Source organism: Lepidochelys kempii, chromosome 1, assembly GCF_965140265.1.
Source record: "Lepidochelys kempii isolate rLepKem1 chromosome 1, rLepKem1.hap2, whole genome shotgun sequence".
Taxonomy (NCBI): domain Eukaryota; kingdom Metazoa; phylum Chordata; order Testudines; family Cheloniidae; genus Lepidochelys; species Lepidochelys kempii.
In genome coordinates, this window is record NC_133256.1 from 184,350,229 (window position 1) to 184,494,407 (window position 144,179).

At 44.4% G+C, this 144,179-nt stretch overlaps 3 protein-coding genes and 1 long non-coding RNA gene across 5 annotated transcripts; 2 read left to right on the forward strand and 2 right to left on the reverse strand.

Annotated features, from left to right (window-relative positions):
- The first annotated feature begins 24,120 nt into the window (after positions 1-24,120).
- Positions 24,121-34,884, forward strand: ACP6 (acid phosphatase 6, lysophosphatidic). Its single transcript, XM_073304385.1, has 10 exons — positions 24,121-24,846; positions 28,302-28,430; positions 28,516-28,646; positions 29,215-29,294; positions 30,304-30,391; positions 32,014-32,146; positions 33,128-33,228; positions 33,912-34,007; positions 34,234-34,399; positions 34,708-34,884. Exons 1-10 carry the CDS (start codon positions 24,649-24,651, stop codon positions 34,831-34,833), a joined length of 1,248 nt encoding a protein of 415 aa, XP_073160486.1. The 5' UTR covers positions 24,121-24,648; the 3' UTR covers positions 34,834-34,884.
- A 6,982-nt stretch (positions 34,885-41,866) lies between these two features.
- Positions 41,867-56,030, reverse strand: BCL9 (BCL9 transcription coactivator). The gene is made up of 7 exons (XM_073304399.1): positions 55,946-56,030; positions 51,956-52,272; positions 50,646-50,835; positions 50,075-50,174; positions 47,390-49,628; positions 45,093-45,353; positions 41,867-44,151 (listed from the first exon to the last, which is right to left on the reverse strand). Exons 1-7 carry the CDS (start codon positions 55,996-55,998, stop codon positions 43,037-43,039), a joined length of 4,275 nt encoding a protein of 1,424 aa, XP_073160500.1. The 5' UTR covers positions 55,999-56,030; the 3' UTR covers positions 41,867-43,036.
- A 10-nt stretch (positions 56,031-56,040) lies between these two features.
- On the reverse strand, positions 56,041-116,944 carry LOC140895114 (uncharacterized). Its single transcript, XM_073304411.1, has 3 exons — positions 116,678-116,944; positions 59,131-59,213; positions 56,041-56,244 (listed from the first exon to the last, which is right to left on the reverse strand). The coding sequence occupies exon 3, from the start codon at positions 56,230-56,232 to the stop codon at positions 56,041-56,043; it is 192 nt and encodes a 63-aa protein (XP_073160512.1). The 5' UTR covers positions 56,233-56,244; positions 59,131-59,213; positions 116,678-116,944.
- LOC140895119 (uncharacterized) lies at positions 80,252-102,944 on the forward strand. Of its 2 annotated transcripts, none has more exons than XR_012154109.1 (3): positions 80,252-81,356; positions 81,590-81,953; positions 102,589-102,944. It is a non-coding gene; the product is annotated as an uncharacterized lncRNA (long non-coding RNA). The 2 variants fall into 2 exon arrangements; XR_012154110.1 differs by lacking the exon at positions 80,252-81,356 and adding an exon at positions 88,437-88,505 and having other exon boundaries at positions 81,363-81,953.
- Positions 116,945-144,179: the final 27,235 nt, after the last annotated feature.

Sequence of the window (144,179 nt, forward strand, 5' to 3'; positions counted from 1 at the left end):
GCTAGTTTGATGAGAGCTCCCTACAGCCCGCGCTGCTTCCCGCAGCTCCCAATGGCCGGGAACGGCGAACTGCGGCCACTGGGACCTGCGGGGGGCCATTCCTGCAGGTGGTCAACATAAACCAAATGTCTCACGGCCCGCCAGCAGATTACTCTGATGGGCCACGTGCTGAAGGTTGCCAACCCCTGATGTAGAAGCACTTCCCATAAAAATAATAAAAACAATGATATTGAGCTTGCAGTTTAAAAAAAAAACCTCACTGAGGGAACGTAGAGATCGGAAAGGCTGCAATTATTTTTCTTTTTTGCTTCCTGTCTGAAGTTGTGTAGTGCTGCTACATCCCATCTGCCCTGTTCCACCTCAGAGCTGACTGCATTTCAGTGGTAGATGAGGTGATCCCTTTCTATACTGTATGTTATACAGGCGTCAATCATGGAAACACTTGAGCACATGGGTAACTTTACTCATGTAAGTAGTACTAGTGACTCCAGGTGGATAAACTACACACAAGCTTAAGTGTTTGCAGGATTAGAAGCGACAGAGGGTGGAAAAAGACTTGGATGTATTCTTTGATCACAGAATGACTATGAGCCACCAGTGTGATGCGTCCATGAAAAAGGCTAATGCAATCCTAGGATATATCAGGCGAGGTATTTCCAGTAGAGATAGGGAAGTGTTATTGCCATTATACAAGGCACTAGTGAGACCTCATCTGGAATACTGGGTGCAGTTCTGGTCTCCCATGTTTAAGAAAGATGAATTCAAACTGAAACAGGTGCAGAGAAGGGCTACTAGGACGATCAGAGGAATGAAAAACCTATTTTACGAGAGGAGACTCGAGGAGCTTGGTTTGTTTAGCTTAACCAAACAAAGGCCAAGGGGAGATATGATTGCTCTCTCTAAATACACCAGAGGATTAAATGCCAGGGAGGGAGAGGAGTTATTTAAGTTAAGGGTTAATGTGGACACATGAACAAATGGATATAAACTAGCCATCAACAAGTTTAGGCTTGAAATATACAAAGGTTTCTAACCATCAAAGAAGTGAATTTCTGGAACAATCTTCCAAGGGGAGCAGTGGGGAGCAACAAACCTAACTGGCTTCAAGACTGAGCTTGATAAGTTTATGGAGGGATTGATACAATGAGACTGACCACAATGGCATGTGATCTATCTGCGACTGCTAATAGGAAAAAAAATCCCCAATGCCTAGAGATTGGACACTAAATGGGGAGGACTCTGAGTTACTACAGAGAATTCTTTCCCATGTGTCCAGCTGGTGGGTCTTGCCCACATACTGATAGTTCAACTGATCACCATATTTGGGGTCGGGAAGGAATTTTCCCCCAGGCCAAAGTGGCAGAGACCCGAGGGGGGGGGGTTCACCTTCCTCTGAACCATGGATCACTGGTCTCTTGCTGGATTAAACTACAGTAAATGATGGATTCTCTGTAACTTGAAGTCATTTAAATAATTATTTTAGCATATTTAGTTATATTCAGTAACTCAGCCAGAGGTTAGGGGTCTGTTACAGGAGGATCATAAAGTACTTTACAAACTGATTTACAACCTCTGGCCCCAATCATAGACTTTAAAGACTTTAAGGCCAGAAGGAACCATTGTGATCATCTAGTCTGATCTCCTGCACATCGCAGGCCACAGACCCTCAACCACCCACTCCTGTAACAGTCCCAGGCACCACCCCCCGAGACTTCTCATTCCAGTCCCACACTCCCTGTCCAGCTAGTCACATTGTATCCACAACCTGGGATCCTCATCCAATTATTGTCTTGCCCCTCTCTCATCCCAGTTCCAGTTCTCCTCATAGGCTCCTTGTTCTACTCCCCTTGCCCATCTAGTCCTACCTCTTCCCTGCCACTCCAGCTCCTTGTCCAATCTTAGTTTCCCATTCCCCTCGTCTCCCCACACCTCCCCATTTCTCATTGGCTCCTTATTTCAGTATCAGGGCGCAGTCAGTCCCCGCCAGTTGGGTCCTGGTCCCAATCTCCCCTCCCTTCCTTCCTCATCAGTTCCTTGTCCCACCCACCCTCTGAGGCCCGACACCTCATCCCTCTGCATTTGAGTCAGGTGGCTTCATCCACCAATCTGGCTGGGGCCCTCCAGTGGGAGCACTGACAGCACAAGAGCGAGAGTCTGTCTGCTCTTAGTTCCAGTGCCACAACAGCTTGCCATTTCTAAGAGCAGCGATTGCAAGGAAAATTCTGCTCAGATCCTGGTTTGGCGCATGCTCAGTGAGAGGGAATCTTCAGGGAATTTAGCTGGCAAACCCTCACAAGTCTCTACTGAGCAGGTGCAAACTTAGATTTTCTAGAGGCTTATAACTTGGCCAAATTTGGGCAGCTTTTCATGAGAATAGTGTAAGGCACATCTGGGACACCGAAGTAACCCACTTGCCAAATTTCTAGTCCTTGCTCCAAAGCATGGGGCCTCTAAAGCTTCTCAACAAAATATATGTAAGAATTTTTAACATGTATTAATGTATTTTTCCCTAATCTCATTCTCAGAAATAGCTAACGCTTTTTTTGCCACCGCTTCTACCCCTATCACATAATACTTGTGTGATGGGACATGGCATGGGAAGAGAATCAGGACAAGGGAATGAATGTATCTGAGAGGAGTCCAGGTGATCGAACAGACCCACAGTCGGCCAGTATGTCCCTCGGCCCGCGCCGCTTCCAGCAGCTCCCATTGGCCTGGAGCAGCAAACCGCGGCCACTGGGAGCCGCGATTGGCCAAACCTGCGGACATGGCAGGTAAACAAACCGGCCCGGCCTACCAGGGGCTTTCCCTGCACAAGCGGTGGAACAAGTTTGGGAACCACTGACATACAAGAAACAAAAACACATACATTGACTTTTTAGGCATATCTTCACTGGAAGTTAAAACAAACGTCTCCCAGTCCTCACAGTGCCACTCACCAGAGCCAACACACTCATTCTCTGCTACGTGCAAGGACGATACTGAAAATTGCTTAGTTGCCACCAGCTCCTACCCTTAAAAGGAATCAGATTAGCAGGGAGGCAGCTCTGGGTCAGAGGCATGCCTGCTATTTTTGTTTTTTGAAGTAGATGCTGTGCCAGCTGTTCACTTCTGGAAACAAACTTGGAGTTAAACATGAAAAATACCCTTAACCCAATCAGTTTGATGCATGCCAGGCTACAGCCAAGATTTTCAAAAATGGATGGCTAAAGTTAGGCTTCTAAATCCATATTCAGGCACCAAAGCTAGTGACCTAGCAGGACTCAGTGCTCAGGACTTTTGAAAACTAGGCCGTCAACTTCGGGCCTACATATGGATGTACCAAGATAACTTTAAGCAGCTGTTTTTGAAAATCTTGACCTAACTCTCTAATGTCTGGTAATTCATATATATAAAGATGGTACATACACACACAGGCAATCACAATATTTTCTTTCTGATCATAGATCCAGGATCTGTGAGGAAAGTTTACAGTTCCTGAGAGAATTTGTAAAAAGAAAAGGAGTACTTGTGGCACCTTAGAGACTAACAAATTTATTTGAGCATAAGCTTTCGTGAGCTACAGCTCACTTCATCGGATGCATTCAGTGGAAAATACAGTGGGGAGATTTATATATACAGAGAACATGAAACAATGGATGTTACCATACACACACTGTAACGAGAGTGCTCACTTAAGATGAGTTAATACCAGCGGGGGGGCGGGGGGAGGAGGAGAAAACCTTTTGTAGTGATAATCAACATGGGCCATTTCCAGCAGCTGACAAGAACGTCTGAGGAACAGTGGGGGGTGGGGGAATAAACATGGGGAAATAGTTTTATTTTGTGTAATGACCCATCCACTCCCAGTCTCTATTCAAGCCTAAGTTAATTGTATCCAGTTTGCAAATTAATTCCAATTCAGCACTCTCTTGTTGGAGTCTGTTTTTGAAGTTTTTTTGTTGAAGAACTGTCACTTTTAGGTCTCTAATCGAGTGACCAGAGATGTATTGATCAGCCAGAGCATTTCAAGGCCTGGCAGGTCACAAGATACCAGGTCTTAACGACAGCATGATCTAAAAGAAATGAGATCTACTCAGAGTTCTGCCATGGGGCTTACTGGGTGCTTTTGGCCAAGATTTTCAAAAACAGGAGCTTCTTAACTTCATTTTTACATGACTATATAAGTGGCCTGGATTTTCAGAACTGCTGGGCACCCAGAATGCAGGGCCAAGATAAATCCCAGAGCCACAGCGTGCTCGGCATTGTTTTTTAAAATCACTTATTTAGGAGTCCAAATATGGATTTAGAAGCCTAGTTCTAGGATCCTATTTTTGAAAATCTTGATCTTAACTTTTTATATCTCTCAGTTTTCTCATCTCTGAAATGGGAATGATACATATTCACTTCCCAACGGTGCTGTAAGTCTTCACTAATTCTTGAAAAGTGGTTGAAAATGTAAAGTGCAAGTATTATTTCAATAAAATTGTGTCTGATTTCCACCTTGCTTTTTTCCTGCTTCAGGCTCCAGTGCAGCAAAGCACTTATGCATGGGCATATAGGATGGTATTATCATCTCCCCACTTTATAACATTATGTAGCAGACCAAAAATGCATTAGATTTTCAGCTCCATCTCACAGCAAAAACACAATTTAATTTGCTGTTTGCTCTCATCCTAGGTTTCTCTAAGTATTACTGTTTCTCTGCTTTTCCTTCCCATTAAATGTGTGTTTTGGATTATTTTTCCCTAAAAGTATGAGTTTCTCTTTTCCCAGGATCTTACTCATTTTTTTTATTTCCTCCCCATATTTCTAGTTTCTCTAGGTTCCTTTTTTATTATTTTCTGATGTTTCCAATGTTTCCCATTTGAGTACTATATGTGAAATTAACAGTGTGCTGTTTTACTCCCCTCTAGATCATCAATATATTTATTAGCTACGCAAAGACCTAACAATAACTCTAGCAGTATCCTGCTGGACATTGACAACTTAAGTACCAGTGCATATTGTAGCTAAGAAGGTGAATGTGATTCTTGGATGTATAAGTGGGGGACTATAAAAAAAAATGGGTCAGAAGGTGGCATTACCTCTGGGTATGGCATTAATAAGACCTTTACTGGAATGCTGCGTCCAAGTTCAGGAATCTGCACTTCAGAAAGAATATTGACAAATTGGAGCAGGTTCACAGAAGGGCTATGAGATTTATTCAAGGCCTGGAAAATATGTTTTATAGTGAGAGCATAAAGCTCAATCTATTTAGTTTATCCCAGAGACGGTTAAGATGTGACTTGATCATAGTCTACAAGAACCTATACTGGAAAGAGTAGACAGCTCTTTAACCTAGCAGAAAATGCGTAACAAGAGCCAAATTCGTCACAGAGCGGGTAATTAACCATTGGAACACCTTCCCAAAGGGATACAGTGAATTTTTTTTCACTTGTAGTCTGTAAATCATGACTTATATTTTTTAAAAAATTATAGCTACAGCTCAGTCAGAAGTTATGGGCTTGACACAGAAATTATTGGATGAGTTTCTTCTTTGGCCTGTGGGGTCAGACTAGGCTGTCCTTCTGGCCTCAAAATCTGCCAACCTGTGAAAACCTTGCCTCAGATTGATAGACTGGTTTATTATTATTGTGCTTTGCTTACAGTGTTCCAATCAGTTTTAAATCCATTTGACAAATGTGCATTAGCAACCCAATTGGAATTAATGCTATTGAGAGTAAGATATCGTGTGATAACATCTTTACTAAAAGATCTACCAAGTTCCCTTCATCCATTCATTTTGTAATACTATCAGATAACAGTCAAGTTTGGCTGGAAAAATTTTTTTTTGCCAAAATAAAATGTTGTGTGTCTTCCTTTGAGACACTTGAAAGAGGCTTGATTTTCAGAGGGCAGGTGCTCAGAACGTGATGAAAATCAGGCTGCTTTAAGTTGTGGCAAGCTAAGCACCCAAAAATGGAGGGAACCAAAATCATTAATCCTTTTGGAAAATCTTGGCTGTGCATACCTCATAGGTCAGCAAACTGATTTTCATCATACTTTGGGAGAATAAAAAATAAAAGTGTATTCCCAGTTTGAGAGAACCCATCAGCTCAGAATAGGATGATGAGTTATAAAGCTTTCAAAAAGGAGATTTACAATGGAAACTCTGACAAACCCTGAACTCTAGCAATGCCTCTAGGCACCACTCTAAGCCACAACATCTTTCAGACTTGTTGGGGACTTTTAAATTGGGCTAAATATAAATGCAGAAATATATATATATTATATATATATACATACACATTGTTAAGGAAAGAACAGGTGCTCTTTGCAGGCAGTGTATAAAAAGAAGAGCCATGCATGCAAACACCAAACTGAGCAGACTTGACCAACAGCAAAATCATCACACATTCCCTCCTTCCTTTCAGGATTCTCCTAGTTTGCAAGCCATAATCATCTCTCCCCAGAGGACTGAAGCTCCCCTGTGTCAGGGCCTGAGGACTCTCAAGACTTTTCACCTCAGTCACCCAATATATTCACACTATTCCACCCTCTGACCTCTCAGGGATTACTGGATATCTGAAAATAACATGCACGGAACAGCTGGTGTGGACAGAAATGTCTTGAATGTAAATACCATAGCCCCCAAGACAAGGCTTGTGTCCTCTTTTCTGCCCCCACCCCCTGCTGATCCCCACCCACATCAAGCGTAGGGGTCTACATTAAAATAGAAAACAATTCAGAGTACTAGGGGCAAGACAAAGGATTCATGCGCCATTGGATATCATGTCTGAGTTTATGCTGAAACCCACTATGTTCTGCCAACAACAATGGTCTGATCAATAAGGGGCCTTTAACGTTTCAAGATTTACCTAGGCCTGCATCAAAATGAAGAGATGATGTTTCCCCCCCTAGGTTCCATTTTATCACTTCTCACCCACTCTTGATGCAGTGTATGGGTAGGGAGGTATAGGCACAGTTTGCAGGTTACACCACACACACCAGTTCCATTTTTCAGAAGCTTATATCCGTATATGAAAGCATATTATAATCAATTGTTAGACCAGGACCATTTTGTAATGCTCAGAATTGGTGCTTCCCACCCCTCCAAGGGCAGAGGAATAGTTATAATAACTGACATGTATATCATCACCTCTCACTTTCCAAATCATCCCCAAACACTTTTCAAACTAGCACAAAATAGCAATTGAAGTGGCAGAGGTTAAGAATGTGAAACAGTTAAATATAGCTATTGAAACATAAATTTGCCATAGCAACTCAGAGCACTGGACCATCAACTGCGGTATCCTGTGTTGGCAGTAGCCTGTATCTGATGCTTCAGGGAAAGGTGAAAAGTACCCATAGTGAACCTGCACAATTTTGCTATCCAATCACCAGGGATCAAAGTAGGATGGCTTATACCACCTTGTCAAGCTAGTTTTTAGATGGTGCTACCTTGCTTAGTTCTTAGAGAGTGTTACTTCTGAATCTAAACCTTCCTCGACAAAAAAATCTCTAATTTCTATAACTTCCTTGCTGTTTACTTAGTGCTGTTAACTGCTGTGCTGTTTGCCTGAGTCTGCAGACAGCCAGAAGCAATAGAGATGAGTGGTGTGAACTACCCCTATTCATCTGAATGTCATGTTAGCTATGAAGCATAGTGGGTTTTTTTTAGTGTTGACATTTACATTATTTCTTTGCTAATCAAATTAAAAAAAGAGGATGAGTAATAAGCTGATGTTGGTGCATGCAGAACATGCAAAAACCAGAGAGGGATACCACAAAGATCTGCTACCAGTGGTGTCTCATTTTGGTGTCTGAAGTGGGAGGGACTTGCTTTGCAGTGGTATTTAGGAGAGTACCATAATTATTTTTTCCAATTCAACCGCTGTGGATCATACAAGTTAGAAATGGCAACATTCCTTCCATTTCAGACCTGACTTGCTCACAAAGGAGTTGGTTATAGAAGCTGCAATAGCCAGACTGAGTAGATTAAGTCGCTTACTAACTACAGCGAGCTAAGATGCAATACAGTGTATTATACTCATTTATAAATGCACTTCTGCCCTCTATGGATAGAATACAGTTAATGTGCCTATGTGGTTATAATAGTAATCTTCACTACAGTGATTGGAGACTCTAAACAACAAGGATATAGTCATTATCTCTGCTGATGGGTAACAGGGGAAGTTTCTTTTGGCTGCAGTATTAGAGGCCTGCGTTTTTGAAGCTGAAGACTGCAAGTTCTGTTCTGTATATGTGGTGAGCTGACAACCACAGTCACTGTGTGCTTATTATGTAGCCATGAATAATTACGAGTGGCCAATGGAAGACAGGCAGCACTTAGCTATGTTACCTAATTAGCAGAACATAGAGAGCTAGTGACTTCCAGTGAATTTGGGAAAATGGCATTAGAAAGTCAAGAAATCCTTTTCACCATTTTGGTACTTTATTTACATATTGCAATTCATTCAAAGTGGACAATGAAATCAGTCTGATCAGCTTTCACTTTCTGCTCATAGTTAGTTTCACTTGCAGGCTTTCCTGCATTAGCAGGATGCTGTTATTGTTTTTGGTTTCCGAGTACTGTAGGAGACTATTTTAATCTGCCTTCTCTCTCCTTCCCACTCAGGGCAAACCACCACCCTACCTAAAAGATAATGAAAGAAGCCCTTAGGTCTTACAATCCCTCCATTTTCCACTTACTTTTTTTAAAAAAAAAAAAACCTGCATTGGGGGCCTAAACTACATGCCACTACATTTGGTGCAGATGCTTTCAGACAGGTTCATCACTGGTGCAGCTCCATTGATTTAGTGGCTTTACACATAGGGTGACTATAAACCTTTGTCTGGGAGGATGGCACTTCCTCTCCAGCAACCTACATGTAACCCTATGAGGAATAAAAGCCAGACTTGAACTTTTAATGCTAAACTGTTTTTAAGCATATTTACATTTAAAATCACATTATAATACAATAATAATAATCAGGAAGGTTGATCTTGTGCTCAAAGCAATGGACAGAAAGGCCTGATTCTATTCACAGAACAGACACGCACTCACTGTTGAGCAAACCACAAATTCTCTATGCTTCAGTTTTCCCCTTGTGTAAAGTGAGGATCTTAATACTGACCTACCCTACAAGGGAGTTGTGAGACTTAATTCACTGTTTGGAAACTCTATAGAAAGACAAAATATGTATTTAGTAATTAATAAATAATAAATAATAATAATAATTGAAGAGGTGCAGGTCTGTGCAGTGCTGCTAAATTTCAGCCAGAGGGAAATTTGGAATCCACTTTTGGGAGGCAAGTTTGCCTGAAATCTGTTTAGCTACTGGAGTAGAACTAACTCTTACCACTAACACAAACTACATGAAGGTTGGCATTTTAAATAGCAGTTCCCCTTTTCCTGGTCATATTAGAATAGATGGAGGGAGATAGATAGGTTAGTTAGAATATGTTTTAGAAAATACGATGCATCTTAGAATAAATTTCTGCACAGTTGGATAAAGGAAAAAAGGGCAACACCATATGCTAAAAAATGGACAGCCGTCTGCTATTTTGGGGAGCCCTCCTCTAATTGCACACACCTGCTGTGGCATGTTATATTTTAAAATATACGCTTACCAGGAATGGTACAAAGCAGCAAGAGTCAAATCCCCAGAGAGGCAACATTATGTTATCTCTCTCCCTGCAGATTTACAGAGCTGTGGGCTATCTGCCAGGGAAATACTAGCACAGAAAGCAAAACAAATTAAGGTGATTCACTAATCTAAAAGCTGTGGGCCTTACTTATATTTCATTATTCCACTCTCTGTTTGATCTGCTGTTATTTTCTCTCTTTTTACTAATTCCTTCACACATTTATTTTCTGACTGAAAACATAATACTCTGCCCTGACCACATCCACACCCACCCCACAGTTTGGAGCAGCTTCTTCTTTCTCCTTGTTTTGTTGCCTTGGTCTCACTTTCTTCCCTGGGTCTCTTTCCTCTCTCCTCCCCCTGTTCATTCCTTTTTGTTTCTCTCTGTTTTTTCCTCTCCCCTATGTTTCATATACTGCCTGCTGGGTTAATAAAATGCAAGGACTCCATGATTATAAAACTAAGCTGGCTCTTTATTAACAGAACTATTCACAGAGGTGCTACAATTGTAGCTAGCATACTGGCCATCCACACACACATTGACTTCCCGGTACCCCCTCCAACCTGTCCTCCTTTCTCCAAGTTCTATGCAGGTTGCTAGACCCTATCTTCAATCCTGCCCATTCCCACATCTTTGTCCTGCTCCATGCACCCAAATCCTGCCAGCTTCATGAGACCACAGTAATGTATACCACCAGTCTGCTAAGCTTCATCAACCCTTCCACTCAGCAGCATTGCATTGTGTGCTCTGCCTGAATCACATCGGCAGGGTAGAAAGCCACAGGGGACCACGTCGACATGAGAAAGAGAGAAGAGTGCTCCTCCAAGAGGCCCTTAAGTCCCTCACTTGGTCTAGGCAGTATAGGGAGCTGATGAAGGATGGTCTTGTGATCATGGCACAGGATTGGCACTCAGAAGATCTTGGGTCCAATTCCTGACTTTTCCACCTGACTTTGGGCAAATCGCAGTCTCTCTGTGCTTCAGTTCCTGATTTGGGTATATGGGACTAACAGTAATTGTACTCAGAGGGCTGTTATGAGAATATATTCATTAATGTTTGTCAAGTGCTGAGATATTATGGTGATGGGGGCCATATATGGAGATAAAAGTAAGGGGGAGAGAAGGCATCATCAGGCAGCTTTGGAACCCCACCTGGGAAAGGGACACTGGGAAAGGCACTGATACCCTCCCTCTAGGGCTGGGCTGGCACCCCAAATCTTGCTTTGTCAGCAGAACTGTGGTGGAAAGTTGCTAATGCAAGAAGCTCACAGTTCAGGCAGATGGCTTAGCAGACCTGTGAGTTTCAAACCAATGTAAACAGGAAGCTTAAGAGTGTAAGTCAGAAAAGCCCAGTGTTTGGCTCTCTTTTTGGGAGTCAGATTCTTATTAAAGAAAAGAATGTTTTTGATTAGAAAGATGATAAGGTGTAAGAGGAATTTCTTAATCCAGATAAGAAAAACATGGCCATATTATGAGGCCCTGAAGATATTAATATAATGCTGAGGTGAACCTCATTCCTCCATTTCTTTGAAGTCCTCCTTAGGCTCAGGTTTGTGGGGCTTGGGCTGTGTTTAGGCTCGTGCTGGAGCCAAGGCTGTGAGACCCCAAATGTCTAAATGGCTATTTTTAAACCCCTCCCCCCCCCGCCCAGCCTAAACCCTGCAAGCCTGAGTCAGCTGACCCAGGACCTGAGACTCAGTTCTGAGGTTTTTTTAATCCCAGAGCCCCCGCCATCCGGACAGCAGAGCTAGCACCTTGAACCACCTCTGTAATTGTCTATAAATCAAAGAGCCTGCCGATAACAGCCATGAACGCTTCCAGCGTAAAACAACCCCATCCACCCAATGAAGTTTAAAATTTGACATCCTGAAAGAGAAAGAACCAAAGGAGGGGAGAAAGAAGGCGAATGGCGCAGGGAAACAGGGAAAAGCCTGGGTGGAATGGAGGAGAGAATGGTCACCGTGTTGGATCATATTAAAGAAGTTCTGTATTAAAATCACAAATGAGTTTGATTCCCCAGAGTTTAAATTCCAGGGTATTACTAATTAAGAGGTCTCTTGGTTTTTGGTACTGTTTCTCTCCCTCTATGTGTGAAACTTGCAAGCTGCTAATTGTGTTAGTACATTCTAAGACAGAGTCTGTTCTCAAAGCAATTCAGAGAGAGAGAGAGACTCAAAGCAATACTCTAACAACAGAAACAGCACCCAGAGACTCCCCGCCCTTTTGTTGTATTAACAATTATGATTAAAATAGAGATAGAGGATGTATGTGGATGGATGCTTGGTGTGGATAATAACTGAATGATCAGGGAGGTGCCAGCCTAAGAATCCAGTGTCCATCGGCTGAAGAAGGCGTCAAGTGGAAATAATCAGAGGACCACCCCCGGTGGGCAGACTGGAGTCCACCCAACAGCCTCAAGAATGGGAGAACCAAAGAACAAGATAACATCTTGGAGCCGTCAGGAATGTGCTATCTGCTGATTGATTCAGCAACAGCATGATGAAGCAATTCCCATAGACTGGCATAGGAAGAAATTCCTATAAAAATAGACTCTAAAAAGTGAGAACTTTGGGGTCTGATTCTGCAAACCAACTTCCAGGAGCATCAGATGAGCATCTGACAAGGCCCTGCTCCCTCCTCATGTCCAGGCCACCTGGCCAGTGGCTTGGCATGAGCAACTCTAAGGCTGGTAACTATGATAACAACCTTGCAGAACCTGTGTGTGTGTGTGTGTATGTGTGTGTGTGGGTGTGTTTGTATGAATGAATGAATGTGAGAATAAATATGAGATTGAATGGAATGTTATAGCTATAACTAACTGCTTACTATGATTCTTTCTGTATTCACAATAAATGTGGTATTTTGCCTTTTTTCCCTTTAATAAGATCCTGCTGGTTTTTATTTTATTGGTACAATATTTTGGTGGAGAATTGCGAAAGGGGGAATATTGGTAAAAAACCTCAGTTATTGTAAATATTGGTGTGCACACCGCCAGCTCTAGTGAGCTAGGCATTTCTATTAGGTTAACCAGACCTGCTGGCCTCCGAGAAGGTAGCAGGGGACCTGCTGGCCTCCGAGAAGGTAGCAGGAAAAACAGATTAAACCAGACCTGCTGGCCTCCGAGAAGGTAGCAGGGGACCTGCTGACCTCCGAGAAGGTAGCAGGGAAGAACAGGTTAACCGGACCTGCTGGCCTCCGAGAAGGTAGCAGGGAGAAACAGGTTAACCAGACCTGCTGGCCTCCGAGAAGGTAGCAGGGAGAAATAGGTTAACTGGACCTGCTGGCCTCCGGGAAGGTAGCAGGGGACCTGCTGGCCTCCGGGAAGGTAGCAGGGGACCTGCTGGCCTCCGGGAAGGTAGCAGGGGACCTGCTGGCCTCCGGGAAGGTAGCAGGGGACCTGCTGGCCTCCGGGAAGGTAGCAGGGGAAAAACGCATAGATTAAGCTATGATTTCAGAATCTAGGCTGTGTCACTTGCTAAGTAATACCAGCAGTGACAAAGAGATTGAAATATCCATGTTAAGATGTTTAAAAGAAAACAGGGTAAGCCAGTACTAGAGGGAGGAATGGAGTCAGAAGGAACTCCAACCTCACCTTTTGTTAAAGAAATTACACCTTTTAAACAAATCCTTCAAAAATTTGGGCACAGTCCTTGGACTAAACAAGGCCTAGCTGATGTCTGCACTATTTCGGATCTAGAGGATAGATTGGCTCAGTATATCCTCATATACAAACCTTCTAGTGCTGCCAAAAGAGATGCAGCAGCAATTTGGTTGTTGTGGGAGGCATGTAAAGATTCTTCCCTCCGCTTGTCTTCATGTAAAGAGGAAAAGGCACAAATGGAAAAGGGAGCAGACAATTGGAAGGTGCTGGCTACAAATATCCAAAGCCAGCTGAAAATAGTGAAAGAGGCACTCCAGGAATACAAAAAGAGTGAAAAAGTTAACTCTGCAGAGGCTGGAGGGAGGCAGGTAAAGGGGGAGAAGGTCCTATGTACGGCACCCCCAGGCATAATTACAAAGAGAAAAGAGAGTAAAAAAAAAAAAAAAAAGTTAACTCTGCAGAGGCTGGAGGGAATTAAGCAGTTAAACTTTGTATTTCACCCAAACAACTTTTAACTGAAAATGTTAAAAAGGAAAAGTGTTAGAGCATTCTTGGTTTCTTTGCAGCCAGTCTGAAAGAAAAATGGGCCCTTTTCCAAAGGAATGTCTGTAAATTAACCAGGCAAAAATAAACTATCTGATTAAAATAATTTGACTGGACAATTTAGTCAAATTTGCTAAAAGAACATAAGAGGGTTCTATTGGAACTTAACTGCCTCAAATGTATAAAGGGAATGTAAGATGTAAAAAACAGAGCAGTGTGGAAGGGATGTTAAGGAAAAGAAAATGTGTATGTATCTGTCTGTGTGTGTGTAAATATGTAAAGTTCTAAGGACCAGTTAGTTTTGTTTTTGTTTTAAATAATGCCACTAAAAATCCATTTGACTCTTTAATTCAAAGTTGCAAAACTGACAGACCTTTTTGCTAGACACAGGTAATTAGTGTTGTTTGGCTTTGGGATTTGGCATTTAACCCTTAAAAGGTAACTCAATGCTTTACAAAATTTAAAATGTTTTTAAGATGTGGCTGCAGCAGGGCAGTCAAAATCAGGAGACTATAAAAAAAAAATTTGGATTCTTTTTGTTTGTTTTTTGTTTGTTTGTTTTTGTAACAAAATAGCAGATGAGAGTTGTAGTAAAAAAAAAAAATTAAAAAAAGACAGTGCCTCTCTGAAGCAACAGCAGGGGTGAGGTGCACAAAACAAAAAGAAGCAATGTTAGAAACACTGAGTCTTAAAATGGCTCTGAGTAATCAGACTGTCACTTTGATAAAGGTACATGAAAACTCTGTAAGCAAAAAAAGAAATAGTGACACCTTATGTAAAAATGGATCTGGATAATGTTATAGAAGTTAAACTATGGAAGGAAAGTGCATTTGCCCCAGAACATGTGCAGGGTATATTGTAGAAGGGGCAAAAGAAATGCAAACATACCATGCTACTTAATTAAAATGCTATTAGGGCTCCAAAGGGAGCCACAATAGGTTGGGTTTTCTTTTTCAGATTGCTGTGTGTTTTGGAAGCAGAAGTTAAAAGTAATCAAAACTCTGGTGAAAGTTGATTGTGTCCCTTTTAAGATAGACTCTCTGAGCTGCTGATGGCTTTAAATCCAAAAGCAGGAAGTTTCTGTGAAAATGCAAATTACCTAAATGATAAAGGAAGGAAAGAACTAGCAGCACAAAGGAGCTGCAGATAAAGGACATACCTGGTCAGCAAACAAATTGTCTAAATAAAAGGCATGGGATAACAAGATAATTTTAATAAATTTAATGATAATAAGTATCCCTGTAACAACGTATAGTGTGTATGATTTTTGGAAAAATCCTTTAAGGTCGTATGGTAATGATGCTTCTCAGTTATTACCTGTAAATAAAACTTAAAGCTTAACACAGCAGGAAAAACATTATAAACTTGGTCTGCTGTATAAGAAGGAAAACTCAGGGATTTAATGACTAAACAGTGGGATAATTTCCCCATAACCCTTAAAAGATAAAAGCCATTGAAACCTGGCCTGCCTATAGAACAAAAACAGGAAAATATGGGGGCAATTTCTCTGTTTTGTCTGCAATCAGCAATGGTATTTGTAAAAGAAATATTTTAAGCAATAATCTGCCACCCCAAAAGGGGTAGAAACATGTTCTTTTTGTCTTTCAGAAAATCAGGAAAAGCTGCCAGCTGAAAAGCAACCCAACACCATGAATCTACTGTCACAATAGAAATTGTGTTCTGTGTTCTATGTTTTGTCTTGTGTTTTGTGTTGTTGCTAGCACTGTTGTGTGTTTAAAAAAAAAAATACTGAAGACCTGCAGGAACTTAAAAATAAATTAAGCTTTCTGTCCCAGCTACAGGACAGCCTGATACAAAAACAAGTACATGCCAATGTAGACTTGGTCCAAATTGGTCTGGGTAACCTAAAAGGCCAATGGAATCTTTAGTAATGGCTTAATACTACCACATGGCTTATCCATAAGAAAAAAAAAATATTAGAAATAGGAAACTACACAGCCATAGCTATGGGATGCACTGAAATGCAGATACTTGCACTAGCTACTTTGGAACACAAAATGTTCTGGGTCATATTGGGAAATATTAAGGGTTTGATGCATTTGTTAAAAAAGAAAGAGATCATTGTTTGACACTTATCAATATGAATGGATGCAATATGTTTCCACTATTGTAAACCAGACTTGTTAATGGGAGAAATTGTTGTCAAAATTGCACACCAACAGTCCCTGGAGGCAAAGGTATTGAAGGTTAACCCACTCCCCATTTTACACATGGGATCCTTTTGGCTACCCTGGACCTTGAGACAGTGAGCTGGGGAGGGAGGGAAGCTATTGGACACTAGAGGCTGTACCGAATGGACTCCTCAAAAGTGGGTGTGCCTCACCTTGCCTGTTGCCCCAGAACCTTGTAGTAAAGATACATCACTAGGATCATGTATGTGGCATGAATTGGAATCACAAACTCAAATTGCCTCACAGTACTTTCTCTTGAATAGGCTACATAGAAAGTGACACTGACGATTATAAATCTTAGTGTCAAAAGGGGGATTATGTTGGATCATATTAAAGAAGTTCTGTATTAAAATCACAAATGAGTTTGATTCCCCAGAGTTTAAATTCCAGGGTATTACTAATTAAGAGGTCTCTTGGTTTTTGGTACTGTTTCTCTCCCTCTATGTGTGAAACTTGCAAGCTGCTAATTGTGTTAGTACATTCTAAGACAGAGTCTGATCTCAAAGCAATTCACACAGAGAGAGACTCAAAGCAATACTCTAACAACAGAAACAGCACCCAGAGACTCCCCGCCCTTTTGTTGTATTAACAATTGTGATTAAAATAGAGATAGAGGATGTATGTGGATGGATGCTTGGTGTGGATAATAACTGAATGATCAGGGAGGTGCCAGCCTAAGAATCCAGTGTCCATCGGCTGAAGAAGGCGTCAAGTGGAAATAATCAGAGGACCACCCCCGGTGGGCAGACTGGAGTCCACCCAACAGCCTCAAGAATGGGAGAACCAAAGAACAAGATAACATCTTGGAGCCGTCAGGAATGTGCTATCTGCTGATTGATTCAGCAACAGCATGATGAAGCAATTCCCATAGACTGGCATAGGAAGAAATTCCTATAAAAACAGACTCTAAAAAGTGAGAACTTTGGGGTCTGATTCTGCAAACCAACTTCCAGGAGCATCAGATGAGCATCTGACAAGGCCCTGCTCCCTCCTCATGTCCAGGCCACCTGGCCAGTGGCTTGGCATGAGCAACTCTAAGGCTGGTAACTATGATAACAACCTTGCAGAACCTGTGTGTGTGGGTGTGTATGTGTGTGTGTGTGTGTGTTTGTATGAATGAATGAATGTGAGAATAAATATGAGATTGAATGGAATGTTATAGCTATAACTAACTGCTTACTATGATTCTTTCTGTATTCACAATAAATGTGGTATTTTGCCTTTTTTCCCTTTAATAAGATCCTGCTGGTTTTTATTTTATTGGTACAACAACCGGGCATTCTTAAACAAAAGGCTCATAGGAATTAACAAGAAAGGAATCTGTGTGATTCAAACCTTAAACTCCTTTACAAAAGAAAAGGAGAGAAAAGATTTATTAATAAATATGCTACATAGCTTCATTATATATTTAAGTTAGTATATATTTATACTGAAATGATATTCGAGAACCTATCTGTAGACTCCATGCCGTGCTGCAAAACGCCACTAAACAAGGGGAACTAAATGTTTGAAAGGAGTAAAAATGGAATATGGAACATTTCATCTCTAGACTGACAATTCAGATCCACCTTTGGTCTGCTTCTACCTGCCTCTCCCCTCTCAGATATACTTGTGATGCTGGCAGACCAGGTGCCAGCTCATGCCAAGGTCCCCACGTCTCATTTGAACACTGACAAATACAGAGCTGGAATCAGTCTGTCTCACCTGTGTGTTAGTATTGTTAAAATAGGCATTAGAAATATAAGAATGTGTTTAGACTTCATTGAATGCTTATGAGTTGCTGCATGCATTAATCTCACTTATAACATCTGTATCCCATATTGTAAGGTGGTATTTGAGTGGTTACATTGTGAGCCTCTGTGACTGTGTAAGTCACCAGACAGAAGAGAAAGGCTAACTCTTGTGTAGGACTGATCTTCAAAAGAAGGTGTTACACCCTTCCCAATAGGAAAGGTCCACTGATACCAGACAGATTTTGTAACTGGAATTTCCCTACATACTGTCAACAAGAGGACAAAAGACTTTTGTTGTCCTGTTCTCTTCCTTGTGAAGATGGATCATACAAGTGGATTCCTACCATCAGCTGAGTTTGCAGCACAGATCACATGGCAGGAGGATAAAAACCCCAAACAAAAGGAATTTCATATTTCTGTGCTGCTTGAAGTAAGAGTGGGGGTGGAGGATGTTTCTAGGCATACGTGAGAGATCCCTAGCTGCTTAGCTTGGGTTAGGCCTAGAGGACATATAGAGCTTGCTGATTACAGAAATTTTTTATTACCTTTTAAAACTTAAAATTGTAACTCATTTGTGTGTGTATGTTTACCTGCTTTAACTTTGTAAATAACTCTTTGGTTTCCTTGTTCTATTTAATATATCTTTATATAATTTATAACAGGATTGACTACAAGCACTGTTTTTGGTGCAATTGACCTGGGATAAGTGACTAGTCCTTTGGAACTGGAAGCAACCGAATATTGCTGTGATTCTTGGTGTAAGAATCATCTATCACAAAGCTCACCTGGGTAGCAAGATAGATAGAGTACCCAGAGACGCTGTCTGTGACTCCACATTAAGTTTGTTATAGTGCCTGAGGAGCTTGCATTTGATAACGGATTGGTGAAATCTAAATACAGAACTCACAACCAGTTTGGGGTTTGTGCCCTGGTTCTTAACAATCTGCCCTGAGGTTGGTACTCTTGAGTCACAGGAGGCAGCATTACAATGCCCTCCCCATTTTTTTACCTGTTTATTTAATTAGGGTTTTCTATTGTAATTATAATAGTTCTGCAGCCAGCATAAATATTCAGTTAGTTTTCTTTTGTGTTCCTACCTGATGATCCTCCATGAGCTAACTGAAGCAGGATAGTGCAGCAGACAGGAGAGCAGGTAACTGAAGCAGGGAAGTAAGGATGGTTACCTGAGTTCCAGGATGGCGGTTCTGCTGTAAAGGTGTCTCCACAGCATGCCTGAACTGGTCTATAAGGCTATAGAGAAATTTCCCAGGAGGCTCCAGGACTTGGAGATCCCCAAGGCCCCACCAAGGAGTGGCATTGATTACGCTAGAAGGGGACCCAGCATCCAACAGAACTTAGATACACAGATCAATTTGGGGGGCCAGGGCATTCCAGTGGACAAGACTGGATTCAGGAAGCACAAAAGGTGAGGACACTGGCTGGAGGAGGGAGCTGGATCTCACTGTCCTCTGTTGCCCACTGTGTTTGAAGGCAGCAGGCTATTGTGTTATGCTTTATAGGTTCTCATCAGAAACACCCCAATGCCAGGAGGCCAGTGCATATGGCAGGCCCAGCATGGAGGCAGCTGGGGAGATCAGAGAATTACAACATGAAGTGCTGACAGTAGAGCTCCCAACCCCTTTATCTAAAGAAAGGAAAGATCATTTCCCTGGGTCCTAGCAGCGGTGGTTGGGGTGGCCTCATTTTGAGCCACTACTGCGCAGACCACCCTTTTAGGCCCTTCTTCCTTCCTTTCTTCTCCCTAGAGGCTTCTGCCTCCCAGTCAGATGGTAGTGCACAGCACCACTACAGAGTCTCTCTTAAATGTCTCTGACATTGTATCTGTCTCTCCTCAACAAACCATCTCTTACCAACACCCACGCACTTCTCTGCCTTTCCAATATTTTAAAAGCAGACAGAATACACTAATACTCTCAACTACCTGCTGTCAAGACATTGTTCTTATCGGTGCCACCTTTCAAAATACCTGCAACAATCTCTCACAAATCCCCTTCACCTTCTCTAGGGAGATCAAACAGGCGTTCTAGCTGACCACCCCATAATCCCTAACTTGGGGGATGTTAAATGTTTGCCTTCCAGATAAAAAAGGTGAATGGACTGTTTTCTCTGCCATGGTCACTTTCTTCATTACACTCTCAGCAAGCAGTACAAATCCTTTCCAGCGCTCACTGTAGCCCTCCAGTGGACTGTGAGGTTATTTGATTTTATTTATTTATTTTTCAGACAATAAAACTCACTAGACTTCAGCATCTCTCTCTGGATTCCTAACAGATCCTCCATCATATTTCAAGCCTGAGGGCCAGGGGGAAAAAGGTATATTTGAACCATTTTTACAAGAACATAAGGAACAGGGCCTACAAAAAGAGTGATATTTGCACAGGAAAGGCTCTGCTGGTTAATACAGAGGCACCTAAAAAACTGCCCACCTGAGGGAGGTACACTGGCAATTTGCCAAGCTGCCCGAAACCAGCATAAAATGGAACAGCTTGCAACCAACTTCATTCATAATACGGACACGTATATCATGGAGATGACAAGTTCCAGCACACAATACAATCACCCTAGATTATGCCGAGAGATTGAGCATGGCATCTTGAGTTCTACTGTGCCCGTTAGCTGGTATCTCAGCTCAGATCAAGGTGTGCTCGTATCTTAACAGACCAAGAGTGAAATCCTGGCTCTGTGAAAATAAACAGGACTTTTGCGATTGACAAATCAATAGGACCACTATATTCCAGCACAAATGTGTAGTACAGGCCCTCCAAACATTTTTTATAGCAGTCACTAAAACGCATGGAATGGGAAGTACAGTTCTAGAGCTGGATGCAGATAGTTTAAGGCAGGGGTGGGCAAACTTTTTGGCCCATGGGCCACATCTGGGTATGGAAATTTTATGGAGAGCCATGAATGCTCACAAAACTGGGGGTTGGGGTACAGGAGGGGGGAGGGCTCTGGCTGGGGGAGGTGCAGGCTCTGTAGTGGATCCAGAAATGAAGAGGTCAGTGTCCAAGAGGGCTCTGGGCTGGAGCAGGTGGTTGGAGTGCAGGGGGGGTGAGGGCTCTGGCTGGTAGTGCAGGCTCTGGGGTAGGGAGGAGGATGGGGGTTTGGGATGAAGGAGGGTGCTTTGGGCTGGGATCAAGGGGTTCAGAGGGCAGGAGGGGGATACAGGGTGGGACAGAGGTTGGGAGGGGGTCGGGGTGCAGGCTGCGGGTGGTGCTTACCTCAAGCAGCTCCCAGAAGCAGCAGCATGTCCCCCCTCCAGCTCCTATTCGGAGGCGCATGCTGCCCTGTCTACAAGTGCCACCCCCACAGCTCCCACTGACCATGGTTCCCAGCCAATAGAAGTTGCGGGAGCAGCACTTGGGGCAGGGGCAGTGGGCTGAGCCCCTTGGCTGCCACTACGTGTAGGAGCTGGAGGGGGGTCATGCCGCTGCTTCTGGGAGCTGCGCGGAGCCACGGTATGCAAGGAGTGGGGCAAGACCCTGACCCTTGAGTGCTGGTGGGAGCTTGAGGTCTGGATTAAAATGTCTGAAGGGCCGGATGTGGCCCCCAGGCTGTAGTTTGCCCACTCCTGGTTTAAAGGGTGGAGAAGTGCCTTGCTACACATTTGGTATCTAGGGATATGTCCAGATGAGGAAAAGAGGTCAACATTACCCACCACCAACCTAATTTCTCTCTCTTTTCCTAATTAAGGGCTCATCTGCTTGGGAGAAATTAACCAACCCACGTGAACACTCTTATTTGGGAATAAGAATGTCCACACAGGGGACTATTCTGGAAGAGCTGTTGTGTTTTAAATTCACACCCTACCTTAATCCAAATGAATTTTCAAGTGTAGACAAGCCTTTAGACATAGCGTAGGAAGCTGAGTCCAGGTATGACAGTAGGGGATTGGATTTCATAGAATCATAGAATATCAGAGTTGGAAGGGACCTCTTGAGGCCATCTAGTCCAACCCCCTGCCCAGAGCAGGACCAATCCCAACTAATCATCCCAGCCAGGGCTTTGTCAACCCTGACCTTAAAAACTTCTAAGGAAGGGGATTCCGCCACCTCCCTAGGTAATGCATTCCAGTGTTTCACCACCCTCCTAGTGAAAAAGTTTTTCCTAATATCCAACCTAAATCTCCCCCACTGCAACTTGAGACCATTACTCCTTGTCCTGTCATCTGCTATCACTGAGAATAGTCTAGATCCATCCTCTTTGGATCCACCTTTCAGGTAATTAAAAGCAGCTATCAAATCCCCCCTCATTCTTCTCTTCTGCAGACTAAACAATCCCAGTTCCCTCAGCCTCTCCTCATAAGTCATGTTATCTAGACCCCTAATCATTTTTGTTGCCCTTCGCTGGACTCTCTCCAATTTATCCACATCCTTCTTGTCGTGTGGGGCCCAAAACTGGACACAGTACTCCAGATGAGGCCTCACCAATGTCGAATAGAGGGGAACGATCACGTCCCTCGATCTGCTGGCAATGCCCCTACCTATACATCCCAAAATGCCATTGGCCTTCTTGGCAAAAAGGGCACACTGCTGACTCATATCCAGCTTCTCGTCCACTGTTACCCCTAGGTCCTTCTCTGAAGAACTGCTGCCTAGCCATTCAGTCCCTAATGTGTAGCGGTGCATTGGATTCTTCCGTCCTAAGTGCAGGACTCTGCACTTGTCCTTGTTGAACCTCATCAGATTTCTTTTGGCCCAATCCTCCAATTTGTCTAGGTCCCTGTGTATCCTATTCCTACCCTCCAGCGTATCTACCACTCCTCCCAGTTTAGTGTCATCCGCAAACTTGCTGAGGGTGCAATCCACACCATCCTCCAGATCATTTATGAAGATATTGAACAAAACTGGCCGCAGGACTGACCCTTGGGGCACTCCGCTAGATACCGGCTGCCAACTAGACATGGAGCCATTGATCACTGCCCATTGAGCTCGACAATCTAGCCAACTTTCTACCACCTTGTAGTGTATCCATCCAGCCCATTCTTCTTTAACTTGCTGACAAGAATACTGTGGGAGACCATGTCAAAAGCTTTGCTGAAGTCGAGGAATAACACGTCCACTGCTTTCCCTTCATCCACAGAACCAGTTACCTCATCATAGAAGGCAATTAAATTAGTCAGGCATGACTGTCCCTTGGTGAATCCATGCTGACTGTTCCTGATCACTTTCCTCTCCTCTAAGTGCTTCAGGATTGATTCCTTGAGGACCTGCTCCATGATTTTTCCAGGGACTGAGGTGAGGCTGACTGGCCTGTAGTTCCCAGGATCCTCCTTCTTCCCTTTTTTAAAGATTGGCACTACATTAGCCTTTTTCCAGTCTTCTGGGACTTCCCCCGATCGCCATGAGTTTTCAAAGATAATGGCCAATGGCTCTGCAATCACATCCGCCAATTCCTTTAGCACTCTCGGATGCAAAACATCCGGCCCCATGGACTTGTGCACGTCTAGTTTTTCTAAATAGTCCCGAACCACTTCTTCCTTCACAGAGGGCTGGCCATCTCCCCCCCATGCTGTGCTGCCCAGTGCAGTAGTCTGGGAGCTGACCTTGTTCGTGAAGACAGAGGCAAAAAAAGCATTGAGTACATTAGCTTTTTCCACATCCTCTGTCATTGGGTTGCCTCCCTCATTCAGTAAGGGGCCCACACTTTCCTTGGCTTTCTTCTCATTGCCAACATACCTGAAGAAACCCTTCTTGTTACTCTTAACATCCCTCGCTAGCTGCAACTCCAGGTGTGATTTAGCCTTCCTGATTCCATTCCTACATGCCTGACCAATATTTATATACTCATCCCTGGTCGTTTGTCCAATCTTCCACTTCTTGTAAGCCTATTTTTTGTGGGGAGTGTTTGGCTTCTTGAACATCTTGGGGTGTCCGGGCGGGGGGACTTCCTGAACATCTTGTGGTGCATGGGAGACTATGGAGGGGACCAGCTTGGGGGTGTTGGAGAAGACGGTTGCAGAGGGTGGGTGGCCCTGCCCTCTGCAGTCTCTGAGGAGCAAGGAAGAATGATCTCTGCAGCGGGCAAGGGGAGCCGCTCACTGTGGACTGCACACAAGAAAAGGGAGGGAGAGATGCTAGCAGCTGCGGGGGCGTGGCCCAGCCCCAAGGCCAGGGCACCCGCCAATGCACACGCCTCGCCTCAGCTCGCGCCCAGCCCTGCGGGAACTTGCGCTCGCGGCCCAGCCACAGCGCGAGACCCCCCACAATCGAGAGTCCCTCTTCTGCGCATGCGCTATCTCCACAGCGCTTGTCCCGTCGCCCTCCGAGTTCACAGGTGAGCGCGCAGCGAACGCCACCAGGAAAGAGGAGGGGGCCCCTCGCCGCGCTGCCTCCTGGGCGTTGTAGTCTCTCCGCGGGCTCCCAGCAAGGGAACACGCTGGTGGGAAAACTACATTTCCCATAATCCTCTGCGTAGCTCCGCTCTTCTCACCGTCCGGGGTGATCGAACTGGCCTCGGGTCCGGCTGGGAGGCTCCGGAGTTTGTAGCGGGGACGGGTCCGCTCCGTCCCCTCCCGCCCCCCCAGCGCGCCAGGAGCGGGGCTGCGGCAAGGAGAGGAGGCGGTGGCTGCGACGTGACGCTTTGCCTCGCTCCCCTGCTCGCCCCGGGCGGAGCTGGGCTTAGCCCGGGCACCTCGCTCAGGGGCTGCGCTAAAGGAAAGGGGCGGGGGGGGGCAACATCCTCCCCCTTGCCCCCCAGCTGGGGTGACCACCAGATGTTCCCATATTAGGGACTTTGCCTTTATAAACGCCGCTGTCACCACCGCCACCCCCGAAACGTGCCCTGATTTTTCACACTTGCTGCCTGGCCACCCCCGAGCCGCCTGCGGGCGGCGGCTGAATTCGTGGGCTGAGGTGCGGCCTCCTTGCGCCGCCAGCCTTTCCCAGGGCTGCCATTACATAAACTAATGCACACGCAGCATCCCTTAGGGAGGACAGCCCCTCGGCATGGGTATCTGGGCTCGAGCGGGTGTCGTGGGCACCCTGGCTTTCTGTGTGCACCAGAAGAGGGTAGCCCTGGCTGAGCTGAGAAGGGACAAAACTCAATACAGCAGCGATCGCCCTCAGCTGGAGCTGAAGTTGGTCCAGGTCATATTTCGGCATGGAGCTCGCACTCCTTTAAGACCTATCCCGAAACCAGAGCAGGTGAGCGGGGGCTACTCGAAACTCCGGAGGTGAGGGCGGTGTGGCTGATCTGAGGAGCAGAGGAAGCTGCTGTCCCTGTATCTTGGGGAGAGAGGAGAGTATCTGCAGTGACAGGGTGTGCACTAGAGCAGTGCTTCTCAAGCTATCTGATGTGGCGGTGACTGGCAAATTTTTTTTCCAATGTGCGCGCAGACGGGCAACCAATGGCTCACGGACCGGCACCGGTCCACGGACCACCACTTTGAGTAGCACTGCACTAGAGAGCAGTAGAGCACAACCATGAAGTGTTTTGTTGTTTTTTAAAATTTGACTTCAAGTAAAATCTATGTAATTTTTGTTCCTAAACTGTAGTGTCTACTGGTAAGTAGACAAGTACTACTGTGCTAAAGTGTGAATTCTGACTCTTCCTGGTACACCTGATTCACAGTCCAGACTGAGCTCTGAGTGAACTCCCAGTTTCTGTACCATAATTATAAACAAGTATAGCTGACGACACTACAATAGTAAAATTTGGACCCTGACAGATCAACTAGAGTAGCAAAATTTCAGATCTAGCATTTGGATTCTTCTGGACTCAACTGTATTTTGGTTCCCACATTTTACCATTCAATAATAACACTTCTCTTTTATTACTAGATTTTAAAGCGTTTTACAAAGGAAGTCTCATTATCCTCATTTAACAGATGGAGGAAACTGAGGCACAAGGGGACATGACTTACCTAAGGTCTCCTCCCTGCAGCAGAGTTAGGACTAGAAATCAGGTCTCCTAAGCCCCAGTCTATTAGGCCATTTTGGCTCCTTACAAACAACACTTCTATTCAGTGCCCTTGCACTAGAAGAGTCTGGTTCCCAGTGCATTCTGGTGCAATAAAGCTTGGGAGGAGAGGACGGAAATCCACTACTGGATCCACTTAATTTTTAGTTTTCTTCTCTCAACTCAAAATCAATTACTCTGTATAATGACAATTAGTGTTAAAAACAAAATGCTTATCTGTACACCATTCTCCCCTACCTCCCTACCTGCTGTGTGTTTTACACTTATTTATGAGGAGAAGAGCAGTTATCCTTCAGGGAAGTGGCAGTGTGGTTTAGCAGGAGGAGAGGAGATCCTCGGTGAACAGGATGGGTTTGACAAAGTGAAGACATGGCAGCCCTTTGTCTTGGGGAGCCTGGTGGTTCTGGCATCCAACACTGGGAAATGGTGCTGCCTGGTGGTGGGGCTTCTGGCCTGGACTCTGGGGTTTTTTTGTTTTGTTTTGGGCATCTCATAAATTGTTTCTAAAGCCTAAACACCCCAAAAGACCAAAGTGCCTTTGAAGGGTAACACGTGTCTTTTTGCAAGGTTAGCTTGCCCTTTGGTCATCGTGCTGAGAACACCTGCAATTCCTAGGCAAGGGCTTTGGACCTAAGAGTCTAATGGACCTAATCTAATCTAATCCCAAACATAGTCAGTGCCCTGCTTCAGAGACATTTGTATGTGCAGGGATTCAGACTTGGTGAATCTTCCAAACTCCTGGATGTGGTATCTGAATCCTATCAGAACATGTTCATTTTCGCCCCTAAATCTTAGGTTTTTACTATCTGTGTAGATAATAAATGGAGCTGGTGTGGTGAAAGAAGAGGGAGCATCTTGTCTAGTGTTGGTCAGATCATATTTGATGTTAGTGTGTTCAGTGCAACTATGCTTATGAGTGTTTGGTTCCAAATGTGTTTCCAACTGTGACCTAGATTGCTATCAAATTTGTGGCTTTGGTAGATATGTTAGCCGGGGTGGTGTAATGGCTGTCTTTAAAACAGGGATGAGAAAGATCTCTGATTCAAATTGACTTGTACAGAAATCCAAACAGGATAAAGGGAGTCAGAATTGTTAGGATACCATTTTGGAAAAAATAGCAATATTGGATAAAATAGTAATTAATTAAAGTTAGATGCAATTAACAATACTATAAAGCCTTGCTCATTTGGCGTGACAACAGGGAGTCCCATTACCAAGTGCTGATTTTTTTTAATTAGTAAGTGAACAGAATAACAAAGCTATTTCATTACAGTGTTCTCTATTCATTTATTGTGATAGCTGTCGTTTAATTTTAATTATTTATACAATATGGCGTAGTAGTAAACGTACTCTCTAATAATGTGAAAAAGTAATGAAGTCTTGGCAATATGAAACCTCACTACAGGAGTCTGCTGTTAAATCTTTGCTGAGAAGAGGGTTCACACCATTTATTTAAACATGGGAATTAGGAAGTTGCAGTTTAGCATGGTTCTGATGTATTAATTTAAAACGTAGTTAATATTGAGTGCCCGAACATATTCTATTGAAGTTGGTGTGGGTGCATAGCTGAGGCAGAACTGGATCCTCTGTTACTGTAGAAGTACACATAATTACGATCACTAGTTTAACTACATGGAAATACTATAAATTCACTTTTGTGTACTGAGAAGCTGTTGATGTCCTATCCTTAGCCACACTCAGTATCTGATATAAAATAGTGTTTGGCATCTGACACGCTCAGAAAGATGTCTGTCGCACTTCTAACTTAAATAGCGTCATGTGCAGAGATCCAACTACAGTGTCACATTTTCTCCAAATGTATGTAACTACACATTGTTACTGAAGAAGATACGTATCTGTTTAAGTGCACAAAGCCACTTTTAATTACAGTGTTTGCCAAATACCAGCTAGATCCAATTTTTTGCTGCCCTTTTGAACCAAGATCCATCCGGGTCCACGCCTTCTTTGTACAGGTACAATGGGTACTGGCTTCAGTTTTCTGTTGTAGGTGGCACAAATTTAGGGCTTGGAGTAAAAAATGGCTAGATCTTGCCAGTACAGCAGCAGCAGTAGAGATCATCCCTCTCACGCTCCCTGCCACTGAAGTGGCAAAACCATTTCTACTTGCCACTTTAACCAAGTGCTCGACTCCCAATGCTCAGACCCAGAGAGCTGTGCCAAGGCAATGAGCACTTGCTATGCAGGCTGCTCCAGTAAACAGGCACTACACTACCCCACTTACCTGGGCATCATTGTGATTGACCCAACTTTTCGTGGACTCCGATTGGGAGCTCTTGAATCTGAGAGTACTAGCTCTACCATTTAACTCAAGGAGAAATTCAGTTTGCTGTTAGTAGCAGGTGTGTCGCCTGTTATTTCGTCAGCTGCTAGAGGGGTATGGCTGTCTCAGCGCTGGAGGTTCTCAGGAGCAATAGAGAGGTCATGTTGCATGTCTCAATAATGGAGGGTCTCAGATGTCCTAGCACCATACATTCCAAGATGCTGTGCTATATAACAGGAGATGATAGCGTCATGTACTATGTATTACCTGATCCTGTCTCATTATTGCAGAGGCAGCGCCGTGTGTTCCCCCATGCTTTGGTGTAGCCCAGAGTAGTTCTGATGCGATTGGAAGATTATTATTTTCTACTGAAGCATTTCTCTCATGTTTTTGCATCAGGTGGAGTGGCATCCAACTCTGTTAGAAGTCCCTGCTCAAACCCAGTTTGATTACACAGTAACTGACCTCTCTGGTGGGCCAAAACCCCACTCCCCTTATGAAGATCAATACAAAAAGACCACACTGAAGGTGAGAGACTTTCCCCTTGATCAGGTTCCTCTTTGAGACTTTAATCTTTCCAGGCACTGAATGTGACTGCTGTTTCTCTCCCCAGGGTGGTGTTATTGCTGGGCAGCTGACAACAGTGGGGATGCAGCAGATGTTTGAACTGGGGGAAAGGCTGAGGAGAAGCTATGTGGAGAAGATCAACTTTCTATCTCCAGTGTTCAAACCTTCTGAGGTCTTGTGAGTTTCTGAAAATTCCTGCATGAGTCCCCCCACAGCCCTCACTTTTACTTCTTGGATGAAAGCTCCCTGACTGACATCCTCCTCCCGCAGTGTTTCTCACTGCAGGCCTCTGACCCCTCCCACATGGCCAGTACAACTTTGTACCAGGAGTCACTAGTGCAGGGGTGCTCAAACCGGGGCGGGGGGGGGAGGAGGCAGGGGTCATGAAGTTATTACATGTGGGGGTCACGAGCTGTCAGCTTCTACCCCCAAACCTTGCTTCACCTCCAGCATTCATAATAGTGTTAAATATATTTTTTAAAAAGTGTTTTTAATTTCTAGGGGCGGGGGGGGGGAGGGAGTTTGCACTGTGAGGCTTGCTGTGTGATAGGGGTCACCAGTACAAAAGTTTGAGAACTACTGCACTAGTGCCTTCCAGTGTCCGAGTTGCCATTTCAGGTGATGCTAATATTGACAGTGGGGATCTGGAGCTGCTGATTCATGAGGAGATCAAGGTCCCATGTCCAACAGGTTGTTCTTGGATGTGGCCTTGTTTACAGTTCACAAGCTGCCTTCTCTCTTTCAGCATCCGTTCCACTAATATTGTTCGCAATTTGGAGTCTACTCGGTGTCTGCTAGCTGGGCTATTCCAACAGCATAAAGAAGGTATGGTGTGTGTGTGTGGAGGGGTCATTTCTGACTTTTCTTCCCACCCTCTATCTAGCCTAGATACACTCTCCTCTCACACATCCCAACTGCTCTGGTCCCCAAGTTGCTGTCTCCCCACCACCCTTCTGTTGCTCTTCCTCCCATCTAGGATCTCCTGCCTAGTGCATGAGTTGTCAGTTTGCCTTCTGGTCTGTCTCTTCCTTGGCTTCATGTTGATGCCCATCCTTGATCCCTTCCCACTGGTGCTGCAAGCTCAGCTTGACTGAGTAGGGCAGCATTTACCAGTGTCAGAAACAGGCAATGAGAAATGAAGAGTAGGCCACATTACATTGTCAAGTCCGAAATGTTTCTCTAGAGAACCTGGAGCATTCTGCTTGTAAGAGTCCTGAGCTCTGCTAAAAGTTTGATCATCCAGAAACACCTTCACCTGCATCCTGAAGCTCACCAATGTGAGACTAATGTCACAGGGAGCAGCCCCTAGAGATATGACTGTCTTGAGAGCATCTCATTTGCTGTTGGTCCCTAGGCTTGAATGTCCTGGCAGCAGTAAAATTACCTACCAGCTCATAACTCTCTTAATGGGTAACAGGGAGGGATATATTTTGTGGTACACAGTAATACTAAACTCAGCAGTAGGAAATACCACACACAGACACTCGCGCGCACACCCTGGCTCAGTTAAGATTCCTACAGCAATAAACTCTTTAAGGCAGAGATTGCCATTTATGATCTGTATGCCCACAGCTGTGCACAGTGAGGCTCCAAACTGAACGGCCTCTAGGTGGTACCACAATGTAAATATTGATTAACAAAAATAGAATCTGGCAGAGCCTTGGAAGGACATGAGGACAAAGGTGAGACCTTGCACAAGGAAATTGACTTTTATAGGAGATGGTCTTGCACAAAGGCCCAATTCTGTATTCCTGTACTGGTGAAAGCAGATCTAGTATAAGGCAAACCCAGTTATGCTAGAGATAACAGAAGCCTCCTCTTGACCATTCCACAGGACCCATCACTATTGTCACTGATGAAGCAAGCACTGAAATCCTCTACCCCAATTACCAGAACTGTCGGCGCCTGAAGCATTTGAGCAGGTAATCCCCAGTCACATCTCTCCTTATGAGGTCCCCATCATGGCACATCACTGCTAATAACTGAAAGCACCATGTTTTCCTCATTCACTGAATTCTTCCTATTGCAATGGCTGTACTCCTTGTCTCTGTGCAGTTGCATAAAGTATTAGTGACAGTGTGGGAAAAATATTTAATGGCTCTTGAAAGATCAGTTTAATCTAATCACTATGGACACTTGTGCACAAATCATAATTGTATGGTTATAACATGGCATCACTACACGGCAGAGTTAAGGTTGCTTGGAAGCCTTAACTCTACAGTTCCATTCTTTAAGGTGTTTGGATTTATTTTAAATTTAACCTTAACTCTGAATGTCCAGGGCGTGTGTAGTGTTTTGTTTTGGGATCATTACAACATCCGTGTAATATTTATACCCTTAACTGATTGTTAAACTGGTGCTCAGCCTTAAATCCAAAGTTTTTATCTGAGAATTTAAAATATTTCTTATAAAAATCTACATGAAAAGAACATTAAGGTTGCAAAGTCAGGCACTCAAGTTAATAAATGCCAGATTTACGGTTGCCAGTGCTATCTAACTCTGTCCCCTTTGCACATATGTACTGGGCTTGTCTTGGATTATTTGATACGCTCATGTCTACAGCCTAGTAGAGTATCAGAATTCTCACACACCAAGAGGCAACCTTAATTCTGGCGTATGAAAACGGAGTGCTTAGCTTTGCAAGGTAGGGTGTATTTTGATGGGGTTAGGAGTGGACAGGCAAGCAGGCTGACTACTGCAGGCAGCTCAGTGAGGCCTGAGAACATGCACACCGCAGCTGGAACATTCACACCACTAAGGAGCAAGCACTGAACAATTGCAGATGTGTAAAAATTTTTGGGAGGATTGCCAAATAGGGATGGATTTGTGAGGTGCTAGAGCTGTTGAAAGAAATGGTCAGACTTTTTTCTTTAACATTGATAAAGCTGTTTTCCCCCAATTTAGTTCTGGGAAAAGGCTGAAGAGTTTTTGCTGACACATGCCGCGCCCCCCCATTCAGACTGAAGCAAAGATCCAGCATGGACATTCACTGCCCAAATGGGTGAAGTCTGGCAGTTTAAAAAGAATTGAAAAGAGGGGCTAGAGGCCAAGTTAACTAAAGACATCACTCTGCATTGCCCCTATAATAAATACAACAAATGTAGAAGTCAGTCCAGAGGTTTTTCACTGCTCGTTCCTTGTGAGGCAAGCTTGGCAAAGTAGTGCTCCCTGGAGGTACAGGTGGGCTGAGTTCCAGTGACACCGCCTACCAATTGATATGTAATCATTGCTGAGTGTGTCCTTTTCTTTTGAAATGCTTGTCTCATTTAGATTTCCTCCTTGGAATGAACATCTCCTCCCCAGGTTAGAGTCCTACTGACAAATCTAAAATCTCAGCATCAGCTCAGACACTGAGAATCTGTCTCTTCTAGTGTCAGCATTCCAAATGCTGGGACACCATCCAGCACTAAGCGGTTTCCATTCTCTTCCCCCATGCACTCCTGGAAGACAGCCTTACTCAACGAGCAGGGAGGTTCTCTTGTGGCTATCTTGTTGCTCTTGCCAGCATGCCTGAGGATCTAAAAAGCCTCATTTTTCTTGACAGGGGTAAAATGGAAAGTGTCTTGTTGCAGCCGGGCATCTCTGATGATTTGAAGATGATTCGAGAGGAGATGGGGATCGACAGTGAGAAGCCTGTGGATTTTTTTCTTCTCCTTGACAACATCTTCGCTGAGCAGGTGAGGTTGGACATAATTGAAGCAATGTCAGGCCCCTATCCTGCAAGCTGATCCACACAGGTAGACCCTTGTGGATATGCAGAGCCCCGTAAAGTCAATGGCGTTCCACAGGCATCTACCTGTGCAGCCCAGTTGGCTGGATGCAGCTCTTGGAAAGTAGCAGCCTGAGGAAGATTGTCTTAATATGAAGCAAGGTTCAGAGCAACCTCTCCTCTAACCAACAAGAGTTGGCAGGCATGTGGTTGTAAAATAGACAAATTTATTTAAATGGCAAGTTCTCCCCCACCCCTGAAATAAGGTAAAGAAATATTTTTCTTCCTTTACTCAGCTTACAAAGCTTAGTAAATAATTCAAATATTGGCCTATATATTTGCAAAAAATTTTCCTACTATTATTTACCTAGCTCTAATCAGCATGCAAAGAACTGAGCCTACAGGCAGGCAGCATTTCCACCTGGCTCCTACCACGGTACATATGATCCAAATTTACTGCCTTCCTGAAGTTTGCCTTTATTGTTAACTTACATAGACCTTGACTTATCCTTCCTCTTGAGTTTGGCTGGTTCCAGGGCTTTTTCTTGCAGGATTCTGTCTTTGCTCAAAGTTCCCTGTCTCAGAGAGGCTCAAACTCCTTTTTATAGCCCTATTCACATTGGAACTAAGAGGATTCACCTGGTCTGGCTGTCAGCCGAATAGCTCTGTGCGTCCATCATAAGTGCCAAGAGCACCTTTAGTGCTTTTTATGTGAGTGAAAGCTTAAGGAGAAATATATATAAACCTTGCAGATGGTATAAGGGCCAGCTCCTTATGTTAAATTCCCCCAAAACTGCAACACCCATCACAATTTAGTTTCCGACAGCAAGTGCAGACCTGTGAAGTGTGCATAGTGTGAAACTTAGCCCATGAACACCTGTTTAGGTGTGAGTGTGTATGTGTCCTCAGTACCTGCACACTGGTTGTTACACCCCACGTGTTCTTTCAGGTACATGACTTGCCCAGCTGCCTCGTGCTGAAGAACTTCCTGAAAACGATTGAGCGTCGATCTATCGACTCAATGATTTACATTCTGGAACACAATTCAAGGTGATGTCTCATATCTCCAGACCCCAGCCTGAAGGAAAAGTTCTACACTTCACTAGGTTGAGTGGGGAAGCGGGGAAGGTTCCAGTATGGGAGGCTGGGGCTGGATGAGCAAAGAATCCCTTTTGCAGGATGTCATTCCAGACGTGTGGAATCTGATTTCCACCAGGCAGAGGATTATCCTGGTGGTGCATCACCTGTAACGCACAGCTGGGCTGCAAAGAGAGGGGTTGATACAGGTGGGAAGAGTAGGCCTGCAGCACACAACTTGCAGAACATTTTCAGCTGATATACATAGCTGAGTAACCGTTTCACAATTGTTCGTAAAAGGAGATAGGAGGCTAACTTTGCCCAAGGACATGATATTTTTTCCTTAAAAAAGTCCCCCACCTGCAATGCCCAGCAGCTCTTCTCGGGTGATGGGAATGCTTTCCCCTTTTATTAGGGCTGTGGTTCTCAACCTCTCCATATTTTGACCCTGCATTAAAACAATGTTTCAGGATTCCCCCTTCCTTCAAGCCATTATGGAAGTGGAGGGTATAGTCATGACCCCAGGTTGAGTATCCGAATATCAGAGCAAACAAAACAGGAAAGGGAAATAAAAGGACAGATCAAGAGTTCACCAACTTTTTTTGTTCGGACCACAGTTTTTTGTTCAGACTAATTTCCAATTCCATCTGTTCTAGAGAGGTTCTCCAGATGTGTGTTGGTCCTCTTCTCTATGCAGTACATGAGAATATAATGAAAGCAATGGATCCATCATCTCCTGCTACAAAGGCCAGGTACAGGACGATATAATTGTCTCTCTAGCTATCAGTGACTGGCTGCACCTGTAAAGAGCCAATTTACTTAGACATTGAGTGTGCATGAGTAAAGGAACAGCTGTGTATGCAACCATTATCTGAGTTTTAAAAGCTAATCCACCATTAACAAAGGCATGCAGGTGGTAGCTAGATATCCAGAGAAATAAATGCAAAATGTTTTAGTATCTCTCCTCTCACCCCTCAGAAAGCTCATTCTCTATGCTGCTCATGACGTTACCCTCATCCCTCTGTTGATGGCACTGGGGACCTTTGATCACAAGTGGCCACCCTATGCCGCAGACGTGACAGTGGAACTCTATCAGCATCGCCAGTCCAAAGAATGGTTTGTACATCTGTCTTACAATGGAGAGGTAAGGACTCAGTGGTGGCTCTGCAATGCAAGTGGCTAGATACTAGGTCTTGCAGCAGATTTCCAGCACACTAAGCTGTGGAATAAGAGATTTCGGCTGTCAGAGGGAACATAATTAAAATACTCACCCACAAGATGAGTAGGGAGGAGCCTAATTATCTTTCTGGCCTGGCCACTGATTCAGTGGGACCTTCTGGCAAAGTTCTTTATCCTCTGCCTCATCATGTTTGAGATCATACAAAAGGGGTTTTGGCAACATAAGCACATGTCATTTACTAAATGGGTGTAAACTTGATTGTCTCTCTGCAGGAACAATTGGTGAGAGGATGCAGAGCAGCTCTCTGCCCACTGGAGGAATTTCTAAATGCTCTATCCCACTATGCTGTAAGTCCAGAGAAGTACAGTGTCCTTTGCTCCCACATGGAGGAGAACTAGCAAATTAATTCATAAGTAGTATTAAAATAAAACTCAGTTTCCTGCCTACAACCTTTGGTGTTTGAACTCTTTCCTCCCTCTCGCCATCCAACAAATTGCTATGAAGGTGACTAGACCTGTTCATGCCAGATGCAGGATTCCGCCGGTCTGGTATGCACTGCTGCTAACTCATGCATTTGCAGCAAGAGGAGGTAGTGTGTGTAATATAGAGTAACTCAACCTCACATCTGGGTAGTGCATCTGCCAGTATGAACTACTGTCAAAATACAAAGGCAGTTAGAGATTGTCTCTCACGCTGAAGATAGCGAAGGAAGACAGAAGCTTTGGCCTGACCTGCTGCTGTGCACATAGAAGGGAAAACATCACCCCCCGCACCCGCTCCCTAATAGCAAAAGGCTGGAGTATGTCAGATTATCTTCTAGAGATGACACTCTGCAGGGTACCTCCATTGGTGTTTATGTTGAAAGCAATGTAGACTGTTGCCTCTTTTTCCCCACCATAGCAGCCATGCTCGGCTCAGAAGCTATCTTCCCTTCTTTATCTCACCTTAAGTCCCAAGCAGCATGTTTGCTCAAAGTAGTCTAGTCCATTGATAATGTATATGGTCCATGCAGACCTCTCCCATTTCCAAGGCAGTAAAGAGGTTGCTGAATCCCCTATCATCATGATACATATGGAAATTTGCCTGCTTTGAGCATATAACTACACCAAGCCAAGGTTAAGTATGGGAACATACACAATGAATGCCTAGGTGAATTTGATGTCTCAATTTAACAGGGAAGTTTAGTGAACTACTCTAGCCTATACTTGCAGATTTCACAAACTGGGAAGGATCATGGCAGCTTGTACTCAGTAAGAGCACTCTAGGAATACACCAGTTAGAGTGCCCCCCCCTGCCCCATCCTTAAGACTGGCCATGTCTCCCTCCCGACCAAGCCCTATCTCAGAGGTATGCAATTAGCATACATCCAAAAAAAACCCAAACTTTAATTTACTTTGAATTAATCATATGTGTTAACTGCAATTAACTTCTCACACCTCCTGAACATATTAGTCAATGGCACACCCTCATTTGGATCACTGTGTTCAGCTCTGGGCCCACTAGCTCAAGAATGACAGCAGAAAGCATTCTAAGAAGAGCAATGGAAGTGATTACAGCCATAAAGATTAATTATTTATGTGGAGACTGAAGCCATGAGGACTATCAGGAAAGGGGACATTATAGGAAGTCTATACAATAACTAAAGCTGTACAGAAGGTAAAATATAAGATCGTTTACCCTCATCATAGAGCAACAAGATACTCAAGAACACAGGCAGATTTTGAAGGACTATACAGCTAATGAAAAGAACCACTTACCCTAGGTAGGATAAAATACATCTTAGAAAAAGTATAAAACCCTCATGCTTCAGCTCTCAACAGGTTATTCCATAATGTTATATATGGGGTTTCTGGCACTGGCCGCTGTCGGACAAGATACTGGACTAAATGGACTAATTCAGTATGACAACTCCAATATAAGCCCAAGATTAAAACGGAAGGGTGATGGTGTGATGAAAGAATTAAGCCAAGATCTGCTGAGGAAGTTGCCCTTGTCTTTGCTCATTGTCTATGACTAGCAGTAATATTCTTCTGCTCAACACTCAGCCAGAAGTGATGCAACAGGAGCACTACAAAGGCACTGTGTGCTGGGGGCTTTGTCCAAGACCTATAGAGCTATCTAATGTCTAGCAGACCTGTAGCCACTATAAATAATAGTTTTGAAAGGAATTCTGATGGGAGATGAGTGTAGTTTTAAACAAAGACAAATACCAAAGGAGGAAGTTAAGAGCTATAAGTCTACAGGACTGGAGGATACTGCCAACTGCTAAAAAGCAAATACAGGTATGAAGTAGCAGAGGTATTTATGCTAACATGGATATTATTTTTCAAAGTCATCAACTCCAGAACAGGGCTTCTCTCTACAAGAGAGAAGAAAGAGGAATCCTGCTACTTACAGTTTATGCAATGTATGTCTAAGGATACACTAGTAAAGCCAATTACTGAATCTAATATGATCAACTGAGAAATTTCTATAAAGGAAAACTAAGCCTTAATGTAATACAAGTTCATTTAGGGCATCCAGTCCATCTCCCCCTCAATGCAGCATCAGACGGGTTTGTTTGCTTTGTTTTTTTAAACTAGAAGTCCTTCAAACTTAAGAATAATAACTATAGGGAAAACATATCCAATGTTGATTTAAAGATGGTGCGCAACAAGCAGTTAAAGTAAAGAACTGGTTTTCTCTGGGAAAACCAGAACTGCTCTGCTGGGAGAGCAATACAGCGGTGCATAGACAATCCAGGAAGTTTTTGGAAAGCGTAGGGGACAATTTCCTGGCGCAAGTGCTAGAGGAGCCAACTGGGGGGGCGCTTTTCTTGACCTGCTGCTCACAAACTGGGTAGAATTAGTAGGGGAAGCAAAAGTGGATGGGAATCTGGGAGGCAGTGACCATGAGTTGGTTGAGTTCAGGATCCTGACGCAGGGAAGAAAGGTAAGCAGCAGGATACGGACCCTGGACTTCAGGAAAGCAGACTTCGACTCCCTCAGGGAACGGATGGCCAGGATCCCCTGGGGGACTAACTTGAAGGGGAAAGGAGTCCAGGAGAGCTGGCTGTATTTCAAGGAATCCCTGTTGAGGTTACAGGGACAAACCATCCCGATGAGTCGAAAGAATAGTAAATATGGCAGGCGACCAGCTTGGCTTAATGGTGAAATCCTAGCGGATCTTAAACATAAAAAAGAAGCTTACAAGAAGTGGAAGGTTGGACATATGACCAGGGAAGAGTATAAAAATATTGCTCGGGCATGTAGGAATGTTATCAGGAGGGCCAAATCGCACCTGGAGCTGCAGCTAGCCAGAGATGTCAAGAGTAACAAGAAGGGTTTCTTCAGGTATGTTGGCAACAAGAAGAAAGCCAAGGAATGTGTGGGCCCCTTACTGAATGAGGGAGGCAACCTAGTGACAGAGGATGTGGAAAAAGCTAATGTACTCAATGCTTTTTTTGCCTCTGTTTTCACTAACAAGGTCAGCTCCCAGACTGCTGCGCTGGGCATCACAAAATGCGGAAGAGATGGCCAGCCCTCTGTGGAGATAGAGGCGGTTAGGGACTATTTAGAAAAGCTGGACATGCACAAGTCCATGGGGCCGGACGAGTTGCATCCGAGAGTGCTGAAGGAATTGGCGGCTGTGATTGCAGAGCCACTGGCCATTATCTTTGAAAACTCGTGGCGAACCGGGGAAGTCCCGGATGACTGGAAAAAGGCTAATGTAGTGCCAATCTTTAAAAAAGGGAAGAAGGAAGATCCTGGGAACTACAGGCCAGTCAGCCTCACCTCAGTCCCTGGAAAAATCATGGAGCAGGTCCTCAAAGAATCAATCCTGAAGCACTTGCATGAGAGGAAAGTGATCAGGAACAGCCAGCATGGATTCACCAAGGGAAGGTCATGCATGACTAATCTAATCGCCTTTTATGATGAGATTACTGGTTCTGTGGATGAAGGGAAAGCAGTGGATGTATTGTTTCTTGACTTTAGCAAAGCTTTTGACACAGTCTCCCATAGTATTCTTGTCAGCAAGTTAAGGAAGTATGGGCTGGATGAATGCACTATAAGGTGGGTAGAAAGCTGGCTAGATTGTCGGGCTCAACGGGTAGTGATCAATGGCTCCATGTCTAGTTGGCAGCCGGTATCAAGTGGAGTGCCCCAAGGGTCAGTCCTGGGGCCGGTTTTATTCAATATCTTCATAAATGATCTGGAGGATGGTGTGGATTGCACTCTCAGCAAATTTGCGGATGATACTAAACTGGGAGGAGTGGTAGATACGCTGGAGGGGAGGGATAGGATACAGAAGGACCTAGGCCAATTGGAAGATTGGGCCAAAAGGAATCTGATGAGGTTCAATAAGGATAAGTGCAGGGTCCTGCACTTAGGACGGAAGAACCCAATGCACAGCTACAGACTAGGGACCGAATGGCTAGGCAGCAGTTCTGCGGAAAAGGACCTAGGGGTGACAGTGGACGAGAAGCTGGATATGAGTCAGCAGTGTGTCCTTGTTGCCAAGAAGGCCAATGGCATTTTGGGATGTATAAGTAGGGGCATAGCGAGCAGATCGAGGGACGTGATCGTTCCCCTCTATTCGACATTGGTGAGGCCTCATCTGGAGTACTGTGTCCAGTTTTGGGCCCCACACTACAAGAAGGATGTGGATAAATTGGAGAGAGTCCAGCGAAGGGCAACAAAAATGATTAGGGGACTGGAACACATGAGTTATGAGGAGAGGCTGAGGGAGCTGGGATTGTTTAGCCTGCAGAAGAGAAGAATGAGGGGGGATTTGATAGCTGCTTTCAACTACCTGAAAGGGGGTTCCAAAGAGGATGGCTCTAGACTGTTCTCAATGGTAGCAGATGACAGAACGAGGAGTAATGGTCTCAAATTGCAGTGGGGGAGGTTTAGATTGGATATTAGGAAAAACCTTTTTCACTAAGAGGGTGGTGAAACACTGGAATGCGTTACCTAGGGAGGTGGTAGAATCTCCTTCCTTAGAGGTTTTTAAGGTCAGGCTTGACAAAGCCCTGGCTGGGATGATTTAACTGGGAATTGGTCCTGCTTTGAGCAGGGGGTTGGACTAGATGACCTTCTGGGGTCCCTTCCAACCCTGATATTCTATGATTCTATGCTGAGGCGTTAGTAGGGAGAATGTCTTAAAACTTGGTGTGGAAGTTTCATTAGAGGAGGAGAAGCTGATACTGAGTTGAAGTGGAGCCTGTGGCTCCAACACAGTAAATGTTAGTGGAGTTTTCTTTAAAGGATTAAAGAGAGACACTCCAGCTGTTTAAAACACAATATATGGCACAAGGTATTGAAGTGTCATGTCTACAATAGGCAGCTATAAAAATACTGTAAATTATCTACATTGGACTGCTTTGAACTTGGAGGATCCACTGCTGAAAGTGGGAAGAGAATAAAGGGAACAGGCCAACGGCAGACATGAGATGAGATCTTTTAAGAGTCGCTGCTACCAAGTTGATGTAGCAGACCATGGTACTTCTCTAACTTGGAGTCTTGCCTTCAACTTTGTTCATCTCTCTTCAAGAAAAATCAAATAGTGAATAAATTTCGCAGAGGACAACTGCATATATTTAATTATGTGTGAAGACATGAGTGTGTAAAGATTACATGTGGAAAAGAACATTTACATTAGACATGATGGATGTATTCAAAATTATGAAGTGTGGTGAAAATTAATCAGCTGCACCTCTTTCTGCTGTTAGAGAACAAGCAGATTCTTCATTAAATTATTGGTGCTGCGCTTATTGACTAAATTAAATTTTATGCAACATATTTGCAATCTGTGGCTTACAGTGCCTTAGCAGTTCATCAGAACAGACGCTATATTTAAGAGGTCTAGATAATTTGTCTAGGAGTCACATCTATAATTAAGAAAAGAAAGATATGAGGATGCCTAAATTCATATCAAAGAATGCGGCTTAGGCACTGATGCCACTCAGGCAGTAACCTGTCCCAGTACCTTCTGATTCAACATAGGTTAGATCCCAAGAGCATAAAGAATGTTGTAAATCTTCTGAAGCATCACTTAGTGGGTACCACCAGAAGACAGATACTAAGCTAGCTGGTAGGAGAATTTGTATGCAAGATACAGCTCCTCACTTGCATGGTTCTTGAGTAGATTAGCTAGCCTGTTATATGGTCTGCAACCCAGAGAATATACCGTCTTTTAGACCCTGATACTGAGAATTGCATGTGTACTTTACAAATGAACTGTCTGCAATACCACAGTCTACGACTTTAAACAGATTTCAAATATTTACCATGTATGTGTGATATAGCAGGGATGTTACCATTAAGTTTCAGAAGTTCACCATAGAATCATAGAATATCAGGGTTGGAAGGGACCTCAGGAGGTCATCTAGTCCAACCCCCTGCTCAAAGCAGGACCAATCCCCAATTTTTGCCCCAGATCCCAAATGGCCTCCTCAAGGATTGAACTCACAACCCTTGGTTTAGCAGGCCAATACTCAAACCACTGAGCTATCCCTCCCCCCTCAAAGGTGTGGCCCGTACAGGGATCGAACCCGCGACCTTGGTGTTATTAGCACCACACTCTAACTGAGCTAACCGGCCATCTGGGGGTTACCTTTTGGGCTTTTTCACCATCAGGCTGTGCAGAGATTTGAAATGAGAATCTGAATAGCAGAATGTTTCCTCCCACGTTACTACGGAGAAAGAGCAGCCAAGCTTGTATGAATAAAGTCTACCTCATTCCTTCAAACAAAGCAGGAGGAGGATTTGAGAATAAATTGCAGTTTTACTCAGGAGAAAGGACTATGTTTTAGTATCCAGTCTCTCCTCCCCATGCACACGACATAAAACTTGATTGCTGAAATTCTCTCAAAAAGGTTTGAAAAAAGCAGAGATGGAATTAGACATGGATCAATGAAAGAGCAGCAAGGCAACAATTTACCCAGTCGGGCTGTTTCGTTAAAAAATCTGCTCACTGAGAATTTATCACCTTTGTCATTTATTTTAGTTCTTTCCCCTTTACCTTAGCCTCTAATCCACAAGTCAGAAACCCCACCTCACTCATCAGCAACCCAGTGTGACAAAGAACCATTGAGTGTTGCCCTTTGGGCAGAGACACTTTGGCAGTGAACAGACTTTGCAAACAGCGTCAGATCTTCTCCCAGTTGCAACAGAAAGGTCCACTGCAAGGCAAGTGTCTCCAAGAACCACTAACCCAGAAGGATGTCCAGAAGCAGGAGAGTTTTTAACCAATTCTCCAGCCCTCAAAGTGTTGAAAGAGGCTGTGGATACCATCTCCAGCGTTCAGGTCTGCCCCTCTGAGATAATGCCAAACTCAAAGAAACAATCAAGTTCAGCTCAGGACAGGTAAAACGAATACAGGAGAAGTGAACTGAAAGAGGCACACAGCAACCAATACAGTACCTTTTATAAGATATAAAAGCTAGTCCCATCTAGCAGCTAATATGGTTGTGACCCTAATAAGGGAACAAACAAGGAAAAGTTTGCCAGTCATGTGAAGTACACAGGACACCACTAGACTGGATTAAAAAAAAAAGTCCGTTTTTGTAAGAAACAATATATTTTATTTTTCTGACACCACAGCCCTGGCGAGTGGTTTTGTACCAAATTTAATGGAGGTTACACAGAACGTCTTACGCTGGGGAGGAAAAAAAATAACCACAAAAAAAATCCTGGATAACTTTTAGTGTCTGTTCCACTCCCACATTAATAAAATCACTTGGGGTTTCTAAGAAAAGGAGAATAGGAAACAGTGAGAGAGACTACTGTAGAATGTAACAGTGTCCAAGTCCAGCCCCTTCCTGAAAGTGGGAAAACTCCCCACGAGGAGAGGCTCTTCTAGATTTACTCCCCAAAATAATACATTGTATTGCAGCTGCCAAAGGAGGAGACAGAAGGGGACGGAGAGAGAAGCCTATTTAATAAGGAGTGGGAGGGAGAGACAGAAGGTGCTGGACAGCACTCCATAATTTGAAAAATATGTCCTTAACTTATTATTTCTTTTAAAAGATTCCCCTCACTGAACTTAAGTTCCTTTTTTGTGCTTTTCATTAATACTCTGCTCTGAGGTCGTAGTTTGGTTTTCTATACATTGGAGTTGAAGGAAAATAGTCCGAAGTTCTGAAGATGGATTCTCCACCTAAAGTAAACAGCCTAGAATCCCATTCTCCTCTCACCCCAAAGACTAAAGTCTCTGCTAAAATCCCTTTTACAATATAGTACAGTACACAAAAAAAGCCCCAAAAAATAACCGAGAGTCCTGGGAGAAGCCAGTCCAAAGGACGTAAACATACAGAGAATGGTGCAACTTGTGACAAATGGCAATTCTCAAAATACAGCTACAGATTCTCAAAGCAGGTGCCATCATGGGATACTGAAGTCCACAAAAATAATTTTTAAAAAATAAATCTTAAAAAAAACCTGTTAAAATGAATAATCTGTTTTCAGGTAAATTCCATACATTCGAGATTTCCCAAAGCATCCTCTGGTCTCTTTTCACCTATTGCATGGCCAAACTGTACTCCTGAAGCTCCCCAAAAGCCGTCAGGACTTGGAATCTCATCTTGACAAGGATCAGAACATCCAGTCTTATGGTAGCAGCTTAAAACATCATGTTCCCTGGATTTCCAGGGCCTTGGCTAAATCCTCCCATTCCAACATCAGCAGCCATACCTCGGGGTCTCATCTGGGGGGGAATCATGATGTTCTGTTGGGGTCCCATCATGCCCTGCATTGACATCATCATACCAGGTGAGCCAACAGGACCTGGGTGGCTATATAGCCCAGCAGGGGCTCGGTCCTTGCCTGGAATCATGCCCACTGCAGCTACTGGGTTACTCATTAGCGTGGGCTGACCAGGCATTGCCGTTTGTGCTGGTGACATCATCCGATGATGAGGTCCCATCATGCCTTGCTGCAGAAAGGCAGGTGGTCTCATTGGATTATGGCCTGGCATAGATGGAGCAGTTCCGAGGGGGATATCAGCAGTTCCCACTGGCCCTGGGCCCCCCATGCCAGGTAATGCAAGTCCCATTCTTGGAGTCTGCTCTCCTATCATTCCCTGCATATGAGAGAATCCAGGCCCAGGACCCTGCGGCTGCTTGCGGCCTGGAACTTCCCCACGAGGGAAATACTGCAGTGTCTGGCTAGGCTTCTCTGATGGAATTATCCTGGACAGGTCAAACTCTGGTATTCCAGTGGCTCCAGGGCGGATCACCTCCTGCAGGTCTGGATCAGTGAAAACCGAAGGCATGTTTCCTAGAACAGTGAAGGAGTCTGGACCCCCAGGGCCTCCAGTCTTGCAAAGTGCTGGATCTGTTGAACTTTGGGGCAGGTTGGTGGGACGCCCCAGAGGTCCTTCTCCATGGAAGCCCATTCCAGCAGGGAAGTTGCCTTGTCCTCCACTGGGGCCATTGTGCGGAAATGGCACCTGCTGGGGCGGGGACTGTACTGGAGGAAACCCCTGTGGGAAGCCCAGGCGTCCTTGAGGTACCATTGGAGGATCTTGGGAACCATGCCCCATCATTGGATTGTGTGACATCAGGCCAGGTCCTACAGGGACCCCATGAGGAGGTATACTGGGTCCCATAGCATTTGGAGAGGGCATCTGATTGGTATGGGAAAGAGGCTGGGTCATTCCCATTGGGCTAAGGGTTGGCATTGGACCCACTGGGTTTGGACCTGAAATTCGAGGATTCTGGGAATTAATGCCCATGCCTAAGGAAGAAACAAAGAATCATATTTAGAACAGACAATCAAAGAAGATAGAAGAACTCTGTGTAATGTTCCTGGCTCCAATTTAAAAAACAAAATTAGTGCCAGTGAAAGATGCCAAAACTTCACTTGCTAGGGCTACTGTTCTATTTAACCATAAAATGTACACAGCATGGGCTGCAGGAGCCCTACCTTGTCCTCACACTGTTCCAATGGGACTGAACGGGGCTCTTAAAGTAGGAGGAGAGGTCACCCTAGATCCAATCCATATTGTGACCATTTTGTCAAGACAGTCAACAAGCGGGAAAATTAGTGGCAAGTGTGTGTAGGGGGTGGGGGTTGTTTTATAAACATACACAGACATTTGTCCACTGCAAGTGGACTGAATACCTCCCTTCCAAACATATGGTACCTGCAAGTCAGACAGCTCTCACTGCTGTTAGAGCTGGTCAAATTAATTAGTCCATGAAAGCTGCAATTTGCCATCAAGTCATTTTTTCAAGTATGTGATCAGCTCCAATCACTACTGTCCTGGGCAGACTGTAAACCAGTAAACTACAGGCAAAGTCTTCAAATGCCTGTTACCATACTCCATGCTGAGAGTTATCTTTTTCAACTGGCTTTTTTTTTTTTTTTTTTTTTTAAAAACAACAGATTTCTATTGTGTTCCTATGAACAACAAACAATTTGGGGTAGGGGCTTATAGTGTAAACACATTTCACTCATTATAGAGCAGGTCACTAAGCCTAAAGGGACAGGAGCTTTTTTTTTTTTCTCTTCTCCCCTAATGCCTGGATAAGGAACTGAGCAGCTTCCCCCCTTACTCTGGCACAAGCCAGACAGTCACCATGCTCCATCCTCTGTATAAAAAGAGGGTGTATGTTTCTGGGAAGCATTCCAACTGAAGCAGAGCGTGCAGAAGGCTGGCTGGGAAGCTGCCTTACCTGGTAGATTGTTCATTGGTGGCAAATTTGGGGAGCGTGCTGGAGGGGAGTCATCATCCGAGCTAGCCACAGTCTTGATGGCATCATGGTAGAGTGGCGTAGAGCTGGGCATGGCAAACTTGGACATCCTGGACATCATGATGGAGAGGGGATTCTGGGAGAGCGTGGGCTCTGGAGGCATTGTGTAGGGACTGCTAGAGGGAAGATTTCCAGGGAGAGTCACAGGAGCAGACTGGCTGACAGTGGAAGGTGGTGGGCCACCTAAAAGAGGAAAGGGTTTAGCTGTTTTTTCTCCCCTTTAAAATAAACCCCTTTTCTCCCAGAAAACCCCCTCAATGGTTCCAAGAGTCCATCCAAATAGTAGTAGTGAGGCAACCAGATAAGTATGGTTGAAATACACACTGTACTCCTAGACAGTGGATTTCTATCCATGTGGTTTCTTTTGGGAAGGAGACAATACTAACTCCAGAAGCATGGTCAACTAGTTGGAAAAAAAAACTTTCCCATTTATGCTTCAAAATGTGAGCACAGAGACAGAAACCAGAGGACATACATCCATAGTAGGTCATACACTACAGGCATCCATGCCAATTTCTGGAGAGCTCTATTAAAAGTTTATACAAAGTTTCCTGTTTTGACTTAAGCTTAAGTCTTGCATATAAAAGCTCATTAAATTAATAGGGAAAGATACTCCTTGAGACTGTAACTGTAAAATATCCCCCCCTCTTCCAAAGGTGTAAACACAATTTTCTGCTGCTCCCAGTCCCCATGTCTCCTCACCAATAAGCTTCAAGATGCCTGGCCCAGTTTTGGATAAGAGGTCATTGCTTTCAGGAAGAAGTTTAAGACAAGCAAAAGCCACCACCAAAAAACCTCTGATATTAAATACTCCTCTAGGCACAAAAGTAGTAACAGATTAGAGAGTCTGGGTCTAATTGCAGCAATTCAAGCCCAGATTCAATGCCAATTTAACACTCCACCTCAGAGGCCACACAAGCATCCAGATTCTTCCTCCTTCCCAGTGTGGCACATGCTAGGCATACGACTCAGAATAAGATGGCTAAATGACAGCTATTGGCATATAATGGACATTAAGTGTCTCTAGTGAGAACCATTGCTGCCACAGGAGCTCAAAACTCACTAGAACATGCATTTCTGAGCCACAGGAGCAGTCCAGTCACTTTGAACAGGGACAAAGGCTGCTGGTCCCTTTCAATACAGTTATCATTCTGCAACACTAGAGGGCAATGTAGTCATGCATCTTTCACAGTCTCCTCACTAACTCCTGCAATAAGGAGGAGGTTTCACAGGCTGAAAACCTCTTGAGAGCTGGTTCCATCACACTGCTGCTTCTGCATGGAAACGCTGCACACCAGGGATTTACATATTTGGAAGCTTATAGCAGAAACAGACTCAGTCACATATAAGCTCTGAATCTATGAAAGAGGAGACTGGTGCTGCTGAAATGCCAAACAGATAGGTTTCTGGATTCACACGATCTGTTCTTAGATTGTACGGTCTTTTGTGCTAGGCACTGGTAGTCCCTCCCCCAGGCATTCCAGGCCATGACTGGGGCTCCCAGGTGCTATGATAATACAAAACAATACCACCACCACCCCACAGACCTGCAGCACATCTCTGAGGAGCAGCTGTAGATAATCCACCTGCTACCTCTAACTATACATGAAATAGACAAAATCCAAATTGGTATCAACAAAGCTCCTCCTAGTAGAATTTGTAAAGTAAAACTATACCTGTGTCTGAACAGATTGTGAACAATAGCTCCTATGGCCAGCACACATCTATCTACAGGTATCTTTTGTTTCTCCTTTATCCTAACAAACCCGTTTATTTTGAGGCACCTTTATGATCTAAGCAGCAACATTTCTCCCCAATGCTACAATATTACAATAAGAACAGACTGGCAAACAAACTGTTCTAAGCTCTTCTGCAAAGAGTGACTTCCTCCTCCCCTTCTCTTTCCTCCCAACCAATCCAAATATACTTGACCCTCATCTCTGGGACAAGGGCAGTATTCAGCATGTGCACATGGGCAAGAGGAGATGAGAGGAGGCAATTTGTTATGGAGCTCACCCACATGTTCCACTCACTTAGTTCTGAGCCTAGACACAACCTGCTTCAAGCTGGCAGGAAAAACTCCATGTTCTCTCTCCTCTTTGCACTCCCTACCCCAAATGCACACTGCGTAACCTCTAAGCTCTCATCTCATGTCACACTTCAAGATGACCATATGTGAACCAAAGAATTTACGTTTGGATAGAAAAGGAAGCACTGACCTGATTCCACATTCCCCAGCATGGCTGGGGAAGACATGGTGAGAGATGCTTTGTGGTTCGGGGGAATCCCAGGACTCTGCAGCGGGGGCTTTGGAGAGGAAGTCCAGCCAGGAGAAGGTGCAGGGAGGGAAGGAGACTTGAGGTGGACTGGTGAGGCAGCAGCAGATCCCAAAACAGGGGGAGACTTAATGGAAGCAGCAGCTGCTGCAGCAGTTGGCCCTGCAAGCATTCCTGCCAGCTGGGATGGAGTCTGAGGAGACTTAAGGTTCCCCGAGGGAGAACCCAGCATGGGAGACTGGACCTGCCGCATCGTGGGAGACTTCAAAGGGTTGATGCCCGGTGAATGCACCTGACTAGCTGCAACAGAGATATCCAAGGGCTTGCGTCCTAGGCTGCGCTGAACAGGGGGAGCTGTGTTGAGGCTATTCGGGTTACTGGTTGTGTTGAGAGGTAGTGGCGGCATGTGGCTGAGCCGGTTGTTAGTCCTTTGGTCAGGCCCAATCTGCTCTCTGAGATTACGGAGACCACCTCCTGGGCCCTGAGACATAGGAAGGAAAGGCCTGGGACCCATGCCATACTCCTGTTGGGGATGCTCTCCAAATGGCAATGACACCATTTTCTGCTGAGAAGAGAGCATCTCTGACACACCTGGACGCAGTTTCATCATCTCCTCTGGCCCCACTCCAGCTTCCCTCATCTTCTGAGGTATCATAGATGGGTTGGAGCCCATGCTAACGTTCAGACTTATGTCCCCCTTCATGCTCCCAGGGCCCATCCCAAACTCCAGCTCCCTACCAGGGCCAATCTGAGGTGGCATTCCTTTTGGGAAGTCCCCCCTGGAGGGGCTCAGGGGCCCTTCAACAGGCATGCGAGAGAAGATGGGGTTATTCCCAGGCTCCATGTGTCTCTGGGAGGGAATCATCCGGTTCATCTCTATGCCAGGCCTGATGCCTTCTATGCTCAAGCCAGGGGGCAGGCCCAACTGTTTCTCTGCCAACTGCTGTTGAAAGATCTCCTCTGGCAGGCCCTGGGGATTTGGGAACCGCTCCCCTCGGCCAGGACCACTGAAGACACCCTGGCTTGGAGGGAAGTTTCGGCCATCTGGGATTTTTGGCACATCTTCTGGCCAACTGACTCCTGAAAGCCCAGGTCTGGATGTGGGGTTTGGGACACTGGGGCTGTCCATGTCAGGATTCATCATTCCTGCAAATCCAGGCAGGCGCATCTGGCTCCCAGGCATATTGGGATGAGGGGCCATGCCTCTGGGGGGTAGAGAATGAGACACATTCATGCCATCAGCAAAGGACTCTGGACCGCCAGGACCCCAGCCCTCACCAGGGGTCATCTGATAGGGAGGTGGGGGGCCTCGAACCACACCTCGAGGCCCATGTTGGTGGACCATCATGTCCTGCAGGGAACACTGCTGCACCACAACCTGTTCTTGCTTCCTTCTCTTCTCCTCATAAAACTCCTGCTGTAGCTTCAGCCAGGCCACTTGCTCAGGAGTCATATGATCCAGGTGGTCTGGTCCTATGGGTCCAGATTGAGAGTTCAAAGACGGTGGCACCATTTCATCTGGTGAGAAGGGCATGTCTCTATGTCCTTGAGGGCCAAATGGAGCCCCTCCATCTGTCCGAGGTCCTGGCCCTTTGCCTAAACTTTGGGACTGAGCCATCATGGCCTGTATTGGCCCTTCAGGTTTCTTTTGAGGACCATCCAGAACTCCAGAGTTCTGCTGAGGCCCCCCACTTTGCCCTCCAGTGAATTCTTTCTCATCAGGGAAAAGCATGCGCTGTATATCTCGTAGAGTTTGCAATGAGCGCTCTCGATGTTCCAGCTGCTCCTGAGACAGTCCATCTGGGTTCTCGCCTAAACTGGATGGGTCACCACCGGATACCTGCTGGGTGGGACCTTTGGGGTCTGCATTGGAACTGTTGCTCCCCTGGGAGACTGGGCTGACTGCTCGATTATTTGGGGTTGAACTCTGCCCAAATCCCTCAGTCTGCAATGGGGTGGAGTTGGAAGGGCTGCCAACAGACATCACTTTACTCTCTACTCCAGGACTGTCCTGATCCATGGGACACGGGGGGCCAGCAGATTTCGATGCTGGCGCCGAAACAGGTGGAGTTGGCTGTATTTTGGCATTCTGGGGAGGATTGTGTTCCTGTGAAGCATGGGGCTGCGGCTGAGGTTGTGGCAGAGGCTTGGTTTCATTTCGAAGTGCAGAAACCTGGGTGTTCTGAAAGACAAAGCAGAACATTTTAATCAGCTCTTTTTACATCTCTGTGAATAGAGTGAGAGGGATAAAGATCAAGATGCACTGTCTCGTCCCCACCTTAGTCACACAAACCTGCTATGAACACTTTCTGTAGGAACTCATGCCTTTCACATATAATTTGCAAACTAGAGTCTTGGACAAAGATGAAATGTTCATTTCACTCATGTGTCACCCACAGACCCAAACGATGATGTTTGCACCTCTCTCCTATATCACCAGAACGACTCCACCCAATTATAATAAAGTTGGAAAACTACTCTGGAAGCACTAAATCCTTTAATTCTGCACAGTGCTCCCTCCAGCCAAGAACATGCTTTTCAGAGCGTAAGGAGTCACCCTCCCTCGCCCTCCCCCACGCATGTGCACACCACTCCATCTCCCCCTTCTACCAAGTAAAGGCTCCCTACCAGGGGTAGAGTGTTTCGCTCTGCCTTGCTGTTTGAGATGTTCTGGATATGAAAGGACACAATGGTTTCTGCCTGTCCCTTCAGCACAGCTTCTGCAGCCCTGTAAAGACAGACAGACATTGGTGAGGCTGCAGTTGGATGATTATCTTTCTTAAATCCCCCTCTCTCCCAACTACTAGGGGCAGGGAGAAAAGGAAAGCAAAAGTCTGAGCCACCTGTCTTTTGACCCCAGAGGTCTGGGAGAAGAGAAATCAAAGGAGAAGAAAAATCCTCCCATCTACAGAATCTTGCTAATCAGTATTTAGGGTTCGTGTCACCATTTAACCCATCCCTAAACCATCCACTGTGTAGCTCATGAAACAGGCTGTCTGCCAACATTTGCCAAAAACAAGGCTAGGTGGAAGAAACTGAAAATCCTCATCCACGGCTACGTGTCAGTAATGCTCCCCCATGATCTGTAAATGGCTACCCACCCCACAAAGGATTTGAAGGAGGAAAACATGCTTTTGAATTTAATGTAATGAGGCAAAACACAAATGGAGGGAAAGACATGAAGGACACATTTACGTACTTATTGGCCATCTCAGTAGAAAAGACATAAACCACTTTGGATGGAGTCTTTTGTCCACTAGCTGGCTCCGAAGTGGCAGTCAGGCCATGGGAGGGTGTGGAAGACCTTGGGGCTGAAGCAGTTGAAGGAGTCACGGAGTGTTGCGTATGCTGGGAATCCTGGGTCTTCATATGGTCGGCAGAGTTGCAGTCTGGAAAGGAAGAAGGGGTCGGGGGGAGGAGGGGGGAGGGAAGGTCTCACCAGTGTTGAAGCTGTGAGGAAGTTTGATACTTCTCTCACCCTTGACTCTCAGTTGGCATCACGATACCCAACGTTCCCATAAAGAAGGCTCAGACTCCTCTCCCAGTTAGTACTAAGGAAGCTGTCCTGTTACACCATGATTCCCCCTCACACTCCAAAAAACTCTGCAGGCACCGCTGAGAGGAAATTCATACTGTCTCAGCTCTAGCTAGTTTCCTAGCATTCACAAATGACTAGGTCAAACAGCATATATGAGACACACACACAAGCAGATAAGCATTTGAAGTTCTTGTAAAGTGGGGGAAGTTTTATATGAGACCTTTTTTCTCTCCTTACTCATGCCACCTGAACCCTAGTCTGCTATACTGTCAGACTGACCACACAGCTTCTAATCACACCAGTTGGAAACGAACTCAAACTGGACCTAGGTCTTTTACAGCCAAAGCTCTCTTGTTGCCACTCTGTCAAGGCGTCTATCAAATGCAAACTCTGGAAGACCTAATATCACAAGGCAGTAATAATTCTTTGCACTTCTGCGCCACCTTTCATGTGGCGATCTCAGAGCAATTAATCAAATATCACAACTGAGAAACACAAGTAGCAGCTATTTATACTGCACCTAATTTCACAGGTTAGGAAATTAAAGAGTGGGGTAAAGGACACGTCCAAGGTCTCACAATGAATCAGTGGCAGAGCCAGAACAGACTCCTGAAGTCTTGACTCCCAGTCCTGTGTTCCTACCAGTCACAGAGGTGTAAGTGATTATCATCACCCAATACACCTTACTTGTCTGTATTCACAAAACTGGCTTGCATGCTGGCTTTGATACTCCGATTCAAACACAGAAGCTCCTGGGAGGCCAAAGGACAGAGTGGGGTGGAAGGAGACTAACAGCTTTTATTTATTTTCCCAAAACTTCTTGGGGAGTTTAGCATGTGTTAGCATGAAACAACTTTCCAATCCTAATCAGGGCTGTACTTCAACTGAACACAGTCACCACCTCAGGCAGACATGCTTTTGCTAACACCCCCAAGCCAAATGATCATCTCACACCAATACTTAGCACTTACCTTTGATTTCCGAATCGTCACTGGGAGTCCCAGCATCTCTCTGTTCGAAGGAATCCACTGAAATGCTCCTCTCTCTCTTTCCCTTCCCCTTGGCACCATTTCCAGCCCCATTCTTCAACCCCATGCTCCCACCTGGGCCAGGGAGCACTTTGGGGGGGTGACCTCCACTCTTGGGGTCACAGGGAGAGGGCTGGGATTGGCTGGTTGAGCCCCCCTGTTTACCCGGGTTGGAAAATTTGGAATCCAGCTGGGGGTTGCCAGACGGGGACATCACTGTGGGGGGACGGACCATCACCTCCTGCTTTGATTTGGGGCTACTGAAAAAAAGAGAATTAAAAATAGAGATTAGACTGTCGATTCACTCTGGTGGGAATGGACTAGAGAGAAGCAGCAGCAGCAACCACTGCTGATGCCACCTTTACCGAGCAAGGCAGTTACTGCCGAGTAAGAAATGCCTACATGCTTGGTTTCATCCAGCTGCTTTTTCAAACATGCCTAGAAAGGGTTATTATCCAATATGGGATCACAGTGCTCAAGGAGGCACAAGAACAAGCAGCAGGCCTGCCAGATCCCAGGAACTGCTCAGTCACATGAGGAGCTACCTCTGGGGCTTCTGTCAATAAAGACAACGGTTTCTATGTACACAGAAAAGCATCTCACACCAAGACCAGCTCAAAGTAAACAAACAGGGCACCACAAAGTTCACCACACTACCCATCCAGACCCAAATGACACAGTACAGCTGTGATCACAGAGCAGAGAAACCCACCACAAGCCAGCCCAAGAGAGCATAAGGAAAACCCAGCATTATTGCAGCACTCATCACAGATCAGGGAAACTCGCCAGGAAAATACAAACCTCTGACCATGAAAACAATTAAACCAGCTATAAGCTGCCTTTGAATGGGGAAAGAGGAGGATACTATCTCCACACACTCTCCTGCAAAATGGGGTAAAGGAGACTGCATTAGAGTTTACCAAAAGAAACTCAAAAACAGTCTTTTCCCACCCACTGACCCATTACACAAACTACATCCTAAAACTATTTTGTCTCCTTAGATTCCACTCAATTACAGTCTTCCTTCCTCCCTTTAGTCTAGTCACTGTCATCCCTCCTCCTTTCTTCTGCATGGATCTGCTGGGAGCTCATTTTATCCCTCACCCCCAGCCCAAAAGGCAGTGCACTGTAGCAAGCCTCACTATGGAGCCTGTCCATGTTGCTCCTTCAGTTGGTCAGACAGCTGACTCAGAAGCACTCCCTCCAAGTTACTATCAGCTCTTGCTGACCCCAAGGGTGCAGGATCAAACCTAGGTGTGCTGTCAAGCACATGATACATCCAGTGCATTGCTTTTCCTCCAAACTTCTCCTCTTCCAAGTCAATGGAGAATGATTGTTCTAATGGGGGACTTTAATCACCCTGATATCTGCTGGGAGAGCAATACAGTAATGACAATCCAGGAAGTTTTTGGAGCGTGTTGGTGGACAACTTCCTGGTACAAGTGCTAGAGGAACCAACTAGGGGCTGTGCTCCTCTTGACCTGCTGCTTATAAACAGGGAAGAATTGGTAGGAGAAGTAGAAATGGGAGGCAACCCAGGTAGCAGTGACCATGAGATGGCTGAGTTCAGGATCCTGACAAAAGGAAGAAAGGAGATTAGCAAAATACGGACCCTGAACTTCAGAAAAGCAGACTTAGACTCCCTTAGGGAACTGATGGGCAGGATCCCCTGGGAGGCTAATATGAGGGGGCAAGGAGTCCAGGAGAGCTGGCTGTATTTTAAAGAAGCTTTATTGAGAGAGCAGGAACAAACCATACCGATGTGCAGAAAGAATAGCAAATATGGCAGGCAACCAGCCTGGCTTAACAGTGAAATTGTCAGTGAGCTTAAACTAAAAAAGGAAGCTTACAAGAAGTGGAAATTTGGACAGATGACTAGGGAAGAGTATAAAAATATTGCTAGAGTATGCAGGGGTGTAATCAGGAAGGCCACGGCACAATTGGAGTTGCAGCTAGCAAGGGATGTGAAGGGTAACAAGAAGGGTTTCTCCACGTATGTTAGCAACAAGGTGGTGGTCAGGGAAAGTGTGGGACCCTTACTGAATGGGGGAGGCAACCTAGTGACAGATGATGTGGAAAAAGCTGAAGTACTTGGTGTTTTTTTTGCCTCCGTCTTCACAGACAAGGTCAGCTCCGAGACTGCTGCACTAGGCAACACAGTATGGGGAGGAGGTGAACAACCCTCATTGGTGAAAGAACAGGTTAAGGACTATTTAGAAAAACTGGACATGCACAAGTCCATGGGTCCAGATCTAATGCATCCAAGGGTGCTGAGGGAGTTGGCTGATGTGATTGCAGAGCCATTGGCCATTATCTCTGAAAATTCGTGGCGATTGGGGGAGGTCCTGGACGATTGGAAAAAGGCAAATATAGTATCCATATTTTAAAAAAGGGAAGAAAGAGAACACAGGGAACTACAGACCAGTCAGCCTCACTTCAGTCCCTGGCAAAATAATGGAGCAGGTCCTTAAGGAATCCATTTTGAAACACTTGAAGGAGAGGAAGGTGATCAGGAACAGTCAACATGGATTCACCAAGGGCAAGTCATGCCTGACCAATCCGATTCCCTTCTATGAAGGGATAACTGGCTCTGTGGATATGGGGAAAGCGGTGGACAGGATATATCTTGACTTTAGCAAAGCTTTTGATACCGTCTCCCACAGTATTCTTGCCAGCAAGTTAAAGTAGTATGGATTGGATGAATGGACTATAAGGTAGATAGAAAGCTGGTTAGATTGTCCGGCTCTATGTCTAGTTGGCAGCCGGTATTAAGTGGAGTGACATAGGGTTTGGTCCTGGGCCGGTTTTGTTCAACATCTTTATTAATGATCTGGATGATGGGATGAACTGCACCCTCAGCAAGTTCACAGATTACACTAAACTGGGGGGAGAGGTAGACATGCTGGAGGGTAGGGACAGAGACAAATTGGAGGATTGAGCCAAAAGAAATCTGATGAGGTTCAAAAAGGACAAGTGCAGAGTCCCGCACTTAGAACGGAGGAATCCCATGCACTGGTAGAGGCTGGGGACCGACTGGCTAAGCAGCAATTCTACAGAAAAGGACCTGGGGATTACAGTGGACGAGAAGCTGGATATAAGTCAGCAGTATGCTCTTGTTGCCAAGAAGGCCAATGGCATTATTGGGCTGTATTAGCAGGAGCATTGCCAGCAGATCAAGGGAAGTGATTATTCCCCTCTATTTGGCACTGGTGAGGCCACACCTGGAGTACTGAATCCAGTTTTGGTCCCCCTGCTAGAGAAGGGGTGTGGACAAACTGGAGAGAGTCTAGGCAACAAAAATGATTAGGGGGCTGGGGCACATGACTTATGAGGAGAGGCTGAGTGAATTGGGGTTATTTAGTCTGCAGAAGAGAAGAGTGACGGGGGATTTGATAGCAGCCTTCAACTACCTGAAAGGGAGTTCCAAAGAGGATGGAGCTCGGCTGTTCTCAGTGGTGGCAGATGACAAAACAAGAACCAATGGTCTCAAGTTGCAGTGGGGGCGGTCTAGGTTGGATATTAGGAAACACTATGTCACTAGGAGGGTGGTGAAGCACTGGAATGGGTTACTTAGGGAGGTGGTGGAATCTCCACCCTTAGAGGTTTTTAAGGCCCGGCTTGATAAAGTCCTGGCTGGGATGATTTAGTTGGTGTTGGTCTTGCTTTGAGCAGGGGATTGGACTAGATGACCTCCTGAGGTCTCTTCCAACCCTAATATTCTATGAAGTCTGGCACAGGCAGATGAATGACATGGACAAGGCTTGTGCAATGGTAATCAGTTCCATGCTGCTCCTGCCAGCCACACAGGGAGAACTTTGTGTGGGAGTGCAAGCACAAAGAGCACCAGTGCTTGACCCAGGCCTTGGATAACACTGCAGTAGAGCAGGGACACCTCCCCCTCCCTGCCCAGAACAGTTCACTGAAGTTTCTCACCTCTGTGTGTTTCCTGATGGGGAGTTCCTCACTTTGGGGTTACTGGAATGCATTGACAGAAATCCTGAGCTCACACACACACAGTTGGGCTCTTGTCAAGTTCCTCTAGGGGGCCTGCTGCTGCTGGCAGCTTTGAAGCACTTTCTGCCGCACGCTTCTCTCACCGCTGTCCGTCTGCTTGTCTTTTTCCTCTTTGTCTCTCTCTGTCGTTGCACTGGGCCCTTCCCTCCTGCAGCTCCAGCATTCTCTGAATGTGTGCCTCCTGCTGCTGAGGGGAAGTCTCGCATCTCCAGGGCACACTGTGCCAAACCGCCCCAAAGAAAGAACAGGAAACAGGTAAAATACATTCCAAACCCTGGAATTACCTGAAACAGACCCATGGATGGCAATCCTTTCCCCTTCACTAAGAGGGTGAGGGACTGGCATTTTCAGCTGGCTGGAAGATAGTTGGAATGTACAGCTAAGAGGAAGCTCTGGGCAGGTATTAAGAACTCACAAGTGGTAAAGCCAGTCCTTCCTTCACCCAAAACGAGTTATGCTGGATTCAAAAGAGCAGGGAAGAAAGAGGTAGGGAAGCTCTTCTTACCCAGACACTTTGATCCAAGTCATGGAAGAATTCATACGACTTATTTAAGCATACACCACACCAAAATCACTAGGAACATAGAACTAGACAGATCAGACTGCTAGTCCTGATTATCAAGAATTCCCACTATGAATGGCCATTACCAGATTTCTCAGAGGAAGGTAAATCCCCCCGCCCGCCCCCCACCCCTAACAATTAGCCATTTGCGCAATGCTGTGTGGTGGAAGGCGCACAGGAGGGAGAGAGAGAGGGAGAGAGAGAGAGAACAGAAAATGCCTTCCTGACCACCTGTAAGCAACCAGCTTATGCCATGAAGCATAGCACACAAAGGAGAACTTGTGGTCAATTACTGTTTCTAACTGAAAGGTTGATAGATCATTAGAGAACTGCCCATCCAAATTTTCTCAGCAACATCATACAAGCTATTTAAAAACATTTTTTTAATTTAACTGAGCACTTTTCAGCTCGTTTCTGAAGAGAGGCAACATGCACAATGCTGGCCGTACAGAACAGCATAACACTGTTTCTTCTACGTTGTTGGAGGAGGAAAATATTGGACTTTTACGTTTCTTGTGTCCTTTGTTCCAAAATTCTTTAGCCCAATTTTCTGTCTTGTTTATATTTTAACAGATCTTCTGTTCATCTCACCTACTCAGATGTAAATCCACGTAATTCAGAATATAAACAAGATTTATTGTTAATGTATTAAATATTGCTAGTTAAAAGTTATTCAAATATGAATATTCCCAGTATTCCTTCTCAGCACTGAAGAAGCAGTTTCTTGTATGAATCAATAGAAACAAAGTAAGATTTAATCAGGCTGGCAGGGTCTTGCCTATTATGAAGGAACTAGTGTTTTAAGGGTATTAAGAGGACACAAATTGGTTCACTGATGCGTTGCTACTGGATGATTAAGAAATACCTGCCACCATATGATCACATTGCTGCCAGGAAAGACTGGCTAGTAAGACATTGGTATGGAGCTTTGTGGCCCTCCAGCTCCTCAAAGTAATCTTGGCACATCGTCACACTTGTCTCATGATATTACACCAGTACACTTTGATGCAACATCAATCCACAGTGTCAGGACATCACAATGTAATGATTTTGTGGATCTCGAGAACTCCAGATATTCTCCCTTCCATAGCTTCTCCTGCAGCCTGGAGACACAAAGAGGGATCCTGGTGACCCCAGTAAGTTTGCTCAATATTCCTGTCTTTGCTGCCCTGCTAAAGTCCACAAATGCAGGAAACATTCCTGCATTAAGAGCTTCATTTGTTCTGCCTGATAATATTGGGCAGAGCAAGAGGAGTTCTGATCAGGTCCATAGACTCCACAGGGACCATATGCATCTCTAGAGCCAAAAGCAGAGCATCTCATTGGTTTTGAGAGCAATGTAGTGTTACTGTTATTTCTATCATGCCATTGGTGTGCATGGTGCTTTACAGGCATACATGAAGAGTTAATTTTCAGAAGTGTCTAAAGCCCACTGACTCTCACTGTGTCTTGGGCTCCTAAGTCCCTCTTGAAAAAAGGACTTCAAATTTTCAGAAGTGTCTCAGTTCCATTTTCAAAAAAGACTTAGGAGCCTGTCATATTGAAAGTCAGTGGGATTGGGGCACATTTGAAAATTTTACTCATGATCCCTCTCTTAAAACTGAAGTTAGACCAAAAGCCCACACATCATGGCAGGGGAGGGAAGAGTAATGGCATAACAGTGAGCACAATTTGCTGCAAAAAGCAGGATATTGAAGTCTGTGTTGTGGATTTCTTGTTATTTATGTAGTTGTTTCCATTATAATGTTTTTCACTCATGAATAATGCCTTAATTCTACCCGTGTGTGTTTGCACTACGATACATTATATGAGCACACACTATTTTTTCCAGAGGACCCCTGTATCATTCAGTGCACATGACAGACACAAAAGGCAGCAGAATTAAGATTGAACGGGCAACCATAAATGCAACATTTCCTAACTTCGACTGCTTTATTTGGCAACCTGGATATTGTTCCTCTAACGTGGTCTTTATATATAATACACAAGACGCACACTATCTTTCAATGGATTAGCACTGACAAGCTTTGCAGGAGTGAATTATAAGAAGAGATTTGAATGGAGGGGGTAAATATTAACAGAATTTTCGATTTTTCTAAGTATTGCATTTTACTTGTTGATGACAAAATGACTGTCAACTCGTATTTTTCCCCCTTTGCTTTCCCCTTCTGTGCAGTGGAACTGTACAATACTGTGAGACTCAAAATAGAAAGCATCACAATTTTTATTTGTGGGAGTTCGGTGTCCAATAAGCTAAAAGTCCCCTTCACTTGTGCTAAACTTGGATATGCTCTTCCCTTGCTCTCATTTAAGTTTCAGGGAAAATGGACTCCAGTCCACATAGCTGGAGTCGCTCTTCCTTGCAGAACCATTCATCTACCTGCAGAACAATTCTTGTTCTCGTGTCAGAGACTGGCACCATTGTGGGTAATTAAACCACGTTTTAAAAATGTTTCAGCAAAGTGTTCGAGAGACCCATGCAGAGGGGTCAACGTTTCTGTAAATCTTATAGGACCCAGCATCTTCCCTGTAGGCAACTCACCAAGACCTCTGGTGTCACGACACTGCAGTGCTCATCGTAGAGGTGATGAGTTCAGGACTCCTTCTCACACAAGGAAAGATTATCTGAAAAAGAAGAAAAAGGAAGAGCTCCATCACAGTATACCCAAGCCTTTGGACCCCTCCCAGGCCACAGAAAGGAGACCAAAGCTTTCTCTGAACAGCTGACAAGAAAGCTTCAGCTCACCTCAGCAAGATTTGTTAGTGCTAAGAAAGCCTTTACAGGGAGAGAGCCACAGTAAGGTTTAACTGGTTCAAGTATGTTTGTTATAAACAAATGCAGCAAGGGACAGCTTAGACCTGCTTTGGCACACCCCCAGTTCAGCTAGATTGATTCCCATGAGCCCGTCTGTACTCCCAAGAACTGGCACAGTGCCCACACAAGCATCCTCCCAACTTCCTTATCCACCTAAGTGCTCAAGGGTTTGCCTTCCCCTCACTCCACGAGCCCAGCTACCTGTGCCAACCCCTGCTCTTCACAATTATACCTGCCACCAAGGCCAGACAGCCTGCCTGCCGGCCCACATGTGACTGAAAATGCAATAGCCTGGTAAAACTGGGTGCTCTCTTTGATCAGTCAGGAGAAGTATCAGGCCAGCGTCAGAATAGGAGACAGTAAGGCAGCTTCATCTAATGTTCCACTGGCCACCATTCCACTGTAAGACACCAGTCTACATGTGGAGGCTTATCCATTTGAAAGCATGGCATGCTGCATTTTTGGTGGTATCTTTGAGCATCAGATGCTGCCAGTTATTCCTCATATAGCCAAAGAGGTCATTGCTGAACTGATCAGTTCCACTCTCCCTACTGAGAAATATATCACATCAGTTAATGTTCAGTTCACATAAGGAACCATCTTCAACCACATCATCTAGCAAGTTTTACTTTATAAAATGAAAACTTAAGATTCCAGAGCACAATTCTACAGCAAGTCATTGGATTCTATGGTAAATTCTGTGTCACGGCAGAAAAAACAGAGAACTCCTGTTACAGACTTATTTCTTCTACCCACTCTATCCATTCTGACCAAGATACACGACTCTACTAAGTTCAGTTTGAAGACACAATGTGCCTTTTACTATTTACACAGGAAGGATGGCATTGTGGTTAAAGCACAATTGGGAATCAAGAGACTTGGTTTTTATTCCCAGCTCTACCACGGACTTCCCGTCCGACCTGAAGTAACTCAGTTAGCCCATCTGTGAAACAGGGAACATGGGTTGTGACTTGAGGTTAAATTCATTAAGAGTGGTAAAAATTTGTACTTCTATAGTCCCTTCCCTCTGTCTCCAAGTATCATCTGTTCCAATTTGACCTAAACAGTGTAGCAATATCTAGACCAATGAAGCCACCATTCTAGTCAGCCAGTCCTAAATAACAGAGTTGCATCCTCCACCCAATCAAACAATGAGACCATCAACATGATAGACTGTCCCTATAAATCACACATATAAACAGCATCTGACAAGACAACTGCCGCCATAAACCATTTAATCCAGCAAAAACCTAGCCATAGCAACACCAACATCCCTTCAACACCAACAGTTATAATCCCCCGCAGGCCAAGCCAGTGCCAATACAGCGACACCTCTCTACCTAACCTAGCTCTAAGCAGCTGTCCAGTACAGCCCAAATTTACCTTTTCGCATGAGTAAAGAGACAGGAATCATAGAACTAGAAGGGACTTTGAGAAGTCATCTAGTCCAGTCCCCTACACTCATGGCATGACTAAGTATTACCTAGAGCATTCATTCCTGACAGGTGTTTGTCTAACCTGCTCTTAAAAATCTCCAATGATGGAGATTCCACAACCTCCCTAGGCAATTTATTCCAGTGCTTAACCACCCTGACAGGAAGTTTTTCCTAATGTCCAACCTAAACCTCCCTTGCTGCAATGTCCTATCCTCAGAGGTTAAGGAGAACAATTTCTTCTCCCTCTTCCTTGTAACCACCTTTTATGTACTTGAAAACTGTTAGGTCCCCCTCTCAGTCTTCTCTTTTCCGGATTAAACAAACCCAATTTTTTTTCAATCTTCCCTCATAGGCCATGTTTTTTAGACCTTTCATTATTTTTTTGCTCTTTGGACTTTCTCCAATTTGTCCACATTTTTCCTGAAATGTGGAACCCAGAACTGGACTCAATACTCCAGTTGAAACCTAACAGACACAAGGTAGAGTGGAAGAATTACTTCTTGTGTCTTGCTTACAACACTCCTGCTAATACATCCCATAACGGTGTTTGCTTTTTTTGCAATAGTGTTACATTGTTGAGTCATATTTAGCTTGTGATCCACTATGGCCCCCAGATCCCTTTCCGCAGTACTCCTTCCTAGGCAGTCATTTCCCATTTTGTATGTGAGTACTTTGCATTTGTCCTTATTGAATTTCATTCCATTTACTTCAGACCATTTCTCCAGATCATTCTGAATTTTAATCTTATCCTTCAAAGCACTTGCAACCCCTCCCAGCTTGGTATCGTCCGCAAACTTTATAAGTGTAGTTTCTATGCCATTATCTAAACCATTGATGAAGATATTGAACAGAACTGATCCCTGTGGAACCCCACTCATTATGCCCTTCCAGCATGACTGTGAACCACTGATAACTACTCTCTGGGAACAGTTTTGGGAAAAGTTTTGCACCCACTTTATAGTAGCCCCATCTAGGTTGCATTTCCCTAGGTTGTTTATGAGCAGGTCATGCAAGACAGTATCAAAAGCTTTACTAAAAATCAAGATATACCACGTCTACTGCTTCCCCCATTCCCCCCCACCCCCATTTCACAGGGCTTGTTACACTGTCAAAGAAAGCTATCATGTTGGTTTGACCCGATTTGTTTTTGATAAATCCATGCTGACTGTTACTTATCACTTTATCTTCTAGATGTTTGCAAACTGATTGCTTAATTAGTTGCTCCATTATCTTTCCGGGTAGAGACGTTAAGCTGACTGGTCTGTAATTCCCCAGGTTGTCCTAATTCCCCAGGTTGTCCTTATTTCCCTTTTTATAGATGGCCACTATATTTGCCCTTTTCCAGTCTTCTGGAATCTCTCCCGTCTTCCATGACTTTTCAAAAGATAATTGCTAATGGCTCAGATATCTCCTCAGTCAGCTCCTTGCATATTCTAGGATGCATTTCATCAGGTCCTGGTGACTTGAAGATATTTAATTTGTCTGAGTAATTTTTAACTTGTTCTTTTCCTAGATTGGCTTCTGGTCCTACCTCATTTTCACTGGTACTCACTATGATAGATGTCCAATCACCACAAACCTTCTTGGTGAAAACCAAAACAAAGAAGTCATTAAGAACCTCTGCCACTTTCACATTTTCTTTTATTGTTTTTCCCTCCCAACACGGAGTAACGGGCCTACCCTGGCCTTGGTCTTGCTCCTAATGTATTTGTAGAACATTTTCTTGTTATCCTTTATGTCTCTAGCTAATTTGATCTTGTTTTGTGCCTTGGCATTTCTGATGTCCCTACATACTTGTGTTATTTGTTTATATTTAGTCTTTGTAATTTGACCTAGTTTCCAAGTTTTGTAGGACTCTTGTTTTTTAGATCATTGAAGATCTCCTGGGTAAGCCAGAGTGGTCTCTTGCCATACTTCCTATCTTTCCTATGCAGTGGGATTGTTCATTCTTGTGCCCTTAATAATGTCTCTCTGAAAAACTGCTGATTGACTTCAACTGTTTTTCCTTAGACTTGCTTCCCATGGGATCCTACCTACCAATTCCCTAAATTCCCTAAATTTGCTAAAATCTGCCTTCTTGAAGTTCCTGGTCTTTATTTTGCTGTTCTCCTTCCTACCATTCCTAAGAATCATGACTTCTACCATTTCATGATCACTTTCACCCAAGCTGCCTTCCACCTTCAAATTCTCAACCAGTTCCTCCCAGTTTCTCAAAATCAAATCTAGAACAGCCTCCCCCCAGTAGCTTTCTCCACCTTCTGAAATAAAAAATGGTCTCCAATACATTTCAAGAACATGTTGGATAATCTGTGCCCTGCTGTGTTATTTTCCCAACAGATGTCTGGGTAGTTGAAATCCCCCAGCACCACCAAGTCCTGTGATTTGGATGATTGTTAGTTAAAAAAAAAAAAAAAAGCAGGCCTCATCCACCTTTTCTTCCTGGTTAGGTGGCCTGTAATAGACCCCTACCATGACATCACCCTTGTTTTTTACGCCTTTTATTCTTACCCAGACACTTTCAATAAGTCTGTCTCCTATTTCCGTCTCAACCTCAGTCCAAGCATATACACTTTTAATATACAAGGTAACACCTCCTCCCTTTTTTCCCCTGCCTGTCCTTCCTGAGCAAGCTGTACCCTTCTATACCAATATTCCAGTCATGCGTATTAACCCACCAAGTCTCGGTGATGCCAACTATGTCATAGGAACACTGACACAGCCTGGGATGTGGGAGAACCCCTCACAGGAAATGGTCAGAGCTCTACTGCTTGAGACATTCAAGTCTCTACCTGCCAAGAGGCTAGAAAAATGTAGTATAGGGAATGCAGCTAGTTCAGTTCCATGACTATCTTGAACGACATGGTGACTAGAAACAATCAATTCAATTCACTAACTACAGATAATGCTTGCTTTGTTTAATAAATCAGTTCTAAATGCAAAACATTTTCCTCCAGGGCAGATTGGAAGAGGCCCTGGAGGTTTTTCGCCTTCCTCTGTAGCATGGGGCACGGGTCACTTGCTGCAGGATTCTCTGCTCCTTGAAGTCTTTAAACCATGATCTGAGGACTTCGATAGCTCAGACATAGGTGAGAGGTTTATCGCAGGAGCGGGTGGGTGAGATTCTATGGCCTGCATTGTGCAGGAGGTCAGACTAGATGATCATAATGGTCCCTTCTGACCTTAATATCTATGAATCTATAATCCGGGGAAGGGGGGTGGGGGGGGGGACGGGACATTGACTAGATGTGACCCATCTCTAGCACCTATGAATTAGCCACCCATATTACTGCAGCCGAACCCAGAAGTAAAATCTTCCAGCCAAACCTGCTTTTTCTCCTTCACCAATCTTAGGACAATGCAAGCATACTTATAAACCTTTAATGGTGATGGATGGCCAGGCACTTTCAGACATAAATAATTAGATAGAAACTCTGGCAGGAAGAGCTGTGGATATCACTGATTAACTATTATCCTTTCTCCGGCTTTGAAAATGCAAAGATGAAGAGATGAAATAAAGACACACCTCGTGTCAACCTGCAGCCTTGCTGTGATGCAGCATGTTAAAGAGAATAAAAATGTTCTACCTTCTATTGACACACAATAATGTGCTTGTTCATGGTCTTTGCCCCTGCTAGCCTGAAAACAGGTATGTTGGCAATGTGCACTTCAGTTACCAGTGAGATTGCACTAATTGGCATTCTCTGCTGGTTTTCACCAGACACTGCACTTTTAACTTTCATTCAGTTCTGCAGTCTTTGTATAATGGCAGCTGGGCTACCTAGATTAGTTTTTAATAAACTATTTTTAATACACTACATCAACATGACAGCTTGGGAAACAAGGAAAAGGCAGGAAGTTTTATCCAAAACTTTAAAGTCTCAAACTCATTTAAAAATACATAAAAGCAACAGCAAATAGATAAACTAGTATGGCATGCAGGGCATTCCTTACTTCCCCTGCTCTTCTGGACCCAGCCCCAGTGATCAGAGGTGCATCTTCCAGTTGCCTGTAGAGGCAACAGCATACTGAACCCACTTCTAGCAAAAGCTCTCCCGCTTACCTTCACATATTCTGTGCAGTGTCCTGCAGTCTACAATAGTACAAATGGCACTGGGCACACTGGCATCCAAACGGATTCGTAGGCAGCGCCACCTTGCCTTTAGTCAGCCCAATGCACATCCTATCACCATCCTGCAACTGCTCAGTGTTTAATTAAAACTTCTGCCACATGGTCTAAAATCAGGGTACGACTTCACGAGTCAAAGCAGTAGAGAATAAGCTGAGTCCCCTAAAACAACAGTGGACACAGGCATCCTGTCAATAACAACCTTTCTTGTCCAAACAGATTAACACCAGATCTCCTGAGCACCCTGGTGCCATATACCCAGCTGGTGCATCTCACAGTGGTGATCAGGAATGTCCTTTGTTGGTTAACTAAGGTGTGAACAACAATATAGTAGTATTTCTGGTTGCTATTAAATCATAGAAATTTAGGGCTGGAAGGAAACTTGAGAGGTCATCTAGTCCACCTCCTTTCACTGGGACGGGACCAAGTTTACCTAGACCCTCCCTGACAGGTGTTTGTCTAACTTGTTCTTAAAAAGTTCCCATGACAGGGATTCCACAACCTCACTTGGAATCCTATTCCAACGCTTAACAATCCTGATAGAAAGTTTCCGCCTAATATTTAACCTAAGTCTCCCTTGTGGCAGATTAAGGGAATTACTTTTTGTCTTCCCTTCAGTAGACATGGAGAACAAGTGATGACCACCATTTTTATAACAAGCCCTTAACATACTCAAAAACTGTTATGTCCCCCCTTGGTCTTCTTTTCTCAAGACTAAACATACCTAATTTTTTTTTAACCTTTCCTCATAGGACAGATTCTCTAAGACTTTTATCATTTTTGTCGCTCTCCTCTGTACTCTCTCCACATCTCAAACTGTGGTGTCCAAAACTGTGCACTATACTCCAGTTGAGGCCTCACTAGTGCCACGTAGAGCACTGTAGGAATAATTACCTCCTGCATATGACACTCCTTGTTAATACACTCCAGAATATTAGCCTTTTTTGTAGCTACATCACTTTGTAGCTCATATTCAATTTGTGATCTACCATAACCCCCAACTGCTTTTCTGCAGGACTACTGCCTAAAGCCAGTTATTCCCCTTCTGTGTTTGTGCATTTGATTTTTCCTTCCTAAGTACTTTGCACTTACCTTTATTGAATTTCATCTTGTTGATTTCAGACCAATTCTTTAATTTAATCAAAGTCATTTTTAATTCCAATCCTCTGAAGTGCTAGCAACCCCTCCTAGCCCGGTATCATCAGCAAATTTTATAAACGTATTTTCCCCTCTGTTATCCAAATCATCAATGAAGATATTGGTTAGTACCTGACCCAGAACAGACTGCTGTGGAATCCCACTAGATATGCTCTCACAGTTTGACAGTGAACCATTGATAACTACTCTTTGAGTACAGTCTTTCAACCATTTGGGGCACCTGCCTTTTAGTCATTTCATCTAGACCAATTTCCCTACTTTGTTTATGTGAATGGAATGTGTGACTGCATCAAAAATATTATTAAAAAAATTAAGATATCTGTAGCAAGGAGGCATGGTCTTCTGCCCTGACAGACAGCGAGAGACCCACAAGCTACTCCTGGTGGACAGAGCCAGGACACCCGCGGCTGCCCTGCCAGAAGCAGAGAGGTGGGACAGGAACCGGAACTATAAAAGACTGGCCCTTTAGCTCAGCTGGGGGAGAAATGTCAGAAGACCAGGATGCCTCTCCCCTGCTGGTGGAGCCTGGAGCTGACGGAGGCTGCCACTGTACCTGAGACCCAGAAGGGCTGCCAGAGGTACCAGACACCAATGAACTGATGGGGCTGCTGCTTGCCATTTACCTGAGTGAGACGGAGAACAACCCTGGAACTCAGGTAGTCCAGGGAAGCTGAACAGGGTTTGGCTGTGGGACCGATTTGTAAGCCAGCCAGTGTGTTGTGGGAGGATCCCCGCTGACCCAGTGGCAGACCACTCCGCCATTCACAGGGCTCTGGGCTGGGATGCAGTGGAGCGGGAGGGCCTGCATCCCCCTACCCTGGCCACCCCAACCCTGAATGGTGGCAATCTACTCAGTTAGGCCAGGAGGACTGTATTGGTCTGTCGCCTGCCAGAGTTAGGGCATCAGACAGGTCTGACTGTAGCTCCAGCCAAGAGCTGATTCCCCCCCATCCCCCGAACTGCTGTGTTGTTCTGTGTAGACCCAACCAGAACAGTTAACTGTGGATTGCTTGCCCTGATTCAGGGCCCAGGGCAGATAGAGTAATTGCTGCCCTGATTGATTACCAGCCAGGACCAGTAACTGCTGGCTGTCCCACCCTGATTGAGGACCCTGGGTTTATAGACTCCCTGCTGCTCGGCCAGCTGCAGGATAGAACCAAGTGACTCCTAGCTAATTCCCCCACAGACTGACTCGCTCCAGGAGGGATCATAGTAAGGGGCGTGGTCTCCTGCTCTGACAGATGGGGAAAGACCCATGAACGCCCTACCATATCTACTATGCCAGTAACTCTATCAAAGAAGGAAATTGGTTTGGCATGGTATGATTTGTTCTTGACTAATCTATGCTGGCTATTACTATCACCCTGTTACCCCCTAGGTGCTTACAAATTGATTGTTTAACCACTTGTTCCACTATCTTTCCAGGTATCGAAGTTAGGCTGACTGGTTTATAACTCCCCACTGTGTTTGCTCTTCTCCAATCCTCCAGGACCTCACCTGTCCTCTGTGAGTTCTTGAAAATAAAATTGCTAATGGTTCCAAGACTGCTTCAGCTAGTTCCTTAAGGACCCTAGGACTAATTTTGTCAGACTCTGCTGACTTGAATACATCTAAATTATCTAAACATTCTTTAACCTGTTGTTTCTCTTCTAGCTTGTGTTCCTTCCCCCTTGTTATTAATATTAATTGTATTAAGCATCAAGTCACCATTAACATTTTAATCAAGACTGAAGCAAAATAGACATAAAACACCTCACCCTTCTTGATGTTGTCCATTAGCTCTCCTTCCCCACTAGATAGCGGACCTACACATTCCTTTGTCTTTCTCTTGCTCCTAATATATTTACAGAACCTATTCTTATTGCTTTTTATTATCCTTCCTGATGTAACTCATTCTCTGCCTTGGCCATTTTGGATTTTGTCTCTACATGCCCAAGCTACTCTTTTGTACTCCTCTTTAGCAATTTGTCCATGTTTCCACTTTCTGTAGGATTCCCTTTTGATTTTCAGGTCACTAAAGAGCTCCAGATGGAGCCATATTGGCCTCTTACTATTCTTTGCTTCACATTGGGATAGTTTGCTATTGTGCCTCTAATAGTGTCTGAGAAGTTACCATCTCTCCTAAACTCCTTTTTCCCCTTAGATTTCCTTTCTGTGGGGCTTTACCTACCCATTCTTCGAGTTTGTTAAAAGTCAGCTTTTTGTTTAAATCTACCATATACATGTGTCCCTTGCAGTGGGAAGACAATGGGCATGTGCACTATATGGATAGGCTGCAGCACAGTTCAGGAACCCAATTTGTCACAAAGTTAATTATTTCTGGGATGTTAGCAATGTACATCACCCAGTGGTAAATAACTGCAGAAATAACTGCTCTTCAACCACAACAGCACCAACAGTCAATTTACCAACATCAAACTGGTTAGCCACAGACATATAGCAGTCTTCGGTAGACAGCTTTCAGATGGACTGGCAGGGCCTTGCCACCCTCATCTGATGGTCCTGTCACTAGAGGATGAAGGCAAGCTCGTCACACCGCTCAATGAACATAGCTCTCTTCATGAGAAAGTTCTAAGCCCTCCCAGATCTGCATGATAAGGTAGTCCCCCCAACTCTGTGCTTGTGGTCTTGCAAAGAATGGCCAGTCTACATGGGGGAAATCCACAGCTACTGCAATCCATACCAGCTGTCTCCACCATCATGTCAGCATGCAGCCTTCATGATCTCCTCACTTAGGCCTACAACTGCCTTCTCAGGGACACAAGCCACTGCCAAAATGCTCTCCATCCTCAATCATGACCTCCATCTACAAACTGCTGCATTAACAGTGCCAAAAGCAGGAACAGATCTTCACCCATAAACTGGATCCATGTGTTGGCATAGCTGGAACAGACAAAAGTGAGGCGCCTGCAGAACCAGAAGTACTTTAGTGGCAGGCTAAGAACATTTCCACACAGGAGCTTAGGAAGAGCAGAAGTTCTCTCACAAGACACTGTGAAACAATTCCTAGATGCAACAAAACAGAGGGAGGTACCAAACAGTAGGGAGTACATGGTGTAAGGTAGAACTAAGGAGAGGGCAATAAAATCATGCATTTACTAACTGTAGGTATGTGTACAGCTTGATAATTAAAAGAATATAGAACAAGTGCTTCTAAACTATGTATGTATTTTCTGCATATTTTCCTCTAATCTTTTTAATATTACCAATAATGTTACTGAAAATTAGAAGGTATTGCTTGCAATAGCAGGTAAAATTAAGGTGTTTTTTTTTTTAAAGCTTTTTAAAATTGTACATTTTACAACACTTTAACCGTACAGGACAGAGTGAACATAACTAGACAATTTCTCCACACAAGAGAGACAGACATCCGAAGACCTAAAAAGCCACAAAAATTGCCAAGAGATTCAGGGGCAGGAATACTATCTACAGTTACTAGATTTTGAGTTGACACTGTCCCCTTTAATATAGTGTACAATTATCACATCAACAACATGCTGCTCACACTATCTCCCAGCAACCGCTGATGCAGTTTAACTGCTCCAGAAGCCACCTAAAGTACATCTACACAGCAACAAACAACAGAAACATATAGCAAGTCTCAGAGCCTGGATCAACTGACTAACTTGTGCTACAGGACTAAAAGTAGGGCTCAGACTGGAACCCAGGCTCCGAAATCCAGGAAGAGGGGCTGCGTCTCAGAGCCTGGGCTTCAGTCTGAACCTGAATATCTACATTGCTATTTTTAGCCCCACACCATGAACCTGGGTCCACTGACTTGGGTTCTGGGACTTTCAGCCAGGAGGGTTTGGGGTATTTTTTTGGCTGTGTAGAAGTGCCCCGTGCCTTTGCGAGCCAGGCTATGATACACACTCGTCATGTCCGCATCAAGGAAGTTCTGCAAACGTTTCCCATTATTGCTAACACCATTTCAGTTCCACCAGTACTAGCTATGTTTTGAAACTCATGAGCAGACAAGCAGCTGCTAGCATTTTGGGGCCCAGTGTCACCTAACCATCCTGAATATCCCAGCCTTAATGGACGTCAGTTACTGCCAACAACAGTGGAACCAAACTGCCCTTAGCAACAACCAGGAACATTTCCCTAGTGCAGACAGGGCCTCTGGGGCTTAACAAATTATGCCTGAAGCTCAAAGTTAATCTCAGTCAGCACAATACATAGATGTCGAGCAGGTAACCCTGGTCTTTGAAGAGTAGCTCTTCCAGAGCTAGGAGCTATTCAAATATGTTGCCTATGCAGGCCTCCACATCTTCACCTCCAAATTCTTGCGCCTCCTTCACAATGAGGCAAGAAACAGGCTTGAAGCCAGTGGTGACCTCTCTTTCCCCCAAAAAGGAAGTCACTCACCAAACTAAAAGATATTTAACATTTCAGCTCAAACTTCAGGACAGGTCAAAACTACATGGAAAAGAAAAAAAAACCACTCACCTCAAACACGAAACATTAGTAGGAACCTAGAGTCAACGGAACAGAATAGGGCAGTGGTGCTCAACCTTATTACACAGGAGGGTCACACAAACCTAAGCACAATCTTGTGTGGGCCAAACAGATTCTACCTATTTTAATAAGATTTAAAGTCACTTGTATTGATTTATATTTTAAGTTCAGCTTGTTTTGTATTGAGATAGACAATATTCTACATAGAAACAACCTATTTACATACTTGTGTAACATGACAACAAAATGCTAATGAATCAGGGGGGAGGGATAGCTCGGTCGGGGGAGGGATAGCTCAGTGGTTTGAGCATTGGCCTGCTAAACCCAGAGTTGTGAGTTCAATCCTTGAGGAGGCCATTTTGGGATCTGGAGCAAAAATTGGGGATTGGTCCTGCTTTGAGCAGGGGGTTGGACTAGATGATCTCCTGAGGTCCCTTCCAACCCTGATATTCTATGATTTTATGATATGGTGTTGAAGCAGGCAGCAGGCCTTGTGAAATGCTCTGGTAGGCAGTGTATGGCCTGTGGACCATAGATTGGGCACCCCTTGAATAGGGGCTGCGAGGGTGGGAGTAACTGAAGTGAAGCCTTCTTGTTCCTCAGTATACAACACCACGGCATTGTTTAAACAGAAAGAATGAGGCACATCAGCCAGGTATGGAAAGTGGCAAGTGCTTTTTCTATTCATTTTGGCAGCCAGTCACTAAGTTTCTAGAATGAAAGATATGAAGAGTCTGCAGGCATAACACACATCAAGCTGTGATCCTGTCATCTCTCACACGTTACAGAGCGGTGGGATTGATCAGCTTGTGGACAGACCTCCTCCTCCAAGGAAAGTCCAGCTGTTGCAGGAAGTGGTAGGGGCAATTAATTGCTGAACCAGTGCCCCAGTATGCTGCAAGGATACACTGCATGATACCTTTCAGAATTGCTGATCGATTGTCCCCTCCTCACCTCCTTTCATATCAGCCTCTGATTAGTAGACATCTAGTAAATATTTCTAGCCTGATTTTATCTGACCCAAGTGAAGAGTTCTTTTAGAGCTTCTCTAGAGGTAGCTGCATTCCAGTGATATAAGACAGTGATTCTTACACATTCAGTAAAACACACTACACAATGAGAACATTAGGGTTGCAAGGATGCAGCTTTTACTCTGCTCTGTACGTGTATGAATGATAGTCTTTAATGATCCCATACTTTCTCAAACAAACAAAAACAAAACCACTGCATTGTGTGTCAGTTACTCTATAACTAACAAAACTTAAAGAAAATGAAAAGTTAAGAATGCCAGTGGGACATACCCTGTACCCTTCTCTCCTGCCCCCACCCAAAGACACACATCTCCCCAGTAGTGCAGTCACCATACCAGACCCTTAACAGCAGGAATGACTGCCTCCTAGTACTGCCTTTCCCAAATTTCACCCAGCTCCATCCCAAATGGACCAGACTTAACCCCCACCCCTCACACTTACAGAACCTTTCTGCATAGTTCTGTAAAGTTACACATACTCAGATTTGGGAAACAGTGTTGGAAACCTGGCATAGCCCTACATGGGGTAGTGTATGATGGTTGTACTACTGGTGAAGTGTGGGTCACGGGGGGGAGGGGAGGACGATTATTGATAGCCTTAAAAACTAAAAAGCGAGAAAACAAGAAGTATTATGTACAGAGCAATCTTAACTGACGCAAAATGCAGTGTTATTGCGTGTTGGTTTCCCAAGTTTTTTAGATAGGAGTCATTGCTGTGCTGAAGACACTTTAGAGGAGGACAAGAATTTTAAAAAATTAAAGTGGCAAACAGAACCCATACACAGAACAACAAGATGCTACATGTGTGTATTTCAGGTTGGGGGGGGTGGAGGGGAGGAAAGAGGAGAAGAGATTGACATTTGAGAAATGTTACAATCATGTAATTTAAAGATATCATGAAGTACCGTGTATGAAGTTTAATTTTTACATGGAATTGTTTAACTTCAAAAATCAGGACTATAGGGCTTCAAATCAAAACTCCTTAACTCATACATTTTACAAGGTCTCAAGGTGTACAGTGAGCAAGGCTCCAGCTGCTGTGAAGCCCTGCATTATTCAATGAGCACAACACAAAATGTACATGTTCAATATTTTTCTAAGTTGGGTGCACATGCACAGCAAAACCTGAAGTACTCTGAAGTATCAACTGTACTGCAAACACAAAGGCAAGTCAAAACTAGTTTTATGGGAATATTCAGAGGCATTTCTGTTCAATGATGGCACTATTTTTCTGACAATTTCAATTTTCTATCCCTAACGAAAAAAAGGTTGTAAAATTTTGTTTAAAAAAAAAAGAGAGAAAATATTTTTCTCCTCAAAAGCAGTTTAACCATTTTGTCTCATATTCTCCACCCCCAACATAAAAGAACAAAAAGCCTGGAAAATTTCAACAGAACAGTTTAAATTTTTGAAGAGTAGCGAGCTACTCAAAAGAAGGTTGCCTCAACTTTTCCATTATAACACTACTGCACTATCAGTAAAATGGGCCTCAGAGTTAGCTCTTACGCAGTGCTTTTAATTTCCAAGTGGCATAAAAGATACAAATCATTAAGGTAATTAATGCTCTGGCATTAGGATTTTCTCATCTGTCGAATTCAAAGCACTTAATAAAAGGGGAAAAGTACCAGTTGCTCCATTTTACAGACAGCCTAACTAAGTACACAGATTTAAGGTATTTTTTCTGGGGCACTGTGGTCTAGTGGATAAAACATGAGCACAACCTGCCAGGGCAGGCCTAGGTAATTGTCTAGCCACATCTCTCAATGTCCCTTCCAGCTCTACATTTCTAAGATTCTATAATTTTATATTACAAGAGTTCTGGGTTCTGTTCCCAGCATTACAACCTTTCTATGTAATCCTGGCTAAGTAAAAGTCTCTGGGCCTCACTAACCCTGTCTATACAATGGGGTAATGATAGTTGGGCAAGTGTGAGAGTCATGAAGTACAGAGAATTAAGACTAGCCAAGTGAAAAGATGGACCAAGAATTTAGGACTTCCTGGCTCCAGATTGTATGCACATTCTCTCAGGCAGGTTAAGGAGACATTTTGGGGACACAATCAGAAACCTTTTCACCAGGCCTATAGCTCCCTGAAACATATGGAAATGGAACAAAGCCAGTTCAGAGTATTCCAACGTTTTAAGAAAAGTTGAGTGCATAGCTAATTTAGCTACATCTGCACTGCAGCTGCTCTGAACTTCACATGGACTGAGGCAAGGGCTCTATTCAACATGAAGTTAAGTTACTGCATATATAGTGAAGTCTATTATAGTCCTATAGAACACTTCTAAGAGTGCTTGAAAAAAAAGTATTATTTTCAAAGATGAGAAAGCACGCAATTTTCACTGAATGCTTAAAGGCAATTTCCCTCAAAGGAGGGCATTTCTTAGCCAAATTTCAGCTCCATGTTTTTTTGCAAGAAATTTTGTAATAGGTCAAGTGTATTTTTCCATTGTCCTTATTCTCAAAAAACAGTTGACTGTTTCTGTTCAAGCTTAAAAGAAAAAAGAAAAAAAAAAATCAAACAAACTGCTCCCCTTTTCCCCGCCTCCTCCCAGACAGAAACCAAGCCTGAAAAATTTCAGCTCTTCAGTGAGAAGTTGTTTGTTTAAAAACATAGGGCTTAGAACAGAAACATTTAGGCTACCTTAACTATAGACACCATTCACTCTCCAGCTGTAATTTGTAAATTTGCAGAGTATTTTTGAGAACCTTCTTCAATGAGAGTTATGTACTCATTTGATCATAATCTTTATACTGTAATTAGGATTTCAAGAGCAGGCAGAATACTGCACAAAAGGTGTACAGAAAGCAAATTCAAAATTCACATGGAAACATTTACTTCTCACTAAGAGCAGCAGTTTAAGACCCTAGAGGGAACATACTAATTACCACACTGGATCAGGCCAGCAATCCAGTATCATCTCCAACAGTGGCCAGCACCAGCTACTTTTGTCCTCCCATTTAAATTTCATCCTGATTGCTAATAAAGATTGGCTTGGCTGAAGCACATGGTTTGGTAGCCCTTCCAAAAAAAATGTATTGTCAATTATTACAACTCTGGATATTCTTGATATCCTTATAAATATCCAATCCCTTTTTGAATCTCTAATTCTTGGTCTCAACAATTTTGTGGCAATGACTCCCACAGCTTAATTACAATTGCACCAAATATTCCACCAATTTACACTATCTTGAAGTTCCACATTCAGTCAGTACTGAGATGATAAAAGCTTTTCCATAGTTATAATAGAAATCTGGTTACAGTTTTAAGTCCTATTTTTCCCCTTCCCTCTTTAACCTGATGTAAATTGAAAAAGCTGTTTGAGCTAGGGAAGTTGGAAAATTTAGGTGTAAATAATATTTGGCAAGTTTGGCAGGTTCTTAGAACAAAGCAAAAGGTATTAGGCTTCCAAAACACTGAGGTTAGAAACTTAAAATGTGTAACCATATTTCTTCAACATACGAAGAACACTAATTTTAAATTATTCATTGCCAAACTAGGAACATCAGAATGGTTAGTCAGGACTCAGATGACTTCATGAAGACCATCCTAATTTTTGCTGAGTTGTATGAAGTCTGCCAGTGCTTTTAAGAACTTTGCCTGGTCTACAAAAATGTGGGACTTCAGAAAAGTCTCAAAAGATGTAACAGGGTTTTTTTTGTTTTGTTTACATTACACAAAACAATGATATTGGGGAAAGATTCAGTACACACAATTCCTCTATCACACACAACTTGGCCCCAGAACCTGGGTTTAATGCACTCATCTCTCTAGCAGAACTCAAACTCCACAGGGACTCATACAGAGCTCATAAGTAAGGAATCGAAGTCCTTAGCAAGTTTGCTTGGGTTAAAGGATTTCATATCTATGGAAATAGACCACAGACCTTACTGAAGCACGGACTTCCAAAAAGGCCAAGGCCAAGCCAACTAGGCTGAAGGATTTTAAGGCTGCTTGCATTCCTCTGAAGAAATACTGATGCAGTTTGAGCAAGCAAAACACCAAGGCCATGTCTACACTACACACTTCTGCTGGCAGAGCTATACTGGTCAGGGATGTGAAGAGGTCTGATCCTTGACCTACACAGCTGTGCCAGCACAAGCCTCTGGTGTAAATGCAAAAAACTGTGCTTTTGCCAGTACAGCTTGTTTTGTTTGGGGGTAGAATAAGCCAATACTGGTAAAGCATAGCTTTGACAGTATTAGCTGCATCCACACTAGGAATGCTCTGCCAGTAAAGCATATTGGTATTCCTATACTAGTAAACCACTCCTAGTGTGGACATGGCCCAAACATAGCAGGACATAAGTTTGCATATTTGGTCAAGACTACGGTCAGGTCTACATTCAAGACTTAAGTCAACCCAGCTATGTCGGTCAGGGGCGTGAAAAATCCACACCCTTGAGCAATGTAGTTCAGACAACTTAGCCCCTGGGGTATGTCGACAGCACTAGAATTCTTCTACTGACCCAGCTACAATTTCTTGAGGAGGTGGATTAACTATACCAATGAGAGAACCCCTCCCATTGCTGCAGTGAGTGTCTATACTTGAAAGACTACAGTGGCACACTTTCAGTTAGAATCCCAAGTAGTTCCATATGAAGAGGATACCAAAATTTTACCCTTGACTTTGTTTAAAAAACAAAAAAAAACCCACCCACACACTAAAACCCTAAAGAAATTCCTACACTCTTCCCACCCTATCCCCCCACCAAAAGAGAGAGACTGAAAGACTTTTAGGATTGAAAACATGTATCAATAAATTAAGAGGAAAACGTTTAAAGAAAGATTTATAAAGGCAAGTATGAGAAATCCCAGAAGTTAGAGAGTAAGACTTTAGACAGACAGCTTGAAAATGCCAATTTAATCCGATATAGGACTTATGTTTCTATGAATATGAATCCCATAACCAGTTGTTAGTTTAAATTTTGTATATGGACTGATCCTAATCTGAATTGACCAGAACATACAGGGTTTAAAGGTGATTTATAAAGGGGGGGGGAAATGGAGTTTGTACACTTTGTTTCTTTATTATATATAAAGGTGATCTGGAAGAGGCTTTTTGTTTTTAAATTAATATAAAGCATTTTTTGCTTACTTTTTACATTAGGAATTCAAGTCCGACCTAGCCTAGAAGATTATGTTAAGCTCACGAAAGCTCATGCTCAAATAAATTGGTTAGTCTCTAAGGTGCCACAAGTACTCCTTTTCTTTTTAATTAAATTATGAGCTCACAAGAGCTGAGAGTGAAATGCTAGATGTACACTAGAAAAGATTTGCCACCATAGCCATACTGGCAAACGCCCAGTGGAGAGGCAGCTTACTTCAGCAAAAAAGATTGATTTTGAAAGGATAATTTAACTTGGAAATGGTATAAACTAAAACTACACTTGCAAAAACACTTATGCTGGTTAACTGTGTCTATACTAGAGCTTTTGAAAACAGAGGTGCCACAAAAAGCCCCACATCTAACTGATGTTGCTATCTGAGCAAATATATAGACCTGCCCTGGCCAAAGATGAGCAATTGAGAGGGAGGGAGTTTTTGTCAATTGTTTAAAAAAAAACTTTAGTTTTTTGTTTGGTTTTGTTTACACTTGTTTAATGATTAACAAAGACCTCCTTTATACAAAATGTTAACGATTCAACTTCTCCACCCTTTCATTTAAGGTGTTAAGAGTTAACAATAATGCTGAGACCCAACCCCACCCCATAACACAAGTCCTCCAGCAAAATCTGGAAAACCCAAGCCTGACATTTCTAATAGTTCTAAGTTAAAAAACAAGCAGATTTTTTTGTTTGTTTTGATGGGGAGGTGGGGGCATACATAGGAGAAAGGGAGTGAGCATGACCCTTTACACACATAAAACAGCAAAAGAGCACTCAAGCTCAGTTTAAAATCTCTGGAGGCCACCTTTAAAATAACCATAGCCATCAGACATAGTTGGCCAGGTATACATTGGACAACCTAGTTATGTATCACCAAACCAACCACTGTACCACGGTTTCCAGGAAAAAGCAGATCTACCTATTGCAGGCAATGGGTGCAAGTGAACAGGCATGGAACACAGTTTAGTTACAAATATAGAAAAAAAAAACAAAAACTATGTTTATACAAGTTCCCATGCCCAAATTACCAACACCTGTTGTCAGCTATGGGTAGTTTTTTCCTAGGGTAGACAAGGCCTAACTGAATGAATAACATTAAGTAGAAGCAGGATAGAGGTGAATGGAGTCAGAATTAAGGCTATCTAGGGGAGGTTAACACTACATTTCCATATTTTCCTGTGTGTTTTTTGATTAATTTAGATGTTTCTGGCTTTCAGTGTTTGTTTTCACGCTATTTTAAGACGACATGCACCCCAGGTCACTATTTACAAAAATAAGATAGCTATTCATTTCTTTTTCTTTTTCTTAATTTTGTCCATTTAAGAGTACTATGCATATAGTCAGTTTTCTGGGATGTTTGTGTGGATCTTTCATGTCTTTCACACAGCAACCTGGGAGAGAACCACCTTTTTCAGAATAGGAAAGTGTGACTGTAAATCCCAGCCCCCAAAAAATTATTAGCATGGACCTTAGTGAGGTGTAGTACCTTCCTCTCCTCCCTAAAACTAATATCTGAAAAACTAATAATTAGAGAATTTAAGGGGAAAAGCCCCATTCAGGCATGACTATTCTCCCTCCCCCTGCCCCCCCAAACCAGTTTGGACACTTATTAACATCACCAAGGAGTGGCAGTTTCTTCCCAAGATCGAGCCAAAGGAGAGAGTCCTTCTCTCCTCTTTCACAAGAAAGGTCCTTGAACAGTAGGTTAGGTTCCAGGACAATGGATTAAGCTGGGGACACTGCATTATGCACATTTACTCTGAAAACACTAAGCTTTCTCTGCAATACAATCTTCCTCATCTGGTGGAGTTGGAATTATTCCATGATCAACTCCTTAGTCCACATCTCTATCACCACCAGCTGCAACCATCATTCCCCAACCATAACCCTTTCCCTATCCCATGCTGCCAAACCTGAAAATAAGAACAGGCTCTCTGATCCTCTCTAACCTTAACCACTTAATCACCCACCATCTCTTTCAAGTCCCAATTATCCCCCAGGAAAGGATAGGGGATGAATTCTATTTATACCTACATCCCCAACAACTTGACCCTTCCCACCTGCCCTCCTCGTGTAATTTACCCTATCACAGTATGCTGACCCCTCAAGCAGCTTCTTCCTCCCTGATCAATGGGCACATTTTTACCCATAACATTATGAGGTACCCTCACCTCCAAGTCACCTATGGGTGGTGAATCAGGATAGAGGATGTTGTCTCCCAAGCTCCACCAGCAACCCCAGATATGGCATTCCCTCCACTTTTCTCCCAACAAGAAATCCTTCCTTTTAGCCTCCCACCTCCATACGTGGGGGTCTCCCCTGGATTTCCCGACTCCCTTGTTCCAGCCCCAGGCAACTCCCACCCCATACGCCTCCCCTGGGATTCAGCACCTGCTTCCCCCCTGCACAGTGCTAGGAGAGTGCATGCACCCACCCACCGCTCTGCATGGACCCCCAGACTGGGCGCTTCCCTCCCCATCCCACAAGCCCTCTCCCCCACACCCCTGCCCCACAAGCCCTCCCCCCACACACACCCCCCACCGCACAAGCCCCCCACACCCCCCCTCCCCCCCCCACACTCTCTCTCTACCCAGCCCCAAACTCTGAAACTTTCCCCGGGGCGGGCGGGCGGCTCAGCCCTGCCGGGACCCCCCGGCCGCCGGCACCACGCGGACCCCGCTCCCGCACACACACAGCGCCACTTACCGAGCGGCGCCGGGCGGGAGGGGAGGGGGTGGTTCTCAGCTCCGGGCGGGAGGGGGCGGCGCAGCGTCTCCCCCCGGTGGCGGCGGATCCATTCCCCTCCCGCAAACACACACAGGCTCCATTGTCCGCCAGCGCTCCCCCTCCGCACACATGGTACCGCCCGTCACTCCTCCCCCCCTATTCCAGCTAGACGAATGGTACCACCCGTCGCCCCCTCTGCCCCGCCCCGGCAATGGTACTGTCCCCTACTTACTGAGGGGATGGTGCCGCTTCTCAACCCCGCCCTGGGAATGGTACTGTCCCAAAGGAGGAGACTGTAAATACCCTCCCCCCCACACAATGGCATCAACCGGCTTCTTAAAGAGGCAGGCCTGAATCCATAAGCCCCTTCCGCGCCTGCACGAAGCACCGCCCTTACATTCCCCCATTCACCTTGGTACCGCCCCCTCAATTAACATAGCTCATCCCCCACCTCACTGTGGCACCACCCCACCTCTCCCCTTTAAAGAGACAGCCACCCAATTGTGCTTCTTAAAGGGACACTCCGCCAGTGCCTCCCTCTCTCGCTGCCCCTTCCCAGCGCCCAGTGGCGGCGGGGCCGCCTCCTTTCCTCGCCCGCCCACTCACTCCCCTCCGTCCCCCCCCGAGCCAGGTGAAAGCCCGGCCCGGCCTCCCCCCGGGGGCTCCCCGCGCCGCCCCCTGCAAAGCCCCAGCAGGCCCCGGCCACGCTGCGCCCGGAGCTGCCCCAGCCCTGCCCAGAACGCGGCCGCCCCGGGAGCCGCCGGGCAGCGCCGAGGCGAGCGGGCGCCCGGCCCCAGGGAAGCGGGGCGCTCCCAGCCCGGCCCCACTGACCCCGGGCGGGGGGTGGAGGGGGCAGCGCCGCTCCCCCGCTCGGAGCGAGCCTGCCCCCCGCCGCTGTGGCAGGGAGGCGGCGCCCACCACCCTGGGGTGCGATCAATGGTCTCGGGCAGCAAATTGTCAACAGTCCCTCAGCCTCCCACCCCCAGCGCTGCCCCGGCGCCGGGGGCACAAGGGCGCCGGGGGCCGAGATCCAGGAGACTGTGTCCGCGCTCACCTGAAACGGGGCCTTCCTTAGAAATACGAAGGTCCGCACAGAACCTATTACAATGGATACTCCAGCCTGCCTGAACCTGGGGGCAGAGCCAGACCTGTCAGTCATGGGCAGCGGGAGCATGCCCTGCCTCCTGAAGTTTCCTCCGCTTGCAATAACTTCCACAGCCAGGATGATTCTCATCTGTTTTCCGAAATCACAGGTGGCGATAACTATTATTTGAAGGGGGAAAGTACAGTTTCATCTTCCCCTCGACGGGCTGTGCACACAGAGACGGGAAACTCTGCTCTGCCCAGGACAGAAGTTGATTTTCATTCTTGGGGTTGGGCTGATGTGTTCTTTCTAGTTTATTTATTAAAGCACCGTTAGACATGCTGACTGTCAAGACCAGAATAGATCTGTTACACATGGAAGGAAGAGTGCTTCAAGAGCTCCATAAATCACTGTGTTCCAGCCAGCGGATGGATCTCTTTTTGGTACCTATTCCCCGCATTGAATCACGTCCTCAACGAGCCCTCTCCATGATCCCCTGCTAGCTTCTGGCATATGAATCACGCTGCCTGGTTAACTAATGGATGGACCCCTTCAAAAAAGTCTGGTTCTCTGCGTTTACCAGTTGAGGGAACGGACAACAGATAATAGGCACTGGACCTCCCAACAGATGTGCTAGGATGAGATCCAGAGGGGATAACAGGAATTAGGGGGTAGGACTCACATGAACTCTGGATCACTGACACACGTGTACATGAGATCAGCATTCTCAGTAGGTTGCCCTAAGAATTGGATTTTTGTTTCTGTGACACAGTGAGCAGGGGAGCCAAGCACTGAGGATTATGCACCATGCTGCATCCATAAAGGTGAGAATACAAACAAATACTTATTTATATTTCCCCTTTGGATGTTTGTCCCTATGATCATGCTTCAGTAGAGGGGGTGAAAGTGGGCTTAGTCTTTACCCCCAAAATATTTCAATTCAATAGCGATCACCCTGCCCTCACAGAAGCCAGATTTATTGTCTTGTGAGCCCAACAGGAGCTTCTTCTAGGGTTCAAGAATGGACTTCACAGAGGGTCTACTTTTTACTGGATAGGGTCCATATGTGTCTGATTTCTCCTGGAGGCCTCAGCAGAGGATATGAGAAGAGAATTCCAGGGGGAGGGAGATGACCTTTGAGCTCAGCTTCCTATCACGCACTCTGGCGCTGCCAGTGTCCATGCTTCGTCCAGTACCCTCCATTCGTGACTCAGAGGGAAGCAGAGAAGGAAGAGGTAGCTGAGTTCCGCAATCAGAGGCATCGCTGCAGGTATGAGCTACTGGGACTCAGGAATGATCTTCCACTTGGCACGCTGCCTGTCTGGCTTCACTCCCATCACAGAGATAGGGGCACTGCCTCCCCTCCAGCCATTTTATTCCCAATACTGCCTGCCTCCTTCCTGGCAGGAGAAGGGATAAAGGTGAGTCATAGAATCATAGAATCATAGAATATCAGGGTTGGAAGGGACCCCAGAAGGTCATCTAGTCCAACCCCCTGCTCAAAGCAGGACCAATTCCCAGTTAAATCATCAACCTGTCCTGTCCTGGGTTGCATCTTGCCCAGCAGAGTGTCTCCCCCCCCTCACCTCCACTCCCTCCAATCCTACCTGGCTCAGTCTGTCCTTTCCTGCCCAAGGAAGGGAGGCAGAGGTAATCCCACCCTCACTAATTTGTGAGAGGGAAATTGTTATCTGCCCACAGAGCTGGGCAAGCTCCCCAGTGAGATGCTAGATAAAGTGGGGGAGGAGGGGAGAGGAGAGCAGGAGACTGGCCCCTCCCTTTACCCTCTGGCTTTCTCAGCCTAGCTGGCTCCTTGAAGCCTGCAGGGGCATCAGCCGCTGCAAACACCTCACCAGGGAAGCAGAGCTAATGGGACATTCACCCAAAAAGGCAAATGAAGCCCTGGGACATTGCTGGGAATTGACATGTTATTGAACCAAAGAGTTAGTCAGTAATGATACCACATTTTGAGTCTCCCTCAGACAAGCTCTGCAGCAAGGAGGGAGAGAAAATTTCAGAAGGGGGTATTCCCACGCAGCCAGTAACTGGCAGGTCTGGGTCTGCCCCTAGCAGGCTTTGCACCCATTGCAATGGATTCCTAGACCTTAGCATGAGGAAGAATGCACTAGGTTGTGCAACAGTCCACAACTAGATAAGAAGGAATGGACAAGAATGACAAATAAGCACAACCTATCAACCCCAAAAGTGCTGGAAAGCCCCATCCTGAGCAAATGCTTGATGTTTTGGGGGTTAAATGCTAATGCACCTTGAAACCCTCTTGTGGCCAGTGTTTTAGGGTTTGCAGTGGTTCCCCCCTTCTTCCATTCTGTGGATCATTTTGAGAAAGATACAGATTCTCATAAAGACTCACCTCTTCTCCCAAAACACTACCTTCCCTCCACCACTCCCACAAAATATTTAATCCTGTACATCATGAGACGAGCACTAACCACAGTGGATATATTGCATTTATCACTGAGAGAAATCCAAATTTTGGCATTGTCACACTTTTGCAACATTTAGATAGATTGTCATGCCAATAAAGTTAGTGTATTGAAATGTAGCATTCTCTCCCTTCCTTACTCTTCAAATGACACCATCCCTTTTCCTATCCGCTCCCCACCCTTAAAATAAATCCCTGCTCTGTGGAAGCAACATAATTATACTGGAATAAAGGCACTTAGTCTGGAACAGTGTCCACATGGAGAATTATACCAGTATAGCTTCAGTAGTATAATTCCAGTAGTATAATTCCACTATAGCTATAACAGTCAATTTCCCCACGTAGACAAGTGGTAGTTATATTTTCCCTCTCCATCCCTTATTCTTAAGATGTTGTTACCTCCTTGTTCCCTCCCACACAGTTATCTATTGGGAATTTCTTCCCCTTCACTTACCCCTCCCCCACCTCTTGAGAAGGCTAAAAGCAGGCACTACATTAACTCTTTGCAGTTGTAGTTTTCCATTTCCAGCCCACAAGGCTGAACTCAGAGGGGTAGCCTATACGAGTCTTTTTTACCTACAGTGTCCCACTGTGGCTACTACCAAAGCAGCTCCATTGGTGGTAGCAGTAGTCGAACACTTTTTAAAGATCAGTCTAGTGTAGTCGAAGACTTTCTCCTCCTGAACTAATCTCTGCTTCTTTACCCACCCTAATCGGTACCAACTTTTAAACCTTGCCTATTTCAGCATTTATCATAGTTGTTGCTTTTTTAAATTAATGTCCACAATCCCTCCTCCTCCAGACATACCACCATTTTCTTCCCCTTAAAGCACAGCATAAATTGAAATCTTTTTGTTAGGGCTGTTGATTAATCGCAGTTAAATAATACGATTAACTCAAAAAATTAATCACGATTTAAAAAAATTAATTGTGATTAATCGCAGTTTTAATTGCACTGTTAAACAAGAGAATACCAATTGAAATTTATTAAATATTTTGGATGTTTTCTACATTTTCAATATATTGATTTCAGTTACAACACAGAATGCAAAGTGTACAGTGCTCACTTTATTTTTATTACAAATATTTGCACAGTAAAAATAAGAAATAGTATTTTTCAATTCACCTCATACAAGTACTATAGTGCAATCTCTTTGTCGTGAAAGTGCAACTTACAAATGTAGATCTTTTTTGGTACAGAACTGCACTCAAAAACAAAACACTGTAAAACTTAAGAGCCGACAAGTCTACTCAGTCCTACTTCTTGTTCAGCCAATCGCTAAGAGAAACAAGTTTGTTTGCATTTACAGGACATAATGCTGACCGCTTCTTATATACAATGTCACCTGAAAGTGAGAACAAGTATTCGCATGGCACTTTTGTAGACGGCATTGCAATGTATTTACATGTCAGATATTCTAAACATTTGTATGCCACTTCATGCTTTGGCCACCATTCCAGAGGACAAGCTTCCATGCTGATGACACTCTTTAAAAAAAAAAATGCATTAAATAATTTGTGACTGAACTCCTTGGGGGAGAATTGTATGTCTCCTTCTCTGTTTTATCCACATTCTGCCATATATTTCATATTAAGTCAATCTTGGATGATGACCCAGCACATGTTGTTCATTTTAAGAACACTTTCACTGAAGATTTGACAAAACGCAAAGAAAGTACCAATGTGAGATTTCTAAAGATAGCTACAGTACTTGACCCAAGCTTTAAGAATCTGAAGTGCTTTCCAAAATCTGACAGGGACGAGGTGTGGAACATGCTTTCAGAAGTCTTAAAATAGCAATACTCCGATGCAGAAACTACAGAACCCAAAACACCACCCCCCCCCAAAATCAACCTTCTGCTGGTGGCATCTGACTCAAATGATGAAAATGAGCATGCATCAAGCCACACTGCTTTGGATCGTTATTGAGCAGAACTCGTCATCAGCATGGACACGTCCTCTGGAATGGTGGTTGAAGCATGAAGGGACATATGAATCTTTAGCACATCTGGCACATAAATATCTTGCGACACCGGCTACAACAGTGTTATGCGAGCACCTGTTCTCACTTTCAGGTAACATTCTAAACAAGAAGTGGGCAGCATGATCTGCAAATATAAACAAACTTGTTTTTCTGAGCGCTTGGCTGAACAAGAAGTAAGACTGAGTGGACTTGTAGGCTCTAAAGTTTTACATTGTTTTGTTTTTGAATGCAGTTTTTTTTTTTTTTTTTACATAATTCTACATTTGTAACTTTAATGAAAAAGAGATTGCACTACAGTACTTGTATTAGGTGAATTGAAAAATATTATTTCTTTTGTTTTTACAGTGTAAATATTTGTAATAAAAAATATAAAGTGAGCACTGTACACTTTGTATTCTGTGTTGTAATTGAAATCAATATATTTGAAAATGTAGAAAACATCCAAAAGTATTTAAATAAATGGTATTCTACTATTATTTAACAGCGTGATTGACAGCCCTACTTTTCGGAGGCAGGGCCTCTCTCTCACTGCATGTGTGTACTCAATAATATGGAGCCCCACTGTGGTTGGGGCTTTCAAGTGCTACTGTAATAAACAAGGAATAGAAGTGCATCACTGGTGATTCACATATAGGGCCCAATCCCAGTTCCTACTGACATCATGGACTCAATCGTGGTCTCCTTAAGAGACCAAGCAGTTTAGGCTGGGATTTTAAAAAGTGCCGGAGGAAGTCAGGCACCCAGTTTCCATTCCATTTAGGTGCCTTTGAAAATCCCAGCCTTACAGTTTAATCGTGACAAACACAAAATTAGCAACAGGTTAACAGGTGTACCTTTCTATGCATGGTTCTCCACTGCCTTGCCCCTTGTGTATGAAATGGGTGTAAAACACTACTAGATCAGAAAGCTACCATCTCATACAGGCAAAAATTACTGGCCAAGTTGCAAGGCAATGGCGAATCATTCCTTCAATCTCAAATAACCCCATCAAGCCACCATCCTTTCTTTTTTTCTCCTCCCATCTCACCTTCTGTCTATTCCTTCCTCTCTTTGGAGGACTCTTGAAATCAGTTATCAGAACATTTTACTTTACTCTTAGGGCACGGCTACACTGGAAACTTCAAAGTGCTGTCGCGGGAGTGCTCCCACGGCAGCACTTTGAAGTGCGAGTGTGGTCACTCACGAGCACTGGGAAAGAGCTCTCCCAGCGCTCCTAGCAATCCACTTCCCTGAGGGGATTAGCTCCGAGCGCTGGGAGCACGGTTCCTAGCATTCGGAGCCTGTTTACACTAGCGCTTTAAAGCGCTCTGACTTGCTGCGCTCAGGGGGGTGATTTTTCACACCCCTGAGCCAGCAAGTTCGAGTGCTATAAAATGTAAGTGTAGCCAAGCCCTTAGAGTTAAGTTGGTACTTTGCCCTATCCTCTCTGGGAATTGTCTACAGTAAAATACCAACCAGAGTGAATTCCCAAGGCAGAAGTTCTCAGCTAAGAAATCCCTACTGTTGGCCTTGAAGAGTTTCACCATGGGAACTGACAACAAAAGCCTCCCTGCTGATTTTAATAGCTCTGGCAGGTTGTAAGGTGGAAAGGCAGCCTCTCAGGTGGCCAAATCCCAGACCATTCAAGGCTTTAGAGATTGTCAGCAACTACACAACACTCAAGGAGGCCTTCCCCTCCCCATTTACGTTCTTACAAGCTGTTGCAAATAATCCAACTCTCCTGGTTCTTTACAGTATTAAAACAAATCCAAGAACACCCAGAACATCACAGCTGTCACCACACTGCACACCATGGTCTTAGAACTTCATGGCAGCAACAGGCATACAACTCAATCTTTCTGCTCAAAAGCACAATCCTCTACAATTTGGGCTATGATACACAGCTGAGGAGCCCCAATTCTATCCACATAACAGTAGTGGTTCACATGCCTACCAGCTCAATACATGTATGTTCTGCTTTCTATATATGGTTCAGAGCTTTGCATACCATGATTGCTACTTTCATTCTTTTAGCCCCCAATCCTGCAAAAACGTACACAGGTACTTAATTTGCACACATAAGTATAGAACCATTGAATTCAATGGGGCTACTCAGGCAAATACAATTAACAGCATAAGTAAGTGTCAGCACATGGGCTGTTAATCTCTTTTAAAATTATATAGTAGCCCCTGTCCATCTGTCATCAACTCCAGTCAAATGTCCTCCACCATTGTAGACACACATTGCTGTTCCAAATAAAACAAGTTTTGCTTGAGAACAAGTGGATCAGGCCCTTCAGGCGACTCAGAGCCATACTGCTTCAGTCCTAAAATTATTCTGTTTCCTTTTCTTCTTTACAGTGGACTGACCATTATTCCCAGAGTAGAGACAGGCAGTCACCATTAAGAACTCATTATTTACAGACAGTTACCATACAGATCATCACAGGTCTTCCTTACACTTAAATGATATAATTATGGCATTAGCAGCGCTTTGGGCCCCAATCCCACTCAAGTCAAAGGACACTACCATTGACTTCAACAGGAGCAGAATGGGGGCAGATAAAACACTTCCTACCCTTTTCAGGTTCTAGACCATTTTACCTCTAACAACTTTCTATTAAAATTATGCCACATATGTTCTATCTGTTGAACTACAACTTCCCTCTTTGAAAATGGTTATACCTTTAGGGTACATCTACACAGCAATTACACGCCCACAGCTGGCCCGTGCCAGCTGACTCGGTCTGACAAGGCTTGGGCTATGGGACTGTAAAATTGCGGTGTAAACATTCGGGCTCAGACTGGAGCCCATGCTCTAGAACCCTGAGGGGGGGGGAGTCCTAGAGACTGGGCTCCAGCCTGCGCCTAAATGTCTACCCTGCAATTAAACAACCCCATAGCCCAAGCCCCGCAAGCCCGAGTCAGCAGGTACAGGCCAGCTGCAGGTGTGTAAGTGCTGTGTAGACATACCCTTAGAGCACTGAAGCACTACACACTACTTAAGAATCTAATCTCCACTTCCTTGCACCTTATGCAGTCCTGAGTACACTTGTGTAAAGTGGGTGTAAAATGCTCCCACTGTTGTGAATGTAGAATTCCAATTGCCAGGAGGCTTTTTTGGGTATTCCCTCCCCCACCTCATTTTGCTCAAGTTTAAGTTATTGAACAAGGTGCATGCAACAGAATCAGACACTGACTTTTTCTCCTCCAACGTTTACGTTTTACGTGGCTGTGTGTTATAATGAGCCTTCCAGAGAGGTAACAATAAATTCTATAAGAAACCAAGGTGATTAAAGCCATAATACTGCAATGAGCTCTGCATGGAGCTCACTGCAGGCTGAGAGTCTAAAACAGGAAAGTGTGAAAGAGGCAGTTAAAGGTCCGCTGTTAATTTAAAGCCTACTCTTCTATCTGAAAAAAATGTTTTAGAGATTACTGCTACTAGTAATTCCTAAGATTACTATAACAGGTTATATTTTTTGCTATTTTTTCCAGTTTGGTTACTTTCTGCACTTGACAGCATTGTGTGTCCAGTCAGCCTCATTGTGCCTCTAGCAAAATCAGGTATGCCCTCTTACTGCAAACATTTAAGCACATGCTTGACTTTACTCAGGTGAATAGGCCCACTGAGTTTCCCTTGTTCGTGTGGAACTTCATATGGCCACAGGAGAGCGAAATACATTGTTAATATTAGAACGTTATTGTAAAGATTGTAAAAATTGGCAGAGGAACTCAGAGGTAGTTTTAGTACCTGAAACTATTTTAAAGTTGTTAGGTCTCCAATCCTGAAAACTTCTCTACAATTCTGGAACTCCCTATGCCTACAGGGAACCCCCCTGAAATAAATGGTGTTCTGTGCAGAAGCAGTGGTCTGACTTCGTTGAGCATTTAGCAGGATTGGTGCCTACATTTCTGATTCATAGATTCCAAATCCAGAAGGACCATTGTGATAATCTAGTCTGATCTCCAGCATCACAGAGGCCTGATCTGCCCCTTTCAAGATATTAACCAGATCCAGACATCAAACAGACAAAACCACCCTGATCCATTATAAAAATGCAGCTGTAGGAAACCCTCATCTTATAACGAAAGCATCCCTGGCAGTTACTAAGCAGGTACACTGCAAACTTTAGCTAGCAATATAGATAAAAATTCAACATTATCTCCCATGTTAAAAAGAAGAAGATATATTAAAACAGAAGGAAAATCAGATAAACATAATATGGAAAAATATATGCTTATGAAACACATGGAATAACATACATTCATGCAAAATTAAGGTTGAGAACTTGAATGTACAAAAGTTAGAACATTCAAAAGTTGAAGTTTGCACAGGAATGTTAACTCAGCTACACTGGACATACTCTATGTAAGGTATTTGTTTGCACACGCAGTTAGATGTGGACAAGCCATGGGAACTTGGCTTCAGAATCTCCTGACTTTTGTGCATTTAAGTAGAGTCCTGCATGGATACAAACTTTCTATCCGCAGATGCGGATATCCACGGAGCTGCAGAGATCTTGCGACAACGAGCGAGACCAGCAGGGCCATGGCCCTCGACCGGGACAATAACTGCCGCGGCAAGAGCAGCAGCATGTCGCACACCACCGGTTGGACAGAACTCCTGTCCAGGAGCTTGCAAGCAGCTGCACACACCAGAGTGACTATGGACAGCTGCCAGTGAGCCTGTTGCCCACCCTAGTGGGCAGGGCTGGGGGCAGCACATGGAGGAGCTGCCCAGGCTGGGCGCTGGCTCCTGCGAGTGGCGGCCCAACATTCTGCTGCTTTCGCCACTGCAGTTCCTGGCCCAGTTGCTGGCCATAGCCCTGCTGGTCTCGCTCGTTGTCGCTAGAGCCCTGCGGCTCCATGGATATCCGCGGATATAAATTTTGTGTCCGCACAGGACTCTACATTTAAGATACACTATAATCTTAGACTTTTATTATTATTATTATTATTTAATGCCCTTGATTTTTTTAAAAAAAATATTCTCTCACAGCCCCGCAAGTTGCCAGCTAACCACATCCTGCCTCTATCCAACTATACCACATGCCTAGTCCATGACAACAATCCCAACACCAAACCACCCTTGCTGCACCCATCAAAAAGCCTGTCAATTGCCCTGATATACACCCCTGTATTTCCCTGGCCTGACACAAAGCAAATTAAATTTCAGCACAGAAGGAATATTTCTGAGATTATTATGAACAGCTGAAGGAAAGAGTTTTCAGTAGAAGTGTCCTTTTTCTTACATGGCATCTCCATTACTGGAGGTTTACAACTATGGTAGTCCATTCTGTGCAATCCTCTGGTAATCTCTTTGTGGATGAATAAGTATCCTACTCAGCAGTAATAACTATAGGAGGCTCAATTCTGTCCTCAAATAGAAATAAACAAGAGAAATTGTCCCAGCATTAATACAGAACACACTTCTTGGGCTGCCAGGGGTCCTTTGGCCTCTGGTGCTACCCCAACTTGCACCTGGCTACCCCAGAACCCTTGGCTTCTGGGGAAAGCCCTCTGAGCTGGGGTTGTACTCTAGGGTGCAACCCTGCATCCTGGCCCAAAGGCATTGATGAATGAGGCCCACAGACTATACCTCCCTCTGAAATAAATGGGAGTTGTGCACAAGCCTCCAAGGGTGGAATTTGGCTCAACAACTCTACTGCAATGCTATAATAAAATAAAAATAACTTCAGCATGATTTCCTCTTTATATTGTACATGAAGGAAAAAACCAATGCCTTACTGTAATCCAGACTGGTCCATTAAAGTGAATGGGAGTCACATGGTTAAATGCCTGCCATGAAAATGTAGGCGTTGTTGTCTGTTTTGTGAGGCAGAAATCAATATTCCCGCCTCCTCTCCTTCTGTTATTTCACCTTGAGATACTCCTGCTCAGATAGATGAGATCTAAATTTTATTCACTGTTACTGCAACATTTTACTTTCCAACATTTCACAGGGTCGCAGATGTTCTTGGAGCACGAACTGGACTGCAGTTTGCCACTCAGCTCCCTAAAGGTGCTTGAAGTACTCTCATCTCCCACTGGTTCTTGAAGTACACTTATTCTCCTTACACATCACATATCCATGACTATTTCTAACTATAGTACTCAACCCTCTATCCACTAATTCTGTTCTCTGTGTGCTTCAATAACATCTGTCTTTAATGTCACAGCCTCTATTCTTCCCCGTATCCCTATAATTTACTACCCAATGCTAGCCTCTTCTATAAAGCAGCCATCCCAGTCCATTCAATACTCCCTCTTCTCACTCTCTCTCTTTAATTTATCGACTGGCAGTTGCTTGGTCGAGACTGCGACATGGATGAGAGCTAGTTGGCTGGAGTTCAATCCAGACAAGTCTGAAGCAATCCTGATTGTGGGAAACTACCAGAAGATGTAGCAAATATAATCTAGTTGAAGATAACATCTGCTTCTTTGACTGGGGATGTGTGTTTGGCTTTTGTTCAGACTTAGGGGTCTGGTTAGATTCCCAGATGTTACTAAAGGATCAGGTAGCAGCAATGTCAGGACGCTGGTTTTTAAAAACTTACATATGGCCAAGAAGTAGTGATAGTCCCTCTCCAACGCAGATCTGACAACTGTCATTTATGCCTCTGTCATCTAAGGATGAGAATACTGCAATATTTTCTACATGGCACTGCACTTTAAATCCATTCATAAACTGAAGCTGGTGCAGAATTCAGCAGCCCACTTCAAAAGCCATGTATCCTACCGTGAGCATTTTTACCCTGGTGCTCCAGGATCTGCACTGGCTGACTGTTGGCTTCCAGGTAGATTTTAACATGTTTCACTTGACATATAAAGCCCTAAGTGGCCAGGGACCTGCCTACTGGAGAGACCACATCTCTCACCTTGCCACATTGCTGCAGTTGCCATCAGCAGAAGCATTTAAACTGGCACCCACTTGGTATAAGAGAACGCTGCTGGCAGGTCCTTCTAGGTGAAGTCCCCTTGATTTCAGAACTTGCTCCCCCGCTTAATCCAAAATAGCTTGCTTTTGATTATCATTACGGCACGCTGGAAAGCTCAGTTTTCTTCTCCACATTATGAAGAGGGGGGAAGCTTATGTGGGTGGTTAGGAGTGAGAGAAGGATGGTTCAATCTTTAATTTGTCTATGTTTGCTGGTTGGGGGTCTAATGGAGTTGCTGAAGTTATAATTAAGGAATTTTCAGTATTTGTAGATTAAACAATGTCAAGGGAGCCTAGAGTGAATGGACAGCTGCTTTTTTTTAATTTTGAAAATATTTAATTAAATTAAATTAATTTCTAAAGCACGACTCACTGTGATATTTAGGTGCTGTATCAGGGCTATATAAAACAAAAAGCTCCATCCATAAGGATTTCCACCTCGCTCTTTGTTTTATTCATTGTCTTATGTTTCAGAGCATACTATGGTGTTTCTTCTGCTGTGGCTTACCAGATCCAAACCAAAGTGCTTGTTCTTATCTACAAGGTCCTAGATAGGATAAGCACCTACTATCTCAAGGCCTGCTTCTCTTTCTGACAAGGGTAGGACTTGTACACCCTCCCAAAGCAGATCAGGAACAGTCCTATTCTTGTCAGAAGGAAAGGCAGTCCTTGAGATAGTATATTCCTATCACATCTAGGATATCATAGACCAGAACAAGCATTTAAGACTGGAGCTGGTAATGCACAGGGGGCCAGCACAGGTCATGAAGCACTGAGGTGATATGCTCTCTTTGGCTTGTCTGGTTTAAGAGACAGGCTGCTGCACTATATATCAGCTGTAGCCTTTTGTATCCTTCCAATCTAAAACACAGGCAAAGTGAATGAGAATAGTCAGGCCTAGAGGTGAGGAATGCTTCAAGTGCTGTGGCTAACTCATCTTCTGAACAGAAAAGACTGAGCCATTTTGCTAGCCAGAGCTGATGATTGCTCTTCTTTGAGTATCTAACATCAGCAAGGAGGCCAGCATGACCCAGCACCTGCAAACAATATTTAATTGCCAGTGTGCAGATGCCTTCAGCTGAGGGAAAAGTGGTGGCAGTTTCCTGGGCTCAGTTATGTTCTTTATTCAAGTTATGATTTCCTCCCTGCAATTCGGAAGACTGCACGCTCTGTGCTGAATGCATGTTGCTGGCATCACAATCCACGGCATCTTATAATGTCTCCTAAAGATTTTCCATAGAAAGATGTTAAACAGGAGTGGAGCTAGGACTGAGACCTACTGTGGGACTTCGCATGTAGGGAAGGAAAAGCAGTGACCCATTATGACACTCTGGGACCTGGTAATTTCTGCTTTTAACTGGTATTATGTCTTCCCCTCCATTAAAAACTACAAGCTGTTATTTGAACCACTCCTATAAAGTACTCTCCAAAGAGGACTGCTGTTTCTTTCATTGACTCCTTATTTTGCATGTAAGGTGACTGAAAAATCATGATATGACTTGATGGGAGTCTCTTCTGCATTTTGGAAGAATTACAGGGACAGTCAAAGGCCCAGCTTCACCACTGGCATAAGCAGGCACAACTCCTCTGACTTCAATGGAGTTGCACTTTCTGGGGACCAAAGGCTATAGTAAATTAGGTTCAGTTACCATAGTCCAGGTGCTTTGGCATCTGGAACTGAATGTAGGATTTCAATATACTACACGTATGATCCATCAATGAGAAATTGAACTCAAATCTGTAGTTCACTAACCAACAGCTCTTCCAGCTGTAGATAGAACCCTGCCCCCCACACAGTCTGCCGTCCTCGGGCTGAGGAATGGGTGAATGAATGCTGACCCTGGAATTGCTGCCCAAGGGTTCTCCTTGATGAAAGCAGGACTCCTGGCATCCTAGTGTATGTCTACACTGCTCACATTACAGCACTGTGATGTGGGCCGTGTAGTCACGCTTTATCCCCAGGGGAGAGCTCTCCCGGCGATGAAAAATAACCACCGCGAACGAGCAGTGCTAGCTTTATCACCGGGAATCCGGCTCCCGACAATAAAGCGCTGTCTATACTGGAGCTTTTCAGCACTAAAACTTTTGTCGCTCAGGGGGTGTTTTTTCACATCCCTGAACAACTAAAGTTTTAGCGCTGAAAGTGGCAGTGTAGACACAGCCCTAGATTCAACAGAAACTCTCAAATCCTCGGCCCTGCAAAGAGCTGTATCTCTTAACTGTCCACTGTTCGTGACTGTGGGGCCAAAGATGACCTGCTGGTACCAAGATCTCTTAGTTTCATCTCCATCCTGGTCTTAACTGACTCAAATTGCTAGGTCTGACTATGAAACTGTGTTTCAACCCTTTAAACCTCGCCTTTCAGAGAAACATTATAGGGATGTCAGGATTCCTGAAGTGGTGGTGCAGGAGGAAGCTCAAGAACAAATGCACATGCTGAGATGACTTCTCTCACTCTAAGAGATGGCAGGACACAGGGTCTACCCAGCTCAGATTTTGGATCCATTGGCAGACTTTGCAAGTGGACCCACAGCCCTAGCTAGATGACAAGGCATCTTTTGGAGTGAGAAGGGAGTAACATTGGGGGAAGTCCAGGACTGAATGAACATGAAGAGCTAACAGTCTTTTTAACCTAAAAAGTGGGTCCCTAGAGACCACCAGTGAGGTACTCTAGCTTTACAGTATAGGCCAGGGTAGAAACTGTACACAAGTTCAGTTGATAATACTGGAAATCCATAGGCGAAGGAAAAGTTTTAAAACAGCAGGGAACATTCTTCTCAAAATCAATACTGTGAAGGTATCTTAAAGGAAACACGCTGCAAAAAAAGGACACATTCACCACACATAAATCTTTAATGGTATCTTGTACTTCCAACAAAGCCATTTTTAAAACACCAGATAATGTAACACACCTGATAGAGCAATAATCCCCACATGGCAAAATCTGATTTCACACCTGGTAAGTGAAATGCCTCTGCTTCGTCCCAAGGTCAGGGTTAGGTGTTAGGGTGAGCTGTTAATGGAAGGTTAGGGACTACAATAACACATAATGGCTCTTCGGGGAATAGCTTTCAAATGCTCTTTTCTTGTACAATAATGCAGTATCATCAGAAAGCACAGGTTGCACAAAATAAAGTCACTGTCAGTGATAGTGCTGTAACCAGTTAAGAGCTTGGGTTAGGGGGCCTGGTTTACATTCCAGTGCTCAGAGTGAGGGTGGGGGTTGCTCAGTATTGGTTCCCTTTTAGTTCACTATCCTACATTCTTTCATCTGTCTCCTGGTATGTCTTCTGCAGCACACCAGATTCAATCAGCCACTCCATCCTAACACTCTAGCTCACTGTGATTGAGAGCAAAGCTATAGAAATCCATGAGAACTTACAATGACAGAACAAACATTTCAGCCAGATGCAACTAGGGCCTCTGATCCATAAACAAAACAAAACACACAGTGAAAACCAAAGGGAAACATCAGCAACACAGAGTACAGGAACCCAAATTAATTCAGAATCTGCCCTAAATCAACAAACAAGTCAGCCAGACACAGCTGGGATAGCTGCAGAAACTGTCAATCACCCACAAACAACCGGGAGCTAAAATCTATGCAGAATCTGCAGTAAGCAGACAGACTGGATAGGTGAAATTTGAAATCAAAATCCAGGCAGAACCAGCACTGACTTGACAAATAGATTAGTGCTAAATCTAGCATCAGGATAAAGACACAACTCAATAACAATGAAAGGAGAGGTGGAAGGAATAATCCAAGTGCAAGACAGAGTGGTCAAAATTAAGTGATATGAAAAATTTAACACAACTTGCATACAATTCCAAAACTTCAGGACAAATTCTGTGCTAACTTGACTCCAGGTAATCCCACTGATTTCCAAATATGGCCCTTTATGTTCTTCCAAAGAGATGCTAACTGTAAGTCAACAATAGGGAAAGGAACAAGAACTAGTTTCTAAATGGCAATATATGGGTTTTAAACAGGGGGATTGATTTAATCAAGGTGATTTGAACTCAGCAAGCAGGAAACCTTGATTTAAATAATCAATTTTAATCTTGTTTTGCTTTGGTAGTTTAGTTATTTGCCTAAAGAAATGTTGCTTCTCATTGGCTGGTAACCATTAAAATATGCTGATTTCCAACTAAATATAATCTTACATTTGGTATTAACCAGGAGGATAAATAAATGTGTATAAATATAGTGTAAGAAATTATAGAGCTTAACATACGTTTATTAATATTATTAAGTTTTACATTTTTATAATGTTAGATGGTGAATTATGCATTTCTTATTTATTAGATTAATTTTTTACTTGTGATTTGTGTCAAGCTGTATTTGGAAGGAAATTGGAGTTAAATTAAAAATGCACCAAAACAGCATTTTAAAATTGTTTTTCATTAGTTAAATACAGTATAACTACCTTAAATGTGCTCGATACATAAGGAGGGAAAAGCTTATCAAAACCTATTTTACACTTAAAACTAACTGATTTATTAAACAAAGGAAGTATTATCTGCAGTGAGTGAACTGAACTGATTGTTTCTGATCACCATGTCCTTCAAGATTTTAGATTTAGTAGATCTTGTTCTCTCAGACTTAGGTTTTTATTCATAGATCGGAAGACGAACACATGCTTTCCTGTTTTTCCAACTTCCACTTGGTATCTTAACTTTGAATTAACTAGTCATTGAACCTTACTAACTGAATACACTGAACTGAAAATATTCTCGCTGCACCTGCAGAAGAGGCTACTGCTGTCAAAAACTGGTTTAGCACTTCAACAAACTCTGGTTCCGGGTGCTTAGCCAGTGACTTCCACCAGTTCTGTGGTTTGACTTTTTAAAAAACTTGGGCAACAAACATACTGCTTAATATTTAAACTATTGTAATAGATTATAGTAAATTTAGGCCTTAGTATAAGTTGTCATCTTTTCAAATTTAATTTAAATAGGTTTATTTATAAAAATAAATCTGTATTTAATTTAAATTTTTTTAAATGACTGAAATAAAAAAGCATTTCTTAAAAAAAAAAAGCCACTGTTTTTTTTAATCTACTGTGGCCTTAAAAATAAACTTAAAATATTTGAGGCTGCAAACTAAACCACGAATCTCATTCCAAGAGGTACTGAGAACTCACAGTTCCCATTGACTTCACTGGACATTGCAGATGTTCAACACGTGGCAGGACCCAGCCATAAGTCTGGTGTTTCTCTATATGCCATATAGTGATGAATATGTGCCTAGAGCAATGGTTCCCAAACTTGTTCCGCCGCTTGTGCAGGGAAAGTCCCTTGTGGGCCGCGCCGGTTTGTTTACCTGCCACGTCTGCAGGTTTGGCCGATCCTGGCCAATGGGAGCTGCTGGAAGCAGCGGCCAGTAAGTCCCTTGGCCCACACTGCTTCCAGCAGCTCCCATTGGCCTGGAGCAGCGAACCGCAGCCACTGAAGCCATGATCGGCCGAATCTGCAGACGCGGCAGGTAAACAAACTGGCCCGGCCCGCCAGGGGCTTTCCCTACACAAGCGGCGGAACAAGTTTGGGAACCACTGGCCTAGAGGAAGACCGAGCTGCAGCAAGGCCTTCAGATAAGCAAGAGCAGAACCATCTACCCACACACAGGAAAGTGGTAACCTCCTTCACTTCCTTTGTGGCTTTAACCTAAACCACAACTCCTCCCTTTCGGTTAGAAGTCTTTTCTATACATTCAGATATTTGTCAGCTTTTCTCTATCTAGTATGCAACACCATTCAGTGCTGCATGGAAAAATCTCTTCCTCTTCTCCTCTCTTCCACGTCCCTGCACAGTTTCTCTCACATACAAGAATGAATTTCAGCAGATGGCATAAAACCAGTCTATAGGTCTTCACTTATTATGAATGACAGCATTCTTTAAGCACTTTGGTATAAAGGGTGTGTAGATATCCAATGCCTATTATGAGAGAGAGGGAAACCATGTTGTCCTTAAAAAGAAATAACAAATGAGCCAGATCCTGAGGTCCTTACTCAGAGAAACATCCAATAAAAAGCCCAGTGCAAGTATGGCCTGAGCAAAGGCTGAGTAAGACCCTCAGGATTTGACCTTGTATTGTGGATCATCCACTTTTACAAAAATGTAAGATAACATGAAGGCTTAAGGGCCAAATCCTGAAGGTTTTGCTCAGTTTTTACGCAGTCAACTCAAAGCCACCATTGGTGACAATGGAGTTTTCTTGAAGTGGGGACAGAGTAAAAACCAAAGAAGCACTTTAGAATTTGGTTTTAAAAATTTAAAAATCTTATAACCCAAGAACAGTACAAGTTAAGGATCAGATCTACCTGGCCCTCATAAGGGATGGTGCCAGGTGTTGCCTTCATGCCCCAACACAGGAGCCGAGCACAACTGCAGTCTTTGCACTACCTTTTCTCACAGAAAATTTCCATTTTACAGAACTGCATTTTCTATTAGAAAGTCAGTCTAACAAATTCCCAACCAGATCTAGTTGTGCCTGCCTACGGCACAGTTTATTCCACAGATCCTGCTGGGGCAATGCAGTTCTGTTTCTTCCTAACACCGGGCAGAGCTGTGCCTTCCAGGTACAATTCAGCCCTAAAATCCCTGGCAACCTTAATTTAGACATATTGAACATATATATTAAAGTATCCATTTGACATCATAAACAGTCATTCAAAACAGCACATATGCAACATGGCCAAGTTAATATTGCTGTGGGAACCTTAACTTTTGAATGTCCTGATGTTGGGGCATTTAAATTCTCACCCTTACCATTGCATTAACATATTTTTATGCATTTAATTTCCTTGTTTAAAAAGAGAGTGAAAAAAGGGGGGATGGAAGGAGTAGAAAAATATGTAAGCATCTGCATGAAGGAACCACTATTTACACTGAGTTTACCCTTTGGTATTACAAGTGTCATCCTAACAGCGACCTTGAGGAGGAGCGTGGATGCAAACTACTCTTTAATGTGTAATTCTCTTTAGAAATTGTTTAAAATCATGGTTACAAGCCTCAGGTACAAGTTAAAGCCAGCTCCCTCCTTCCTTCTTCCCCTCCTCTAAGTAAAAAGATGGTCTTGTGATTAAAGCACAGAATCTCAGTTCTATTCCAAGCTCTGCCTGATGCTTGCTATGCAAGGTTGTACAAGATACTTAACCACTCTGGGCCTCAATTTCCCCATCTGTGAAATGGAATCATACACCAGGGTGTTATTGTGAGTCTTAATTTTTCAGTGACTGTAAAGCACTTTGAGATCCTTGGATAAAGGCTGGTTTAGAAATGCAACTTCATTATTTGTTGTTTTCTGCAGGTGTAGAGTAGTAGGGTCCACCACATGTCTATGATTACAAGTTCTAGGATATGTCAAAGAATCAAAACAGGAAGTGCACTCACCCATTCCATAATTTGGTGCATAATAAAAGAGATTAGAAATGAAGCATTGCATTTCCAGAGTTCCTTGGAGGTTGTTTCTTAAAGAGACACAGACAACTTGAAAGCTTTGAAGCTGACTAATTTCAGACAATTACCATTTCTGATATTTTTTTAATTTCTTTTTTAAAATATATGAGTTTTTCTGGTTCTCTGATGTTTACAGCAAGCTGTGTTTGCAGCAAGGGAAAAACAGACTATACACAAAGTAACAATGCTGAAAGAAAGGAGAACAATTTTGTTTTCCTGTTTGTTAATTTCTTTCAGTTGTAGTCATCTCAGGTGTTACTTGTAACTACAGTAGGTACATTTCCAGGCATAAAATTGTTGGCACCCTTTTAAGCGCTGTATGACACATCAAGCTGCACCAATTTCAAAGTTTGCAGAGTTCTGAGGAGCAGAGTGCATTCTGCGATGCATGGCACCACAACGTGCAAACTTTGAATGGAATGTGCAATCTAAAGATCACACAGCAATCAAATAAACTCACACCTGCAATACAGTGACCACAAACGCAGATTAAGTCACTTGCATTTATCTGCATGTATAATTGCCAGAGTAGAGCTGGCGGTGTGCACACCAATATTTAGAATAACTGAGGTTTTTTACCAATATTCCCCCTTTCGCAATTCTCCACCAAAATGTTGTACCAATAAAATAAAAACCAGCAGGATCTTATTAAAGGGAAAAAGGCAAAATACCACATTTATTGTGAATACAGAAAGAATCATAGTAAGCAGTTAGTTATAGCTATAACATGCCATTCAATCTCATATTTAGTCACACATTCATTCATACAAACACACACACACACACACAGGTTCTGCAAGGTTGTTATCATAGTTACCAGCCTTAGAGTTGCTCATGCCAAGCCACTGGCCAGGTGGCCTGGACATGAGGAGGGAGCAGGGCCTTGTCAGATGCTCATCTGATGCTCCTGGAAGTTGGTTTGCAGAAACACTAATGAGTGTTTAACTGGGTGTTATACAGATCTAGATTATACACTCCAGACCAAATTTATCTCTCTTACAATTTCATTAATTTCAGTAGTATTACACAAGGAATTATTTGGCCCACGGTGTTTATAGTATACATGATTCATTGTTTCTTTCCTACGACAAGGGGTAATGCACTATCTCAATCAGTGCTGAAGACCTGGCCTCCTTGAGGCTTCTGGACTCCCTGTTTAATCAGACATAAAACAAATCATTTGCTGAGGCAGAGGCATATAAGCATGCTTTAATTACAATATTGTAACACCAATTAGAGATCTATCTAATCGAGGACTCGGTACTTCCTACTCTGGTATTACTCCCATGTTGGGATAATTACTGCTAATTAAGCTTGGAACTAATTAGGCCAAATGATCTCATTTATACAACATAGATGACTTCTAGGAGTTCACAAGAAAAAACAAGGGTGATTTTATCATTCCTGGACTATTCGGAATTTTGCTTTTGAAATGGAACATCTCTTCTGAAGGGATAAACCCTTCTAAAAGTCAACTTCCATTTCTCTAATAACCCCCAAATTCTTCGGCTGAAGGGAAACTCATTCCTACGGAATTCTGCCCCATCAGTCTACTTCACCTTCTGCTATAGCAGTCACACTGGCCTACCAAAGTGGCGTCCAACCACAGTCAAACTCACACAAAGTCAAGAAACAGAGGGATTTCCTATTAAGGTTCATTTTTACCTCCTCAGTGAGTTTACCAATATCTGGGGATTCTTACTACTACTTCTATTGTAACATGGGGCAACAAGCATTGTCATACAGAACACAGATGTAAAAGGGATTCCCTTTAAGACCTTGCCCTTTTTTAGGGTTTGTAATAATTTTTAAACAGTTTTCAAATACAGTTATGACAATGTGTGGCTGTAATATGATTTACATCAATGCTGTATATAATTAGAAATTACATCCTAACTATATTTAGCAACTGTGTCTGAACCTTGCTCCATATGATGGGTGGGAAAAGAGGGTAGTTTTGGCTAACACAGGTATTTGCAAAGTGCTCCCTGTGGTACAAAACTAACCATGTTTATGGTCTAACCGTATTAGCACAGTTTTACTTGCCCCTGTGGATAGAAAATAATAAATGTATAACCCTATTAGGTGTGTATATAATATTTTCCCCTTAAGGTATTTAACCACTTCAATGGTGAGAACACTAGTATAGACAAGGCACGCAGTGGTAGCAGATGCCTTAATTACTGTGTCATTCAGATCTGCTCTGAAAAGGGTTGGATAAACCACCATTGCTTTGCCTACACCAGCACAACTAAATTGGTGGGGAGACAAAATCCTATAAACAAGGCCTTAGAGAAACATATTTTAGCCTGGGTATTTTAAGAACTACAAGTGGTTAGGGTTTTACAATTTTAACTTCTCATCTGAAAGATGATATCTCTTGCAGCATATTTCCCCCCTTCCAGTATTCTCGGGCAGTGGTTCAGTATTGACTGAGAGAAGAACACAACCTATGAAACACCAGTATCATTTTCTGCAGCAACTGGATTTTTTTTTTTTTTTTTTTGGGTAGGGAACTCACATCTGAGTGCTGATCAGGTCACTCCATCTATCTAGCATAGGTACCTATAGGCCCCCCAACAGTGCAGTATCTGTGAACTTCACAATCTTCTGCTTAGCTTGTCATACCAGATAAGATCAGAGCCTGATAGCTCATGGCTGCAGTATAGACACGTAAAAAGAAAAGGAGGACTTGTGGCACCTTCGAGACTAACCAATTTATTCGAGCATAAGCTTTCGTGAGCTACAGCTCACTTCATCGTATGCATTCCTGCATTTGGAAAGGAAGATGATGTCTGTCTGTCTGAATGCATCCGATGAAGTGAACTGTAGCTCACAAAAGCTTATGCTCAAATAAATTGGTTAGTCCCTAAGGTGCCACAAGTCCTCCTTTTCTTTTTGCGGATACAGACTAACACGGCTGCTACTCTGAAACCTGTAAACAAGTAAACATTCCTAAGAGAATCTTAACTTTTGGATTTACTGATTCATCCTTGAGAATTCCCTGTATGAATCTCCTCTGCTGGGATAAGCTTGCCTAAATTCCTTTAACATGTCACTCCTTTCTTCAGATCCCTTCTCTGGCTTCCCCTCACAATCTGCACAAAATGTAGGCTCCTCAGCCTTAACTTCAAACCCCTGCACAACTCTGCACACAGTAAAATCTGTTCTCGCTTTTCTTCTTACTCCCCCTCTAACTCACTAGACTCCCTCCTTAACTGCTCACTTTTTTTTTGCTTTCTCCCATTTCAGGGTGAAAACCTGGAGCCACTGGAGCCAAGATTTTACCCATGATCTTCACGCCTTCTTCCACATTGCCCCCTATCCTTGGAATGGTCATCATGTTTTCATGAATCACATTATCCTGCCTCTTCTTCAAATGTCTCAACATTCTGCTCTTCTACAACACCTTTTAAAAGTGAACCTTGCAAAATTCCAACACCAACCTGAAGTGCCTGATTTATTGATTTTTTTAGCTGGGTGTGAAATAACAAATATTAAGTTCCTTGGGGTCAGGGTCCATTTTTTTCTTTTTTGTCTGGACATCATTGTCAATGTCTGATTAACCACAATAATAATGTAATTAATGGTAAATAAATTAATGTACAAGGCAGTCCCAAATCTGATATCCCATTCAAGTTGCTAAACATACCCAATCCCCTCCCATCCATGATGATTTCTCAATCCCATCTCAATCTACCAAACTTTCCCCCACTTCCTGGCAAGCCTGTCACTCCTTTCCAGTTACTAAACCCTTCCACCCAGGCAGTCCCCCCCCCCCCCCCCAGAGGCCAGCTGCCATCACAGGCAGAAATGCATCCACATACAGAAATGCATCCATATATATATAGGATTGCATCTTCAGAATGCACACACTTTCCTACATTGGAGAAACTATCTAATCAAACACTGAAATATATGCATTTGCTTATATTAGGGCACTAATAGGACGAGTAGGGGTGGGAGGATTTCTATACATGGGAGTGTAACCAGAGGATACAAAATCTGAGTTAGATGGTGGAAGAGGTGTGATTGGGGTGGTGTCCAGCAGATCATGACACCAGATCTGCTGGGCCTCTTTTAACATCATCTTTAAGTTTAAAGGGGAGGAATTCAGGAGTTTTAGAGTGGGAGCGAATATCAGCTGGATAAGGGGAGGCTGAAATCCATAGGTACACTGAAACTGATCGGGAAAAGTCAGTAATAAACAACATATTTATGCAGCACCTATGTCCCAAAGTACTGCACAAGCTCTACAGACAGGAGTCACTATGGGGACTGGAGGACAAAAAACAGGCAAACAAGCCACCTACACAACAGGGAAAAGAGGGAAGAAAGGGAAAATGTTGGTAAAGCACACCAAGGCAAAACCCTTAATCTTACAGACAGCATCATGGACTCTTTCATTTTTAGACTGTAATCACCCAGGACAGGGATTGTCTCTTTTCTGCTTTTTTACCCTGCCCAGAACAACGGGGCCCCAGTCCCAACTCATCATAGTATAAATATTTACTATCACTACTACTGTGCATGCATGGCAAACAGAGCCTTGTTCTTATGTTCTTCTACAAAAGACCAACCCACAGTACAGTGCACAGAATTCAGCTGTCTCCCTCAGAAGGATCAAGATTGGGCTGACCCTGCTGGGATACAATCCTGTAGTCCTAGGGAGCTTTATAAGAGTCACAGTTTGTGAGCCTGGCTGGAGGGGTGACACTGTGGTGTCATTTTCAAATGTCTCGTGACTTTGTCCTTTGAAACACAGACTGTTTTTCAAACTTAGCAACGCCCATACTCCTCACCCAGGGCAACCAATATGCTGAGGCCCAGACTGTGGCCATGCCCATAGGCACGGACTCCATGGGTGCCCTGGGGCTGGAGCACCCACGGGGAAAAATTTATGGGTGCTCCACACCCACCAGCAGCCAAGCTCCCTGTTTGGCAGCATTAGCACGCTCCAGGAGGTGTGGGAGGATTGGGAACATGGCGCGCTCAGGGGAGGAGGCAGGGAAAGGGCTGGGATTTGGGGAAGGAGTTGGAATATTGGCAGGGAGCGGGCAGAGTTGGGGCGGGGACTTTGGGGAAAGGGTTGGAAGGGGCAGGGCAGGGGCAGGGCCTCATGGAACGGGTGGAGTGGGGGCGGGGCAGAGGGGGGGGTCGAGCACCCACATGAAAGAGGGGAAGTCGGCACCTATGGCCATGTCTACAAGGGTAAGCAAATGAGAGGGAGATGGTGTATGGCAGTGGTTCTCAACCAGGGGTCCAAGGCCCCCTGGGGGGCCATGAGTAGGTTTCAAGGGGTCCACCAAAATAAACCAGAAAGCAGAGCTGGTGTTACAGTCACTAGAGCCCAGGGAAGAAAGCCAAAGCCTGAGCCCCACTGCCTAGGGCCAAAGCTGAAGCCTGAACCCCGCCGCATGGGAATGAAGCCAACTTAGCTCTGCAGAGCTCACTGTGGCATGGGGCCTTGGACAATTACCCTGCTTGCTATCCCCTAATGCTGGCCCTAGTTTTTAATCTACTGGATATGCAGAAAAACATTTTTTGTGGCACCGGTGGGCCACAGCGTTGTTATAGCATGTTGTGGGTGGGGGGGGCTCAGAAAGAAAAAGATTGAGAATCCCTGGTGTATGGAACCCAACGAACGGGCAGGGGACCGAAACAATCATGGTGCTTGCTCTCCCTGAGTACAAGTACCAGGAGAGTACCAGCGCTGCCCGCTGCACTAAACACCCCAAACGGATGTGGTACGAGGTAAGGCCATTGGCCTTGTTCCACTTCCATAATGGCCTGTGGACATGAGCTGGCACAGACTATACCTCCAAAAATAAAGTGTAGGAGCTGCTATAGGTTGCATGCTGCCTCCAAGGCCTGACGCCGTTGGCTTTGCATCCTTTCCCCCCCATCCCCAGCCCAACCCAGGCTCTTGTTATATAAAGCTAGAACAGAGTCCTCAGTTTGTGGTTTAAAACAAGGTCTTTTTTTGAGTATTCTGAGTGCAGTGAAGGTCAGGACAATTAGTTTCTGGGTTTGGTTTCTACTCATGTTCATGTGACTCATAAACAGCTGAATGGATTTTATGCAAGGTTTCCAGAAAAAGCTCACCTATTGGGCTGAGACCAGACATAAAACATTTCAGCCCCTAAAGATAATCTTTGAGAAAATTAGGACCCACTGAAATGTAGGGGTGTATGGATGAGTAGGTTTAGAAACGATGAGAGGTTAGCCATCTCCAGCTTTCACTCCCATGATGCTGAGAGACATGAATGAGGGAGGAATGATTGCCATTATTTTCACGAGTTGATCATGGGGATGAGTAATGATACTGGGAACTGAATTCCGTGTGACAGCAGCCAAGGACGCTATTGCATGTACTGTGGGGCTGTTACACAATCCCCAAGATTCATTTATACAGAATACCCAGAAAGCAAGAAGTGGTTTAATTAGCTTTTTAGAAACCGTTTAGTACTGAGGTGGAGGACATCTGGAAATCAAAAAGGTTATTTAGCCACATGCTGCTAAGGATGCCCATGTAGGAGGTCAAGGAAGTATGGTGAATTGGGTCACTTGCCTGGAGTGAGTCCCAATCTCCCCTACCTCTCTGCTTTCAGGGGCCCTCACTGATCTCTGGTCTGTGTTCTCAATGTCACCCACCTTCTGGCTGGTGGTTCTCAGCCCAACCATCCAGCTGGGAAGCAAGACAGGATGGCAGGCCAGGCAGAAGAACACGATGGCAAGGCAAGGCAGGATGGCAAGGCTGGCAGTGACCCAGCATAGACCCAGAGTGGGACTGAATGAGTAGGGGAAACAGGTATGAAGAGGATGAGAAACGGCTGTGAGAGATACAGAACGCGTTGGGGCCCTCCACTGGAGATGAGGGGAGTAGGCTGAGAGTCAGGTTTGTTGCAGGGGCGGAAGAGGGATCAGGAGCGGATTGGATGGGAGAATGAAGGTTGAGAAGCTAAAAGAGCCCCCTATGACTAAATACTCTCTGGCAGGGATGGTGTAGAACTATCCAGAGATGGGACAAGATCCAAGAGAGGCAGAGAAATCACACCAGCCCTTCCTTCAAAATGGCTGTTGAGTTTTAACAACCCCACCCCCCACCACACCCTGGTGTCCCACCCACTTGACTGATCCCCTTTCGGCTGACTGATGGAGCAGCATGGGTGAACTGTGGAGGAAGCAGCATCTAGTCTGCCTTTCCGGGGAAGAGTGCCTCAATACTTAAGCACTCTGAGGAAGACGGAACAGTTAAAGGAGAGGGGGAGGGGACTAGGCTAGGCAAGAAATACAATCCCTCACCAGCTGTTTCTGGCCAATCTTCCTTCAACAAAATTCCTGTCACTCCAAGGAGGTGAAGGAGCAGGTTTCATCCACTCAGGCTTTCTTGGAGGAAAATGGAGATACAGGACATTCCCTAAGTTGTATCAAGGGGCTCTCTAAAGCAAGTGCAAGAACAATTATGCCTAAAGCAGCTCTGCTGCTGTGGTTGTCTAGGCTGAGAGGGCAGGTCTCTTCCCACATTGGTGGTGGATCTCTCGACACAGAGTGTAGTTCTCTGCCCTGCTGCATGTGGTTCTTGCTGGCAGAATGTAACTCTCCAATGGCCATGGAGGAGAGGACACTTCCATAATCCATTGGTGCTGTTTCTTTGCCTTGTTGGGTGTGGATTTCCCTAGGAAAGAGAGCCGTTTCCTGACCCACTGATCATTGGTCTCGCTAGGAGAGAGCACTGCTTTGTGTCCCCACTGGCTTTCTTTCAAAACTGCTTCTCTTTTACTATATTTTCTTTGTGATACCGGGGCATCTATCTCTAAATGGTTAACTAGGTACCACAGGAGTTCATCATACTGCATCCAGCTAGGCCAATGATCTGTGTTTTGTAGCATGGAGTGCAGATAAACTGTGACAGGGACCAGAAGATGTGGGAATAGGAAAGGGTGGTGATTTAGTGATATTAAAAGAGGGAAAGCTCTGTGGCTGTGTCCCAGGAGTAGCAGGCAGGGTGAGCTCAGGAGGCAAGACTTGGGACTGAATCAGGCACTCTAAAGGAAATTAGATGCTCCGATTCTCTGGTAGGCTGTGCAGTAAAAGAACCAAAATAGAATAGAACAGAAAGGGATCACAGGATGCACAATCAAAAACAGCCGCCTCAGATGCAGAGGGGTCTCACCCTGTTTTGTCAGAGGGAAAGCTCCACCCTCAGGTGCTAGAGGCCTGGATTGTAGCATCAGCTAGGGTTTGTCCATCCGATTCTATGTTTATGGATAAAGTCTTTGTTTCTTCACTAATACTCACGCATGATAAGGCTCAAGAGTAAAGCACTGGACAGAACTATGCTTTGTTTGGTTTCTGGGCCACAGGCAGCTTGCTAACCGTCCTGGACTTTTAAATTCAGTCCTGGGTATTCTCTGTCCTGAGAAGATAACCAAGTATAACAGAATATGCAAAAACTATACAGGTGGACTCCTGAAACTGGCGGGTGCTGCCGTACAGAGCAGGCAGCAGGTTGAGTCCTGCCCCACCACAGTTGTTCTGTGAGTAGCAGAACACTGGTGGCGGAACAGGCTGAGGTAGGGAAAGGATAAGCTTCCTATCAGCTTTGTACAGTTGTGGGAGCATTCTCCTTTCCTGAAACAGCCACCAGCCAGTCCTGCAGAAGCAGCTGGCATCTCCCAGGCTGCGGGGAAAAGGAGACAGAGAGAGAGAGGGAGGGAAAACAAAAGGGGGCCGAAGTGGAAAAACACAGTTGGAGGCATTTTGGAGGGGATGGGGACAAACAAAAGAGAGGAGACAGGAGAAGAGAGTGCTACAGAATAAAGGGGGCATGCAGAGAGAGAGAGAGAGGAAAATGACATAGAAGGAGAGAAAGTGCAAATAAAAGGGTCCAGAGAATGATAGAGATAAAATCATTACAGTAGAAACTGAGGAAACCTAAAGGGGCAGAGAGTAAGGTAAGGACCCAGAAGAAGAAGCACTTCACCCACTCATGGAATAAAGAGAAGGGGGAGGTAATAATAATTACCACAATTAATTCTTAGCACTTTACATCCATGGATCTCAAAGTGCTTCACAAAAGGTGGGTAAAGCATTATCCCCATTTTAAAGATGGGGGAACTGACACACATATTTGAATGGCACAGTGAGTCTGTGACAAAGCTGGGAAGAGACCCCCGCTCTTCTAACCCCTAGTCTGGTGTCCTCTCCATAAGGTGCTGGGGAAGGAACAGACCTGACATTCTCCCTCCGAACACATCTGAGAGGGCCACTCCCCTGCAATACTGGAAGGAAAAAAGCCTGTTAGGAGGGAAAGAGATTGTGGGAATGGAGAATCATAGGTCCTCTTAGGGGCCTCCATAGGTTTGGATAGAGACCTACACTTTCTGATATATAACCAAACCCAATTTTAGGAGACTCTGAATTACAGATATTCATATTAAGTTAATCTAAAAAACACCAAAATACAAATCTGGCTGCTAGGGGTGCTTGCTCAGAGAATGCTCTGCAGTTGAGCGGGAGTGCTAACGATGCTGGTATTGCTACTGGCCCACTCCACCTGCTTGAAGGCTGGTTGCAGGGAAAACAGGTGTTATGAGAATCTTTAAGTAAATCTATCTACTAAGACTTGATTTAAAGAAAAATGTTATATATTTACAGTTTAATTTGTACTGTATACATTTCAACTTGCACTACTGAAAACATGTTTTTTGGTACCTATAAATAAATATCAAACCCCTAAGCCATACACACTTGAGCCACATATCCACTGTAAGGCCACAAATAAACCAACCACCTATTGCCTGTTTGCACAAACACCCACACGAGGCTCCCCAATTACTCGCCCACAGGAATTATACCAAATCCTGAGTACTCCTAACCTCAGAAAACACTACTTTAAGACTCACTAGCACAGGAATTGCCTAGCACCCCCTCCCAGATCAGTGAGTGATGTCTAGCTGCTATAAACCTATGTTAATGGCAGGTTGTGTATGTTGTTTGTTTATTGCTGAGGAGGAATGTGTGTCACAGCTGTCAGGATTATACAGATATTTCTATGACTTCAGATAGCTTGGTATTTTTACATGCAGCGGAGAGAGTGCGTAAATGTGCAGGTAAAAATTGGAAAAAACTTTAGTAAGAGACTAAAGAGAATATTCCACAGGACTGTTGAGGAGACTAGGAGCGGTCAGGGTCAGAGACAACACTTCTAAAACATACTTTGCACTTCTATAGCACCTTGTATCTGTGGGCTTCAAAAGAGTTTGGAGTAAATTAAGTTTTGCCCCTTTGACGTAGCTACGTAAACAGGCCCAGAAAGGTTAATGGGCTTGCCCACAATAATATAGTAAGTCAGTGGCATGGATGAGAAAAAAAAACAGTCTTAGCTTCCAGTATCCTGCTCTAGCCACTAGACTGAAATCCAAGTCAAAGAATCAGAGCAGAGGGAACTTGTGGTGTTGACTTTCAAGCATGAGACTGTGAGAATAGTACAGAGCAAAAAGGAAAAAAGTGGTGAAATTAAAGCATCCACTATAACTTAAAGACAACATCTGTGGAAACAAGTGATAGAAGGCTGAGACCTGGTGCCTAGATACTCTGGCGCTGGGTACATTAAATATACATTGATAGATTAGATTACAAGGAAAGGCATGTAAGGTAGAAATGGTAGCAGCCAGATACCCAAGAAGTCAAGAGGTATCCAGAAACATTTTTAAAATTCTATTTAGGAGGAACTGAATAGATGAGGGGCCTTGCATGGCCTATACAGCTTTTTACTTCTGGGTTGTTAGTTCAAAGCCAGCACAGCCAGCTAAAGACAAAAAGTGCTCCTCTCTCATGGCTGTTGAGAGGCATATGTGAAATGGGTTTAGTGGTCTCTACTCAGCTAAGAGAGATTCCTATCACCTAGTATTGACTGACCCTTTGTTAGCAATGTCACCACAGAAGCCAAAGAATGAATACTCAGGAAAACTGAACTACTCTCTCACCCCCAGAGGTAGTCCCACCAGGCAAGGTTGAAACCCATTGGCAGGGCAGTGTGAAGGAAATTTGTTCTGTGGCGGTCTATGCTTTATATTGTTTGAGATAAATAAAAGACTTCAGGCCTCACAGTTGTCAGTCCATCATCAGTGACCAGCACAGTGTCCAAACACAAACATATCTTTTATAGTTAGGCATCTCTAAAGGTGCAGTTGGTTCTAGAAGTCAGAGCCTGACTCTTCCAGCCATTGAACTCAAAGGCTAAAGAAAGTCCTATTGTCTTCAGTAGGAATGCCCCCTCCCACAATCTGTTTTCATAGTTTCTCCATGATTTGTAAAATTCTCACCATAACTCCCCTGTAACTTTTCTCTACATTTACCATGAGAAACATAAAGACCTAATCACCACTAATTACTTAGTTAACCCTTTCTTCCTGGAGTGAAAATATGAATGACAACACTGCAAAATGTCCAAACAAGCATTCCACTGAAAAATGCAGGTGAGTGCAATTAAACTGAGAGATGCTCACATTTTTAGTTCATATTTGCACATGGAAAGCCAGATTATCAATATTTTACATGGCGAGTTGTATGCCTGTGCATGCAGTTACAACATTTATGCATTCAATTATGGCAACTGCACAGGCAAATGGGCAATGGCATGCCTAATGACCATTTGCAAATACAATTACAACTAATCACATAAATTAGGCACACAACTGCATATGCAGAATACTAAAAATCTGGCCCACATTCCTCTGTTTCAGAAAGATATGTATTCATTAACTACCTGCCCACAGTGCAAATGGCACTACATCATATCTTCTTGCATATATGCTTGCTAATTGATTTTCACATTCATTTGAACCATACAGCGATCTTAAATGTAAATAGTACATTGCAGCCAGAAGTATCCCAAAAATGCTTTACAAATTATACACAAAGAAAATGCTTCTCCCTGCAAGGAATTGTGGCCATCTCTAGGGTGGAATACAGCAACTGTTTAGGGCTGCAGAGAAACACTATATGACAGTTTAGCACAGTAAGCGATGAATACTTTATTCAATTAAACTATAGGGGAATTTTATCGAGATGGAATGCAATTTCCTGAGTTTGAATTTGGCCAAGAGCCAAGGGCTAAGACCCCTCCCTTTTTAAAAATTGCCATGGAATCTTTAATGATCGTAAGTGGTCAGGATTTAGATTTTACATCTCATCTGAAAGACACAGAGACAAAATCACCCTGGGAATAAGCAGATGTGAGTCCCATTGACTTCTGTGGGAGTTGTGGCTGCTTATTCCAAGAATGAAATTGGTCCATCACGTCCTGAAGCACTGTGTCCCCTCACACCATACTGAGAAATTGGTTCAGTACTGCCCAGAGGGAAGCATACTGAATCACAAACAAACACCAGGCTCCCCACATCATCATTCCAAGTTTATAACCCAGATATTGACCAGACCTTGGTTAATTTGGGAGATCACAGTCTGAGGTGATATAGCTTCAGGCGCTCGTATTTTGTTAATCAATTTCTTGCTGTGCATGGGAATGTGGACAGTAACTGTTATATGAAGTGTGCAATAGGTTTATAATATTCTCACTTGGGTATATATACAATGTATATCACTGAAAAGTTGTTTTGTTCTTGCTGAAAGAATAGAACATCCTGGAGCACTCAAGATAGCACTGAGTGCATGCATAGTTAGTTTATATTAGAATTTCTAACAGGATGAGTCTCACCTGTTATGTGTTTAAAAATACATGCTTTGCATGTTTTTACGTTATATGATTTTGTAATACTGTACACCCCAAAAAAAAGCACTTAGCACTTTACAAACTTTTATCGTAGCAACCTAAAATACACCACTTTAGGAGGTAGGTAAGTATTAGCCCCATTTTACAGATTGGGACTGAGACTCACAGAGGTTAATGCTAGCTTTACCGCTGATTTGCCTAAGGCTACACATCAAATCAGTGTCAAGATCTCAAATGTTCTTAGCTTTCAGTCCCCTTGCTCAGTCCACTAGAACATACTGTCTCTCAAATGGGCCCAGTGAAGCAGAAAGTAAGAACACTGTTAGTTGAGATGCTTATGTCGCTATGTAGCAAAATGTTTGTGTCTCTAGATTGCAGGAATGGTGCTTATGATGATCAATATGTCTCCAGAGCACAAGAATTTTGTGTGTGTGTGTGTGTGTGTGTGTGTGTCCGTCCAGAGCCTTAAAATGTGTTTGTGATTTATACCTTCTTGGTATGTAGAGAGCATTTGGGGTGTGCAAATCTTCGGTGTGTAGGAATAATGTTTGCGACTTGAATGTCTGCTATATAGAAATAATGTTGGTGGAGCAGGCTAGGAAAAACCTTTGTTTGGCAGCGTTAGACAACCAAAAACCTAATCTGAAGCAATAAAATATAATTGTTTACTGCCAACCCCCACAGATCCTAAACTGCACATGAAAATCCAGTATGCGTCAACTGACCAGGGCAACTCACATAAGGTTCAAAATTAAAACCAAATTGCTACTTTGGTCTCCTTTTAACATCATCAAACAGAAGAAGAAATGACCGATTTGCCCCCATGTCCTCCTGACACATTGCCATTGTCTTCCTCTGTCTCCATCCAGCTAGTTGCATCCTGTGTTGTACTTTATGAGGGGCGCACATGGTTTGTTCTGCATGTGCTCCCTCTGCAAGGCAGGATAAGGTGCAACTGATGTTCACAAGGAAACAGAGGCAGGAGGCCACTGCTTGTTTTTGGCCTCAGGTCATACTTACTGATCAGTGCATCTAGGATTTTAAAGTGCAGAGCTGATCAGATCAGCAGTTTTTCCTGGAAGGAGGAAAGTGACATAAAATATGCACAAGCCTTCCTTCTGTGCTGACAGCAGATTGAGTTGTCAGATGATAAGAGGAAGCAGCCTCTTGCTCTCCTCACCCCAGCATGGACAGCTCTTGACACCCATAATGCAGTGCTGGTTTTGACTTTGTCATCTCCAATTCACTGTTCACTATTTGTGCAGATTCTCAACATTTGGTCAGTTGGTTCACCACCCCAGTTTTCATGCCCATTCAGTCCTTCGGCTTTCTGCTAAGACTGCCACCAAGGGACCAATTAGTGCTCACTATTGTTGGGTTTTGTTTTGTGACCTGACCTTTATCCACTAGGAACTAAACTGAAGCCACACAGGACATGGAAAAGCCATCAGGTGGTAACTTTCACTAACTGCCAGCCTGGGCTGAATTTAAACAGGTGCAACGCTGACTGTGTGTATTCTTTGTGTGTGAAAAGTGTGATATGCACATATCCCATGAGCAGAAACTGCCTTTCCTCCTATTTTACGTCTTAATAAGGAGAACAAGTTGTGGTATGTTTGACTCCTGGAAAGGGTGTGTGTGTGTAGTTTAAAAGTCTTGTAGTACACCGGACCCTCGCTAGAACGTGGGATTTGGGATCCATGCACGGTACCGCGTTATAGTGGGGACTGCATTAAAATTAATTCCAATTAATTAAATTTGGGATCCATGGCTGCGACCACGTTATATGCAAATTCGCGCTATATAGACGTGCGTCCTAGCGAGGGTCCGGTAGATGCGGTTTGTGTGTGTAATGTCTGTTTCACAAATGTGCAAGACAGCAACAGTGGTGTGAGTCTTCTTAGGTGCGCAGGACCATTGTATCGTACATGGTCACTATAGTACAGAACACATGAATCTGATTCTCAACTGCCCTTCATCTTGTGTAGACATTTCCATCAGTGCAAAGTGGGTGCAAACAGCTATCGTTGTGATGTGACAGCATTTTGCATCCACTGTGCACTGGCGTAAACTACTACATAAGTTGCAGGGCAATAGAGAATCAGGTCATACCTGTGTATGAGCCATGTGCGTTGTTCTTTCTGCAGGAATCACGTGCTGTGTAGCCATTTGTGGTTACGCATGTGGTGTTGCTGTGAACATGTGTGCAGAGGAGCAGTGTTTAGAGGCATGCACATGAAATAACATTTATTTAATACACATACATATTTATTTGGGGATGTGGAGTGCAGGATGATCATATTTTGGTTACCAGATTCTAGCACAGAAATAGAAATTCAGCAACAAATCTCTAACATGAGAGGCAGACCTTGAGGATCTCTGTTTATCCAGATACCTGATTTGGCCCCTGGTAAAAACCTCACTGATGCCTTCATCTCCACCCGCCTTGACACAGTGACTCCTTTCTCCATGGCCCGCCTAAATCCCACCCTATGCAGAATGTTGCTCTCTCCCTTTTCCTATGTACAATGAAGTACAGCTACATCGCACTTGCCCTCAGACAACTCCAGTGGCTCCCTATTCATGTCGGGATCTACTTCAAAATCCCTTCTTTTAAAAACCCTCCCTGGAGTTGGTCCAGCCTGTCTCTTGGATCTCCTCTCTCCCTACTTCCTCTGTTCATCGAGCACTGTGCTCCTCTCCATCTCTTCATCCAATCTCAATGGCATAAGTGCCAGAGCCTTCTCGTCTGCAGGTCCTGCCACCAGGAACAGGCTTCTTTGATCCCCCTGCCTCATTGTCCGTCGGTCTCATTTAAAATCTGACCTGAAATATTTTTTTTCCTCCTCTGACTGAACATCTCAAATTCTCCCTCTGCTATTACCTCCATAACTGTGTTTTTTAATGCTGTAGAGTGTGTGAGACACAGCTAGTGCAGCACATGTTATATCAAATACCGGTTTTGGTTTGGTGGGGGCTTTTTGTTTTGTTTTTTTTACAAGAAGGGGGTGAGGCAGAGGGAAACTGAACGGAATTTCTCCTTCACATTTTTTGCAGCACCATACGGAGCCTCCATCTTCCTTGCTAGCCTGAGGAGGGTCTCAGGCCAATTTCATCTCCCTCCCCCATCTCCCATTCTGCTCAGATTCTTTAACACATGATGCTTTCCTCCAGGCCTTGATTGGGAAAGCATGAATCCTCACTCTTGCTCTCTATTCCAGCTCCTACATGACCTAGGTTGTGTCAGGACCCTAGGCTGATCAACATTTGTGCAGCTCACGCTCTTGTAAATTACTTGTCAACAAATAGCAAGAATCAGGGAAACCCTAGAATTATGATTAGGTGATAAAGTTAAAAGACATCAGGAGGATCCACCTAGTGCCAAAGTTTCACTCCAGTAAAATAATATCAGAATTTATCTCGAAAGAAAATTCACAAAATCAAGAACAATTTTGATTTTAATTTTGTAAGGATTGGGAATCAGGATTCAGGCATCACCCCCTCTCCCTTTTTGCTCTTTCGCAGCATCACCTCAGCAGCAGTAGGTTATAGCCACAAAACCACTAGTGAGTAAACAGACCTCACACTCTTACCCTCACACACAGCCAGATATTTACTCGCCGATAAATAGCAATTGTAAATAAATCTCATTTAATCTCCAAAATCCACAATAAAAATCTTCCAGCCCTGTGGTAGTTTACAGATCTGCCTTGCTTCAGTTAGGTCCAAAAAAACCCACAAGGTCTGGAATACACAATGACAAAAAACCCAGGGTTTTCCTCTCTCTCTGGCATCTCACTATTTTTCTTTAAGAGATGTACAAGGGGCGAGGCAGAAGAAAAACCCCAACCCCTCCTCCCACCTCATTCTCACTATTAATCGGCCAATAAATCTTCCAAAAAGACACAAGGACAGAAGCCAACAGGTGGGAAAAGCTTTTTGTTCCTTGAGACACTGGATCTGCGCTCTCTAGTCGGTTTCTGCCAGGGTCTCTTTAATAATAAATAATATATAATACTTTGTCCTTCTCTAGCACCTTCCACCTGAGGCTCGCCGGGCAGGCTACAAACATGATGGAATTTCGCCCCTTTGAGATAGGTCACTCTCACCACCTCCTGTTTGCAGATGGGGGAGGAGGGGGAAACTGAGGCACGGAGGGCGAGAGATCAAACTCTCCACCGAGCCCTCCCCACCCCCGGCCGTGGAAAAGTTTCTGGCTTCCCCCCGCCTGCCATGCCCCCGGGGCCCAGGGGCTGCGAGCGCCCCGGCTCTGGCGCACCGCCTCCCCCAGCCCCCGGGGACGCAGCAGGGTGCGATGCAGCCGCGGCGGCCCCGCCGCCGAGCCGGGGGAGGCGGGAGGCCTCCAGCAGCCTGCTGCGCCCGGCCGTGCCCCGCTTCCCCCCCCACCCCCACGCCGGCCCCGGCGGGGGAGGCGTCGCGCGCCTTTCGGCGGGGTCCGCTCGGGGGTCTCCAGCCGGCGGGGCCGGGAGCGGGCTCCGGCAGCGGCGGAACGAGCCCCCCGCGGGCACGGAGCGCTCGGGCGGCTCCGCCGCGCTGCCGCCCGCCGCGGCCGGGAGCAGGGTCTGCGGCGGCCGCTCTTACCTTGCTAGGCGCGGGATTCCTGGGGAGTCATTCCGCCGAGCCGGGGGGGGGCCGCGGCGGCCAACACAGCGAGCCCCGGCGCCCGCAGTCCCCGGCCTCCCGCTACCAAGACACTAGGACAACATCAAAGCAACTTAGGGGGAACACTTTAGGGGCCTATTGTCTGCTCTGGCCTGATCGGTTTTCCTTCTGCCTCCCCCTCTCGCTGCCGCGGCACTTGGTACGGCCCAGGCATTCATGCCAAGTAGCTTTCACACATGGAAGCTTGTCTCCAGCAATTGCTGACAAGCCACAAACAAGACGTTCCCCCTCCCTCCGCCCTGCCCCCGCCTCCTTTCTTCAGAATGCAAACTAAAACTCCAGTGACAGGCCTAGCTGCACACACACACACACACACACACACACACCAGGCAGCTCAGCCCAGCCCAGCCCAGCCCAGCTCAGCTCGCTGCTGTACTGGGGGAGCTCAGAGACAGGAAAGAGCCCCGGCTGGGTTGGGGGCAGGGAGAAAGCTGTCTGCTGTGTCCCAGTAAAATGGCAGAGGCAGAAGCTGTGCAGGCAGCACCGTGCAATCAAAAGCTTTTTTCTTTCTTTTAAGGCTCCCAGTGCGGGGAGGAATTATTCAAATGAGCAACGCGGGGAGCGGGGGGGAATAAAAAAATCAGATTGCTTACTCTGTATCTTGAGGGGGGAGGGATTTTGCCCAATCAAAATTGTCTCCACCTCAATCTGTTGAGATTTTAGCTTAAACATAAACCATCCCCAGAGTTAAATAACACCATGCATTCCATTTCCCACCTAAGCATTGTAAAGTTCCTACTAATCTTAATTAATTAAGCCTCCCCATGCCCGTGGCAGGGAAGTATCATTATCTATATTTTACAGACGGGGGAACTGATAGAGAATTTAGGTGATTTGTCCAAGATCACACACAGAGTCAGTAGCAAAAACTGGGAATAAAACTGAGGAGTCCTTTGAGTTTCAATCTTCTGCTCTAACCACAAGTCCTCTGACATGGGCTGCCAGAGGGCAGGTGTGCAAGCGCTGGGAGGAGATGGTTTTCACTTCAACCTGAAGAATTATAAAGATCAAGCACTTTTGGACTTGGAAAAATTGTGAGAGTCAAAAGTAGCGTAAACCATAAGAGCTAGGAAGTAGGGAGCTAAGGTTACACAGTACTAGGTTCTCATTGGCCACATCCTGTCCTGTAAACCCAGGAGGGAACCAGAGGTAATTACATATGTGTATTGAGGGCAGGATTTGTAGCAGAGCTGTGCATAACTTGTTGGTTGTGGTTCACATGGGTTTGGGCAAACTTTTTTTTATTGGCTTCAATTCACAGGGTTCCTCACCCCTTGAAATTTAGGTTCATGCAAACTCAGTTCAGTAAAAGCCAAACCGAAACTTTAGTGGTGTGATTCACTAAGCTCTGTGCATTGTGTATGGATTCATGAGGGTTCATTCAGCCCAGAAGACAGACCACATGACCAACTGTCATAAGTTTCATAACAAAACCACAAAACTCAGTCTTGAAAAACATATGCCTGTCCAGAGACAACAAAAGGTTTTGCTTCAAATCTCAACCAAAAAGTTTTGCACACCACTCAGTGAGTTTATTCCATAATTTCATTTTAAATAATAATAATACTCACCACTTGGATGTCACCTTTCATCCAAGGATCTCAAAGTGATTTTACAAGGGTGGATCCTAATTTCCTAGGCAGAGAAAGGGACACAGAGAGATTAAATTACTTGTCTAATGTCACAGTGATATCAGTGGCAGAAGAGAGAGTGCAACTCTCCTGACTTAGAGCTGACTATCCAAACACTAGCCCATACTATCTCTATATTCAAACCCCAAAACAGGGTGTTGCATGGTTCTGGGTTTCACTGAGAAAATTTTACTCAGGCCTAATTTGAAGTTTTGTGACTCGGACAGGATGTAAATTAGGTACTTACCAAGAATGAGGGATAGAGTGCAAGAGAGAAAGAGAGAGGGAGACAGAGGAATGACTGAAGATGTCAAAAAGAGAGATGAAAAGAGAAGGGGGGGAAGGGAGGGAAAAATCAGAGACATCTGTTATATAATAATGGCTCAGATGTATAAATGTGCACATTTTCTTTTCTGTTCTATTCTATATAAGTTTTTATACCCCACTCATCACTGTAGTATTTGAACACCTTTCAGTAATCATTAAGCAATTTCCTGACGGCATGGAACTGAAAGGTTAGTGTAATACCAAAGAGGAGGGGAAATGGATTCAAAGCAACCTTCTGGAGAAAAAACGAGTTTCAGGGAGCACGTAGGCTGGGACTTCAAGGTGAGGGAAAACAAAAACAAACCTGTTATTAGTCAAGCATTTTGTAATCCATTTAGCATCCTACCTCCACACAATCCAGGGGCAAAGCCTTGGTCAGGTTTAAAATGTTTTGAAATTAGTAGGATGGAAGGGAGAAGCAGCAGGGGGACAGAGATGCAAAGAGAAGCGAGATCGGCTGGAGGTTCTGTATCCCTAATTTAAGGATGTATTTGCCCAGGGAGTAGGATGACAGAGGACGTAGCCTAAAAAAAGGTAGTAATAACAATAACAATATTTTTGTGCTTACACCAATAAAAGCACAAAAATATTGTTTTTGTTATTACTACCTTTTTTTAGGCTACGTCCTCTGTCATCCTACTCCCTGGGCAAATACATCCTTAAATTAGGGATTCAGAACCTCCAGCCAACATACACACACACACCAATAAAACCCAATTTTGGGGAAAGAGTTCCAACCTGATAAGGTACCACTCTATAAATAAAACCACAGACAGCCCTGATAGAACTAAGCAGTAGACAAAAACTGTCTTAAGCTTTGATTAGAAGAATACTATGGCTATAGGCTCTGATTCAGCAAAACACTTAAGCATGTGCCTGGCTGTAAGCATGAGTTTAAGTGCTGTCCTGAATAGGGGGCCTTACACTGGTACATATCAATGGGCAGAGTATTCTAGAGTTGCAGACCCACAACAAAGAAGGACCTGATTTCTAATAATCTAGAAACTGCAGCTAAATTACACCTCAGGATGATTCAGTTCCAGTTTCATCTAATGGAGTTGTTCAATGGCACATAAAGTCAACAGACTTCTAGAAGACAGGTCCCATATTACTTAATGCTTGCAGTAGTAACAGTAAGACTTTGATGTGCAGTTGCTAACATTCCTTATGTACAGCCAGTGAAGGTTGTACACATGGGCATTGCTGGCTTGCAGATAAAGGCTGTTGTGTAGTCCCGATACCATGTTCTATGACAGCCACAGCCTACAAATCATTTTCAAGGATAACCCCAAGTAAAGCAAGTTACAGTAATCTCATCCATCTGTCACAAAGGCATGGATCATTGTGGTGCAATCCACATTTCTTTCCCCCCTGCTCTCCCCAAAAAAGAAAGAGCTCTGGATTTTTTAATATTTTGGAGATGAAAGGAACCACTCTTGACCACCATTGGCTAAAGCCTGATCAATATAAGTACCCATGTTCAGTTTGTCTTGAAAAATAATCATAGTGTTAAACATTAAACATAGCCTGTTTGGGCCATATTCCATCTAATAAGAAGAGCCAACACCTTTCCCTCTCTGCTTCCCCTGTGTCTTTTTTATTTTCAGGTTTCTCCCTTACCATTTTTCTTACCTTAGGGCAGATAACTTCGTCTTCCTTTATCATTCCTAAACTTCCTAATGCCTGAATTGGCTCATCTTGAGGCAGATCCTTTAATCTGTGACTGACTGCTCCTGGTAAGGTAGATTTCCTCTCTCTCCCTCTTTTCTGTAATTTTTCTCTTGTTTTCTGTTGTTCTTCTCCTTATGGTCCCAATTCAGGACAGCCTTAAGTACGAGGCTCCTAAATCTCACTGATGACAATCTTTCCTTTCCCTTGTTGCTTTCTGTATTTCTTCCGACACGCTATCCTCCTCTGACACTTTTTCCTCCTTATGTCTTAACCCATTTCCCCCACCCCTTTTAGCACTTGTACTTACTTTTTCCCACTTGATTTCTCTCCTGTCTGCCTGTGCTGTCTCAGTGCCACACCAAATCAGCTTGGTTGGACACAGCAACTCCCATCAATCAGTGAAAAGATGGGGCTTATTGATATCAGGGGAGCACTTCTTCTCACTGTAGGAGGTGCTGCATCCAATCAAACTGCTTCTGTACTGTGTGCATTAGATGGATAAGTGGGGCTGAGTAGCACCTACATGGTGATTTGTGGGGGGAGCTAGTCCCCATGCGTTTCTGCTCAGCATGTGCCAGTGTAGGGACATGGGGATGATGGGACTTATGGAAGTGATGATGGAGAAAATATGAAGTAATGAGGACTGAGCCAAAACACTGACCAAAGGGGGTGGATAGATAATGCTTATTAGCCAATAGCCGGGCAACAGCTCAAGCTCTGCTCCTGAGTAATGCTATTCTATGCCTCAATGATTCAGATGCATTCCTAGGTGAATTTCTGTGGTCTGTATTATGCAGGAAGTCAGATTAAATTATCACAATGGTCTCTTCTGGCCTTTATAATCTATTATAGAGATGCCATTTTTCAAATGGCACATCAAATAAAAGTCCTGGTCACTTGTGGCTTTTAAAGATAACACAATTCATTTCTTAAGTATAGGGCCACTAGTTCCCAGAACTCACAAGAGTCCAGTATGAGCTATTGTATTGTGCCTATCCACTGTACTTTTTCTTGTTGCTGTAACTAGTGGAAATATTCGCTTCCTTGTCCCTAAAACATCACCATTATAATGGTTGCTGCTATAGTATGTTTGTTCAATGCAGCATCCTTGGAGTTTTTATCCCTTATAGTGAAATGCAAAATTTGTTAACCTGCAATAGAATTATAGAATATCAGGGTTGGAAGGGACCTCAGGAGGTCATCTAGTCCAACCCCCAGGTCAAAGCAGGACCAATCCCCAATTAAATCATCCCAGCCAGGGCTTTGTCAAGCCTGACCTTAAAAACTTCTAAGGAACACCACCTCCCTAGGTAACTCATTCCAGTGTTTCACCACCCTGCTAGTGAAAAAGTTTTTCCTAATATCCAGCCTAAACCTCCCCCACTGCAACTTGAGACCATTACTCCTCGTTCTGTCATCTGCTACCACTGAGAACAGTCTAGATCCATCCTCTTTGGAACCCCCTTTCAGGTAGTTGAAAGCAGCTATTAAATCCCCCCTCATTCTTCTCTTCTGCAGACTAAATAATCCCAGTTCCCTCAGCCTCTTCTCATAAGTCATGTGTTCCAGTCCCCTAATCATTTTTGTTGCCCTCCTCTGGACGTTTTCCAATTTTTCCACATCTTTCTTGTAGTGTGGGGCCCAAAACTGGACACAGTACTCCAGATGAGGCGTCACCGATGTCGAATAGAGGGGAACAATCACGTCCCTCGATCTGCTGGCAATGCCCCTACTTATACATCCCAAAATGCCATTGGCCTTCTTGGCAACAAGGGCACACTGTTGACTCATATCCAGCTTCTCGTCCACTGTAACCTCTAGGTCCTTTTCTGCAGAACTGCTGCCTAGCCATTTGATCCCTAGTCTGTAGCGGTGCATAGGATTCTTCCGTCCTAAGTGCAGGACTCTGCATTTGTCCTTGTTGAACCTCATCAGATTTCTTTTGGCCCAATCCTCTAATTTGTCTAGGTCCCTCTGTATCCTATCCCTACCCTCCAGCATATCTACCTCTCCTCCCAGTTTAGTGTCATCTGCAAACTTGCTGAGGGTGCAGTCCACACCACCTTCCAGATGATTAATGAAGATATTGAACAAACTAGCCCGAGGACTGACCCTTGGGGCACTCCACTTGATATCGGCTGCCAACTAACCATGGAGCCATTGATCACTACCCGTTGAGCTCGACAATCTAGCCAGCTTTCTATCCACCTTATCGTCCATTCATCCAGCCCATACTTCTTTAACTTGCTGGCAAGAATACTGTGGGAGACCACGTCAAAAGCTTTGCTAAAGTCAAGGAACAACATGTCCACTGCTTTCCCCTCAGCCACAGAGCCTGTTATCTCATCAAAGAAGGCAATTAGATTAGTCAGGCATGACTTGCCCTTGGTGAATCCATGCTGACTGTTCCTGATCACTTGCCTCTCCTCTAAGTGCTTCACAGTTGATTCCTTGAGGACCTGCTCCATGATTTTTCCAGGAACTGAGGTGAGGCTGACTGGCCTGTAGTTCCCAGGATCTTCCTTCTTCCCTTTTTTAAAGATGGGCACTACATTACCTTTTTCCAGTCGTCCAGGACCTCCCCCGATCGCCATGAGTTTTCAAAGATAATGGCCAATGGCTCTGCAATCACATCCACCAACTCCTTTAGCACTCTCGGATGCAGCGCATCTGGCCCCATGGACTTGTGCTCATCCAGCTTTTCTAAATAGTCCCGAAACACTTCTTTCTCCACAGAGGGCTGGTTACCTCCTGCCCATGCTGTGCTGCCCACTGCAGTCATCTGGGAGCTGACCTTGTTTGTGAAGACAGAGGCAAAAAAAAGCATTGAGTGTATTAGCTTTTTCCACATCCTCTGTCACTAGGTTGCCTAGTGACAGAGGTTGCTCCCCACACTCCTTTACTGAGATGGATAAAAGAGGTTCATAGAGTTTAAGGCCAAAAATGACCATTATGATCATCTAGTTGACCTGCATAATACAGGCTATGGAATTACACCCAGTGCTTGCTTCATCAAGCCCACAACTGATCTGAATATAAATTAGTTGATAATATATTGGGGTTCTGAAAGTATCAGGCCAGTTAAAAAAATTGAATGTGCTGCTGTGCGCACTTTGATGTCTTCATACTGGAGGCATATCTTTTCTGCAGAAGGATGTTACCATGAACCACAGTTGCAGCTGGGAGAGGTGCAATGTTGCCAGTCTGGCCTGTGCACCTGCATGAAGTATAGCTGTGCATCTAGTGGTACAATGAATGGAACATCCACTAGTCTTGGTGAGCATGTGTGTGAGGCTCTGGGAGCGATTGCTAAATGGTCACTACACAAAAGGTTTGCTCCACTATAATCTCACCCTTTCGCCAAACTAATACAGATCTTCTAGTTCACAAAGTTCAGGACACACTGTAGGAAGGACTCACCCAACTCTTGAGCTTCTTGTCAATGATCAAAGCCAAATTCTGCTCTCAGCTACACTCATGAACCCTTTCAGTGGGGCTACCTGGGTACATATGAGGGCAGAATTTGACCCTTGAACTGCAGTTAACACATTACAATGGGAAGTGAGCCACAAGGTTGGCAATTATACTTCTATATGTAGTAGACACTCTGTGTAGAGCAGTGATACTCAGATCTCAGTAGTTCCGGAGCCAAACATTAGCGATCAACATTACCCAAAAGAACCACATTCATTGAATTTCTTGTTTCATTTATTATTTTTTGAGATTTATGTATTATTCTCACTGCAATATGACTGACCAAGTATTATAATTTTATCAACTACAATTGGTTAATAACATAGTAAAAGCATCCTGATTGGTTAATAACTTAGATTGGTTTGTAATTAAATCACACAGTGTTTTAATATCATGTGCTGCAAAGAGCCGCAGGAGACACATTAAAGAGCCACTTGCGGCTCGTGAGCCGCAGTCTGAGTATCACTGGTGCAGAGAGAAGATGATAGAGTGAGTGGGATACTGGGCTATGACTCAGGAGATCTGGCTTGCTTCCTGGTTCTTCCACAAAAGCTCTTCCTTTGTGACCTTGGGCAAGTCACTTAATTTCACAGTGCCCACTTCCCTATTCATAAAATGGGAAGAATAATGTTCCTTTCTCACATCTGTTGTCTGTTTTGTCTATTTAGACTGTAAGCTTTTGGAGGCAGGGACTTTTTCCTACTACATGTATGTACAGTGCCTGCTCTAATAGGACCGTGATACCAGTTGGGATTTCTTGGTTTGTTCTATGTTTATACAGTGCCTACTACAGTGGGATTCTGATCTATGTCTGGGGCTCCTGGGCCCTACAGTAACACAAGTAATAGGTACAACTATAATATAAATAATGTGTAAATATTATAATTTAGCCTTCATACATATACCCAACTAACTCTCCATCTTCCACAGGATTGGAGCATCTAGCAGGCCCATTGTTTACACATACAGTGAAAAATACCAGGAACAGAGGGAGTGATTCATCCTTACCTGTTTAGCAGCCATTCACAATTCTGCTCATCACGGTTCCTTGTCAATTATTTTTCCCCCTCAGGCAAGTTGCTGCCCTGAAAGCTGAGAGTTATGTTTAGAATGTGTTACTCTTAACTTGCAAGGCTCTGCCTTCATGGACCTCTTTGTATTTGTTGATATGTACACTCCTTCCTATAACATACAGTCTGCTTCTGATTGCTCTCTTCCCCTGCCTCCCTTGTGGCAGTTGTTTTGAAATATTTTGCTCTTCCACCTCAGCCCCACTCTATCACCAATGTAGTCCACATTGCTCCTGCACTACATGCAATTCATGGTCAGACTCACAAAATACCTAGATACCCTTAAAACTCAAGCAGTCAGTCGGGTTGCCATCTCTCATGATAGCAGATATTTTTCTTAAAGCCCCAGCTCCTGGATTCATAGGATTTTGTGAAAATTTTAGCTTTTACTTTTAAAAAAGTATGTTTCTAGCCTTCCATGTTGTGGAGAAAAAGTTGAAAAATGTGACTCAACTGCATCCCAAAGGCTCAAAACACTGGAATACAAATAAAAAGAACACAATGTGTATTTTAGGAAATAATCTTATGATTTTTAAGGCAATCTCCTGATTCTGGAGGTCCTGAATCATGATTTTTGAACACTTAAGGTTGGCAAAACTGCAGGCTTGATGCTCTTAGAACTTTCTGTAAGCAAGGTTATTGTACTCTTTAAAGTGTGGTTATAGGTAGAAAAGGGACTATTACAAATTGCAGTTTCTGAACCAGTGTAGTATAAGGGTACCCTTAAGTCCTTTCAAACTGAGGGGGAAACATTTATGTTGCTGTTTCATTGTTTTATGGTGGTGAAAGGCAATGTAATGAAATGGTGCAGTTTGCGATTGTAACCAACAGGTGGAGCTGAACTGAATAAACAGCAGAGAGAGCTAGGCATACTCATGATGAGAGCAGAGCTTTCCTCTCCTAGCAACCCAACCTGCACAAGGGGAAGAGGATCAGAGCTGTGTCAAACTGGTGAGGACATGTTGGTGTAAAATGCTGCCATTCCTCTCCTCCAACTGATTCTGATTCCGTTTTCTGTGAAATTTCTGGAGACTTCTTATTTGCCTCAGTGCGTCAGACAAAAAGTCCCTTTTGATCAAAATATTGTGCTTGTGAGATTTTGGGGAGAGTGCATTTTCTGAAGCTTTATCAGTGGAATTCCTTAAAAGAAAAGAAAAGATGACGTTTACAATGTGTGAAAAGCAAACCTACAGCACGTGCTGTGGTGGAAATCCAAGGGAGAGTGAGGAAGCTGGTTAGCCACCCATCTATAACCACCTTCAGTTTGTGCATCAGATGACAGGCAGCATGGAATTCCCAGAAACTGTTAGAGGCTGCTCCTGCAGCATCATATCCTTGTCCACGTTTCCTCCCCCCAAGATCCAAGGGTGTGGGCATGCACAGGGATGACCAGACTTGTAAAAAAGTGTGTAATTTGCCTATGCAGCTATTGATGCAGATCAGGTATCTACTCTCATGGCAACTGAATGTGCACATTAGGTGTGCAATTAAATTCATATTTGTACCTGAAGTTAAGAAACCCAGCAGCTTTAAAGAAAACAAGCCTATAGTGCCAGTAGTCTTATAAGAAGCCCAAACAGCTGCTGTGATGGTCTTTCAAAAAATAGCTACACCAGAAAATCAAGGACCTGATTAACATTAAAGAGGAGTGTTACTGGTATGGTTGCCAGCATTGTCTTTCAAAAATATGGAATATGCATGACGAGGGGCAGCTGGGCCAAATTTGAGTGGTGTTGCAACCACGTGCACCAGGTTGCACAGCCAATCATATTTGGCCCAGTCACTTCTCCATTAGCAACACCACTCAAATTTGACCCAGCTACCCTTCTGTCAGCATTCTAAATTAGTACAGGATGCTGTGATCCAGGACCCTCTGAATGCTAACTGCAAAAAGCACAGAGAGGGTGCATAAGGGTTACACTGATTTCCTCCTGGGTCTGGTACGTACCATTCTAGTTCACCACAGAGTGTCACATAAAGGTCTCATATAAAACCTGTGTCCCAATCGTCATTAATACCATTGCAAAATGCACAGTAACATGGTGCCACCACCTGAGCACCTCCTCTTGGCCAGGGGTGCCTCTAGTGCGCCCCACGACTGTTTTCCCCTTCTTCAGGGTTCCTTAAACAAACCTCTCACACAGCATCTCATTCAGCCACAGCCCTTGCTAGGGTGTGGTTTCTTTATTTACAAAGTTCCAAATAAAGCAAACACAAAAAGAAATCTCCATCCAGCCTTAAGCTGGGCACAGCCTGGTACTGCCTCAGCTGGGTCTTCTTCCCCAGCCCCAACACCTTTCTTCAGGGAGCACTGCAGGAGACCCTCTCCCTACAGCTTCTCTCGCAGTTACCCTTCCAGCCACGCTCTCCTGAAATGCCCTCTGAGCATTTATAGCCCAGCTGTGGCCCCCGCTCGCTTAATTGGCTCAGTTCAGAGCATCTGCTCTGACACAGGAGTGCTGGACCTATTTCAATCACAGGGGGCCAGCCACCCTTTCCACACATATGGAGGTTATGCGAAGAGTTACATACGTACATTGAAAATTGTGTTCTTAAGGTCTGTGTCCAGTGACTGGTCACCAGCAAAGGTGAAAAGCAAGTTTTCTTTCAGACAGGAGATTTTTATCCTTCTGTCTATTTACATGTACACTGAGTATTATGTGGTTCACAATGGGCCTCCACTCACCAATCTGAACTGAATGCTAATGAAGGATTGTAAAAAACCGTCAAAGACAGAAAAGTAACAGGAAGAGGTAAGCAGCAGGGGTGGAACCCTATCTTGAGATGTTCTGGTGTATTTGGGGGTCAAAGAAGACTCCTTGTCAGCTCTCACCTAGGAAGTAAATGGACAGTGTATTTGCATCACGAAATAGGAGTCTAAGCCAGGCTTGGTTGAAAACACTGGTGAGAACTTCGGGTGAGATAAGCTTCTTTAGACAGGAGGATAACTTGTCAGTTAAGTTTAGTCTCTAGACAGCATGTTATGATTTTGTTTTGTGTGTAACCGTTTGTTTCCAGTATTCTTACTCACTCTCACTTGACTCTCTAAACGTATTCTTGTTTTTACTACAAATATATCTTAAGTGCTGTGCGTTTAGCAGAGCTGTGTTCTTAGGTATAACTTATAAGCTGTGGTGTACTGTTCCTTTGGGAACAGCAGGCCTCATAATTTTGTGAGTGTTCAGTGGATCAGGGGCTGGATACCACAGGGAATGCCTGGAGGACTCAGAGGTTGGTGTGTGCCTATTGCTACCTGTACTGAGAGAGCAAGGTCTGCGGAGTTCTAGAAGGTAGTGTTTTGTGCTGCTAGAGGCTGGTGGTTTCAGGGAACTGACCCACATCAGGCACAGACAAGACTTCCTCGTGCAAAGAGCAGGCATTGGTGAGGTGCATCCCAAGTTTGGCTACCCCTTGGGAGCATCACAGATGCCTTTTATCTTGCATTTCAGGTATTGGGAGGGAGCGGGGGTGTTGGTGCTGGAGCAGTCTGGACTCCGGACCACTCTGGCAGCACCACATCCCTGGCTGAAGTGCAAGATGAAAGGCATTCCATATTGATTTAGTCTGGGACAGGCAATTTTATATTTAAATAAGGGACTTTCCTCATAATATAAGACTTTTGGCAACCCTAGCTTGTGGGGTGGGTACCACAGAATTTAGGCCAGGCAAGGAGGCAGGACACAGATCATCATCAGCCCCCTGCAGCAAATACCCCACCAGCAGGTTGACATGAACAGTCAAAGTTGAAAAGGTGAGGTATAGTCACAGAAGAGGGGTAATAGGATCCATTCCTCTCTTGACAAAAGCATTACATAGTGTGACCCCTATACTGCATACCTCCAGTCAAAGCATTGACGAAAGACCATGGCTGCCATCCCCATGCTGCTCCTGATTCCTATTATGATATAAACATACCTCTTAACCTTCAAACTTGCCCATGTGGGACCCCAACAACCAAAGTGTGTGAAAAATGTCCCCTGTGTGGAACACCTGTATTTTGTTGTGTGCTGTACCATATTTGACAGATTTGTTAAAAAGTTTTAGTTTTAAAGGATGTTCTGAATATGTGAATTTAATAAACCCTTTAAAAAGAAAACTGGAAAAACAAGTTTATATGCAAATATAAGGTCCACCTAAATGAGTCACTGGGAAAGATTGAACTTGGCTCTTGAGATTCCTGGTAAAGCATGCTCGGAGGAGAGCTACAGGAATAATTGTTGTTGGTATGGAGATCAGCTAGTAGAGAGTGACTTGACTCACAATTTGCCAAGTAGTTACAAAGTGTCTGCCGGACAGCAGTAGAATATTGGAAATCAGGATTCCTGGGTTCTATCCCCTGGTGTGGGAAGGGAATATGATCTGGAGGTCAGAGCAGTAGCTAGAGATAGGTTCATCAAATCATATAGGTGTAACCCCTGGGGCCTGAAAAGTAGTGTTGGTAGCAGGCCAAAATTCATTTACCATATTAGAGATGTGGGTTCTAATCTTAGCACTACCTGATGTGATCATGTGCAACTTTTCCATTACTTCATTTGTAAAATTGGAGGGGCTAATACTTGTTTGGAAGGGGAGGGGTACATAGTCTTGATCAGTCACAAGGGTTATGAAGTGCTATGAAATACAAATGGCAGTCAGCAGAGACAGACCAGAGTTCATGATTTTCCGTCTCCTTGCTCAGTGCACCTTCCCCTAGACTGCATGAAATTTGGAGCCAGTCTCTTATCTAGTTTAACTAACACCTTGTTTCAGCTTCAATTGCAGAACGTTCTGTAAAATCTGGTATGCTTGAGAGCTCTGGATAGAATTGATGATGAAACAGTAGAGAGCAAAGAGAGTGGCATCTGGCTTATTGCATATATTTATTTTTAATAATAAAAAGATGCCAATAAAAGACTCTACGTGCCCTAACATATATTTAATATGATAACAAAACCCCAGAAGCCTTAAATAATTATTCAAGAATGAGCACTGCCAGCTCAAAGAAGAAGCTCTTTTCCACCCATTCATTGTTATGGGAAGCACACCCTCAGTCCGCTCCAGAAAAAAATCAGGTCTTTGCAGCCTGCCCATAAGGTCACCAAATCTAGGTAATTTCAAGGGGGGAGCCAGTTCTTGAGTCCTGAAACTGTCACAGAGAACCCCCTGTCAGCTGCCCCATCTCTTTTCTGGGGTGGGAGGCAACTCAAGCATCCCTGTTGACCACAACTGTGGCAGCATAGCACAGGGAAGGAGGGTATAATGCTGCTGCTCTCCCTTCTGACAAATGTGAGAGAGAGGGGTGGGCTACTGGTTGTACTTTACTATATAAAATATTGGCTCATCCAAGCTCCACTGGCATTAAAAATATTTGTGACCCCAGTACAAGTACCTGGAATACTTTGTGGCCATATAAAGAGAGATTTCCTAATGTTTCACAAGTGTCACACAGGCACAGTTACAATTGCACAAGTTTCAAACAAGTCTTATAAGTGTCCCCACCCATAGCGATTCAGTGTGAGCTGTTTCCATTTCCCATTAACAGAGGCGATGAGATGTTGCAGCTGCCCAGTTGATTTGGTCCACCCAGAGTAGTCACACGATACCACGGCCCTCGTCTCAGTAACATGCTGAGAAATGGTCCATCTGCACTCTGTGCTCCCTGCCCAGGGATTCTATGGTGCAACAGTCCAGGAAGACTCTTACCCGAAAACTATGCCCCACACTTACATCGGCTAACTATAGTACTCCCCTTGTTGCCAGCATCCACTTCTGTGTGAGAGCCATGTTCTTGTTCCACTCATTACTTCTGGATTTTGAAATAATACCTGCCACCGTGAAGCCTTCCTGCAATGGTAATGCCAGCTGGTCCAAGGTGGATGTTAGCATCCTCCTCTTTGGGATCTGGGGCAGTGTGGAGATCTAGTGTGAGCTGAACTCCAGTGTCTGGAACATCTTAGTACATACAAAGGTGCCCCAGTAGCTTGCCTATCTTGAGATGAAGCGCAGTGCCAAGTTCCACAAGGACAAATTGGTGTAGTTCATTAAGGCACAGGACAGTAACAGGAACTTTGCTCCAGAAAGGCAAACCTGCCTCTTCTTCAGTGAGCTGGAACACACTCTGGCTCAAAACAGCCACTGCCCCCAAGAAAATGTTGGCAGTCCCAACATATTGGGAGAGTGGTAGAACCTGGAGGTATGCAGCTGCTGTGTAGTCCTGAACCACAGATAGTTGCTTTTCCTGGTAAATTCTGTTGCTTCCTCAGCTTTGGTTTTCTCCTTGCTATCTTCCCTTTCGCTCTAAGAAAACAAATATGCACAATACAGCAGGTTGAAATAATAGGAGTGGAGGAGAAATAAGAGAGATTTTCAAGAGCAGTGATCGTCAAGACACCTCCATTTTGCCTTCTGCCTTCCAGATTCTCACACTAACCCACCATTGTGCCCCTGCCTTGACTGAAGTGACACTGATGAAATCAGTGTAGGGTTTCATAAGCCGGAGGCAGAGGTGGGTATCAGGCCTTTGAGAATCACAATATGGTTACAGCTCCACATGGCTCTCTGTGGTGTGGGCTGGGAAGAGTATGCCATTCACACATAGTTCTTGACAATGCAGACAACATGCAGGTTGCCAGGCAAACCAATGTATTTAGGAACCAACTGCAGCAATCCACTAGGGACTGCATCATTGGGGAGTTGCATTCTTTTCAGATGACACATTGTGCTGGCTTGCATGGGGGAGGACAAACAAGAACAAGTGCCATCATTAGCCTTGTTTCTCTTTGGGAAACTCAGCTTTTAAAATTCCACAATGATCTCAGGGATGTTTTGTGTGTTTGTCACATGCCCCAGCAGCATGCCATACACATATTGCCATACACAACTCTGTCTCCAGCACAGCAGCCCACACTGAGCATTTCCCAACTCCAAATGAATGTCCCCCGATCAATAATTGCCTGCATTTACAGCTTCCACAGAGCAGTTACCATTCTCTTGTCCGTGGTGACCTGAACTCTTTCAGACAGCCTGGCATTCCTGTGGCAGGATAACCTCACTCCAGCAAGAGGAAAAACTCTCCTTTAACCGTCAGCAGTTCGACAGTTATTTTTCCTACACTCTAGGGGTCTTTAATTTGACCCTCTTCTACCAGCCACTGGATGTAATCCTGACCTGCCACCTAATTGCTTGAGCCCCGGCACTGCTTTCATTACATATTAAGCACTGGGTGTTGGCATCCCAATATCTGTCCCAATTCCTGAATAGCATTGGCAGTTGCAGCCCAGACTCTTTGCCCTCAGTGAGATCAGAGTCTACTAGTTCTTGCATTCTAGCAGCCCTCAGTCATAGCTGAATGCCCACTGCCAACTTTGAACTGCAGAAACCATTTTGTTTCTGCATTGCTCAGCAAGCCCCACTTCTAACTGAGTCCACTGCAAGCAGATGACGCAGATGGTCCAGGATGAATCATAGAATCATAGAATCATAGAATATCAGGGTTGGAAGGGACCTCAGGAGATCATCTAGTCCAACCCCCTGCTCAAAGCAGGACCAATCCCCAATTAAATCATCCCAGCCAGGGCTTTGTCAAGCCTGACCTTAAAAACCTCTAAGGAAGGAGATTCTACCACCTCCCTAGGTAACGCATTCCAGTGTTTCACCACCCACCTAGTGAAAAAGTTTTTCCTAATATCCAACCTAAACCTCCCCCACTGCAACTTGAGACCATTACTCCTTGTCCTGTCCTCTTCTACCACTGAGAATAGTCTAGAACCATCCTCTTTGGAACCACCTCTCAGGTAGTTGAAAGCAGCTATCAAATCCCTCCTCATTCTTCTCTTCCGTAGACTAAACAATCCCAGTTCCCTCAGCCTCTCCTCATAAGTCATGTGTTCCAGACCCCTAATCATTTTTGTTGCCCTTCGCCGGACTCTCTCCAATTTTTCCACATCCTTCTTGTAGTGTGGGGCCCAAAACTGGACACAGTACTCCAGATGAGGCCTCACCAATGTCAAATAGAGGGGAACGATCACGTCCCTCGATCTGCTCGCCATGCCCCTACTTATACATCCCAAAATGCCATTGGCCTTCTTGGCAACAAGGGCACACTGCTGACTCATATCCAGCTTCTCGTCCACTGTCACCCCTAGGTCCTTTTCCGCAGAACTGCTGCCTAGCCATTCGGTCCCTAGTCTGTAGCGGTGCATTGGATTCTTCCATCCTAAGTGCAGGACCCTGCACTTATCCTTATTGAACCTCATCAGATTTCTTTTGGCCCAATCCTCCAATTTGTCTAGGTCCCTCTGTATCCTATCCCTACCTGCCACCTTATCTACCACTCCTCCTAGTTTAGTATCATCCGCAAATTTGTTAAGAGTGCAATCCACACCATCCTCCAGATCATTTATGAAGATATTGAACAAAATCGGCACCAGGACCGACCCTTGAGGCACTCCACTTGATACCGGCTGCCATCTAGATATGGAGCCATTGATCACTACCCGTTGAGCCCGACAATCTAGCCAACTTTCTACCCATCTTATAGTGCATTCATCCAGCCCATACTTCTTTAACTTGCTGACAAGAATACTGTGGGAGTCCGTGTCAAAAACTTTGCTAAAGTCAAGAAACAATCCATCCACTGCTTTCCCTTCATCCACAGAACCAGTAATCTCATCATAGAAGGCGATTAGATTAGTCAGGCATGACCTTCCAGGATGGAGACAATCTACAGTGAATTCTGGGACCTTCATCCAATCTCCCAGAAGGCCTCTGTAGTGCTACAATATTTTGCAGTTTATCTTAAAAGCTCCTTCCTAAGAATGCAGGAACTATGGAATAGGTACCTGGGAGACCTACAATGCACTAGAACAGCAAGAACTGGAGGGAGCACTGGGTGTACTGAATTGGTTTACACAAGTCAGACTGGTTAGTGTGGATACACTGAACCACTGAATAAACCATGCACAGCTAAAAACCACTTTTATCTGTAACATGTAGCCTTGAAATGGTTCAATCATACAGTGTTAGCTGATCTAGAGAGGCTTTTACTGTATTCTAAACACTGCATATTTTTCTTTTACTGTGAAAGGAGTCTTTCCATTGCCTTCAGTGTGAGTAGAATTGGGACCTAATGGGAGAGGAAAGACACTCATATGTGATCCTGCCACAATTTAGACTAACCCTCCTTCAGTCAAACCATTTACCACTGATACAGCCATCAATTCAGAGACAATACTTGACAAACAATTCAAAGATAATAAAGAGGGAGAAATTAGAGCTACTAAGCCACTTACAGACACAAGCTAGGCATTTTACACCTACAGCTACAAGAAAAGCCTCTAAACTCACACAACCCTTCTTCCTTAGTCTAAAGGGAAAACAGAAAATAGTCACAGCAAATGACAAGAGAGTCAAGAAATAAAACAAGGTGGGGGGTGCGGGAAAGATGGAAGTTCCATGGAGCTTTGGAATAGTATCTATGGTTCAGAAATATCCCATTATCTGCATAGTCCAAGGTACACCACACACTTGTTTTGGTACAATGAGGTGATTACAGTGCTGCTCAGGGCCACATGAAGGCAGCTTTAATGGTTATTTGTATTTAGTCTCCCACCTTAGCACTAATTAGGAAATAAATAATTTCCCAGAAGTCTCATCTTTCATTTTGACTTAAATTTAACAAGGCTCATGCGTTGTTTTCATAACAACAGAACTGATAGGCCCGGGGGAAGAGATGCCGAAGGGCTGCTGGCCCCAGTGCTGGGGTGGGGGAGGGAAGAGAAAGGCAGGCCTGGGCAAAGGAGGGAACTGCAGTCCTCAGGCAGGGGTGCAAGTAGGGCAGTCCGGTCAGGTACGCTGTACCAGTAAGCTATTTATAGCCGGTAAAGCGTACCGGAAAGACACAGGAGGAGCAGAACAGTGGCCCCACGCCAGCAGATGCTCTAGCGTGGCTGTATCGCCCCCAGCCCTGCATGCCTGAGTCTCCTGTCCGGGGTCCGTACAGCAGCCCCACCAGAGGACAGGGCTGGGGGCGGTACAGCCGTGCTGGAGGAGCTGCCGGTGTGGGGCCAGCCGACGTTCTGCTCCTTTTGCCGCTGCAGTTCCCGGGAGAGCCCTGCAGTTGAGAAGTCTCCAGCACAGCGGGAGAAGGACAGAGCCCTCCTCCCCACGTAGGTAACGTGGGATGGATCATGGGGTAGGGGGAAGGGGGAGAATGCCGGGCTTGGGCTGGGGGCAGGGTGGGATTACATGGGGAGGTCATGTCCCCCGCCCCCCTTTAGCTGGTGCGCCGTACCAGTAAGAAATGAATTCTACTTGCACCACTGTCCTCAGGAGTGGGTGGAGGAAAGCTAGGGTCCTCAAGGGGACATAGGGTGGAAAGGCAGAGCAACTGTGGAAGGGAGGTTCAGAGAACAGTCTGGGTTGATGTCTGGATTGGAGCTGGGGGCAGCAGTTAGTGGTGGTTGTTTGTGGGAGTGTAGACCAGCCAAGAATGAGTGCGTGCATGGGTGTGTGTGAAGGGCATTGAGCGAATGGAAGAAGCAATAAATAGGTGCTGAGTATGAGGAGTTTGTGCAGCAGTGAGTGAGTGAGTGACAGACATTGGAGAAGTTGGAAGGGGGATGGCTTAGAAAAGAGAATGAGGGAGAGACTAGGGATGGAGAAGAACAAAGAGATGGATAGGCCTAGGGAAGGAAGGGGTTCTCACGAAAGCTAGGGGGAGAAGAAGAACAAAACACAGGTAAAGAGGGAGAGATAAGAAGGAGAAATCAAACTAAAGGGAATGACAGAAAATAATGGGGAGGGGAAGTTACCCCAGGATTCAGCTTGAAAAGAGTGAAGAAAGAGAGGAAAAAGGGAAAAAAGCAAGAGAGACAAAGTCAGTAAATTGCTTTATCATTTAATAAAGGGTGATGCTAATATAGAATCATAGGACTGGAAGGGACCGCGAGAGGTCATCTAGTCCAGTCCCCTGCGCTCATGGCAGGACTAAGTATTAACTAGACCATCCCTGACAGGTGTTTGTCTGACCTGCTCTTAAAAATCTCCAATGATGGAGATTCCACAACCTCCCTAGCAATTTATTCCAGTGCTTAACCACCCTGACAGGAAGTTTTTCCTAATATCCAACCTAAACTGCACTTGCTTCAATTTAAGCCCTTTGCTTCTTGTCCTATCCTCAGAGATTAAGAAGAACAATTCTTCTCCCTCATCCTTGTAACAGCCTTTTATGTACTTGAAAATGGTTATCATGTCCCCTCTCAGCATTTTCTTTTCCAGACTAAATAAACCCAGTTTTTTCAATCTTCCCTAATAGGTCATGTTTTCTAGATCTTTAATCATTTTTTGTTGTTCTTCTCTGGACTTCCTCCAATTTGTCCACATCTTTCCTGAAATGTGATGCCCAGAGCTGGACACAATACTCCAGTTGAGGCCTAATCAGCGCAGAGTACAGTGGAAGAATTATTTCTTGTGTCTTGCTTACAACACTTCTGCTAATGCATCCCAGAATGATGTTAGCTTTTTTTTGCAACAGTGTTACACTATTGACTCCTATTTCGCTTGTGGTCCGCTATGACTCCCAGATCCCTTTTCGCAGTACTCCTTACTAGGCAGTCATTGCCCATTTTGTATGTGTACAACTGATTGTTCTTTCCTAAGTGGAGTACTTTGCCTTTGTCCTTATTGAATTTCATCCTATTTACTTCAGACCATTTCTCCAGTTTATCCAGATCATTTTGAATTTTAATCCTGTCCTCCAAAGCACTTGCAAACCTCTCCCTGCTTGGTATCATCTGCAAACTTTATAAGTGTACTTTCTATGCCATTATCTAAATAAGTGATTAAGATATTGAACAGAACCAGACCGAGAACGGATCCCTGTGGGACCCCACATGATATGCCCTTCCAGCATGACTATCACCACTGATAACTACTCTCTGGGAATGATTTTCCAACCAGTTTTGCACCCACCTTATAGTAGCTCCATCTAGGTTGCATTTCCCTAGTTTGTTTATGAGGTCATGTGAGACAGTATCAAAAGCCTTACTGAAGTTAAGACATACCATATCTACCGCTTCCTCCCTATCCACAAGGCTTATTACCCTGTCAAAGAAAGATATTAGGTTGGTGTGACACAATTTGTTCTTGACAAACCCATGCTGACTGTTACTTATCACCTTATTATCTTCTAGATGTTTGCAAATTGATTGCTTAATTATTTGCTCCATTATCTTTCCGGGTAGAGAAGTTAAGCTGACTGGTCTGTAGTTCCCCAGGTTGTCCTTATTTCCTTTTTTATGGATGGGCACCATATTTGCCCTTTTCCAGTCTTCTGTAATCTCTCCTGTCTCTCCATGACTTTTCAAAGATAATTGCTAATGGCTCAGATATCTCCTCAGTCAGCTCCTTGAGTATTCTAGGATGCATTTCATTCGGCCCTGGTGACTTGAAGACATCTAATTTGTCTAAGTAATTTTTAACTTGTTCTTTTGCTAGATTGGCTTCTGGTCCTACCTCATTTTCACTGGTATTCAGTAGTGATGAAAAATAACAATACAGGACTCTATTGAGGCCCTGTAATTGGAATGAGTACACTTTAAATCCTTTAACAGAGATCCATTGGAAGGCAAGTCTGGTTCCAGCAGCTGTGGTAATTCCAGCTCCAATAGCGTATATTAAAGTTGTTGCAGTTAAAAAGCTCGCATTTGGATCTTGGGATCGAGCTGGCAGTCCGCCGTGAGGTGAGCTACCGCCTGTCCCAGCCCCTGCCTCTCAGCGCTCCCTTGATGCTCTTAACTGAGTGTCCTGGGGGTCCGAAGCGTTTACTTTGAAAAAATTAGAGTGTTCAAAGCAGGCTGGTCGCCGGAATACTCCAGCTAGGAATAATAGAATAGGACTCCGGTTCTATTTTGTTGGTTTTCAGAACTGGAACCATGATTAAGAGGGACGGCCGGGGGCATTCCCATGAGCCGCCGGGCAGCTTACGGGAAACCAAAGTCTTTGGGTTCCGAGGGGAGTATGGTTGCAAAGCTGAAACTTAAAGGAATTGACGGAAGGGCACCACCAGGAGTGGAGCCTGCGGCTTAATTTGACTCAACACAGGAAACCTCACCCGGCCCGGACACAGAAAGGATTGACAGATTGATAGCTCTTTCTTGATTCTTAGGAGGGTGGTGCATGGCCGTTCTTAGTTGGTGGAGCGATTTGTCTGGTTAATTCCAAAAACGAACGAGACTCTGGCATGCTAACATGTCACTTCACAGTGACTGAAAACCACATACAGAATATGTAAGTATCAGCAGCTGCCCTTGCTTTACATGTACGATTGTGCATGATACAGACACAAAGAGCTCTAGGAAACTGAAGGATGTTATGTTAAATTGTGGTATGTACAAAAGATATTGCCCAGGCCACTTGTCTTTTGTCCACTCTCACCCTCAGTGTGGGGATGGGGGCATTTGGAGGGGCACAGACAAAGTTCCTTTTCCAGGTGCTCGTGGGAGAGGGAGTTCTGCTGCCTGATCAGGGTCCAGTCCAGTCTGAGGAGAAAGAGGGGGCAGCTGAAATGTCTGATTAGCATTCAGGAGCTAAACACAGCACTGCTATTAAAGCCAACAGCAGCCAGCTCATACCAAGATGGCTCAGGCTTCTGGAAAGATCTTGTTCACCCTGGGCATGCTCAGGCATTTGCATTATATTAAATTGTTGGTTTGCTTGACCATTGCTTGTCACAGTCAGCTCACTGTTACCCTGTGTTCCCCCTGGCTGTTTGTTGGCTCCACTTGTTGTCTTTAGGCTTATTCTCACATTGTAAGCGCTCTAGGGCAGGGGAAATCTTTTTTTTTAATGTGTGTGTAGTGCTTAGGGGTGGGATCTTCATCCCAGGTTGGGTGTCTAGGAGAGACCACAATACGAATGGCGAGTAATAATCGCATAGGCCTTCCAGATTTGTTGCTTGACACGTTTCTAGGTCCCATTTGAGCTACTTTAGTTCCTCAAAAACACACCACCATGAAATAAAACAGCATAGGACTAGGTCAATAGGATTTGAAATACTTTTCAGAGTCTCTTGGTTTGACAATTACATAGTAGAAAAAATGGACTAATGAACCAACTGCTTCATCTAGGGAAGCCATGGATTTAAAAGGTAAGCTTCCAGATCTCCAGTCTTGCACAGGTTTAGTGGTTCCCTCTGGCTAGGGGCTCCGCCTCAGCTCTGTGAAGCTGAGAGATAAGGAGCTGGATTCCTTACTGCAGGGCAAGTGAGTCTCATTACTAGTCAGGACAGGAGCTCCTAAATCTGTGTGGGTGGGGTAGTGGCAAGAATGCATTTTGATTTGGACTCAGGATGCCTGTGTGACCTTGGACAAGTCACTAAATGTCTCTTTTTCACCCATCTATAAAACAGGGATAACACTGCCCTTGCTCACAGGAGTTTGTGTGGGGGGGAACTAAATTCATTAATGTTTGCAAATCCTCAGCTATGATGGTGATGATTGCCACAGAAAAGCAAAGAGTCCTAGTGCAATATTCAGTGTTCACATAGCTAGAGGGGATGGCTGAGTAGGCAAAACATCTCCCTCGCCAATAGTAACTAGGAACAGAAGGGTGGTGCCACAAGCGGGAGACATGCAGGACTATGAGAAGGTGGGGTTGTTTGTGCTGCGTTCCAGATTTGAATTGCAGCATGTATTTCCAGTCACATTCACTGGGTGTCGGTGTAGCTGTATTAGAGAGCGGAGGGATAGCTGGAGCAGGTTGGAAGATCTGTCGCTGTGACACGAGGAGAGGCATAGGTATACCCGAAGGGTCAAGTATGCTGCATTTCAGCACTGAGTGGTTCTTCAGTTTGTGTCAGAAAGAAGCAGTGTACAGGGGTCTGCTTGTCATGGGGATTGTCATGCATGACTGTGGCCCCCAGGCCTCAGTGATAGGTAAGTGAAGGCAATGTCTCAGAGGGATTCTTCAGGGCAACGGAGAAGGGGTGCTAACATTTTGCAAGTCTTGGGTGGTTTGTGTGTGTAGACTCAGTGTTTGATTGTAGGCCAGCTGTAAGTAGCTCCTGTTCACTGTGCCTGACCTAAATCAGACTTTGGCCTTAGCGACAAGGTGTTAGACTTTGTCCTGCAAGATCCTGAGCTCTGTTCCTACAGTGTTCTGTAGCATCTGTAAGGGGACAGGGCTAATCTGCACATGTTCAGGCATTGCGCAAGGAGGGCAGAGTTAAGGTGGCATTACAGGGGTGGCATGACCTCACCTCTTGGTTTTCAGAGGTTTGAGTGTAGCTGAACTCAACATTTCTGGAAGGGGATCAGTCACCTTAATTCTGCATTAAATGAAGTTTTTGGGTAGTTCATTTTCTTGTTTGTTTACAAATAATTTCTAAGCACCCCTGTGTTCCACAGCCCAGTTTTCCCCCTCCACTACCTCTTGCTCCTTGGCAATGGTTAAACTGGCCTCAGATTGCTTTGGCTGCAGTTAGTCCCTTCATTACCCTTGCATCAGCTCCTCAGCTCCTCTCTCTCTGCCTGCCCAGGGCAGCCTGGTCCTCCCTCCTTCCCAGGGAGGAGTGGGCGTCAGTAAGGTCCCCTTGGGTTTGGGAGCTGGGAAAAGAATGCAGGAACAGGGTACCCACACAGAGCCAGTGGGGTATATTTTGAAAGTGTGGGCATAGGCGCTGACTCCGTGGGTGCTCCAGGGCTGGAACACCCACAGAAAAAAATTAGCTAGTGCTTAGCACGCACCGGCAGCCAGCTCCCCCCTACCCCCAGCACCTCCTGCCCACTGGCAGCCCCGCCTATCAACTCCTCCTCCCTCCCAGAGCCTCCCACCTGTCACAATCAGCTGTTCCATGGCGTGCAGGAGGAGTAGGAGATGAGGTGCACTCGGGGGAGGAGGTGGAACTGGGTTGGAAGAGGCAGGGCAGGGGTGGAGCATTTGGGGAAGGTGTGGAGTGGGGGCAGGCCTGGAGTTGAGTGGGGGTTGAGCACCCCCGGGCAAAGAAAAAAGCCTGCACCTGTGGGTGTGGAACAGAAATGAGGGGGGTATGGATGTCAGTGGGTTGGGGGGCAGATCTGAAGTGCCCCCGTCAAGACACTGACCTCCCCTTTTCCCTTTGAAGCAGCAGCAGCAAGGGGAAGGGTGAGCCTGGTGTCCTTTTCCCACAGCTGGAGGTAGCATGGGAAAGAAAGGCATTCTGGGTTCTGTCCCCTGATCAGGGGGCAGTGGAGGGAAGGGGAGTCTCTGGGCTCCCTCTCTTGGCCTGGTGGAGCAGCTCTGGAGGGTATTTTTAGTAGGATGGGGGAGGGCACAGATGTTTCTACTGCCCCTCCCTCCCACCACCCAATGTACGTCATGGGAGGGAAAAGTGCCCTACTTTATTCCCGCATGGTTCTGCTCTGTCCACGCTTTTACACTCCCAGAGAGCAAAAGTCCCTTCAAGGACGATCCTTTGTTCATTGAGGGATCATAGAAAAATGACAGTTTTGGAAACCCTGTTCTTTGTCAAAACCCTAGTCATTGAACTGGGTTTTCAGAAACCATGTTGGAATAATTTCTTTCACTAACTGGGGTGTGCTGGCCCCTCAGTAGTTGTGCCAGAGCACAGCTGTAAGGTTGGCAAAAGGACAGGGTCCACCTGACACCCTGGCACCCTCAACATCTTGGTGCACTGTGCCAGTGCTCCTCAGCACTGCTCCGATTCCCTTGTTGGCGTAGCTCTGCACCCCCAAAATATTATAAAACCCTGAAAATCTTATGAGCAGCTCATGTTGGGGGCTGTGTATCAGGAACCGCTTGACTAAATGACCCAGTGACTTGCTTTCCTTTGTTCACACTCAGTCCCATTGTTTAGGAAATGGGTGATGAGCACGACTCATTATTATATTCACCATAACTGCTTACTGGCGTCTTTCATCTTCCCTTTATTTAATTAATGCTAATTTCCTTAACAATACTTCTAAAGTAAAATAAGAGTCTGCTTGTAAAACGCATAATTTTTTTAAACAGGGCTTTACCTCAGGAACACAAGATTTTTTGAGGGGGCTTTATCTCAGGAACCCCTGGCTCAAATGACCTCTTATTTAGACTACCAACCCTACCCCATGCCCCCATGAGGCACAGAAAATTTCAAGACAATCTCAGAGAGCACATAGATTTTAGGGTACTTAGAAGAGTCATCTTTTTAAAAGTTACACTCAGTCTTAACGGTAGCAGGGCTATAATTGCTTGCAGAATTAGGATCTTACAAGTCTATGCAGCAGCCATGATGCAAGCCTCTTTTTCTCCACTGCAGCATAAGCAGGATTGTTCCTACTAGGTGGCCAAATGATTAACCTAGGTTTACTTAGACTGTAAAGTCTATGGACAGGGAATGCCTCTTTGGGTATGCTGACAGAGCAAAAGCTGTGCCCAGGCTAGCCAACCTAAGCTAGCTTGAATCCAGCTAGTGCAGGTAATAATAGCAGAGAAGACAGCACAGCATGGACTTCAGAGTGAGCCAAGTACACACGTAGGGTCCATGCCGGGCTTGTACTACCTGTGTTGAAGTCCACGCTATGTGGTCTTGGCTGTTATTGTTAGCCCTGCTAGCTGTATTCAAGCTAGCTCAGGTAGACTAGGCCATGCACACCTTTTGCTGTGTAGACATAGCGTCTGTTATACATTTGTACCGTGCTTAGCACAATGAGGCCCTGATCCATGACTGTATTGAAGTAGCACCTAGCACAAATAAGAATTGCTTCCCAATCTCATGGCTGAATGTTTCTCTCATCTTGTTTTGCAGACCAAATTGATCAGATTCAGGAATGTTGCTCTGGTACCCAGAAAGCAATGGCAGACCAGGAAAGACCAAATGCATCACACTCCCCGTCCAAATCTCATTCAGAGATTCTGAGGGCCCCAGAGAGCAATCTGTACCAGTGAACCCCCACATCTCATAGCTGGCAAAAGGTTGGGATGTACCCAGCACTCTTGCTGACGAGGACTATTAATGCCTCCCTGTTAGTACAGTGTTAATTAACAATCTGCCAACCCTCACTCAGTCATAACCAATCCCTTCTCAGGAAATTTTAGGAAGGAAGCAACAGTGGATATCCAGCTTTTTTACTTTCCCTTGGTGGCACAAGGGATGGAGAATGTAGCAAGCGGCTGGCACTCCTGGGGGTATTAGCAAGGAGTGAGATATGAACCAAAGTTACCTGGAAAACTATAGAGGTACAAGTGACTACTCTGTATTCAGAAATGTAAACTAATAAGAACAGGGTTGGAAAACCAGCCAAAGGGATAATAGTAACATTCGTGTTTGGTAAGGGTTTGGCAGATACAGAGTACTGATTAATCCTGGGAGAATTTTATGGTTTCTCTTTCCCGTCTGCACAATTTAGACATCGGTGCTATTGAAAATCCTACCTTATGTGACTTAGGAGCATGAGTCTCATTGAAAAGCAATGACTTAAAGCATTTAAGTGACTTAGGTGTTTTAAAAAAAATCGCACTCAGAGGTTCAGTGTCTTGCCCAAGATCACACACAGAGGGGGAGTTAAGAGTCAGAGGAGGGAATCTCCTTCAGAAGTTCCTAGTTTCTAGTCTTAAAATTGAGGAACATGGGACAGGAACATAGGCAATGCCATACCAACCGTCCATCTAATTCAGTATCCTCTCTTCAACCATAGCTAGTACCAGATACTTCTAGGGAAGTCCAAGAAACTCTATACTGTAATAGGCGCATTTTAATAGAGTGGGGGCCGGCACAGATATCCTGCTCATAAAGGCAATTTCTTCCTAGCCCACAGTGGTTGCTGGTTTCCTTACACAGGAGAGTATATAGCCTTTATAACTTTGGATCCCTTCTAATAACTGTGGGTGTTCTCGTTATCCATATCTATTCTTTTTAAGAGTTCAGCAGGTGTCTGAGTATCAATGTCACAATGAGTTCCACAGGTTAATTACATTATAATGCCCAGCTCTTATATAGCACTCTTCATCAGTAGATCTCAAAAGCGCTTTATGTAATAAAGAATGTCTTTTTATCAGTTAGAAATGTTGCCTTTTAATTTTGTTGGGTGTCTCCTTATTCTTGTTTCTGAAGAGATCTCTCAATCTATCCTCTCTACACTGTTCATTTTCTCTCTGAATCATGTCACCTCTTATTTTTCTACTCCCCTAGCTATGCAGTCCCAATCTCTTTAATCTCTCCTTATACCATATTCTACCCATGCATCTAATTTTTGTAGCCCTTTTCTAGACTCTCTGTGTCTGCTATATCCTTTC

Excerpts from the sequence above, each read along its gene's own strand:
- LOC140895114 (XM_073304411.1), bottom strand. The coding sequence starts at position 56,232 with ATGCGAGACTTCCCCTCAGCAGCAGGAGGCACACATTCAGAGAATGCT.
- BCL9 (XM_073304399.1), bottom strand. The coding sequence starts at position 55,998 with ATGCATTCCAGTAACCCCAAAGTGAGGAACTCCCCATCAGGAAACACA. Across the intron at positions 50,175-50,645 it reads TCTACTGAGATGGCCAATAA|GGCTGCAGAAGCTGTGCTGA; the intron begins GTACGTAAATGT and ends CTGTCTTTACAG. Across the intron at positions 44,152-45,092 it reads ACCAATGAACAATCTACCAG|GCATGGGCATTAATTCCCAG; the intron begins GTAAGGCAGCTT and ends TTTCTTCCTTAG.
- ACP6 (XM_073304385.1), top strand. The coding sequence starts at position 24,649 with ATGGGTATCTGGGCTCGAGCGGGTGTCGTGGGCACCCTGGCTTTCTGT. Across the intron at positions 30,392-32,013 it reads CGCCTGAAGCATTTGAGCAG|GGGTAAAATGGAAAGTGTCT; the intron begins GTAATCCCCAGT and ends TTTTCTTGACAG. Across the intron at positions 33,229-33,911 it reads ATTCTGGAACACAATTCAAG|AGAGGTTCTCCAGATGTGTG; the intron begins GTGATGTCTCAT and ends CATCTGTTCTAG.